General features: G+C 50.7%; 9 protein-coding genes across 16 annotated transcripts; 5 read left to right on the top strand and 4 right to left on the bottom strand.

Moving 5' to 3' along the window:
* Window positions 1-5,008: 5,008 nt before the first annotated feature.
* LOC110473088 (interleukin-20) lies at window positions 5,009-12,845 on the top strand. The gene is given in 6 exon segments (XM_085561375.1): window positions 5,009-10,826; window positions 10,917-10,982; window positions 11,389-11,541; window positions 11,924-11,998; window positions 12,108-12,180; window positions 12,183-12,845. Coding segments are annotated over 6 exon segments (912 nt in total). The 5' UTR covers window positions 5,009-10,577; the 3' UTR covers window positions 12,479-12,845.
* Window positions 12,846-15,719: 2,874 nt separating this feature from the next.
* Window positions 15,720-29,699, bottom strand: LOC110473056 (polymeric immunoglobulin receptor). Its single transcript, XM_021535307.4, has 11 exons — window positions 29,542-29,699; window positions 25,914-26,009; window positions 24,241-24,570; window positions 22,536-22,850; window positions 21,619-21,939; window positions 20,970-21,281; window positions 18,703-18,823; window positions 18,089-18,207; window positions 17,302-17,421; window positions 17,113-17,171; window positions 15,720-16,295 (listed from the first exon to the last, which is right to left on the bottom strand). The coding sequence occupies exons 2-11, from the start codon at window positions 25,993-25,995 to the stop codon at window positions 16,170-16,172; spliced, it is 1,905 nt and encodes a 634-aa protein (XP_021390982.2). The 5' UTR covers window positions 25,996-26,009; window positions 29,542-29,699; the 3' UTR covers window positions 15,720-16,169.
* A 3,038-nt stretch (window positions 29,700-32,737) lies between these two features.
* LOC146765287 (uncharacterized) lies at window positions 32,738-49,091 on the bottom strand. Its single transcript, XM_085561374.1, has 8 exons — window positions 45,545-49,091; window positions 42,504-42,621; window positions 39,898-40,236; window positions 38,155-38,484; window positions 37,727-38,056; window positions 35,587-36,187; window positions 34,275-34,387; window positions 32,738-33,624 (listed from the first exon to the last, which is right to left on the bottom strand). The coding sequence occupies exons 2-8, from the start codon at window positions 42,553-42,555 to the stop codon at window positions 33,428-33,430; spliced, it is 1,962 nt and encodes a 653-aa protein (XP_085417500.1). The 5' UTR covers window positions 42,556-42,621; window positions 45,545-49,091; the 3' UTR covers window positions 32,738-33,427.
* Window positions 49,092-54,103: 5,012 nt separating this feature from the next.
* Window positions 54,104-63,767, bottom strand: C26H1orf116 (chromosome 26 C1orf116 homolog). 2 transcript variants are annotated; one of them, XM_085561388.1, is made up of 4 exons: window positions 63,591-63,767; window positions 59,954-60,083; window positions 56,883-57,045; window positions 54,104-55,992 (listed from the first exon to the last, which is right to left on the bottom strand). In XM_085561388.1, the coding sequence occupies exons 1-4, from the start codon at window positions 63,614-63,616 to the stop codon at window positions 54,857-54,859; spliced, it is 1,455 nt and encodes a 484-aa protein (XP_085417514.1). In that variant the 5' UTR covers window positions 63,617-63,767; the 3' UTR covers window positions 54,104-54,856. The 2 variants fall into 2 exon arrangements, with proteins under 2 accessions (XP_085417514.1, XP_021391006.2); XM_021535331.3 differs by lacking the exon at window positions 63,591-63,767 and adding an exon at window positions 63,412-63,551.
* Window positions 63,768-67,341: 3,574 nt separating this feature from the next.
* On the bottom strand, window positions 67,342-71,231 carry YOD1 (YOD1 deubiquitinase). The gene is made up of 2 exons (XM_021535306.4): window positions 70,984-71,231; window positions 67,342-70,436 (listed from the first exon to the last, which is right to left on the bottom strand). Exons 1-2 carry the CDS (start codon window positions 71,189-71,191, stop codon window positions 69,730-69,732), a joined length of 915 nt encoding a protein of 304 aa, XP_021390981.1. The 5' UTR covers window positions 71,192-71,231; the 3' UTR covers window positions 67,342-69,729.
* On the top strand, window positions 70,962-88,774 carry PFKFB2 (6-phosphofructo-2-kinase/fructose-2,6-biphosphatase 2). Of its 5 annotated transcripts, none has more exons than XM_085561387.1 (16): window positions 70,962-71,087; window positions 72,498-72,623; window positions 72,710-72,806; window positions 73,154-73,220; window positions 73,360-73,434; window positions 73,568-73,624; window positions 74,059-74,183; window positions 74,640-74,847; window positions 78,923-79,069; window positions 79,664-79,768; window positions 80,419-80,548; window positions 81,828-81,890; window positions 82,410-82,483; window positions 83,731-83,949; window positions 84,497-84,560; window positions 85,635-88,774. In XM_085561387.1, exons 2-15 carry the CDS (start codon window positions 72,512-72,514, stop codon window positions 84,521-84,523), a joined length of 1,506 nt encoding a protein of 501 aa, XP_085417513.1. In that variant the 5' UTR covers window positions 70,962-71,087; window positions 72,498-72,511; the 3' UTR covers window positions 84,524-84,560; window positions 85,635-88,774. The 5 variants fall into 5 exon arrangements, with proteins under 5 accessions (XP_085417513.1, XP_021390980.1, XP_085417512.1 ...); XM_021535304.4 differs by lacking the exon at window positions 70,962-71,087 and adding an exon at window positions 71,745-71,913; XM_085561386.1 differs by lacking the exons at window positions 70,962-71,087; window positions 79,664-79,768 and adding an exon at window positions 71,744-71,913.
* A 657-nt stretch (window positions 88,775-89,431) lies between these two features.
* Window positions 89,432-102,207, top strand: LOC110473053 (complement component receptor 1-like protein). Of its 3 annotated transcripts, none has more exons than XM_021535302.3 (14): window positions 89,432-89,664; window positions 90,379-90,524; window positions 92,436-92,627; window positions 93,287-93,386; window positions 93,898-93,983; window positions 94,364-94,576; window positions 95,031-95,213; window positions 96,365-96,553; window positions 97,633-97,833; window positions 98,922-99,104; window positions 99,530-99,718; window positions 100,771-100,950; window positions 101,076-101,245; window positions 101,385-102,207. In XM_021535302.3, the coding sequence occupies exons 2-14, from the start codon at window positions 90,437-90,439 to the stop codon at window positions 101,538-101,540; spliced, it is 2,130 nt and encodes a 709-aa protein (XP_021390977.2). In that variant the 5' UTR covers window positions 89,432-89,664; window positions 90,379-90,436; the 3' UTR covers window positions 101,541-102,207. The 3 variants fall into 3 exon arrangements, with proteins under 3 accessions (XP_021390977.2, XP_085417508.1, XP_085417509.1); XM_085561382.1 differs by lacking the exon at window positions 89,432-89,664 and adding an exon at window positions 89,841-89,980; XM_085561383.1 differs by lacking the exon at window positions 89,432-89,664 and having other exon boundaries at window positions 90,389-90,524; window positions 92,521-92,627.
* A 1,104-nt stretch (window positions 102,208-103,311) lies between these two features.
* Window positions 103,312-110,100, top strand: LOC116184502 (membrane cofactor protein-like). Its single transcript, XM_085561389.1, has 8 exons — window positions 103,312-103,482; window positions 105,614-105,787; window positions 106,426-106,605; window positions 107,015-107,197; window positions 107,711-107,899; window positions 108,344-108,523; window positions 109,137-109,336; window positions 109,654-110,100. Exons 1-8 carry the CDS (start codon window positions 103,410-103,412, stop codon window positions 109,804-109,806), a joined length of 1,332 nt encoding a protein of 443 aa, XP_085417515.1. The 5' UTR covers window positions 103,312-103,409; the 3' UTR covers window positions 109,807-110,100.
* A 1,927-nt stretch (window positions 110,101-112,027) lies between these two features.
* On the top strand, window positions 112,028-115,299 carry OLFML3 (olfactomedin like 3). The gene is made up of 3 exons (XM_021535330.3): window positions 112,028-112,169; window positions 113,597-113,882; window positions 114,311-115,299. The coding sequence occupies exons 1-3, from the start codon at window positions 112,062-112,064 to the stop codon at window positions 115,096-115,098; spliced, it is 1,182 nt and encodes a 393-aa protein (XP_021391005.2). The 5' UTR covers window positions 112,028-112,061; the 3' UTR covers window positions 115,099-115,299.
* Window positions 115,300-125,760: the final 10,461 nt, after the last annotated feature.

Genomic DNA, 125,760 nt, shown 5'->3' on the forward strand with positions numbered 1-125,760 from the left:
TCCACCACTGGAGCAGGGTGGCTCCTCCTCACTCTGATAATTGAAAGGCCTTTTCTTATCTTGGCAAGGTTTGATGAGAAAAAGTTTTACCTTTTTTTGCCCTCTTGGTCTCTGCATTGCTTTTAGAGAGAGGGACATTGTGTGGCACCATCCCTGCAGGGCTTTCACTGTCCCTGGAGGGGCTTCACCATCCCTGGAGGGGTTTCACCATCCCTGGAAGGGTTTCACCATCCCTGGAAGGGTTTCACCATCCCTAGAGGCATCCAAGGAATGCCTGGACGTGGCATTCACTGCTCTGGTCTGGTGACAAGGCAGGGGTCAGTCACAGGTTGGACTCAACGATCTCAGAGCCTCAGTGATGTGTGATTCTGTGATTTTCTGCACTATCTATTCTAGACATAACTTGGAGTATCCCCTCCATTTCAAGGCGGTCACAGTGGTGTTGTTCTTTCTTTCCTTTGCAGAAATTCCTCATTTCTCATCCCTGCAGCTCTGGAAGATCTGCTGCTGGTGACGCTGGTGGGGGAAGCAGGGACAGGGTGGCCTTTCCTTCACCCCATGCTCGAAGCGATGGCACTGCTCTCTCAGCAGCCCAGTGCTGATGACTAACAGTTCCTGGTGAAGCACCAAGTGCTCTGCTTTGTGTTTTTTTCAATATTTTTTTTCCTGCCGGCAAGGCGTGACGTTGGATATGTCAAATGTGGAAACCTGGTCAGAACTCGTGACTCACGTCGACATCAAAAGGTAAATCCCAAATTGCTCTTTGGAAATTTAACCAATGTCACTGGTTTATCTTGTCCAGAAATGGGTTATTAATCATGAATTGGTGTCACTGGACTTTGACGTGACTTCTAAAGTGACACAGAGCGACCGTTACATAAGAAGTTCTTAGAAGGTCCAGAACATCCATGTGATTTCAATTAAGCTGGAACTCTCTGGAATTGCCACATGAAGGAGTCAAGGGATGGAGACTTTCTCCCCTCTGCAGATGCAGTTTTGGTGATAAACTTAACTGAGAAATATTTGCACTTTTTAATCGCACACATAAACCTCCCAATATTTGCAATTCTGTTGCAGCCTAAGGCAGAGATTGAATAATATCCAAATTTAATATCCCCCCTGGAACTCCAGGGTGCCCTCTGCCAACCTGGAAGAGCGAGTTGTGCTTTATTCCCTCTTTTCCATGGGTTTTGCCACTTTGAGCCCTTCTCTGAGGTGTGTGAGGAGTCGTGGGCGAGGTCAGCGATGCTGCCATCATCCTCCTGGGGCTTTTCCCACTCCATAAAGAAAACAGAGGTGTTGTTCTGGTTTTTTATCTTTTATTTCTCCTGAAATCAGCTGCTGACAGGAATTTCATGATGCTCACAGCACTTAGAGAAACCAACAGGATCTTGGCACTGAGTCTGAGTGGGGACTGTGTGCTCCAAGTGAGTTTCTTTGCAGATAACTAAAAAGTGTAAAAGTATGCAAAAAAACCCCAAACCTTGAATATATAATCCATTGGCCCAAATATCCCTTGCACTGCCTTTTTTTGGTTTTTTTGATCCTTCCACAGAAGCAATTTTGAGCAACTCCTGCCCTGAGCAGCTCATTGCACAAGTGCTGCTTTGAGGAGTTTCTTTTTTCTAGTTCTGGTATTACTTGGGTGGGGGCGAGGAGAGGAACGTGTGGATCTTCTGGAGAATATTGACTTTGTCATGATTTAGCACCAAAACTCTGACCAATAACACGAGCCCAGCCTATTTATAGTGCTTAGGGGTCATAAGACAGAAACTCCTTATCACGGTTTGAGAAATCAGATCAGCCCAAGCCGCTGCTCGGAAGCTCCAGGGTGAATTTCAGAGCCAGCTTCACTCCCTTTCCACAGCAGCACCAGGCCCTGTGCCAACACTGCCCTGGCAACCCCCACCGTGGGGTTTTGGGGTGGTTTTTGTGTGGTGAACACGGAGAGGGTTTGGAAATCCTGGGGTTTCTCTGTCACCCCACGAAGTGCAGATCAGCTCCGGCCGGGGTCGGATGGTGGCTCATCCTCGGAGCTCGAGGGATGCTGCAGCATCCCCAGAGCTGCCAGGGGATTTTCCGCGTGCTCCCACAGTGTCTTTCTGCTCCAAAAGCGTTGCTGTGGTTTTTTGATTAAAGAATGATCCACCAGATGAGCTTTTCGGGGGTTTCAGAGACTTTTAAAAGTGTTCAAATTCCCCTTCTGCTTTCTCTTTTTTTTTTTTTATACAGAGGGAACAGGTGATCCAATCTCCTTCTCTTGACAGACATCTTAATATGGAGACCCAAAGAAAATCATGGAATCCTTGAGTGCTGCGAGTTGGAAAGGGCTGTGAAGATCATTTATTTCATGGGGGCAGAAGCTGAGTTATAAAAGAAGTAGAGTTCAATTGAAATCCTGCTGCTCCCCATGGGAGCTCTGGTGTCAGCTCCACTCCTCAGAGCTTCTCTCCTCGAGCTCCTTGAATTTCCCTGGGATTTATCTTTCTGGGGAAGCCTGAGGAAGATTTACTTCATGAACAGCATCAGGGATTTATGCCTCTGTTTGGTTACTGCTCTCCCTGTGGCTTTTGAGGACTGTAACTAGGAAGTGGAAGATGAAGTTGAATGGTGGAAAATCCCCCACACTGTTTAAAAATAAGAAGACCAAAAAAAAAAAAAAAAGAGAAAGAACAAGATCTAAAGCAAAGTTCCTCTGCTGTCGGGAAAGGAGGGAACTTCATCCCCACTGCTGTGTCCAGCAGTGTCTGCTGAAAATACAAAGTCAAATGAAGAGCCAAAATCCCTGCAGTGCCCCTGATTTATATTGATGGCTAAAAGGGGTTTTGCAGGGAGGAAATGCTCTGGATTTTCCAGAGCTTTCAGTGTTCTCCAAGGTCAGGGGACAGAAGGCCAAGCTGGTCTCCCCATGTGTGCCAGGATCAGGCAGAGCTACCCAGCGGAATTGCAGAAGCTTCTGGAAAAATCAACCTTGCACCAGAACATGATTTTCCAGGAATTTACACCTAGAGTCAAACAAACAGCGCCAAATGTTTCTGTTTTTTGGGTTTTTTTTATCAAATTGGGCAGGAATTGGTGGAGCCCAGTGGCTGTGACGTGCCAGCCTTCCCTGCTTGTCCAGTGACTGTGCCCTGGGGCCAGAGCTGGAGCAGAACTCCCCAGGCTCACGTGCATCCATCCCGAAACCAGCCTTGTCTCCTCGGGGTTGTGAAATGGAGAGGAGCAATATTAACACAAAACCGAAACCCGGCGCCGCGACCGGTTGCGTACAGAGCCAACAGCGAATTTACTGAAACACAGCTTTCAGTTTTGGTGAAAGCTGAACCTGGCTGGCTATTGGACTGATTCATTTGCTCCCTGGATTGTTCAAAAACGGAGCTGATAGCAGCCAGCTCTCAGTTTCTCCTTTATTAGGTGTCATTTATTGCCTGCACTGTCAGCACATTTCGCCCGCGGGGCAAACCCAGGGGCTGTGTGGGACTGTCCGATCCATTGGCTGCTCCACGCTGCCAAACCTGGTTTTCCATCAAAATTCATTTTTGGGAATATGCTTTAGGGGTGGTTATGGGGGTGCTGATTGTTGGACTAGGTGATCTGGAAAGCCTCCTCCAGCCTGGGTGATTCCACATTTCTGTGAAGTGACCTGTGTGATTTCTGTCACAGCAGCTTTTCATTCTCCAGGAATAAGGATGGGAGGAATAGGAGAGCTGGGTTGGGGCAATAGGAGAGCTGGTGATGGGTTTGGGGAACAGGAGAGCTGGTGGTGGCTTTGGGAATCCCAGCAGACCCTGGCCCAGAGCCCAGTGCTGGTCCCAGTGGTGTTGGTGCTGCTGGTGGCACCGCTCTTGGAATGTGATGGATGATTCCCTCCCCATTTTTGGGCAACTCCTGAGCTGTTGCAGTTTTGGGATGAGAATTTCCCAAGGGTAATTCGATTCTCCAGTTGGTCCATGAACTGGGCAGGGGTGAGCTGGGCTCCCATGGGCTGGTCCTTGGCAGCACAGGGAGAATGAACAGCCTGGCTTTGGGCACAGGGGCCCTTTGGGTCCACTGACATCGACACAGAGGTGGCAGCTGAAACCCAAAAAAAGCTTTTTGAGCTGAATTATTTTACCCTAAAAGCCTGAATTATGCATTTCCCTGTGGGGAAGATGCCATTTATGATAACCAAAATATGAGCTCACGTTTTGCCAGAGCAGGGGAAACAATTATCTAACCTTCCACACCCCGCACCCTGGTGACTAAATCAGTTTTCTGCAGAACAGCTGTTGATGCTCGAGATCCTCCACCACGCTTTTCCTCTTCCTCAAAGGTGAATCTTAGAAGAGGAGGGGAAAAATAAAAGAACATTTCCTTTGATTTTTAATTTTTTTTTTCAATTTCTTTCCACTTTCAGGGTGAAATCCTCCCTCAGCAGCAGCAGTGCCCTTGGTGAGTCACTGGGTGAGTGTCACATCTGTGCTGGGCAGGAGGTGGCACAGGTGGTGGCATTGCTGGGACGTGTCCCTGACCTGGCCAAGGATGACAGGGGGAGCCCAGGGTCACCCCCAGCACTGGGGTGATGTGGGGGACGTGGCACTGTCCCCTTCCTGCTGCACCTGGGGACACCCTGGGCTGGGCTGTTGGTGTCTGATGATGGCAGGAAGAGCCCCAGAGGGACAACCATGGGTGATGCCCTCAATCAGGAGGAATCAGACATTGTCTTGGGGTGAGGGGAATTATCCTGGATGAGGGACATTGTCCTGGGATGAGGGACATTGTTTTGGGATGAGGGACATTGTCCTGGGTGAGGGATATTGTTTTGGGATGAGGGACATTGTTTTGGGGTGAGGGACATTGTCCCAGATGAGGGATATTGTCCTGGATGAGGGATATTGTCCTGGATGAGGGACATTGTTTTTGGGTGAGGGACTTTGTTTTGGGCTGAGGGACATTGTCCTGGGTGAGGGATTTTTTTTGGGGTGAGGGACATTGTCTTGGGATGAGGGACATTGTTTTGGGGTGAGGGACATTGTTTTGGGGTGAGGGACATTGTTTTGGGGTGAGGGACACTGTCCTGGATGAGGGACATTGTTTTTGGGTGAGGGACATTGTTTTGGGGTGGGGCACACTGTCCCAGGCTCTCCAAAGGTCCCCGAGCCCCCAGAGCTGGGACAGGAGCTGCTCTGCCCACCCTAGAGCTGCTGAGAGCCCTGGGCAGTGAGAAGCTCTCGGGAAGAGCCCTGGAAAGCAGCTGAGCCTTGGCTCTGGATGTCTCCCGGAGCTCGGCTGAATAAATCCGCATTTCCCTCGGCCACGCTCCGCCTGTTGCTCCCTACGGGCAGCACCAGCGTTTGATTTTCAGAATTATTCAAGGGGCTGAGGCTCAAAACGTGACTGAGGAGAGGGAACACGATGTACCTCTCCGGCAGAACCTCCTCACTGAGTGTTTTCTGACTCATTTGTCGAGTTTATCGAGAAAAACAATTTTTTTTGGTACTCCTGTCAGCAGCACTGCAGAGCTGGGGCTGGGCGAGGGCAGGGCTGGAGCTGGCCCTGGCCAAGCTTTCTGCCCATAACGAGCTGCACTAATTAAGAGAGAGAAGAGCAGTCTGATGGTCAGGGCTGGCAGAGGGTGTTTCTATGACAGAGAGTGCCAAGCTCATGGAAAAGGTGACATCAGGGGTGGCACCTGTAGGTGCTGCTGTCCGTGCCTGGTTCAGGAGGACAGTGCCAGATTAGCACCCCTTCAAACCAGGGTTTGGCTTTGGACTGGAGGGATTTCTTGGCAATTAAATATTGATTTTTAAGGAGCTGAGAATTGTGTTTCACCTTTTCATTGACACCCAGCTATGCAGAGGGCAGGGCTGGCTCACAAATTGCATCACTTCAGGTGTCAATGAAATCACTCCAGTGCAGAAAAACCGTTGGACAAACAGCTCGACAAAAAAAACCCAAAAACATGTAGAAACATTTTCTTCAGCTGCTGAAAACAGAATTTGACAGGGGTTTTTGTGAGCTACAGCATTATCAGGGCACGTGTAACACCCTACAGTAATTTTTATTTCATGTGGCTGAGTGGGTTTTTGCAGCTCTTTTCCTGAAGGAGACCGGGTATTCCTGAGCCCAGATGTTGTTGCTGGATGCTGTTATTAAGGCTTAATTCTTCCTGATGAAAACTTCTAGGAGCATTTCTCTCACTCACGGTCTCTGGCTCTGGGGACCTGAGAAAAACCATTATCAGGCTCATATCTGAAATGATGGTTTACCTAAAGCTGCTGTGAAATAGGGGCGATGACAAAGAATGTCAAACCAAAGCTGGGCTGTTGAGTATTATCAGAACTTCTTAGAGCACAAGAAGTGCCTTGAAAGGCGCTATTGAAACTGCCTTATCACCCCCAGACACTTTACTGGAAACCTGATGTGAAACGTGAGCTGGGACCAGCCCTTGAGAGCGGATCAGAGCAGCTGGATGACAACTTCTTGAAGGTTTCTTTTTTTAGGATTAAATGAATGATTTGAAATGAATTCTCGGGGTTAATTAAGCTGAGGGCAGGCTCAGCAGCGCAGTAACTCCAGGCAGCACCACAGGGGATGGAGCAGGGCTGAGTTTCCCAACGCAGCCAGCCGGGGCTGAGTCAGTGCCCTGTCCCCTCCGAGTGTCTGGTCCCTGTCACGCTCCAGGGCTCTCCCGAACCGTGTCCCGTGTTAGTCACAGCCCCAGGCCCCGAGTCTGCCGCAGCCCGGTGCTTTCTGTCGCCCTGGAGATGTTTTGTCACCGCAGCAGTGACGGTGACAGCGGGGCCGGGCGGGGCTGAGCATCTTCCCCGCGGCGCTGCGGGGACACAGCGAGCTCCAAAGGCTCCTTCCTCCCAGGGCTATTCTCCATTTAAACTGGGGATATCCCCAGCTCCAAAGGCTCCTTCCTCCCAGGGTTATTCTCCATTTAAACTGGGGATATCCCCAGCTCCAAAGGCTCCTTCCTCCCAGGGTTATTCTCCATTTAAACTGGGGATATCCCGAGCTCCAAAGGCTCCTTCCTCCCAGGGTTATTCTCCATTTAAACTGGGGATATCCCCAGCTCCAAAGGCTCCTTCCTCCCAGGGTTATTCTCCATTTAAACTGGGGATATCCCCAGCTCCAAAGGCTCCTTCCTCCCAGAGTTATTCTCCATTTAAACTGGGGATATCCCCAGCTCCAAAGGCTCCTTCCTCCCAGGGTTATTCTCCAATTTCTCTGGGGATATTCTGTCCCTGGTCCTGGCTCAGCCCCTTCTGTGCCCGTGCGATGCGGGATGTGCCGCTTGCCACTTTGCATAGATGATTTCTCAGCCGAGTTAATGACACCCAGGGCTGAGTTTTAATTCCTGAATACCAGGGCAGCTGGCTCCCAACCCTCTCTGCTGCCTTTGCTTGTTAGTTGGGCCATCACTAGCCTTGGAGTGCCCTGTCACAACGTGCCTGCCATAAAACCCGAGGCAGGAGCCGTCCCAGTTAGCTGGAAGAGTTCCTGGGGAGAGGAGCAACTTCCCTGCCCCATTCCCAGCGTTGCAGTGCCCCAAAGGTTTAACTGTGCCCCGAGTGCCTGCGGGAATCACTTCCCATTTTACTGAGCTCATCTGCAGCGTCACAGGGCTGAGTTTCAGAAATCCCTGTTCCTTCTTTCCCTCTTCCTTCCCAGAGCAAAAGAGGGATGATTTGCTGTTTTATTGAGGGTGTTCTCATGCTGCTGGAGCTGGCAGGTTGATGAAAGCCTGGGGAGAGCCACGCTGGGAGAATTTGCTTCCATCTGGGCTTGGTCCAATGTGTGCTGATGGCTTCAAACTGCCAGAGGGCAGGGATGGATGGGATTTTGGGAAGGAATTCTTCCCTGTGAGAGTGGGCAGGCCCTGGCACAGGGTGCCCAGAGCAGCTGTGGCTGCCCCTGGATCCCCTGGAAGTGTCCAAGGCCAGGTTGGACAGGGCTTGGAGCAGCCTGGGACAGTGGGAGGTGTCCCTGCCATGGGACATGAGATGGTCTGTGAGGTCCCTCCCAACCTAAAACATTCTGGGAACCCTGCTGGTTCCACCCCCTCTACCCTGAAATGAGAAGCCCTTGGACAACCCCCACGTCCAGCACTTGGGGTGCTCCATCACCACCATTTCACACCCAGTAAAACCCCAAAACGAAAATCTCTCCGGGTTGTTCCCCACCCCGATGGGGTTTTCCTCCTCCTTGCCCTTGTGCTGAGGGTCCTGCTGTTTCTTTTGCTTTGCAGAAGGTCAGTGACAGAATAGACAGGCTGAGGGACACATCCAGAGACCTGCAGAAGGCCCTGGACCCCGGTAATCCAACATTTCCCTCCTGCTCCTGTATCATCCCAGCATCTCTCCTCCACCTCCCCCACAGCCACGTCTCCTCCTTGCCTTCTGGCACTTGGCTGACCCATCCTGGGCGTCAGTTCAGTTACCAAAAGGAAAAAAAAAAAACGAAAGAAATCCTTTCAAGTCATCTGCCATTTACATAATGAAGTAAGAGCTCACTGTCTCTTCCTCTGTTTCCTCACCCTGCTGGGTGTGCACCGGGCTCCCGGGAATTCTGCCGCTTCCTCTGCTTCCAGCAAAACTTTTGCTGTAATTCCAGGCAGCAGCTGCAGGGATCTGGGGGAGGATTCACAGCCCAGACCCCTCCAACACCTCAGCCAGGGCAAATCCAACCTGCTGCAGCCTGGGTCCTGCCCTCTGGCTGATTCCAGCAGGGTGAGGGAGGCACGCTGGGCTCAGCTGGGGCACTTCCAGCAACCCTGTGTGCAAGAGCCTGACTAGCCTGGGCAGAAAATCCATTTGCCTAGTGACAGATCTCCGCTCAAGACCGAGCTTGGTTATCAATAAATTAATTAGTCACCCAGCAGATACGTGCAGGACAGCCCTGGCCCACAGGCACGAGGTACACCTGCATTGCAACAGGGACACGCTGGGGCTGCTGCTCCAGAGCATCCACCCCTCCTCTGGCATTAGAGGGGTGACTTTGTCCTCCAAGTCCAGCTGGCCATTCCCCCTGGTCCCACAAACTCCAGGGAGTTTATTTAGCTGCACATTTTTGTTTGCAGGCTGAATGAAGCTGTCTCCAAAGGGGCTGCAGGAACATCCAAACCAACCTCGGAGCCAACAGCACAGGGGTTTGCACCAGCACTGCCACATCCGTGTGACAGCGTGCCCCAGCTGACAATCCCTGCTGCCCTGGGGACAGCCTGGCCTGCAGTGCTGGGAGGAGAACATCTCTGCTCCTTGGCTGCAGCAGCTTTGCTCAGCAGGGAAAGCTCGTGGTGTGGTGAGGAGGTCACGGACGTCACCGAGCCACTGGGCTGGGGGCGTGGGAAGGAGTCAGTGGAATTTCTGTCCTTCTGCAGGGTGACAGGTTTGGGCTGATCACCTGAATCCCCTCTGACCCTGGAAATCACTTCTTCTGCCAGCAGGATGGGACCTGTGTCCTCCAAAACCCCGACCTCGTGTTTCTGTGCGTCTCCAACACCACAGACACAGGATGGAGAAGAGTCCAGGAACTGAGGAGATTTGGAACAGCATTCCCTGAACCTGGTAGGAGGATTCCTTGAATTTGGGACCAGAATTCCCTGAAAGTGGCAGAGGAAGGCCACTTTTGCCAGAACAATGATGGAGAAAACCCTGGACTTGAGTTTCACCACTTCCAGCAGGTCCATTGCCAGAAGTCCTGGAGTTCTGGGACCACCGGGGTGATGCCACTGAGCTTCCCACATCCCAACACCTCTGCGAGGAGCTGGGAATGGCCCCTCTCCAGCAGGGGATTGCCAGCATTGCTCCATGTTGGGGCATTTTGGGGATGTGACCGCAAGGACGGTCCCTAATTTTGGGAGTTCACATCCCTCTTCCCAAAAGAAAACCCACGCCCTGATGCCAGAGTTCCCGCCTCCGTAGGTGAGGGAAACACCTGTGGGAGAGAGAGCTGGTCCCTTGCATGAACTCATTAATTCAGCAAATTACAGAGGGAAATATGTGCTGGGAAAAGCAAGAAAAATCCCAAAAGTTAATCCAAGAGGTATTTCCTCCTGGTACCGGGATAAAAACGCCTCCTTCGGTGCTCTCCAGGCCAGATGTTGGTGAGAGAGGTGAACCCACACCAAAGAGCAAGGTAAGATACTGAATTTATCCCTTTGCTCTGTGTCCTTTTGGGTTTTCCCTTCTATTCCTATATCTGAAATATTTTCTTTCATTAGTAACCTTAATTTTCAGTGCTTACAAAACTTGTGTTTGGCTTATGCTATTCCAGAAGGAAGCTGGTTTCTTTTGGGATAAGGCTTTGGGATCTGTTACTTTCAGTCAGTTACCTCCTGTTGCTTCTGTGTCATTAGACTTAAAAAATTAATTTCACTGTATTTATTTTCTTGATAACATATTTTCAGAAGAACTCTGTTTATTTAGATGCTTTTTTAACTGATTTTTTTTATTTTTCCATTTCTTTTTGATCTCTTCAGTTAAATATTTGATTTTTTTTCTCTTGCTCATGGGGAGCAAAAAGAAGTGGGTAATAGATAGTAATGAGTATGGAGTTTTTAATACAGGTGTACAAGTTTTAAATAAAATATGTGTATTTTAATATGGATCACAGTTGTGTTAATTAGGAAAATAAGGAGGAATATTCTCTTGCTTGGGCAGCTCTCCCAGGCAGCTGACATGAGAGGATCCCCCCTGTTCCTCTGCCTCTTCTGTGTGTCCTGCTGGATGAATTTGATGCCCACAGCTGGGGACAAAATCTTCCACTTTGGAGCCTGCAGGGTTTCCATCAGCATGACAGAGATCAGGGCTGGCTTCACAGCAATTAAAGCCAACATTGTGAGTATTTGCCAGGCTCTGGGGGGCTGGGGAGCCCCTGGAGCCCCTCGGGAGCCTGCAGCTCCATGCCCATCTCCGTCCTCTCCGCAGCAATCCAGAGACCCCATCCGGACCCTGAGCATCCTGTCCCACCCTCACTCCCTCCACAAGGTCAAGGTAGGTGGCCCTGGCTGGGGAGCCCTCCTTGGATCCAAAAGCAGGTGAATGTGACCTTTAGAAGTGCAAATCTATCATAAATCAGTAATTTTCAGCTCTCTCACACCCCAAAGCCCTGGGCAGGAGCCACTGTCTGGCTCTCAGCCTCTGATACCCAGCTGCAAAATCAGCTGGTTTTATTTTGTGAGACTTGCTGAGGATGGATCTCCTGGAAAACCAGCCTAAAATGATTTCCCATCTATTTTATCAGCTTCAATCAAGCACCACTGAAGAAGCTTTCTCTGAGTCAAACTGTCCTGCTGTGCTCAGCTACCACCAGTTTCCTGTCAGAGATGCTTTATCCCAGAGAGTAACTGCAGGTTGCACACTTTGGAAGAACTTGTAGTCATTAAATTAATTTTCTAAGTCTTCAGACAGATGCTGCATCACTTATCAGCTCTTCACCTTCTACGTGGACAAGGTTTTCAAGCACTGCAGGACCGAGGACTCGTTTGTGAACAGGAAAATCAGCAGCATTGCCAACTCCTTCCTCAGCACGAGGAGGAAGCTCGGGCAGTGTGTAAGTGCTGGCTTCTGCTCCACTGTGCATCTCTTAATATTTCATCTATAAACCAACCTGGGAGGTTTATAAAGCTGCAAAGTCTCTATTTCCATAAGTGGTTTTTAATGAGAATACGAAGCAGAGTGGTGTGAAGAGTGTTCTGTCCACTGAGAGATTTTTATAATTGCCCACTCACCAGCAAACTCTCCTGTTGGTCCTAAGGCCCAAAATTTATCCTGTCCTTGTGTCTGTCAAGGGAGCTAAAGCCTGATTTAGGGACCTGCAGCCTTTCCCACAGTTCCATGGTGTCTCAGTCTATGATACCCAGCAAAATCAGAAATTGAAATCTTATTTTTAAAAATGAACTACCCAGACTAATGAATTAATCTTGTTTTTCCAGCGTGAGCAGAATAATTGCCTGTGTGGGGAGGAATCCACGGAGAAATTCAAGCAAATACTTGCAAACTACGAAGGGGTGAGTTGGTGACTGAGCCTGCTAATTAGCACAGATATTTAAATTCTCTTTATGTTGCCTTGTACTGATGGTGTCTGCTTACAGCTCATTCCTTTCTATATCATTTCAGCTGAATGTCACATCTGCAGCCATGAAATCCCTGGGGGAGCTGGACATCCTCCTGGACTGGATGGAGAAATCTCGTTAGCGGGCGGCGTTAATTACCCACGGGCCGGTGCTGAGGAGCTGCAGGGGCTTTGCAGGGATGAGAGGGACAAAAAATCACTGTATCAGTGCAGCTCCCCAGCAGTTCCAGCTGCATTCAGGCAAGCATGGAGAGCTTTGCCAGCCAGGGACATCAGCAGAGTCTTCATTAAGACAGAAATAACGAGTTTGATGAAATCAGCATCACCCTCGCTGCTACCAAAGGATGCTCCCAGGGAAAGCCCACAAGGGTTTCTCCTGCTGGCACACATAAGCTGTGATCATGGCATAAAATGATTGTCTAAATTACAGATATTTTGTTTAGGGAATGTGGGGAATGAGCTGAGAGCTGGCTGGGAGGACTCTGGTGCATAAACCTGGGCTCGGTCTCAGGGCTGTGCCACTGATGGATCTGGCTGAAATGAGAAGTACAGTGTGGGAAATGCTTCCAAGAACAGGTCCTAGCAGGTATGACAGGCCTCAGAAATCTGTGTTTCCTTTTGAGATGATATTTTCTGCCTTATCAGTAAAAATGTTTCTGTGCAAGATATGTGGTTGCTGAATAGAAAAAGGTTCTTGAGTGTATTGAGCAATTTACTGACACTCAGTAGTGAGTTTTGTGGAAATTGGTTGTGATGACCATAAATAAACCCAACTTGAAACTGTGCTGAGTCTGTTTGTCAAAATTCTGAGGAATTATATGATTCTTGCTGGTGAAACTTTCTGAATTCTCTGTGGTGTCCTCTTACAGCAGATGCTGTCACTCCAGCATGCCAGGGCTGATGCATCCTCCTGGGCACGCCAGAACCACCAAACTCAGACCTCAGTGCTGCTAAATCCCCTCAGTTTGTCCCCCAAACTGTGCATTATTTATAGCTCTGGTCTGTTCTCTCCCATTTTGGGTGTTGCTGGTACCCACTGAGTGCCCTAAATCCCAGCTGGGAGACAGCACCAGCATTTCCCTGTGGCACAGGTGTCAGCCTGAGGTGACATTTGGTGACTCACTTTCAAAGGAAAGGTCTATGACTGCTCACTGTCCTCCCTCAGATATTTGCTGATGCCAAAGGAAAGCTTCTCAGGACTTTGATTCTGTTAATTCACTTTCCCACAGGTTTCATTTGTCCCGGTGTCAGGGCACGGACAGGTGAGCACATCTCACCATGCTCTGGCAGTGCTCAGGAGAGCTGACGGGTCAGCTCCTTCACTCTTTCAGGAATGACAGGTCTGGGCCATTCCACGATTCTCTGTTGAAGAACAACCCCTGAGAATGATGCTGGGATGCAGTGAGGTGCCACAGCTCGTCCCTGGCCACAGAAAATCAGCTGGCACCTGCTGAAGGAGCAGGAGCTGCTTGGTGAGTTCCTCATGGATCTGGATGACAGCTCGAGGGTTTTGTCCCACACCTTCAGCTCACGTCACAATTATCACAGCTCATCCCATGCATCGAGCTCACCCTGTGTGCTGCACCCCTCAGCCCATGCCTGCCTCAGTGCTTTCACCTAAACCAGGCACTTTACACTTCTGTCCCACTGCAGGGCACGGCAGCAGCCCAGGGCCACCACCCACCTAGGATGGATAAATATCAGATACACAGGGCTCTACTCTTTGCTTCTAACAATTTTCCTCCCCACAAAACCATTTCAATTCCAAAATACTCCACCAAAGCTGAGACTAAATCCCTTGCTGTTGGTGTCAGCCTCTCCTGCTCCTTACTGGCTTCATGTTTATTAAGGTAAGTTCCCTCAGGATCAAGATCTCTGAACTTGATCAGCTTTTCACCTGAAAGGTGCCAGATGTTGCCTAAACTAAATGATGCTACACATTGCAATAGGAACAATTAATTAAGTGGCAGCAGTGGGAATGAGAGGGGGCACAGCAGGCAGCTGAGGGCTGCAGGATGCTCAGCCCACCCCGTCTCCAGCCCCTGCTCCTCTGCCCTGCCGCAGTCCAGCTCATCCCGGCTGCTCCCTGGAGCTGGGGAAAGGACGCCGTGGGGCAGGCTGAGGAGGAAGAGCATTGACAAAGGGAGAGCGAAAGGGGTTTTCTTCTCTCAGAAATTTCCAAACCCAAGCGTTCTCCTCCTGCTGCTGCCCGCCGGGGATGCTTCCCGGGCTCAGCCTTTCCTGCTGCACCTGAGTCAGGCATTGCCTCCCTTCCAGCGGCTCCGGGCGGGCGCGGACCTGTCCCGGGCCCAGCACGGACCTGTCCCGGGCCCAGCACGGACCTGTCCCGGGCCCAGCATGGACACATCCTGGTCCCAGCACGGACCTGTCCCTGGCCCAGCATGGACACATCCTGGTCCCAGCACGGACCTGTCCCGGTCCCAGCATGGACACATCCTGGTCCCAGCACAGACCTGTCCCGGGCCCAGCACGGACCTGTCCCGGGCCCAGCACGGACCTGTCCCGGTCCCAGCATGGACACATCCCGGTCCCAGCACGGACCTGTCCCGGGCCCAGCACGGACCTGTCCCGGTCCCAGCATGGACACATCCCGGTCCCAGCACGGACCTGTCCTGGTCCCAGCACGGACCTGTCCCGGGCCCAGCACAGACCTGTCCCGGTCCCAGCACGGACACATCCCGGTCCCAGTACGGACATATCCCGGTCCCAGCATGGACACATCCCGGTCCCAGCACGGACCTGTCCTGGGCCCAGCACGGACCTGTCCTGGTCCCAGCACGGACCTGTCCCGGGCCCAGCACGGACCTGTCCCGGTCCCAGCACGGACCTGTCCCAGTCCCAGCACGGACCTGTCCCGGTCCCAGCATGGACCTGTCCCAGTCCCAGCATGGACACATCCCGGTCCCAGAATGGATCTGTCCCGGTCCCAGCATGGACACATCCCGGTCCCAGCACGGACACATCCCGATCCCAGCACGGACACATCCCTATCCCCTCTGGACCTGCTTCTGCCTCCTCCACACACCTGTCCCAGCACCTTCCACGAACCTGTCCTGTCCCCTCACAGACCTGTCCTGGCCTCTCATGGACCTGTCCCAGCCACTTTCACAGACTTGTCCTGAACCCTTCATTTCTGTCCCAACCCCTTCATTCCTGTCCCAGCCCCTCACAGACCTGTCCCAATCCCATAACGGACGTGTCCCGACCCCTCTGGACCTGTTCCAGCCCCTCCGGACCTGACCCGAGACCCAAACCCCTTCCCACGGCGCAGCTGAGGGGATGCAGCCCCGGGGATGTGGCAGGTGAGCCCTCCCTCCCTTTGAGCACTGGCAGGAAGGTGCAAGGTGGATGTGAGAGCTGGTGAGCAGCAGGGAGATGCTGCCCTGCTCATCCCAGCACTGAAAGTCCGCAAGTTAGGAACAATTTGTGTTTCATCCTCAGGGAAATTCTGGAATGCACAATTCAGGAATAATTTGTGTTCATCCTCAGTGAAATTCAGTCAGCCAGATAACCCAGCCTGCCATTGTCAGCTCTTCCTGCACGCTTTATCTGTAGCATATTCAACTTTTCCCACCCTTCCTGCACCTCTCTGGGTGGGCTCTCCTGTGATAACCCACAAATCCTGAGTTCTCCAGTCTGCTGAAAGCCACTGGATTCTTTATTGCTTGTGCACACAAACACTCCAGACATGTCTGGCCTGCAGGTGTTTCCCTCAGGTCGGGGAAGCTTAGAGGAAACAAAAGCATCAGACGCTGTTCTAAAGAGTTTTCCAGCTGCCTTTAAAAGAAAATGGGATTTTTTTTCTCCACAATGCTCTTTCTGGCCTCTGAGAGCCCAGCGTAGGAACTAGGGCTGCTGATCAGGTGAGCCACGTGAGTTCCTGCTGTTTCCCAGCACAACCTCCTCACTCAGACCTGCACCTCCAACCCCCTTTGGCATGGAACCACTCCTCCTAAATCACCACTCGAAGCTGAATTTAAGCAAAAAAACAGGTGAAGCTATAGCAAATTGTGGGAGCAATGAGCAGTGTGTGCTGACACTGTGATCCTCAAGGTAGGGCCAGTCCCAGGCGCTGCCACCTCCCCTCAGTCCCGGTGCTGGGGTGGGGACAGGTCCAGGACAGTGCCGTCCCCTCTGGAGATGCCCTGGGCGATGCTGCTGGAGGTGACCAGGAAGGAGGAGTAGGCGAGGTCAGCGTCCTCCTTGGAGCTCTGGGAGGGACAGGAGGACACAGTCAGGGGATGGGCAGCAGGGGAAAGGCAGCACTTTGTGCATATCCCAGGATAAAACAGGGACACTGCAGGGGTGGGACAATCCAGCGGCTCACACTGGTGCTGATGTGAGCATCAGCCTGGGGAGACCCCAAAAGCTTTTAGGTTTGGGATTCCTTGGCAAGCCTGTCCCTGGGTGCTGGCATCCAGCTCCCCTGTCCTAAAGCTGCTGGGCTTTACTGGTGTCCTGACAGTTTCCTTGATTGCTCCAGTTCAGCTCCTGGCACTTACAGCACCCACGCCTCTCCTGTTGGTAGGGACTTAGAAAAGCACAGGCTCGAATCTGGCACTGCAGCTACTGCCAAATGGACCTCTGCACCATGATCTTACCCAAGGGCAGGGGAGGGGAGGCAGAAAAAATTAAGGAAAGGCAGAGGTTGCAGCAAATCTCAGCCCTTGCAATGACAGAGCCCTCTGTGCCCCCTGAAATACTGAGAAGTGGGATATGGTGGTTTCCAGCCATCTGCTTATCCCAATGATTCATATTTCTGGTAACAAACCCAATCTTCCTGATGCTGCCTGGGGCTGCCTTGGTTTATTTCTTGAAGCAAAGTGGCTGCTGTTAATGTCTCTGCTAGAACAGGGAGTGAGGACAGTGGTGAGACCCCCCTACTCACGGGGGCTGGTCTGCAGCGGGGGCTGGATCTGGTAAAATGTTATAAATAAAGCCCCTGGGAGGAGAGAGCCCCTTCGGGGCAGAGTGCAGGGCTGTGGCCACATCTCCCAGCTCAGTGGCCTCTCTCCTGCCTCCTCTTACCCTTTTTGCCTTCATCGTGTCGGCAGCACTTTCCGGAGTGTCCGTGGTGGTGATGAACTCTGAAAGCAGAGAAAGGAAGGTGCTGGGGAGGGGGCAGTGGCTGGCAGGTGTTTCTGTGGCTTTTGTGGGGTATTTCAGCAAAGAAGGGCTGCCCCCGAGCCTGGGGCTGGGCTGGGGTCAGCCACTCACCGTCCCCTCCCATGGGGGTCTCCTGGCTCTCCTTCACACAGTTGCTGGCACTGAAGTCCCTCACGCTCTCGAAGTCTGACATGCTGATGTTCGTCCTGTAGCTCCCCACGGACACCAGGTCTGGTGAGAGGGAGAAGGAAAATCCCTCAGGCCTCGCTCAGAGTGGGTGAGAGCACATTACAACCCAAACCCTCTGTGCCAGCTGATGCTGTGGCACAATGGGCAAAGCCCACGGAGGGCTGGGCTCTGTCCCAGCCTGGATACCCTGGGAGATGGAACTCTCTGGGTGGGTCAGTGTGAGGAGCAGGGGGTTGGAGCTCTGTGGATGGATCACAGGAGGAGCAGGGGGTTGGAGCTCTCTGGATGGGTCAGTGTGAGGAGCAGGGGGTTGGAACTCTCTGGGTGGATCACAGGAGGAGCAGGGGGTTGGAGCTCTGTGGATGGATCACAGGAGGAGCAGGAGGTTGGAGATCTCTGGGTGGGTCAGTGTGAGGAGCAGGGGGTTGGAGCTCTGTGGATGGATCACAGGAGGAGCAGGGGGTTGGAGATCTCTGGGTGGATCACAGGAGGAGCAGGGGGTTGGAGCTCTGTGTGTGGGTCAGTGTGAGGAGCAGAGGGTTAGAGCTCTATGGGTCACAGGAGGAGCAGGGGATTGGAGGTCTCTGGGTGGGTCACAGGAGGAACAAAGACCTTCCTGCCCATCCTGGTGTGGTACCAGGAGAGCAGCTCAGCCCAGCACCTTTAACTCAATGCTGTTCCTTGAGAGCCCAGAGAGGCAGGGACTCACCAGATCTCTTCATCTGTCTGTACTTGACAATGGCAAAAGCTGTCACAACAATCAGGATCAGGCCAGCAAGAGGGCCCAGCACTAAGGCCAGAGTGTTGGAGCCATGGCTTTCATCAGAGCTGGAACAGAGGCAGAAAGATCTCACTGAGAATGATGCACATGAAAATCCAGCAGGCTAAATTTGGGTAGGATGGTAATTCTGAGTGAGCACGATGCAATTCAATCAATTAACTGGATTCCAACACACAGAATAGAACAAAACCCAAATAAAACTATAGGCTTGAGGTTGGACTGAAACAGCTACATCAGCAGCTGGGTTATAAATATGTGAAGGAAAATTTTCTGATATTAACAAAAGTGCTTTCAAACAGTTATTTTGTACCTGGAATTTCTAATAATTTCCTTCTGATACTATTTTATTGAATTGGAGATTGGCTGTGACTCATCTTGCCCTTTGCTGTCACTTTTTATCTTCTCTGACATTTAGAGCAAAGTTCTTTGGGGACAAGACTTTTTTTGTGTGTTGCTAAACAACACACACACGGTGTACAAACACAACGAGCTCATATAAACCCCACAAAAATGGGAAAAGGCAGGGGATGGAGAGAACCAACCTTTCTGGGGCAGCTCCTTTTCGCACCTCAGTGTCGCTGCGGGCTCCTCCTGGAGGAGCAGCTCCGGGGTCACGGCTGGAATCAACATCCAGGAACTCTGGGCTGAGCTTGGCATCTTCCCCTGTGGGAAGTGGACACAAAAACTGCTGGGATGTGTGTGCTGGACATGGAGCTGCTGTGGGTTTTGGTTTTCCACGAGAGGCTCTTCCAAAGGGGGGGTTGGAGGCCTGAAATGCTCTCACACCAGATAATTCACTGCGAAAATCTCAAGTAGGATCTCTCTGCCTGTGAACTTCTGAAAAAGTCTTGCATTTCTAAGGTCTGTCTCTAATATTTCCAGATCAAATCTTGCCTCTTTGCTTTGCTTTTTTATTCCTGGCTCTTTGCCCGCCAGAAGCAATGAAATGTTTGACCCTGTTTTCACTTTGGCCATCACCTACACTAAGCCCCGTGCTGTTGGTGTCAGCCTCTCCTGTTCCTTACTGGCTTCATTTTATTAAGATAAGAAGTTCCCTCAGGATCAAGATCTCTGAACTTGATTAGTTCTTCACCTGAAAGGTGCCAGATGTTGCCTAAACTAAAGAAATGTATTCTGAAATTAATAAAATATAAAAAATTATTATAATAGTATAGATTATATTATTATAAAATAATAATAACTATTATTAGTGAATGATAATATAATAATGCTTATGCATAATTAATTACATAATTATAATTATAGATTATTTTATTAAAATTATATAATAATTATACATTAAATATTATGTGTTATATATTATGTGTTATATATTATGTATTATGTATATTATATATTATATTATATTATATTATATATTATATATTATATATTATATAGTATATAGTATATAGTATATAGTATATAGTATATAGTATATAGTATATAGTATATAGTATATGGTATATAGTATAGATTATAGATTATAGATTATATAGTATATATTAGTTATAGATTCTAGAGTATAAATTATATATTAATTATATATTTTATATTCTATTATATATAATTTATATTATATTATATTATATTATATTATATTATATTATATTATATTATATTATATTATATTATATATATAATATATATAATATTATATAATATATAATAATATTCCAAGCATTATATTATATAATGTATAATAATATTCTAAGCATTATTAATTATTAAAAATAAAAATAAAATACTATAAAATAAAATATTACATTGTAACAGGAAAAATTCATCAGCACAGGGTTAGAGGCAAAACTGCCGTGGAAAGCAGTGAGTTTAGACTGAAAGGGGTTTTTTATGGCTGGGAAGTCCAAAGGGAGTGAAGGAGAACGCTGCAGGCAAAGCGCAAGCCAGGGCGGCGCGGCAGCCCGCGGCGGTGGGAGCCCTGCAGCGGGGCGAGCCGCCGCCGTGGAGCCCGCCCGGCCTCACCTGCGCCCACCCGCAGCTCCCTGGCCTCACCTGCGCCCACCCGCAGCTCCACGGCCTCACCTGCGCCCACCCGCAGCTCCCCGGCCTCACCTGAGCCCACCCGCAGCTCCTCAGCCTCACCTGAGCCCACCCGCAGCTCTACGGCCTCACCTGAGCCCACCCGCAGCTCCACCCGGCCTCACCTGCGCCCACCCGCAGCTCCGCCCGGCCTCACCTGCGCCCACCCGCAGCTCCAGGGCTTCACCTGCGCCCACCCACAGCTCCAGGGCTTCACCTGCGCCCACCCACAGCTCCTCAGCCTCACCTGCGCCCACCCGCAGCTCCACGGCCTCACCTGAGCCCACCCGCAGCTCCACCTGGCCTCACCTGAGCCCACCCGCAGCTCCACCCGGCCTCACCTGAGCCCACCCGCAGCTCCGCCCGGCCTCACCTGAGCCCACCCGCAGCTCTACGGCCTCACCTGAGCCCACCCGCAGCTCCGCCCGGCCTCACCTGCGCCCACCCGCAGCTCCTCAGCCTCACCTGCGCCCACCCGCAGCTCCTCAGCCTCACCTGAGCCCACCCGCAGCTCCACAGCCTCACCTGAGCCCACCCGCAGCTCCACGGCCTCACCTGCGCCCACCCGCAGCTCCTCAGCCTCACCTGCGCCCACCCGCAGCTCCACAGCCTCACCTGCACCCACCCGCAGCTCCACGGCCTCACCTGAGCCCACCCGCAGCTCCTCAGCCTCACCTGCGCCCACCCGCAGCTCCACCCGGCCTCACCTGTGCCCACCCGCAGCTCCCTGGCCTCACCTGCACCCACCCGCAGCTCCACCCGGCCTCACCTGAGCCCACCCGCAGCTCCACGGCCATGGTTTCCCCGAAGACCCCGCTGCGCTTCAGCCCGCACCAGTACCAGCCTCCGTCCTGCTCCGCCAGCGGGCCCAGGCTCAGCACCAGCGTCCTGCCGGACGGGTTGCATCCGTCCCCCGGCTCCGGCAGCCCCTGCTGCGCCGGCAGCGTGGCACAGCCGCTGTCCTTCCACCTGCACCAGTACTTCTCGTAGGACGAGTACGTGCAGGGGTAGCAGCAGGTTAAATTCACCCACGAGCCCACTCGTGCCTCCACTTGCTTCTTTCCCGTCAGCGCAGGTTGTCCTGCAAGGGCAAACGGGGCGTCAGGGCTGCTGGGAGAGGTGGCAGGGGTGGCAGTCAGCACCTCACACGGAGCTTGGAGGGAAAGTGCTCCTTGAGTTGCTAAATTAAAACTAAAGGTGCTGTTTATGGTTCTTTTCTTGCAAGGCTTAAGAAATACTTCATGAGAATTTTTTGTGAGCGCATTCCCACAAAAGAGAAACTTTCTGGCTCAGTTTTAAAGCTGCTGGGGTGAGTTCAGGCTCGGAGCTCACATCTCTTCCCCAAAAGCCAGATCGCTCACTTGGGCTGGTTCTGTGCCTCCTGAGCAGTCAGAGAACTGCCAGTGCACGGCTCTTACCTGCTACAACCCTCAGTTCTGCTGATGATTGCTGCTCGCTCAGCTCATTTGACATGCACCAGTAAAAGCCCTCGTCCTTGTACTGCAGCTGGTTCAGGATGACAGTGACAGTTTTGTTTTCGGGGTTCTCGAACGCGGCCACTCTTCCTTTATACTTTTGTGCCACAAAGCCAGTGTTGTCTATGATCCTGTCACATATCCTGCCGTGCCGCTTGCACCAGAACCTTGTGGAATTAATTAGAGGCTCATAGGGACACTCGAAGGTTGCTGAACTTCCATTTTTTGCAGTTATGTTGGTCTTCAAGTGAGGGAAGGTTTTGTCTGTTGGTAAGAATGAAATGAGCAGTTATAAGAATCTCACTTGTGTTCATGAGGCTGCCTCCCAAGAAAATCAACGTTATCAGATCAAACAAAGCTGCTACGCCTAAAGGAAGGCCAGGCAAAACTCAGGGTTGCAAACATCAGGAGATTGTCCTGGCACTGGTGGGAATTCATCCTAAAGGGTCAGTCAGGCCTTGCTTTTTTCCCAAATTTGCTGAGTGCTGTTGGCTTTTTGCACAGATATTCCAAAGCTTTTTTCCCTTTGCTAGAGGGACCATCTACGTCTGTCAGTCTGAGATTTAAGGAGCTGGGGGCTTGAAGAGACAGATTGATTCTCTCAGACTGGGGGAGTGGAATTTGTCTCTGTGATTTCTGGGCTGGGGAACAGAGCTATCCACTTCTGGGAAGGTGAAGTCTGGATACAAGCTTTATAAGGTGATGGTTTAGTACATTACAGGTGGTTAAATGAATAAAAAGAAGTCTGTAGATGAGAAAATAGGATAATAGCAAAGAGAAATTCAAATCCTTGCTAAATGAAGTGACAGTGCTGGTGATGCTTCTGAAAAGCAGGAGAGAGGAAGGGGAAAACAGCTCACCTTCATAGATGAACACCTCCAGTTCCTTGCTTGTTTTGTCCTTCCCGTATTCACCGGCCCCGCAGTAGTACACGCCTGCATCTTCCCAGTCCATCTGAGTCATGGTGACACGGAACGAGCCTGGAGGCTCCTCAAAAGTCAGCTGAATGCTGCCCAACTCCTGATAGCTGTTAATAATGTTCCGACAGCCTTCCTTCTCCTTCTTGCACAGGTATTTCTTCATCTCGACAGTGTCCTCCCCAAAGGAGCAGGTCACGGTCCAGGTGCTGCGGAGCTTCACGTAGAAGAGCTCAGGTGTCTCAGGGACAGGTGGGGCTGTGCACAGAGACAGTCAGGGGCTGAAATGAGCCCTCCCTGAAAGCACCTGCAGCTCTCTCTCTTCATAAATAATATATCCACTAGTGCATACAGCTAAAATTTTTGTGTGTGCATGGGTTTAAAGCAAATACGGCAACATATAAAATACAAATTAAATTGATGCCCACTGTACTTGTAACACAGCCAAATTCTTAATATTTTATAGTGCATATTCCATTAAATAAATAACAACTAAATTTATCTATGCTACAACATGTGTATACACACACATTTTATGATGCCTGTTAATAACATTTTAAAGCCTCTTCACACATCAAAAGACAGGTTGTTTATTTCTCTGTTAGAACAATCCATGGATTTAACTCTTCCTATCTGTCTGGGGTGACAGACGCTTTCAAGGAAGCTTAACTTCAATAAAAATAATAGTTTCCCATTTTAAAATCAATACTAATATACCATAAATCTCCCGATGAACTCTGGCTTCCTTACATGCTCTCACATTTTGTGAGAGGGGCACAGCACTACTCTAGATATCAGAATATAATAATATGGCAATATATATGGATATATATTTAAATGGTAAAACACACCAGACAGGCCAGCGGTGTGTCGGAACTCAAAATGTCTCTCAGACATTTTTAGAGGTTCCAGGCCTTGGTCAGAAGCATTTTAGACCCTGACAGGCAGCTGCAAACAGCTGTGATTTTGAGTTTGAGCCATGGAATGAGTTACCAACTTTGGAGGTGGAACAAGCAGTCACAAAAGGTTAGATAGTATAGTAAAAGTAGTTACAAAACAGAGGGGAAAATTTTTTTAATATTGTACAGGGGAGTTTTAACACCTGTACAGGGCGGTTTTTACTTTGTACATGGGGGTCAGAAGTTCTAAGATGGAGGAAAGTGGGCTGATCCTGTCCTTCCTCTTTCTTCTTCCTTGCCTCCATGTTCTTGGTGATGTTGGCACTCACAGATTGGTTTAGAGTAGAAAAGCACCTTGTAATATGGGTAGTAGGTATTGGGGGAAAACTATAAACATGTTATACATAATATATCATATAAAAGATAGCAGCAGCCCTGGGTGGGGGAGAGAAGAAGAAGACACCAGAGAGGATGTCAGGGTGTGTGTGTGCCTCTGCCCAGGCCGCTGACCAAGCAGCCACAGCCTGAGAAGAAAATCTTTTAGATAACTCACAATAAACTGCCTTGAGACAGAACAGCAAGAGCCTGTGCAGTTTTTCTTTGGAATCACGGGTTGGAGGAGAAATTTCACCACCACATGGGACCCCAGAGCAAGGCTGGGGTTCTCACAGTGGTGGAGCTTTGTTTAAGAGGGAGGGGGGGAAACGCGAAGAAAATGATAATTTAGGGAGTCCCAAGGCTGTAATTACCTTCAACAACACTGAGGGTGACCCCGTAGGAGAGCCCTCTGCCATTGACCCCCACGCCACACTGGTAGGCGCCGGCATCCCCCAGCTCCAGCGCCGAGATGTTGATCTGGAAGTGCTCTGCCTGCGGGTGGTCGGTGAGGGAGACCCTGCCCTGGTAGCCAGGAGCCACGTACTGGGTGGACACCACGGTGGGGCAGCCGGAGCCCGCCTGCCTGCACCAGTACTTCCTGTCGTGTCTGTTCACCGGCGTGGGCGGGTAGAAGCATTTCACGGTCACCGAGCCGCCCAGCACGCCGTAGACCTGCCGGGGGCCGAACACGGGGCTGGAGACTGCGGGGAGAACAGGCTGGGCTCAGTGCCCACATGAAAGCACGACGCGAGCCACTGCTACTTGCAAGGTAAAGAAGAAGAAGGTTTATTCTCTGACTCCAACTTTTATACTTTTCCAAAGGTGACAGTGGACTGGAGAGTGAATGGGCCACCTCTCCAAAGACACTGGACGAACTACTAGTACATCAAGTTTCTCCACCTCTATGAAGGAATGCAAAACAATATGTTGTTTATAGAAAATTGTGTGAGTGTGGGACTCAGATTCGGTCAAAGAAAGAAACTGAGAGTTTCTAGCCAGGCAGAAGCCTGGGAAAGAGCTGTAGAAGAATGTCAATAATTCTTTCTCTCTCTTGTTTTTCACATTGTTTATAGTTAAATTCTATCACCGTGCATCAAGCACTCTGCACCAATGCTGTGGGTTGTTTTCACTTCAGAATCAATGAATTTGGTCCTCACAAAGCTCTGTATAAAAGAGCAGTGTATTTTGAATAAATCTGAGTTTCACTCTCAGCAACCTTCTGATCTGGGTCTCTTCATTCCTGTCCTGCCTCGACAGCGACATCTGAGAAAGTTTTCTAACAGAATGTAAACTCAGAAGGCTTTAGAAAAATCTTAAGAATCAGGACGACAGTGCCCTGTGTGCCCCTCAGCTGCCCATGAGGTCCTGTGGCAGCGAGGGGCACCTGTGAGATAAAGGTGCTCCCCGTGATGCCTTCAGAGTTTAGCTTTTCTATTTTTCAGATCCTGTACGGCCCTCCTGTAGAACTCTGAGCTCCGCATGGAGTGTTAGAAGCTCTCTTCACATTGTGGTCAGATAAAACAATCCCTCTGGGCCTGCAGCTCAAGGACACCCTCTGCCTCAGGCCCCAAAATATCAACAAAAGTGAATTTTGGGGGAGCAAACTGGGGGTATCTGCCTTCATTACCTGAAGCTGGAATTGCAGAATTAACCCCTGATGTGCAAATGGACCAAACTTATTTCAGTCTGAGAAACTCCTGACCATTGTCCATTTTGGGTGTAGCCTCATGGGAGGCTTTGTCTGCCCTCAATGTACCTGAAGGCTCTTCATTAAATACATCCACTTTTATATTTTTAACTTTTTTGTCTGGCCTCTATTGCGAGAAACTCGTGGCCATTGTCCATTTTGGGTGTAGCCTCGTGGGAGGCTTCATCCGCCCTTAATGTACCTGAAGGCCCTTCATTAAATACATCCACTTTTATCTTTTTAACTTTATCTTTTTATCTTTTTAAACCTGTTGCAGACCAGACCCAGACCCTCCTCCTCCCTCCCCTCTGGTCCTTGGCCACCCCAAAACCTGTGCCCCAGGAATTTGACACTCACTGGCCGCCTTGGGGGGGTGTCTGCCTCTTGCAGATTCAGCTGGGACCAAGGCGAGCAGGAGAACAAACGCCAGCAAAGTCATTTTTCTTGCATTCCCTGGAAAAGACGTGGGAGACCTTGAATAATCACATTTGCAAAATGTTAATCACCTAATAATCTTAGTGCTTGGAGGATATGAGGGCTGTGGCTATGTGAAGTTTAGAAAAATATGGTTTTTAATTTCTCCTGTCGAGGAATTGAATGGGAAAGAGGGAGTTGGTGTCTCTGTTCTTGCCTGTGCTGCTGCCCAGGAACAGGAAGGACTGCCCGTGGATCCCAGCACCCCAATATTCCCTGTGTCACAGAATTCCTGACTGGAGCCTGTATTTACTGACTCTCTTTGTTTCCCTGGTACACACAAAAGAGAAAAAGGATGCTATTTTCCCTTCTACTTTCTAGTTCTTTCCTCAGCTGCCAAGGAATTGAGTGAGCTGTAGGGATTTACCTCAGCTCTGCTCCTCCAAAAATCAGATTTTATATGCATTTCCTGAACACACCTCTTGATCCACTTGCCTGTTCCAAGCTCATAGAAGACACTCACAGGAGCTGATGAGGGGTGCCAAGGAAAACCCTTATAAACAATCAAGGAATTTGATTTCAGGGCATCAAGTGACAAAGTTTTATTAAGGGTAATTCCCGGCAGAAGAAAAAACTTTTATTTCCCTGTTAAGATGAAAGGTGCTCTGTTGTGCCTCTTCCTTGTGTTGTGATTTCTCCATGCTCAATGGCCACTTGTCCATGGCTAATAATTAACTCACTGAGCATGAAAAATTCCCTTTCAAACACATCCCAGAAGTAGCCAGCAAGGCAAACATAACAAATTCTGCAGAAAGCAAACAACGTGGCACAAAGAGGGCCTTGATGTTTGCCCCTGGCTGACAGCAGCTCCTCTGCCTGATGGTCACCTCACTGCCCTCCAGCCTGTGGTGCAAGCAGGACCCAGCTCAGCCTTGCCCATTTTGGCAAAGCTGAAATAATCTTTTATTCTGATTTCTTAAAAAAGTTCAGCTGGTTTTGGGGTACAGCCCACGTTGTTCTGTCAGGTCTGGAAGGGTTACCAAGATCTCTGCCCACCCAAACCAGCAGCTCCTGTGCTCTTGCATCACCAACACCGACAGCTCTGAGTTATCTCCAGCCCTGTTTTCTCAGATGCTGTTAAAATGTAAATGGAAAAATTACAACATAATGACCTTTCCTCTTGCTTTCCAACTCAGGACAGATAATTTTGTTGTTGTTGTTGTTGTTGTTGTTGTCTTTACGTGGTTCTGAGAATCAATAACACTTTCTCTTTTGATTTGGTGCTGGGCTCTAAACCTCACTGCAGCTCCACCCGGTGACAAGGACATTGTGGTGCTGTGTGTAAAGCCCTGGGGAGGGCAGACCCCCCCTTCAGCCAGTCCCTCTTTAGAGATGTGTTTTTAGTGGTTTTACCCTTAAAACTTGCTGATGGTCATTTCCAGGACGCTTCTGTGGACCTGGGCTGGGACCATCACCTTCCTCTCCGGCACGATTTTATGCCTACATTTTAGCATTTTCCAGGTTTCCAGCAGCAGTGCTCTCTGGCCAGGCTGGCTCTCCCAAATCTCATCCACTACAAGACTTTCCCCATGTTTCTGTTGTGCTTTTGGGATCCTGTCACTCCTAAGGAGAATTATCTTCAGATCTATGATAATTTGGAAGAGTCCAGGGCCTGACCCCCAGGCTGTGCAAACCTGAGCCTGCAGCTGCTTTGTCTGGCTATGGAACACCAGCGTTCAATTCCCAAATTCTGCTGAATTCCTGCTGCAGGGATTGCCAGGGATCAGCCCAGTCCAGCCCATTAGATATTAACTACTGCTCCTGACAGTGACCAGTGTCAAGGCCATGCCATGGGATGGGCAAAACACGAAGGTTTAATTGTGACATTTGTCACTCCAGCCTGGGATCCCTTCTGGCTTTTTGTGCAATATTTGCTGCTATTCTTGAGAGATAATAACATAGATGTAATATATTGCATATATTCTATATATATTTTTATATATTGGTAATATTTTCCCCCTTAAATCCTTTTGACCCATTGGGAAACTGTGGAGATGCAAATTGTTGTAGAGAGAGTTGTGCTGTGAGGAGGTGCTGGAGGCTTCTGTGCCCAGAAAAAGGGCACAGCAACAAATTTCATCCTGGGTTATTCACATCTTCAGCTACCCATCAATGTCACTGCTGATCTTGCCTTGCCATGGGTTTTATTTGCTGCAGTGGGATGGGGAAAAGCCACCAATCCACCCCATTTCCATGGGGTTAAGAATGAGTAATCAACTTCCAGATATAAGATCGAGCTGACCCAAACACGTGCAGAAAACAAACTTTTCCAGTTCCAAGCAGATGTCTCCTTCACAATATTGAGAGAATAAATAAGAGGAGCTCGTTTGGTGATCCAGTGAGCAGAAACACTTAGGTAGAACTTGCTGAAGATTATCAGGATTTACCAAGAAATCAGCAGCTTTTAGGAATGCTTGGGACTCTCTGGACTAAGAATGTTTGTGTCAGTTAAACATATGAGCAAGATATTTCAGAAAAGAAATAAGATAGAATCAGCAGGCAGCTCTCTTGGCAGTGACTGAAATCCCAACTGAGGTTGTGCTGCTCCATTTTATGTTCATTTCAGATGTTGGATCCATTCTACACTAACCTGAGACCTGATTTTATGTTCCTTTCAGATCCTCCATGCACCCACCTGCTGCTTTTCAGATCAGACCTTCATGGTTCATTTGTTTCTTGGGCTGGAAAGTGAAACCAACTTCAGAACTAGTACATTATTTTAGTTTCATTCTCCTCTGCCTGCAAGGGGCAGGAACTTGCCATGGCCCAGGAGCACATGTTCACCTCAGTCTGGAGGGATGGATGGTGCCACTGAGGATTCATTAATAATTGCAATTAGGTGATGTTTATTTGTACTTCAGAAATGTATTAAATCTATAGGAATTTCCCTCTGCGGAGTAGGAATTCAGGTGTGTAGGACCCACACCTTCACAGGTCTGAGTGGGACAGGGCTCTGCCAGGTTCCTCTAATTGCACTTTTAGGACACCACATTCATTGAAGCTTCAGGTTCTATTTATCCTCCTGCAACTGTACAAACTTCTCAGGGAGCTTCTAAAGCAGCTCCTTTAGGACACAACTGCAGTAATTCTCTTCTAAAATTTCAAAATCTGCCTGTTGAGGTTCAAAAGCCAGTAACAACCTCAGGCTGAGTGCAAAATTTAGATTGCTACAGTAATAATTGCTAACTTTTATTTCGTATGTTAAAACTTAATGTAAATATTGTAACAATAATTAATGTTGGGTATTTTTTTTTCAGAAATTAAATATTAAAAATCTGCTGCAGAGAAGAAACCATAACTGCCTCAAGCCTGTTCTCATGGTTCTTTCAGAAGAAATCAGCCTCCCACCAGTAAGCTCTGAACATGAAATGGCTCCAAATCGCTGCTTCCCTCCCATGTGAAGAAGGCTCCTCAAAAGTGGCTCAAGACTCATGTTCTTCTCCTTCCCCATCCCAGCACGGCCCTACAAAAGGTTGTGCATTCCCAAAGATGCCAGAGCAGCTTTACTTACACTCCAGGCTCCTCCTGGCACTTCTCTCTTTCCCTCTCAGGTCAGCCCAGGAGGTGCTGTGAGTGTCCTGTGTCCCCGTGGGGCTGTGGCAGTGCCAGCCTGCTTTAAATACTCCCTGCACCTTCAGCCCTGCGTGTCCACCTGTTGTGCCTTAAAGGAACAACATCCAGCAGCGCTGCCAGGCGAGCTCTGCCCACTCGGGGCTGGGAGCCAAAGCCCGGCCAAAGCCCAGCCCAAGCCCAGCCACTGTCCAGCCAAAGCCCAGCAAATGCCTGGCCAATGCCCAGCCCAAGCCCAGCCAAAGATCAGCCACTGTCCAGCCACTGACCAACTATTGCCCGGCCAATGCCCAACCCATGCCCAGCCCAAGCCCAGCCACTGCCCAGCCCAAGCCTAGTCACTGCCCAGCCCAACCCCAGCCAAAGCCCAGCCCAAGATCAGCCACTGTCCAGCCACTGACCAACCATTGCCCGGCCAATGCCCAACCCATGCCCAGCCCAAGCCCAGCCACTGCCCAGCCCAAGCCCAGCCCAAGCCCAGCCAAAGATCAGCCACTGTCCAGCCACTGACCAACCATTGCCCATCCAATGCCCAGCCCAAGTCCAGCCAAAGCCCAGCCCAACCCATCCACTGCCCAGCCCAAGCCCAGCCAAAGCCCAGCCCAAGTCCAGCCAAAGCCCAGTCCAGCCCAGCCCATGCCCAGCCCAAGTCCAGCCCAAGCCCAGCCACTACCCAGCCAAAGCCCAGCCCAAGTCCAGCCAAAGCCCAGTCCAGCCCAGCCCATGCCCAGCCCAAGTCCAGCCAAAGCCCAGCCCAAGTCAAACCAAAGCCCAGCCACTGCCCGGCCAAAGCCCAGCCCAAGTCCAGCCAAAGCCCAGTCCAGTCCAGCCCATGCCCAGCCCAAGCCCAGCCAAAGCCCAGCCCAAGTCCAGCCCATGCCCAGCCACTGACCAATTACTGCCCAGCCAATGCCTGACCACTGCCCAGTCCAGCTCTGCTGGCCCTCCAGGGTGTCCCCTCCTGATCACAGCCACCCCAGGGCTGGGAGACTCCCAGGAAAGGTCCAGGGCTCCTCCTCCTCCTCTGGGAAGGAGCTTGGTGGCTCCATGGGGTCAAGTCCATGGAGAGTCTTTTGGGTACCTCTGTGCCAGCTTTTGCCTGGACAGGACCCGAGCAGCCAGGGCAGCTGTGATTCCTTGCTTTGCCTCATTTTAATGATGCAAAAGCAGGAATTCCTTCTGACTGGGAGCTTTTCTCATCCACTCAGTGAAAACTGATGTGTTTGAACAGTATGGCAGCTCCTGCAGAGCCTGGGAGCAGCAAGAGCCTGACCCAGAATTGGGATCTTCAACAGATTTGTCAGATCCTAAAGCCAGCTTTGGAAGTACCTTTCGTTTAGGTGAGGGTGTTGAGCTCCATTTTTAATATGAATGAGCAGCTTTTGGGGTGAGAAAGGAGTTCTTGGGGTGATGAAGGAGCTCTTGTAGAGAGGAAGGAGCTCTTGAGGTGATGAAGGAGCTCTTGGGGTGAGGAAGGAGCTTTTGAGGAGATGAAGGAGCTCTTGGGGTGAGAAAGGATCTCTTGGAGTAAGGAATGAGCTTTTAGGGTGATGAAGAAGCTTTTGGGGTGAGGAAGGAGCTTTTGGGGTGAGAAAGGAGCTCTTGGGGTGATGAAGGAGACTTTGGGGTGATGAAGGAGCAAGATCTTGGCTGTTGCTGTGCTTGGTGGGGATCTTGGCCACCTCTCCTCGACGGAAACAAACCCTGATCCCCTCCAAGCTTCCTGCCAGTGCTGCTGCTTCCCTGGGCATCCCAAACATTCCCCAGGTAGTGCTGGCAGGACTTTCTTTGCCTGGTGGCCACCAGCTGTGCTGGCTGGGCCACGGTGGACACAGCTGTGTTTGCTCTCCTGGAGCTCCCACTCTCCCAGGCCCGGATTCCTCGGGATCAGCTGCCCTGCTGGATCCTGCAGAGGCACGGAAATGTGTTTTTAGGACCTTGCAGAGGAAGGTGGGATGGCCATGGGCAGAGGAAAACCTGGCAGAAATCTGGGAACCTTTACGTGCTGGAGGATCTCAAGGAGAAAAAATTAATCCAAGGTGAATGAAGAGGTTTTTTTTAACCAAACCTCTCTTTTCACCCTCAAGGTTTCCAGTAAAACCAACCCCTTGCCTCATGCAAATATATTTGAGATGCATTTCCTTGCTTTAGCACACGAGGAAGCGTTTCCCTGCCAAGTCACAGGTTCCAAAGCATTTTGGCATCTCCAGAAAACAAACAACCTTCGGATTGCTTTTATTTGGGGAGTGCAGATTGCAGCATGAGCCCCGATCTGAGTGTGAGACCAACGCTGCTGCTCGGGGCTGGGCTGTGCTTGGGCTCGATTTCAGCTGGTTCTGAAGCTGTGGACATCCCTGCAGGAGAGGTGAAGGAAAAATAGCACTTTGGGAATGTGGTGTCTGAGAAACTGAAACGAGATGTGCTTTATGTGTTGGGAAATGACTCCATGTATCAGGATTTAAAAAAAAAAAACACAGAAAATCCTTATTTTTTGAGCAGCCTGATCCTTTTCAATTCTGTGATTCTCTGATATGAGCAACCCTGAAGACACAAAGGCCCTTCCTTCCCCAGCTTTACCTTTCCCTCAGAGAAACAACCCACAAATAGCTGCTTTCAGGGGTGTTATTTTATTCTCTCTTCTGCAAAACACGGAGCAATTTGGGCAGTGTGGGGGTTCAGCTCTCAGTAAAGGGGATTTGGGTTCTGTGGAGTGCAATGGGAGGTGGTGGGGACTTGGCTTTCCACACAGAAAATTCCCATCTCAGGTACCCAGAGGCTTTCACAGAAGGTTCGGGCTCAACTCTGCAACTTAGGCAACTTAAAAAGTAATTTTTCCCCATAGGCTATCTGTAAAATAATGAAACAGAAGAGAAGCTGTGATCTGGCATTGCCTCTCTATGGTATTTGTAGAAGTAATTTCATAAGTATTTCTGGATTTATTCCAAACTTGGTTTTTAAAGGGATATTTTAAGGAGTTTTGAGAACAGAAAGGTGGAAAAACCCAGGTCAGAGGGGACTTCTGGAGTCAACCTCCTGCTCGGTTTAGAGCCTTTACCCCAGCCCAGACATCTGAGAAGAAAAGGCACAAATAATTTCAGGGTTTCATTCTCTCTTTTAAGAGTTTTTCCCAGAATGTTGATAGTTTAGTTGATTTTCAAGGTTTTAGGGGAGGTGTAATTTTTCTTTCTATTTTTTATATTTAGGACCAGAAGACCCGCGTTGGCTTGGAGTGCACTGGAGTGAGAACATGAAATTACCAAATTTCTGAGCCACTATTCCACTAATTTTTTTTCAGTGGAGTCCTTCTCACTGGTACAAATTCCTACATATTAGATAGCCTTTAAAATACTTGCTCAGATGATTTTTACAGGAGCTTTTCTCTAAAAAGCATAATCAATCTGAGTCTTACATAGAAGCTGGTCATCCTGATATTTCCAAGGATAGCAGAGATTGTCCTGCACAACTGAACAAAAGAGAATGACATGGTTTCAACACAGTGAACAATAATTACTTTTGTGTAATGCTGAGAAAGGCGATAAGAAATCAGAATTTACTGAAAGAGGCAGGAAGTGAGATAACAGCTTTACTGCTTGCAATCAAACATTATGATAGACCCTATAATAAATATATAAACTTGATGTAGGATTTAATCCAAGTCTTATGAAATCCATGGCTTAAGGTTTCTTGGTAAGGAGTAAAGGCAGGAGTTTGGCAGCAGAATGTGATTTTTGGGCTGTGGGCTGTAATTCCTGGACTGCAAACCTGGTGCCTCTCCTGTGGAGGTGTTTTCCTCTCTAAGCCACAAATTCCCTGCTTAAAATGGGAGTTTATTCTCTTTTATCAAGGGAAATAACACTTGCAGTGCCAGTTTCAGCAAGCACACACCTACATTTGCCAGAGCCCATCCTGAATTCCTCCTCCTCTCCTGGGCTCAGGTTCTCCTCCATCCTCTCCTCCTTTCCAGGGCTCAGCCCAACACGGATCAAAGTTGGCTCCAGGCTCCCCGTGGTGCTTCTTTCTCCTCCTTGAAAACAAAACACACGGATGCACTGCAGGGAACACCCCCACTAGCACCTCTTGAAGTATTCCAGCGTGTCAGACACCAAATTAGGCCATTATTTCACAGTTTCCTTCCCTCACCGCTGTCATCACTGAAGGTTTTCTGTCCCTAAATTTATTTCTATGGATATAACATGGTCTGGATTAAGGTAGATGCACGTATCTTTGCAAATCAGGTCTTAGACGGGATTTTTTTGGGCCTCTCCTTGTCAGCTTTGCACGGAATGAGCTGGATTTGGCCCCAGAAGCTGCCCAGAGTGAAGCCATTCACACCACGCAGGTCCCTCCCTCCAGGATTTTCTATCACCCACGGAGCCAACAAATCCTCTATACACAAAAAACCCAGCCTTGCTTTCAGCAAGGATTTGCTTTCAGCAGGGCTCCAGGATTTCCATTTCCTTCATCTGCTTTGCGCTTGAGCACGTTTAGAAAAAAACCAAACAAGTTCTCAAGGACTTTGCTTGCAGGTCCAGCCACGTTCTGGGGCTGCAGAACGGACACGTGTCTGGGAGATGGAAATATTCCACGGGTCAGACTCCAGCCCTTGGAAATCACAAGCAAAGCCCTTGCAAAACAACCACTGCAGCCCCAAAAGGCGTTGCCTGGCCAATTTACCTGTCTGCTTTTGAAGCTTGATTTTGGCCAGGGTGAGGATGGTGATGGTGATGCAGATCAGTAAAAGCAGAGCTGGTAACACAACTGGGAGCAGCTGTGGTTCACCTGAGGAGCTGGGAAGATGAAGCACCAGGATTAAATGAGGTTTGGAGTCACCTTTGTGGTTCATGTGGTGGTTGTTTTCACACTGAGGAGTACCAAGGAGCTGTAAACTCTGACTGAATCAAAGCAAAGTCAACAGAGTCAAGGAGAGTTGCAATCATTTGATCTGGAGTTTGGCTTATGAGGAAGTGATTTCTACAGCTGCTGTGTGGGGTTTGTGGGGCCAGCTGAATTAGCCCCTCCAAAGGGAAAATGAGCTGTTTACACAACACAAATCCACAAGCACAATGCCAATTCACAAGCAATACATCCTTTTGGTGAGTTGCTACAACCCTCACATTTTTGGAAGGTGTCTTCCCTCTTTCTGCTGGGATGCTTGGGGGAAGCTTGGGGAGGATGAGGGGGATGAGAATCCAAGGTGCCTAGCTCGGTACTGAACTGGATTTGTGGACTTTGTGCCCAGCTGGGTTCTGGCTGACCCTGCAATTCCTAGTGCACCTGATCCCTCCCAGGGATCTCTGCAATTCCTGGTGCACCTCATCCCCCCAGAGATCCCTGCAATTCCTGGTGCACCTGATCCCTCTCAGGGATCCCTGCAATTCCTGGTGCACCTGATCCCTCCCAGAGATCCCTGCAATTCCTGGTGCACCTCATCCCTCTAGCAGGGCTGGCTGGTGGCCACACCTGGGAGAGAAGTTGGAGCTGCTCACAGGAGGGAAACCCACTGGGAAGCTGCTTGCACTGGGGTGAGACACAGGAACTGGGGTGGAGAGTGACCAGGGAATAATTCCTGGCCAAAACCCTCCCAGCCTTTGGATGAGCTGTGCCCAGAGCTCACTCCTGGTTGAACAGCGAGCTCCCAGCAGTGTCCATGAGCTTGGGAGGGCTGCCCTGGGCTGTGCAGCAGCCACACGTTCACCAGGGCTGTTGCTCAAACCTCAGCAACGTTCCCCAAGGTCCTGGCAGTGTCCTGAGCACAGGGAATCGGGCAGGAGCACGGCTGTTGACTCTGGCAGCTGCTCCACAGGAGCAGCCAGCAGCAGGAGGGTCAGAGCCAAGCTCCAAGAGCGCACAGACATGAGGTGATCTCACCACCTTCTCTGCCTCCTCGTGTCTCCTGGAGGTGTTTGCAGCTCTGCACAACTTCCATCGGGCCCTGGGAATGGGGCAGACAGGCTGTGAAACAGCAGGGACGTGGCTGTGGACTCACCTCTCCTGAAAAGTGTCACCTGGGGAGGCCACAGAGGTGCCAGGGGTGGCAGTGAGCAGCAGGGAGCTGGTGCCCTTGGGAGCAGTGCCCATCTTGGTGTCCTTGGGGACAGTGCCCATGGTGGTGCCATGGGTGACAGTGTCCATGGTGGTGTCCTTGGTGACAGTGCCTGTTGTGCTGTCCTTGGTGACAGTGCCCATCCTGCTGTCCTTGGGGACAGTGCCCATGGTGGTGCCATAGGTGACAGTGCCCATGGTGGCATCCTTGGGGACAGTGCCCATCTTGGTGTCCTTGGGGACAGTGCGCATGGTGGCATCCTTGGGGACAGTCCCCATCTTGGTGTCCCTGGGGACAGTGCCCATGGTGGTGCCATAGGTGACAGCGCCCATGGTGGCATCCTTGGGGACAGTGCCCATCTTGGTGTCCTTGGGGACAGTGCCCATGGTGGTGTCATAGGTGACAGTGCCCATGGTGGCATCCTTGGGGACAGTGCCCATCACGTGTGCCATGCTGCTGTGCCTGGCTGTGCTGTGGGCAGCAGGACGTGGCGCCGTGGCTCTCCCAGGAGTGGGTGCTCCTGGGTCCCGTGAGGAGCAGGTTTCTGCAGAGAACATTAACTTGAGGCTTCAGTATCCAGCCTTTGGCAAGGGCAAGGTGTTTGTTAGATTTACCACAGATTTACACATTTCACCTGGCATCTCGTGTGAAAAAACACCAGTCAGGCATTCCTGCTCTCCCTGGAGAGCTGTAAAAGCACTAATGAAAACCTGGATACCTGGCAGACATTCCTGTTTTAACCCCACTTGCTCTGCCTTTGCCAGAGGAGCAGTTCCATGGATCTGTCTATTTACACTCTGCAATTTTTCAAACTGCAAGATAACCTTCAGCTTCTCTTCAGAGCCAAATGCCTCCCTGTGCTGCACTTGGCAGGACCAGGATGTCACATCCTGGGGGGTTGCATCATAATTAATCAATAATATCACCTAAACCTATCACATTTCTTTGGAAAGCTCAGCTCTCTCACCCCTGAAAGCCTTCACCATCACCCCAGCTGCTTGCTAATAATGAAAGGAAAATGCAGAACAGTTTGGGCAAGATGAATTCCATTTCCCATCTGCATGGCAGTTGTCTTCTGTTAATTGGGCAGTTTTCCTTATCTCTTCTACAGCCAATCCCCTCTCGGAGGAGACATCTGCTGATAAGGGCTATTGAATATAAGAGCTGGAACATCCCACTGGGAGATGCTCTGCCCAGGGGGAGGAGCCAAGCATTCCTACCTGGATATAATCTGGGCTTTGGGACACCACACAGCTTTTCCTGCACTGCATTTCCCAGAGGAACAGCTGCCCCTTCCACTGCAGGGCACCCTTTTCTACAGGAACTGCACCCTGTTCTCCAGGAACTGCACCTTTTGTACAAGAACTACACCCTGTTCTCCAGGAACTGCACCTTTTGTACAAGAACTACACCCTTCTACAGGAACTACACCCTTTTGTACAGGAACTACAACCTTCTACAGGAACTACACCCTATCCTACAGGAATTACACCTTTTGTACAGGAACAACTACACCCTTTTGTACAGGAATATACCCTTTTCTCCAGGAATTACACTCTTTCCTACAGGAACTACACTTTTTTTTCCACAGGAACTACACCCTTTTGTACAGGAACGACACAATTTTCAACAGGAACCACACTCTTTTCAACAGGAACTACACCCTTTCTACAGGATCTACACCCTTTTCTGCAGGATCTACACCCTTTTTTACAGGAACTAGACCCTTTCCTACAGGATCACTGCTCCAACAGAACCACACCTGCTGCTCCATGAGGACTGCAGCCATAATTCCCAATGGGACTGCAGCCCAACAGGGTGTCAGGTTGTGTTCTGACTCTGCCAGGGTTGTTTTGGTTCACTGCATTGTTTATTTTATCTCTTTATTTCCTTCCCTAATAAAGAACTGTTATTCCTGCTCCCATATTTTTGCTGGAGAGCCCCCCTTAATTTCAAATTTATAACAATTCAGAGGGAGGGGGTCTAATTTTTTGGTTTGTTTTTTTTTTTTTTCCATTTCAGGGGAGGCTCCCGCCTTCCTTAGCAGACACCTGTCGGTTCAAACCAAGACCCCACCACCTACCCTTGTGGATGAGCAGCTTCAGGGAGGCCGTGAGCTCCGTGTGCCCGCTGCTGGCCCCACACCAGTACCAGCCTGCATCCTCCTCCCTCAGCTGCCCCAGCACCACCGTGGAGCTGCCGAGCCCGGGCTGGCTGCTGGACATCCGTGCCCGCCCTCGGTGAGACTCCAGCACGAAGCCCTCGTCGTCCAGCAGCACCAGGCAGCTCCCGCTCCTCCACCTGCACAGGTATTTCCTCTCGTAGGTCCCCTTGGGGTCGTGGTGGCACTGGAAGGACAGCGAGCCCCCGACTGTGCCACTGAGGAGTTTGGGTCTCCTGGGAATTGCGGAGGCTGTGGGAGAGAGCACAGAGTAATTTTTATATATTTATATATATATTTATATTTCATGCCCTTCACCGAGCACTGAGCCCCCCCATGCCCTGTCCTACCTGTGGCCACGTGCAGAACCACCTCCTGTGAGTTCTCCTGACCCCTCAATCCTTGTGTCCCACACAGATACAGCCCCGAATCTTCCTCCTTTAAGTCATTTATCAGGACTTTGAAAGCTCCGGAGCTCTCCGGAGGGGTGATCACGATCCGTCCTTGGTACCTCCTGCCCACAAAGCCATCAGAGCTGGCGATGAGAGCGCAGCTGCTTCTGCCCACTTTGCACCAGAACCTCTTCTGGTCGCTCTGGGTGTTCCCAGAGGGGCACAGGACTGTGACAGAGCCGTGGAGATCCCCTCGGATGAGCTGGGCTGGCCTCGGCACTGTGGCATCTGTAGGGAGAGAGCAGGACAGGGACTGTCAGCACACAGAGCCCCCCAAAACCTGCCCCATTCTTTTGGCTCTACAAGTTATCGCAGGCCGTGCTCCTCAGCTCTGCTCTAGGGTAAGAAATATTAATGTTTTTAGCTTAAAATATCTCAAAAATATCCACACATATAGTTCACACTCTGCAACTCCATCAGTTATTTCCTTTACTTCACTCACTCATTTCCCCTGTGCCCTTCCCCAGAACCTCCAAAACCTGTGTTTCCAACAGGCAGGAGAAGGAGAATCCTTTCTGTGAAAAATGCCAATCACTTGGTTTTTAAAATTTTAAAAAGTTTAATAGTAATAAAATGGTTATAAAAATAGTAATACAATTAGAGTAATAAAAAATTTAGAGTTAGGACAATTACAAGACAATAAAAAGTAAAGAATTATGGACGTCTGGATGCTCTTGGGCACTTAAGCCATGACCAGCATGCCTTGTGAACAAAAGAATCACCCTTAAAACAATACACTGTTGAATATTCATATATCCTTCATGGTTATGCATACATTCTATTCTAAACAAGAAACTCTGTTGTATGTCAACTGTTTCCTTTAATCCCCACGGCGTCTTTGAGTCTGAGCAAGGCCTGAAGAAATTAACTTCTTCTGATAAGAAAACCATAAATTCCTCTTATCTGGAAGATTTAGGTGTTCTGTGAGGTTACCTCAAAAGGAGTATCTCATTCCTTAAAAAAAAAACAAAAAACCACATGCATAGTTTCTATTTTAACTACTAAAGCTTCATTCTAACTACATGAATGTAGTAAAATATACTACATTCATGTAGTACATTTTAATAGTTGTGCTGTATTAACATTTTAATATATTTACCATATTATTAAAATGTTACATTTACCACACTATTAAAATGTTAATACAGCACTAGTAATCAATAAAACATAATACATATAGTAACTATCTGCATAGAGCCATATAATATGCATTTTTCACACTTTCACATTTCTGAACAGCTGATTTGGCCAAACCTGCGTGCTTTTACACCCCAAAATTATAAATATCTGGCTAACAGGAAAAAAAGCTGAGGCACCTGATCCCAAAACCTCTCCCAGGAGCCAAGACAAAATCCTGTCACTACAGGGCACGTGAAAACATGACACAAAGGTGAAAAAAAGAGAGTTTATTGTCTGGCTCCAGCATTTATACTTTTCCAAAGGTGACAGCGGATTGGAGGGTGAACGTGCCACCTCTCCAGTGACACTGGACAACCTACCAGTACATCAAATTTCTCCGCCTCTATGGAGGAATGCAAAACAATAGATTGCTTACAGAAAGTTGTGTGAGAAAGTTCTCCACAAGGATGTCAACTCAGAAGGCTTCAGAAAATCTTCACAATTGGGACAACAAAACCCTACCTGCCAGAACAGTCAGGTTGAGGCTGGCGTAGGGCCCTTTGTTGGTGCTGCCGATGCCGCACCTGTAGGCGCCCGCGTCGCTGCTCCTCAGCGCTGTCATTGTCACCGTGAAGGTGCCGTTCTTGGGGACATCCCCCAGGGCCACCCTGCCCCGGTACTCGCTGGCGGTGAAGCTGCTGGAGATGATGGTGTAGCAGAGCCCGTCCGCTGCGAGTTTGCACCAATATTTCCTCCCGTGGCTGTTGGCCGGCGTGGTGGGGTAGAAGCACTGGTGGGTGATGGAGCCTCCGAGGTTTCCTGCCACGAAGCTGGAGCTGTGCAGGTGGCTGGCAACGGGCGCTGAGGGATGGGCACAGAAGGGTTTGGTCAGTGCCAGCCTGCCAGCAGAACCCAGCAGGGCTCCTGAGGGGCACCAGGGCACCCAGGGCTCAGAAATCTGCTTTGGGTGGGGTGTTTCCTCTCCCTCAGTGCCCCTGGTGCCACAGAAAATCTACCTGGGATGTGGTGTTTCCAACACCCTTAAACATCTACTACCACCCCCTGTCATCTCCATTTAAAAAAAAAAAAAAATTAAAATTTTTATTCCCTGCACAGATTATTGCTGCCCTTTTCCATATCTGACCTGAGGGCCCCTGGTGTCACAGAAAATCTGTTTTGGATGTGGTTTTTCCAATACCCTTAAACATCTACCACTCCAAATAATCTCCATTTTAATTTTTTTTTTTAAATTTTTAAAAAAATTTATTCCCTGCCATTCATCTTTGCGCTGATTGTTGCTGCCCTTTTCCAGATCTGACCTGAGGGCCCCTGGTGCCACAGAAAATCTACTTTGGATGTGGTGTTTCCAACACCCTTAAACATCTCCTACCACCCCCAATCACCTCCATTTTTAAATTTTTGTTTAATTTTTTTAAATTTTTATTCCCTGCCATTCATCTTTGCGCTGATCGTTGCTGGCCTTTTCCAGATCTGACCTGAGGGCCCCTGGTGCCACAGAAAATCTACTTTGGATGTGGTGTTTCCAACACGCTTAAACATCTCCTACCACCCCCAATCATCTCCTTTTTTTTTTTTTTTTTTTTTAATTTTTAAACATTTTTATTCCTTGCCATTTGCACAGATTGTTGCTGCCCTTTTCCAGATCTGACCTGAGGGCCCTTGGTGCCACAGAAAATCTGCTGTGGGTGTGGTGTTTCCCTCAGTGCCCCTGGTGCCACAGAAAATCTACGTTGGATGTGATCATCTCTATTTTTAAAGGTTTTATTTTTTAAAAAAAATTTTATTCCTTGCCATGCACCTTTGCACAGATTGTTGCTGCCCCTTTCCAGATCTGACCTGAGTGCCCCTGATGCCACAAAAAATCGATTTTGGATGCAGTGTTTTCCCCACTTGAGTGCCCCTGGTGCCACAGAGCCACTGGCACAGATTGGGGGGACCCCTGAATGCCCCTTACAGAACCCCCCAGCCTGGAGTTCAAGGTCAAGGGCAGAAATCAATGGAAAATCCCTTTGGCATTTGCAAATTCTGCCTGACCTGGCAGCATCCTTCTCCCTGGGGATGCTGCTGGGGCTCTGCTCCCAGATCCCCCAGACCGTGCTGGAGCTGTTGGGGTCCCACTCTGCAGGAGGAGATGTTGGGGTCCCACACTGCAGCTGGAAATGTTGGGGTCCCACACTGAAGGTGGAAACGTTGGGGTCCCACACTGCAGATGGAGTTGTTGGGGTCCCACACTGAAGGTGGAAATGTTGGGGTCCCACACTGCACTTGGAGGTGTTGGGGGGTCCCACACTGCAGGAGGAGATGTTGGGGTCCCACACTGCAGCTGGAGGTTTTGGGGGTCCCACACTAAACCTGGAGCTGTTGGGGTGGTCCCACACTGGAGGTGGAAATGTTGGGGGTCCCACACTGCAGCTGGAGGTTTTTGGGGTCCCACACTGGAGGTGGAAATGTTGGAGTCCCACACTGCAGCTGGAGGTTTTGGGGGTCCCACACTGCAGGTGGAAATGCTGGGGTCCCACACTGCAGCTGGAGGTTTTGGGGTCCCACACTGCAGGTGGAAATGTTGGGGTCCCACACTGCAGCTGGAGCTGTTGGGGGGGTCCCACACTGCAGCTGAAGGTGTTGGGGTCCCACACTGCAGGTGGAAATGTTGGGGTCCCATACTGCAGCTGGAGCTGTTGGGGGAGTCCCACACTGCAGCTGGAGGTTTTGGGGTCCCACACTGCAGCTGGAGCTGTTGGGGGAGTCCCACACTGCAGCTGGAGGTTTTGGGGTCCCACACTGGAGCTGGAGGTGTTGAGGTCCCACACTGCAGCTGGAGATGTTGGGGTCCCACACTGCAGCTGGAGATGTTGGGGTCCCACACTGCAGCTGGAGGTTTTGGGGTCCCACACTGCAGCTGGAGGTGTTGGGGGGGGGGGTCCCACACTGCAGCTGGAGGTTTTGGGGTCCCACACTGCAGCTGGAGGTGTTGGGGGGGGGGGTCCCACACTGCAGCTGGAGGTTTTGGGGTCCCACACTGCAGCTGGAGGTGTTGGGGGTCCAGGGGAGGGTTCCGCCGTGTCCCCAGTTCCAGCTCTCTGCTCCTCGCAGGGGCCGGGGCTCACCTGGCAGCAGAGCTGCTGAAGGGAGCAGCGGGAGCAGCAGCAGCAGCAGCATGTCCGGCCCTCCCTTCTCTCGGCGATCCTCGCAATTCCCACGCCGGGGAGCGGATTTTGCTGATTTCTGTGTTACGAAGCAAAAGAGAGAACTTGTGGCAGCCGCTGGAACGCTCCGCTGGCCGCTCGGGGCAGGGCGATCCTCCCTGCCGGCCCCAGGTTCTGACCTGTCCTGGGCCCAGAAAAGGGAATTTTAAAAGGATAAAAAGGTGCTGCTGGTGCTCTGCAGATCCCACTCCTGCCCCGGAGCCGGTGCTGTGGGGTCGGGGCTGCTGAAGGCAGCGCTGGCAATGAGGGGTCAGCGACAGCCGAAAGGTGTGAGGGACCTGCTGTGGCATCAGACATCCCCTTCTCTTCTCCTTCTCCTTCTCCTTCTCCTTCTCCTTCTCCTTCTCCTTCTCCTTCTCCTTCTCCTTCTCCTTCTCCTTCTCCTTCTCCTTCTCCTTCTCCTTCTCCTTCTCCTTCTCCTTCTCCTTCTCCTTCTCCTTCTCCTTCTCCTTCTCCTTCTCCTTCTCCTTCTCCTCCTTCTTTCTTTTCCCCTTTCCCTTCTCTCTCGCCCTTCTCCCTTTTTCCTTCCCCTTCTGCCTTTTCCCCTTTCCCTTCTCCCTTTCCCCTTCTCTTTTCTTCCTTCTCCCATTCCCTTCTCTTCTCTTTTTTTCATCTCAATAAACTAAAGGAGAAGCTGCAGATCTCAGGGGTGCCAACACCCTTAAACATCTGCCACCCTCCAATCATCTTTATTTTTATTTTATTTTTATTTTTAGTTTTAGTTTTAATTTATTTTTTTTTTAGTTTATTTTGTTATTATTTTTATTTCCCGGGAGTCTATAGTGCAAGGGAGACTTCTCTCTCCCCCAATAAACTCAATATTAATTATAAATTATATAATATATAATTATATAATATAATATTATATATATATAATAATAATATATATATAATATATAATTATATAATATAAATTATATAAATTTAATATTATAAATATTAAAGGATAAATACTTAATTAAGTGTCCAAATGGGTCTCACTGTAGTTTGTTAGAGTTAGAGGGTGAGAGGAGGGATGTTTTGAAAGGTTTTAATTTTAAATTTTGTCTATATTTTTTCTTTATTCTTTTATAATACTATAGTAGTAATAATATAATAACATTTTTCCCGTGTTATTAAGCTTAGCCTGCTTTGCTCTATTCTTAATCACATTTCACAACATTCAATTAACAGATTACATTTTCATAAAGGCTCTGTCATTGTGCCAGTGTCAAACCATAACACTCTGTGACCAATTATTTGAAGTCCACATTGTGGGCTTTTCTGTCTAATTATAAAATATTATTCAAACTTACAAAGAAGGAGGAAGAAGGTGAAGAAGAAGGTAAAGAAGAATAACTTGCTTCTGCCTTAAAATTTTTATCTTGTAATATTTTAAAACTCTAAATTTGACGTTTTCTACTTTGTGATATTACACACTTCTAATTAACTGCACACTTATCATCTCAGTGCTGTTAATCAATTTTGGAAGTTTGTTCTGTGGTCTCAGGTCTATGCAATGTTCTCTTGGGAGTTAGAGTGTGTTAGTACAGAAAGTTTAAAATTCGTAGGGGCTGCAGCTGGCCCAGGACCCCTCTGGGCACTTCCCCCAGTTTGGGCTGGTTAGGGGCACTGGGCAGAACTCCAGTGTCCCAAATTTTTACTGGTTTTGGGGAAGATCGTGTCCCCAGTTTGGGCTGATTTTGGGACAGTGGGCACAGCTCCAGTGTCCCAAATTTTTACTGGTTTTGGGGCAGATCGTGTCCCCAGTTTGGGCTGGTTTGGGGTAGAGGGCACAGCTCCAGTATCCCAAATTTTTACTGGGTTTGGGCAGTGGGCACAGCTCGAGTCTTCCCAGTTTGGGCCTGTTAGGGGCACTGGGCAGAACTCCAGTGTCCCAAATTTTTACTGGTTTTGGGCTGTGGGCACAGCTCCAGTATCCCAAATTTTTACTGGTTTTGGGCAGAGGGCACAACTCCAGTGTCCCAAATTTTTACTGGTTTTGGGCTGTGGGCACAGCTCCAGTTCCCCCAGTTTGGGCTGGTTTTGGGGAAGATCCAGTGTCCCCAGTTTGGGCTGGTTTGGGGCAGTGGGCACAGCTCCAATGTCCCAAATTTTTACTGGTTTTGGGCAGTGGGCACAGCTCCAGTCCCCCCAGCTCTGTTCACTCAGGGCAGAACCTCAGCAGTTCCCTCACTGCAGCCAACAGAGACAGAATGGTTAAAAATGAGGATTTTCACTCAAAGTCACAATTCCCACCTGACTGGAGGACTTGGAGCAATGAGCAGCCAACAAAAATGCCCTGTAAAGAGCTGAATAGTTGGTTTTGGTTTTTTTTTCATCAAAAAAATTGGTAATAATATGATTTCTATGCTTATTTAATCTTTCCTGATGTCCAGCAGTGCAAGCCCTCTTTTCCTTATTTCTGCTCTGCAGGACAGAACTCTCAGCTCCATTTTAATCTCATTTAATCTTGGTTTTTAGGCAAGGAGTTGTTTTTTAATGCTGACCCACAAATAGGCATTCAATAAAAAACAGAAAGAGACAGAAAGGGACAGAGAAATCCCAGGATTAAACCCTGTATGTTTGGGCTTTTTTCTGTCTTTATTTCAGTCTTATTTTGTGAAAATGTTTTAGGATCCCTTTTTGGCACCTGATTAAACCATTATCCTGCCACCATCCAGAACTGGGGTAAATTTTACCTCATCCATATCATTTTTTTTCGTTGTTCTTGGCCAAAAAGGGCAGTAATTCAATTTATATCTTTAAAAGGAAAAATAAAAAATAAGGGCACAGGAGGGAGAAAAATCATCATAAGTCACTACCTTTATTTTTATAGAAATAATTATGTGGAATTTCAGAACTGTTCCATCCTGTAGGTGAAATCTCACTCCTATAATCACTCTAACAACAGCACTGTTCTCAAAAAGCAGCATTTTAAAGGCAAATTGAGACTCACCTACCTTCGATTGTGATGCTTCTGCTGCTGGAAATTTGCTCTTCCTCCACCTCCAGCTCGGATTTTGTTTAATAAAGTTGTTTTTGCAGCCTGCAGCTCAGTTAATCTTTGCTTTTCTCTCGATGTCTAATTCTTTTTTTCATGTATTGATGTGTAGAACTTAAAATGGGTGCACTAAAAATCTTCTGAGGTCTTGATGTGCATTGCTGAGCAAAGTGGAGATGGTCAAAATGCTCAGAGGTGTAGCAGAGATGTCATCAAAAAGACCCCAAAATGGTATTTTTTAGCTATCTAGGGATGTGATGACCTCATGGAAGGGGGAAAAAAAGGGGTGAAGAGACCAAGAGCAGAAATTGCAGAGTTTGAGAGGAATTCCCCTGCTCTACAGACAAAATGTTTTAATATAAAACACGTAGCGTGCCATGAGGTGGTGTTTGCTGTGAGCCACTTCCAGGCAGAACTTCACATCAAGAACTTTGTGAAAGGTTCCTCAGACACCTGTGCTTTGCCTGGCCCTTCGCTGAGCTCATGTCTGCGTTTTGATCCTCTTTTGGGGTCAAAAAGATGATTTCTGCTTCCATTCTGGCCCTGAAATGTGAACATGGTGGGTTCAGACCACGGGGTGTGAAGGCCCGAAGAACAAACAGGGTCTGAAGAGCAGACTCAGGGCAGTTTGTTCCACAAAACCAATTCCTCTTTTGCATGAACCAGAGAATTTAGAGGATTTTGGAAGTGCTGATAGCTCCAAAGCTATCAGAAATTTCAGCTGCTGCCGGGGACTTGGGGCTGCTTTGCCTTTCCATAAAAATGATGGATGAAAATCCCACCTGTGGCACCTCGGAGAGGCCCTGGGCTGGCTCCAGCCCCCTGAGTGTCCCCAGGATCTGCAGGACAACATTCCCTGGGTGAGCAGTGCCAAGGCTTCAGAGGGAAATTTAGGGAATTCTTTCCTTCTCACTCCTGTGGGGTCCAGGGCCTCGATCTCCCGCTCTGGGGTCAGCCAGGGTGTGAGCAGCAGATTGATTTGGGTGTAAAACAATCCCTGAGGCACTTTGGAATTTCCCTGGCTGGGGATAAATCTCCTGGGAGCAGATTTGTGCCGTTCATGGTGAGATGATTCATCCTGGATTGCAGTAATTGTTGTGTTTTGTACCAAACCCGTGCCATAAATCCCCCAGTGTTGGCTGGGCTCCAGCACAACTGAGGGCATTTGTTGCCCTGAGAGCAGCAAAGTACCAGGATTGGTTTGGTGTGAGCAATAAAATGGGATACAAGTGCTGGTGGGAACCCCCTGGGAATACTCAGGGTTATTTCAGAGAATCATTAAAAAATGAATTACAGGAGCTCCTCCTGGGCAGTACCACTGCCTTGCACCTTCCACTGCGAGAGTTACATTTAATTAAAGTTTCAAATGTTTAAAAGTTATATTTAATTTTAAACTTAATTTTAAGTTTAGAGTTAAATGTAATGCACTTAATTAAAGGAGAGTTAAATTCTCCTGGGCTGTGCTTGTAAAGGAAATTCCTGTTCCTTCCTCAAAGGTGCTGGAGGGGGAATCTCCTCCCTGGGAGCAGCACCAGGACAGGCAGAGGCTCCATCCCTGTGCAGATGTGCAGTTTGCTGCCAGCACCTCAGCCCAGCCTGGCTGTGCTCAGAGCTGTAATTAATTAATGAGAACAGCCCCCGGCTGCCCCTCAGTGCCCGGTGAATGATTGAACTCCTGCTCGGAGCCAGCCACGGATGGTTCTGCTGCACACAAAGCCTCTGCAAGGAGCAACACTGCCCCGGTGTGGGAACGCAGAGCATCCCCCGGCTGCCCTGGGACCCTGGAGGGGTCAGAACCCCCTGGACAGAGCCCCCAGAGACACTGGCTGTCATCTCTGGCCATGGAAAAGAGTTTTCAATCTTACAGGATCAATTACCAGCTCTGAGTGTTTGATATAAGTCATAATTAAGTGTGGCACGGGTGCAAAAGTAAAATTTTAGGATTCTAGATGAGGGGTCCAAAGGGGACAAGCTGGAGGAAATTGGGTGTGCCTTGTCCTTTTTCTCCTTCTTCATGCCCTCCATGTCTCACTGTGGTGTTGGCATTTTTCTGTTGGTTCAGGCTGGGGACACACTGTCCAACGTAGGTGACAGATATTGGCACGTTCTTGTAAATGCAGCCCAGGGAGTTTCTGGTATTGAATGTTTGTCACATCCCACTGAGGGCAGAGCCCCACACGCTGCCCTGCAGGACAGAGCTGGGCAGGGCAGCAGAACATGTGAGAGATCAACAGAATAAACAACCTGGAAACCAGCACAGACCAATTATGGCTTCTGCTTTGGCAGCGGGGCTGACAGACAGAGACTTTTTGCAATTTTGGAATCATCAATACCTCAGATTCTGACACCCCTGTCTGTCTCTTCCTGGACTTCCAAATCCAAGGGTGTTTGGAAGAAAGGAGCTGAGATCTCAGGGAGGTGGAGACCCTCACCCTGCCCTGCAGGGGGATCCCAAACCCACTGGGATTTAAGAGCAGGAGCACCAGGTCTAGCTCTGGTTTAAGATATTATCAGGTAAATTGGCATCATTGGCTGTAACAAATGAAAAAGGTCTTTTTTCATCAAAATGAGCATTGAAGGAGATAAGAATTTGAACTGAGTAGAGAATTTCAAGATGTGGGAAAAGAAGGAGGGGAGGGGGAGGGGGCCTGGGTAAACAGCATGGATTCTGTTTAAGAATTGTGCGGGTGCAACTAACATAGAAAACTGTGTAACTAACTATATGCAAGTTAACTTTTAGGCCAAGGAGAATCTGCAAAGAAGATAAAAAGCCTTCATTCCTATAACCACCAAGGGCAGAGAGAAAAAAAAAAAAGAAGATCCCATAACAACCAATTTTACCGGCGCAGAGTGCATCGAGAGAAAATACGTCAACTGGAAAAGAAAAGGGACTATAAAAACAAAAATGTCAAAGGGGAAGGTGCCCCGTGGCAGAGCAGAGGCTCCCCGGCCACCCAGCGCTGTTCTTTTGCTTAATACCGCTTGCTTAATAAATTCTTGTTAATTGATTTATCTATATTTAGCCTCCCCAGCTGAATTTGTCCATAACCCTGGCAAATGGAGGAAAGCAAAACCCAAAGCGATGAAGCCTGGTGGCTTTAACTCAGCAGCAAAAGGCTGCAAGGCCCCTGCTGGGGCTCCTCTTTTTGCAGCTTGTTGGTTCTTGGGGCCAAGCACAGCACGGGTGGGAGCTGCAGTGATGAGCTTCGGCCTTTTTTCATTTGCAGTCCCATTAGAAACAAAGAACAGGGGCAAAAAAAGGAAAAAAATATAATGGAGAGAAGCATGGTGGGCTTGGAGAGGGTCCTTGTCTCCTTGTGAGCAGGGAAAGGGCAGAGCCTCAGCTCCAAGCCCTGCTGGAATGGGGTTAAAAAGCCTCAGGCATCTCCAGCATCTCCCACAGAGCTGCAGAGAGCCCAGCTCCATCCTGGAGTGACCTGGAGTGAGCCCAGCTCCATCCTGCACTGAGCCCAGCTCCATCCTGCACTGAGCCCAGCTCCATCCTGGAGTGACCTGGAGTGAGTCCAGCTCCATCCTGCACTGAGCCCAGCTCCATCCTGGAATGACCTGGAATGAGCCCAGCTCCATCCTGGAGTGACCTGGAGTGAGTTCAGCTCCATCCTGGAATGAGCCCAGCTCCATCCTGGAGTGACCTGGAGTGAGCCCAGCTCCATCCTGCACTGAGCCCAGCTCCATCCTGGAATGACCTGGAATGAGCCCAGCTCCATCCTGGAGTGACCTGGAATGAGCCCAGCTCCATCCCAGAGTGAGCCCAGCTCCATCCTGCACTGAGCCCAGCTCCATCCTGGAATGAGCCCAGCTCCATCCTGGAGCCCAGGTTTGAGGTTTCCCAGCTGGGTTCAGCAGCATCCAATCCTCCTTCCCCACTCTCAGCCCCAAGGCTCCCCTGACACCACCCCAGAGGCACAGGAGGTGTTATTAACACAAATTATTTCTCTTTTCTGCTGTGGCCTGGTGCAGCTGCAGCTCCCTGACACTGCCAGAATGCCAGCAGCCACTGCTCCTGAATTTGATGTTTGTAATGAAAGATGTGCACAGGGATGTTTTTAATTGAGACAGGAGGTCTTGACGGGCTCATGTAGACATGGAAATGACAGGTCTGAGCCAGGGTGGGACTGATGGTTAGGAATTAGATGAATATTCTGTGCAAAATGCAAAGCTGGGGGTTTTCTTTGTTGTTTTTAACATTGTTAGAACACAAACTCAGTCTGGATAATCTGCATGAAGACACTGAGGGTACATTTACCAACCCTTCTGAGACTTGTTGCTTCTGCAAGGCTGTGATCTCTCTTCGTGGCTGTTCTGTGTCTGGGCTCTGCTGGGTTTTTGCCTTCCAGGCACAAATCAAGTTAAATATGCCCAGAATTAGATTCACAGCATCACAGAATGGTTTGGGTTGGAAGGGACATTAAAGCTCCTCTCATTCCAGCCCCTGCCAGGGTATCAAGCCTGATTTTGATTTCAGGGGTGCCCAGACAAGAACCCAAGAACTCTGCTGGGCTCGGCCTGAACCTGGGGGTGGATTTTGTTTGTCTTGCTCCCACCCAGCCTTGGAGCAAGCTGGGATAGTGAAAGGGGGATGAAACTGGAGGAGCTTTAAGGTCCCTTCCAACCCAAACCATTCCCATGATGAGGACAAAGCAAGATTCTTTGTTCCTTACAGGCAATTTAATTTCCAAACGAATGCAGCCTTTCTTTAGAGAGAGGGGCTGACCCGTGGAGGCAACTGCACGGAACAATTTACTGATGTTAATTAACTGCTTGCAGCACTAAGCTGCATCAATCCTTCCCATCCCTGACCTTGCAGCAGCAGCACCTTTCCAGGACAGTCTGTGAATACCAAGCAGGCATGGAGAGAAGGGCAGGGCATCCTCCCCAAGAGCTGCAGCACAGGAAAGGTGTGCACAGGGTGCTGACCCTCAGGAGGAATCCAAGGAATGCAACAGGGAAAGAAGCTTTTTGAGCAATTCCTCAAATGGTCCCGGGGCTGGGCAGCAAAGCTGAGCAGCAGGAGCAGAGAACTCTGCAGCAGCAGGAGCAGAGGGGCAGCAGGAGCAGAGGGGCAGCAGGAGCAGAGGGGCAGCAGGAGCAGAGGGGCAGCAGGAGGCACCTGCAGGTGCTCCGGCTGGGGCTGAGGTGGCCTCGCTCCCTGCAGGAGCAGGGATATGTATGAGTAGGGCAGGAGTAGGAGCAGGGCAGGAGCAGGACTAAGAGTAGGAGTAGGAGCAGGACAGGAGTAGGGCAGGAGCAGGAATAGGAGCAGGGACGGGAGCAGGAGTAGGAGTAGGGCAGGAGCAGGGCAGGAGCAGGGCAGGAGTAGGGCAGGAGTAGGAGTAGGAGCAGCAGCAGGAGCAGGAGTAGGAGTAGGAGTGGGAGTAGGAGCAGGGCAGGAGTAGGAGCAGGAGTAGGAGCAAAAGTAGGAGCAGGAGCAGGGCAGGAGCAGGAGTAGGAGCAGGAGCAGGAGCAGGAGCAGGGCAGGAGTAGGAGCAGGAGTAAAATCCCTCTGCCAGGAGCAGGAGCCGGAGCAAGAGAAGGAGCAGGAGCAGGATCTCTCTCCCAGGAGCAGGATCAGGAGCAGGATCAGGATCTCTCTCAGGAGCAGATCCCTCTCTCAGGAGCAGATCCCGCTCTCAAGAGCAGGAACAGGAGCAGATCCCTCTCTCAGGAGCAGGAACAGGAGCAGGATCAGGATCTCTCTCAGGAGCAGATCTCTCTGCCAGCAGCAGGGCTCAGCTCTGGGTGGCACCAGGGCCTGCTCTTGCATAAGGCCCCAGCCCTGGGGCATAAACAGCTCCGTTTCTAAGGGCTACAAACAGATCCAGCAGGTAAAATTCCATATTCCCCTGGCAGGATGAAACAGCAATGCCTGCCCGTGGTGAGTGATGCTCTGGGCTGGCAGATGCTTTCCTGGCAGCTCCAGGAAAGGCACAGAAATGTGGGTTTCATTCCCAGAGGAATGACCCTGCTGCTCTCTGGCTGTTGTTTTAATTTGTTCTCTTTTGTACCCATTTCATACCAGCTCCTGTTTGTGAGCATCACCACGTCACAGATTGATAAGGATCTTTGGGAGTGAGATTTCTCCTTGGAAATCTGAACAAAACTCAGCTTTCATGACACCAGCACACAATGGTTCTGACTAAAGCCAAGGATTGGAAGAGAAGCCTTTTGTTTCCAAAACAATCTGGTTTTAAGAAATGTCTAGGTTCTGTTTCAGGGCAGAAATGCTTTGAGAGAGTCCTTAATGCTCTCCTCCTTTCTCATGAGATGAACAAGGTGAGATTTCCCTTGGCACTTGCACCATGCAGGTGCTGAGCAGTCAGAGCAGTGAAGAGCTGGGATCAGCCCTGGCTGGGACAGAGCAGCCAGAGGAGAGGAGCACAGGGATGAACACGCAGCTTTAACCCAGGCAGGAGCTTGGCTGACCCTTTTATCTCCCCTGTTGGAACTCAAAATGTCCCTCAGACATTTTTGGATGTTCCAGGCCCAGGTCAGAAGCATTTGAGACCCTGGCACAGCTGGAAACAGCTGTGATTTTGGGTTTGAGCCATGGAATCATTTACCAACCTTGCAGGAAGAACAAGGAGTCACAAAAGTTTAGATATTAGAGTAGAAGTAGTCACAAAGTAGAGGGAAGAATTTTTGAGTGCTGTACAGGGGGGATTTGGTTTTGTACATGGGGGTCAGAAGTTTAAGATTGAGGGATCTGGGCCTGCCCTGTCCTCCCTCTTTCTTTTTCCTTACTGTGAGAGCCCTGGGCTTGGTCTGGGGTCTTGTGTGCTGGAAAAGTCTCTCCTCCAGCCCGAGCTTCCCAAGAAAGGCTCAGCAGTCTCTGTTGTTAAGTCTCAAGGCAGTTTATTGCAAGTTATCTAAAAGATTTTCTCCTTGGGCTGCTGTGGTTTGCTCACAGCTCAGGCAGAGGCACACACACACCCTGACATCCTCTCTGACCCCGACTGCTTCTTCTCTCCCACCCAGGGCTGCTGCTGTCTTTTATATGGTACATTACGAGTTACATGGTTACAGTTTTTCCCAATGACTATTACCTATATTAAATGGTGCTTTTCTACTCTAAACCAATCTGTGAGTGCCAACATCACCAAGAACATGGAGGCAAGGAAGAAGAAGGAGGAAGAACAGGATCAGCCCACTTTCCTCCATCTTAGAACTTCTGACCCCCATGTACAAAGTAAAAACTCCCCTGGACAGGTGCTAAAACCCCCCTGTACATTACTAAAAAAATTTTCCCCTCTGTTTTGTAACTACTTTTACTATACTATCTAACCCTTTGTGACTGCTTGTTCCACCTCCAAAGTTGGTAACTCATTCCATGGCTCAAACCCAAAATCACAGCTGTTTGCAGCTGCCTGCCAGGGTCTAAAATGCTTCTGACCTGGGCCTGGAACCTCTAAAAATGTCTGAGAGACATTTTCCGTTCCAACACTTTACCTCCATGTTCTTGGTGATGTTGGCACTCACAGATTGGTTTAGAGTAGAAAAGCACCATTTAATATAGGTAATAGGCATTGGGAAAAACTGTAACCATGTAACACGTAATGTACCATATAAAAGATAGAAAATCACCATTTAATATAGGTAATAGGCATTGGGGAAAACTGTAACCATGTAACACGTAATGTACCATATAAAAGATAGAAAATCACCATTTAATACAGGTAATAGGCATTGGGGTAAAACTGTAACCATGTAACACGTAATGTACCATATAAAAGATAGAAAATCACCATTTAATATAGGTAATAGGCATTGGGGAAAACTGTAACCATGTCACACGTAATGTACCATATAAAAGACAGCAGCAGCCCTGGGTGGGAGAGAAGAAGCAGTCGGGGTCAGAGAGGATGTCAGGGTGTGTGTGTGCCTCTGCCTGAGCTGTGAGCAAACCACAGCAGCCCAAGGAGAAAATCTTTTAGAAAACTTGCAATAAACTGCCTTGAGAGCCAACAACAGAGACTGCTGAGCCTTTCTTGGGAAGCTCGGGTTGGATGAGAAATTTTTCCACCACATGAAACCACCCCTGACCTAGGCTGGTCTGGCACTCCCCCTCCTCTCCTCATGGTGCTCTTGCTGCCTTTAAAGTCAAACATTTGCAGGTGGAAGTCCCCAGGCTGAGCAGTGGGGCTGGGTGGAACCTCTGCTGCTGCCTGGCTGCCCAGCAAACACGGGCGCACCAGGAATTCCATATTCCCTCTTTGTGCCTGCAGGGAGAACCAGGAATTACAGAACCACGGAACACTTTGAGTTGGAAGTGACCTTAAAGCTCTCCTTGTTCCTCCCCTTGTCACAGGCAGGGCCACCTTCCACCATCCCAGGTTACTTCATGGGAGACTTTGCCTGTGCTGATCAAATATTCCATTTTCTAGGTGGGACAGACCTGGCCTAGCTCATCCTTTCTCTCAGAACTCTTTGTTTTAAACCCCCCTATTTAGGGGTATTTATTATTTACCCGTCTGCCACGTAAATCTGTACCACACGGCACTTTCTGATCACACACAGGTTTATTAGGGACACCAACCACCTCTGTTCCCCAAGGTGAGCAGCAAGGTGTTGGCATCATCAGCTGGGCCTGAGAGGTGCCAGGATGAGCTGGAGCTGTCCCAGCCTTGCATCTGCCCCATTTTTGGGCAGCACTGACACCAGCACAGCTTCTGGCCTCCTCAGCTGTCAGTTCCTGCAGTTCAAGCCTCTCCCAGGTGCTCTTCCAGGTCAGGGCTGGGTGGGGAGCAGAATGTGGCAGGGGAGGCACTGGGATGTCTGTGCAGCCCTCCAGCCCACCCAGCAGGCAGTGGTGGCTTTGTTGAGGCACTTCCACGTGGCAGATGAGTGCTCAGGCCTCAGAGACTGTGATAAAGTTAACAACAAAAAAAAAAAAAAAAAAAAAAAGTCCTAAAGGAGCAGCAAAGTCCAGCAGTTCTTCCCAGAGACACTTTATCCACAGGCAACCCCTTTGAAAACAAGCCAAACCCCTAATTCCATGGCTTCCCTGTTTTGATGAATCCCCAGATGCATGAAAGCCCTTGCAGGAGAGCACACCCCGTCCGTGCTGAGAGATGCTTTGTATAAATAGCTCATGTACATCTGCTACACAAAATATTCTGTCCACGCGGCGTTCCTCCGTTTGCTGAGGAGCTCCCAGGGCAGGAGCTGGCAGCAGCTGCTCGTGCCCAAGGCCCCAGGCAGTGCTGGCCGCTGGGTTTGGGGTGAAAACCCCCTTTTCCAGCAGCCCCAGGAGCTATTCCTTCAGCAGCCCCAACTTCTTGAGCGCCTCGCGCCGGTTCTCATCGGCCGCGCCCTTCGGGGAGATCTTCACGCTCACGGCGGAGCGCGGCGGCCTGGGGAAGCTGGGCAGAGGGTGGGACCTCCTCTTGCTGCTCTTGTCCTTCTCCTCCTGCTCCTTCAGGCCACCAAAGTCCTTCCCTGCCCCGAGGGAGGCGGGCCGGGGGCGGCTGCGGAGGAAGCTGGGGGCCAGGCGCTCGATGAAGGACATCTTGCCCAGGGAGCTGCTGCTGCTCCGGGCGTTCTGCTCCTTGGCACTGCCCATGGAGCTGCCCAGCCCCACCCCGGAGCGCTCCAGGGTGTTGGATTTGAAGGTGATCTGCCGGATCCCCGGCACGGAGCCCTCCCCGGGCTGCCCAGCGCTGGGGAGCGGCGGCTCCCTGGCGTGGGGATGGAGGTGGGCGCTGGGCTCCCTCCTGTCCTGGGGCAGTCCCAGCTTCTCCAGGGCTTCCCGCCGGGCTTTCTCCTTCTCCTTGGGGTCGAGGTGGCCTGAATTCCCCTTTTCAGCAGTGCTGTCGCTGGCAGGGCTGGGGTGGGAGGTGGCTGAGGCTGGAGGTGCTGCTTTTGCCTTCTGGTTGTGCTCCGGCATGGGGCTGTTCCTGCTGGTCTTCAGGATGATGTTTGGGGGCAATTTCCGCGGTTTGGGGGCAGTTGGAGGCCCACGCCTGGCATCGGGCTCCTGAGGGGCCTCTTCCAGTGTGGATTTCTCCAGGTGGCCCCACGCAGTCCGAATCTTGGTCTCTTTGGCCTCCTCCCCCTTGGCATCTGAGCTGCGCGACCACTCCAGGTCATCCTGGAAGGGGTCTGGAGGTTGGATAATCACGGATTTGGTGTGGCTTCCTGCGCTGGCTTGGTCCAGCCGTCCCTCCTTGGGCACCTCCTGGGCAGGTTGTCCTGCTGGCATGGTGTGGACACCTCCTTGGCTGCCAGAAGCTCCGTTTGCTGCAGGGATGTTCCTCGGAAGGCTGGAACAACCTGGGCCTGGAGCAGCCGCTGGGGCCGAGCTGGACAGGGCAGAGATGCTTCCACCACTCCTCTGTTCAGCCCCACGCTGCTGATCTCTGCTTGGAGGGGGAGTCCCGTTCCCCAAAGCTGGGAAGAGAGGGGTTAAAGTCATGCTCTGGCCATAGAACACTGCTCAGAATCCCAGAATCCCAGAATAATGAGGTTAGAAGAGACCTCTAAGATCATCAAATCCAACCTATGCCCTGACACCTCAACTAGACTACAGCACCAAGTGCCACGTCTATTTTCTTTTAAACACATCCAGAGATGGTGATTCCACCACCTCCCTGGGAAGACAATTCCAGTACTTTATTATTCTTTTGGTGAATTTTTTTTTCCTAATATCCAACCTAAACCTTCCCTGATGTAGCTGAGGCTGTGTCCTCCTGTTCTGTCAGTGCTGCCTGGTGGGAGAGACCGACCCCACCTGTCTGCAGCCTCCCTTCAGGAGCTGTGGAGAGCAATGAGGTCACCTCTGAGCCTCCTCTTCTCCAGGCTAAACAACCCCAGATCCTCCAAACGTTCCTCACAGGGTTTGTGTGCCCCTCTCCAGCCTCGCTGCCTCCTCTGGACGTGCTCAAGCATCTCAATGTCCTTCCCAAACTGAGGAGCCAGAGCTGGACACAGCACTGAGGTGCTCCCCCCTTCTGGGCCAGCACAGAACTCCCCCAGCCCCTCTGATCCATCCCTGCTGGGAAATGGGATCCTTTGGGCCTGGAAAAACCTCATTAATCCCCATTAATCCTCATTACTGACACTAAGCACGAGCCATGCAAGGTATTCAGATATTGTGGAATTTTGAGGCCATTGAGTTGTGGTATCAGAAAATTCTGTAAAATATTCATGCCAAGATAGGATGTGGATTGTGCATATCTGTACTCGAGAACATGGCCTGTATGGAACTATTTTGGGAAAGAAATCAATAGATTTTTATATTTGATGTTAAAATCTTCTCTGCAGAAGGGTTTCCAGCTCACCCCGGGGCACAGGGCCTTTCCTGGCCTTGGAGGGCTCCCCGTAGTCGGTGTCATCCGTGGACACCCCACTGTCCCCCTCTGCATCCAGGGAGCCAATGGTCTCCTCTAGGAACATCAAACACTCTTTCTCTTCCACAGATAAATAGTCATAGCTGTTGTCACTCTGGAAAAGAGAAGATAAAGATAAAAGAAGTTACATACTACATATATATTTTTATATGTAAATATATTTTATATATATATAAAAATCTAATATATATATATAAATATATATGTTGTATATATAAATATATATGTAATATATATAATAAATATATATGTAATATATATAATATATAAATACGCACATATATGTATATATATTAGATATGTATATATTAGATATGTATATATAGATAAATATATGCATATATTTTAATATAAAATATATCTTTAAAATACATGAAAAAATATGTCGTATATATAAAAATATAGATGTAGTATATCTTATATAAAAATTATAAATATATCTATTTACTAATTATATAAAAATATATTTATATATAAATATATAAACATATACATATATACATATATACATATATACATATATACATATATGAATAATATAAAAATATATATGAGAGGTTTACCTTATACTGCATATATATAATATATACATCGATAAATATATACGTAGTATATATACAGCATATATAAATATGTATAAATATATATGTATATATTTATAATAAATATATATATAAATATATAAGAAAGAGAGGTTTACTTTATACTATATATATGAGAGGTTTACATTATACTACACATATCTATAACTTTATATATATTTTAATGCATATTATTGTAATATTTTATATATTTATATTTAATGTCCAGGTAGTTTAGAGAGCCTGTGACGGCTGCTTGGCCAATGGCTGTTCAATAATGAGCATTTACAGCTCCAGAAAACTAGACCATCTCCTCTAAAAATAAGAAAAATATATATACTTAGAGCCTTTTCTCTATTACCCTGCTCTGTGGGTCAGCAGGTGGATTATTCTGAACTTGGGACCTTGGCCTCTAACTTTCAGTTCTTTAAACTGAAATGTGAGAGCTGGGTAACAAATCTGCAGGTACAGACACCTGCACTGCTCAGCAATGCTGAATCTTAGAAAACTCCACAAACACTGAGGTTCCTGTGCAGGTGATGAACTCTCCTTGTTCTCCATTCCTGAGCCAGAGTTGTTTAATTTTTGTTGTATTTTGAGCAGCAGGAGGTGTGTTATTGCAATATCAGATATCAAGGTGATTCCTGCAATCTGTCATGAACAAAATGAAGCTCAGGACAGGATGGAATGTGCATCAGATCAACAAGCACGGGGCAGGAATTATCCCAGGTGGAGTTGTTTTGCAGAGACACCTTATCCAAATCTTTTACTGTGCAGTATCACAACCTGTTCTTCCATCCCCATTAAACTCCGAGGGTTTGGTTCTGGTTTGCAAGACATTAACTGGAAAAGCTGCCAGGACTGAGCTGCTCTCACACATATCAATTATGCTCCGAGTCAGGCAGGATGTAATTAGCCCATCAATCTTGGGATCGGTGTCGGGAGACAAACAACTTTAATGGACAGATAGTGAAAAATTACATATCTACACCCATGGTCCAAACTCATCCCTGCCTTAACTGGGGAGTTCATCTGGTGCCGGGCAGGAGGAGCTCAGCTCGCTGTCTCCTCCAGGTGTTGTCACCCTGCTTGGAGCCAGTGGGACCCAGTCACCCAACTGGTCTGACCCCTGCAGCCCTGGGAGCACAGGAGCCTCTGCGGGGGGAGGGTCCTCTCTCCAGGGATCCCCTCTCCAAGGACAGCATCCCCTCTCCAGGGATTTCGTCTCCAGGGAGAAGATCCCCTCTCCAGGGATCCCCTCTCCATGGTTCTCCTCTCCAGGGAGATCTCTCCAGGGAGAGAATCCCCTCTCCAGGGATCCCCTCTCCAGGGTTCTCCTCTCCAGGGAGATCTCTCCAGGGACAGAATCCCCTCTCCAGGGATCCCCTCTCCAGGGAGATGATCCCATTTCCACGGATCCCCTCTCTAAGGACAGCATCCCCTCTCCAGGGATTTCATCTCCAGGGAGAAGATCCCCTCTCCACAGATCCCCTCTCCAGGGATCCCCTCTCCAGGGACAGGATCCCTGAGGCTGTTGAGCCAGAGACAGGCATTTCAGAAGGCAAATGAATGTTTATTCAAAAGTACCTCTCTCTTTTATAGGGACCATCATGAACATTAATTCCATTGGTCTTATAATAAAAACATTTCACCTGATTGGTACACTGCACTTAGGTCAGTGTGGTAGAACATGTCTATAAACAATATGAACGGAAAGCAAGATAATAAATTAGTGTTTACACTCCTCTCCAACTTTTTCCCAGGCTTAGCCTGGCAGAAACCTTTCTCTTATTCTCTCTGACTGAACTGGGAATATCCACAGATCCCCTCTCCTTGGATCCCCTCTCCAGGGATCCCCTTTCCAGGGACAGGACCCCCTCTCCATGGATCCCCTCTCCTTGGATCCCCTCTGCAGGAACAGGATCCCCTCTCCATGATCCCCTCTCCAGGGACAGGATCCCCTCTCCAGGGATCCCCTTTCCAGGGACAGGATCCTCTTTCCTTGGATCCCCTCTCCATGATCCCTTCTCCAGGGACAGGATCCCCTCTCCATGATCCCTTCTCCAGGGACAGGATCCTCTCTCCTTGGATCCCCTCTCCATGATCCTCTCTCCTTGGATCCCCTCTCCATGATCCCTTCTCCAAGGACAGGATCTGCTCTCCATGGATCTCCTCTCCAGGGATCTGTCCTGGCCTAGAGCAGCCCCTGCAGCCCCAAGGGCTCCCCACACACGTGGCAGGACGGGAAGGCTGGGAGTACTCTGGGGCAGGAATTCAGGAATTCACCTGCTCCTGCTGCTGTCTCAGGGCCTCCAGCTGCCTCCAAAGCAGGGCCAGAGAGCAGATTTGGGCTGACACCTGCCCAAAATCCTTCTCCAGCTCAGAGGGGTGAGCTGGGCTGGGCACCCCGGGGTTACTCACCCGCTGCGAGTGGTTGGAGGCCGTGCTGACCATGCTGTCACAGCTGCCAGAGTTGCAGCCAGCCATCCCCAGCTCCTTCCTAGGCATAGCACGGGCTGCCCTGGAGGTGGGCACAGCAGGAATATCCTGGCTGGAGCAGGAGAGAGGAGAAGCATTAAGCTGTGAGGATCCCACTGGGGTGACTCAAGCACGCTGGGAGGGAGGACAGGCAGGCTCTGAAGCTGCTGGATGAAGGAGCTGTGCTCTGTATTCAGCTGCTGTCTCCAGGAGAAGGCATAGCTGGGCTTTTAGAAATAATTCTTGAAGTTTTCCTCAAAATAATTGGGAATGGGGTGTGGCAAGGACATTTCTCTCCTTCTCAGGATTTTTTATAGAGGTACACAGAGAGAAATGAAAGAGAAAACAATTTCTATTTCTGCTCCTTGTTTTTCCTATGTGGAATGTGTTTGGAGAATTGTTTCCCTGGGGAGATTGCTGGGTTGGATTCTGGTAAGGATTGTTTGAGCCTGGTGGCCAATCCAATCCAATCCAATCCAATCCAATCCAATCCAATCCAATCCAACCCAATCCACCTGGGGCTGGGCTCTCAGAGAAGGTCACGAGTTGTGTTAGAGATAGGGTCAGAGAAAGTAGTATGTAGTTTTAATATCCTCCTTTTGTACAGCATATTGATGTATTTTAGCATAGTTATAATAAAGAAATCATTCAGCCTTCTGAATTGAGTCAGACATCAGCATTTCTGCCCATTGGCTTCGCCTGCATTTCCAATAATGGGGTAATCTCTGCACAGCCAGCTCGTGCTGGTGGCTCCCTGCTCACCTCAGAGGGGTGGATGAGCACAAGGAAAGCTGCAAGCCCGGCTCAGAAACCCCAGCCCCGACTCATGGCACCTCTTTCCTCTGCCACACCCCGTGCCAGCCCTGCAGCTTGAACTTGTGAACGTGCTGGCCCAAAGTGCTGCTGGTTACTCACATCCTTGCTCTGTCAGGAGCTTCCTCCTGGCAAGGAGCTGCCTGTGCCACCCTTCCCAGGGAGGTGTCCCCAAGGAGGTGCCCCCAGGGAGGTGCCCCCAGGCCTTTGGGGCACGCCTGGGTGTGTTTGGGCACAGCCTGTGGGGAGCAGGGCAGGCTGGGGCTGTGCCCAGGGGGGTTCAAGCAGCACCCCAATGTCCCCTCTGCTCACAGCAGTGATGCAGCCCAGATCTCCCATCGCCAGTGGGACCCCAGTGTGGCGGCAGCTGCCCAACAAGCAGCCTGGATTTGGGTTTCCCCCACTGCCAGGTGGCAGAGGGGACAGTTATCCCTGCCCAGAGCTCTGCTGAGCACCCACAGAAGGTGGCATTACTGATGGATGCAAAGCAGCAAGCTTCCAAAATTCCTGGCACCACCAACTAAGTCTCCTCCACGTGCACCACCCTGTTCTTGGGAAGGGAACTGGGCTGTGGGGGCGAGAGGGAGCAGCACAACAAACACCAACAGCCCCTGCAAGACACACGCGAGAGGATTTGCTCCTCGGGAGACAGAGGAGCCCTTTGTGCTGTAACCTGCAGGCAGGAACACACTGCTGCTTTTTTTTTTTTTTTTTCCTTGTAGCAGGATCAGGGAATTAGATCCAGCGATAAGTGAGCAGAACTGGCTGCTTGTTCAGAGCGTTAGACCCTGAAAGAATTCCTTTGTAATTGGAATACGCCGCAAAAATCAGATTGCAACACCCACGCCCTGACAGGTCTAATCCCTCCACGCAGGAGGAGTTTAATACTTCAGTTTCAGCTTTGCATTATTTACTACTTAAGTGACGTTGAAGTAAATGGTGGCTTTGGAACAGCAGTTCCCTGGATTCTTTGAATTCAGATCTCTCCACAGACAGGGATTTGAGCTGTCAGAGCAGAGCTGAGCTTGGGGGACTTCAGGCCTCTGCAGGGTTTTGCTGTGCACTGGAGCATCCACAGTGTGAAATTTAGATTTCTATCAAAATTCGGATATAGATTTCTAGATTTACACCGACTCCTCAGTAACAGGAGGCTTGGCCATGGTTGTTGTGCTGCTCCTGGCTGCCTCCCTCCCAAATTTCAGACAGCAGAACCCTCCTGGGGAAGTGAAAGCCTTGCTGGAACTTGAGTGTGCGGCTGGTTGGGGCCAGCAGGGAAGCATTTTCTCCATGAGGATCCCCCCCACCACCAGTCCACTAAAGAAATCACTTTCTATCATTGAAACAGCATTTGCAGGGACCTCAAGCAGCTGCCAAAGTTTTGGCACCCACTGAGCCCCAGCTCATGGGAGGCAAAGTCCAGCCCGAGCCCGCGGGCTGCAGAGGATCTGCACCGAAACAAGAAGTTCCTTTTCCTGCCCATTAGTTCTCCGATGTGATACAGCTCCAGCACACTCATCCAGCTCGGAAAAGGGGAAAAATCAGTGTTGAAACCCCCAGTTTTAATGACTCAGAAGGATTTTAGTTCCTTCTTTGAGGTGAGTAACAGCCACAAACTAAAAACGCAACTGAGCATTTGGTTTAAAAGACACGGTACTCCAAAAGCTGTTTTATAGCTGGGATTCAGTGGTGCAGCTCTCTTCCCCAACTAAAAACATATCTGGAAGAAGGTCTTTTTTACCCAAATCCAAAGGCCAGGTCCCTCAGCTCTTGTGGCCGTTGCCATAACTGTCCTTTAAAAACCATCAAAGAGGTGCCGGGTAGCAATTAATGCTAATTGCTTTAGAGAAGAGGCTACTTTCTTTCAGCCAGCAGCACTCTAAGCTCTTCATCCCCGGTTGGAACACCTCGGTTTTGCTGTCTGGGGGGCAGAGCAGCCAGACCCCTTCAGCCTGAGAAAGGCTCTGTCCTGGCCAGCCCCAAACACAACCCAAAGCAAACCCCCCTCTGCAGGCACCGTCCCAGCTCTGAGCAGCCCAGGGAGATGGATCCCAGCTCAGGGGCAAATCTGAATTTCCTAAGCAAACCCCCCTCTGCAGGCACCGTCCCAGCTCTGAGCAGCCCTTGGGGGATGGATCCCAGCTCAGGGGCAAATCTGAATTTCCTAAGCAAACCCCCCTCTGCAGGCACCGTCCCAGCTCTGAGCAGCCCTTGGGGGATGGATCCCAGCTCAGGGGCAAATCTGAATTTCCTAAGCAAACCCCCCTCTGCAGGCACCGTCCCAGCTCTGAGCAGCCCAGGGAGATGGATCCCAGCTCAGGGGCAAATCTGAATTTCCTCCTATCTCAACACGTAAACGAAGCACCCCAGCAGCTGCCTGAGCAGTTTGCTGTCCCGAGCACAGGTTTCCCCAACTTTCCCCCCAGCACCACATTTTGAATCCCCCACCACGTTTCACCCTTACAAAGCAGAGCCCCGCAGGTACCCAGAGCCCCCACCCCTCACCCGCAGCCCATCCAGCAGGAAAAGCACAGCGAGCAAAGGACAAGCAGGACCAGAAATGATTATTAATCCGTTTTTTGTAGTTTTACCAGGCTGTCTGTCGTTCCGTGCTGCCTTGTCCCGGCCGTGCCTATCCCAGGACTTCTTTGCTTTTCTGGGCTAACCAAACACAGCCGGGTTACACATTAACTCCGCTCCCGCTGCAGATAAGGCTGCGCTGGCCCGGCGGCTGCTCGCAGTTCGTCCTGCAGCGGATCCGGCCCCTCACCTGCAGCCAGGCCGAGTGGAATCCATCCTGCAGCCTGCCGGCCGCCTTCCCTGCTGCTTCAGCCCGGACCTGAGCCGCCAGAGCCCGTCCGTGCCGTGCCGCGGAGCGCTGGCTGTGAGCTGGCAGTGCCCGGGAGCTGCGGGCAGCTCCGCTCGCTGCCACCCGGCTCGCTCACTTCCCTGCTGTCCCCTGCTGTCCTGGGCACGGCTTTGGCCGGAGACTCCTTAATCCGGCAGCCTGTTCTGCCGCATAGCTGCTCGCTGACAGCCCCGAGCCCAGCCTTGCACGCAATAATTATTATTCCGTCCCGGGCTGGGCGTTCGCAGCCTCGCCCGCTGCGGGTTCCTTCCCTCGGCTGCTTTTAGCGGGGATGCCGCAGCTGGGCTCGGAAAACAGCCCGGGCTGGGACAGGCTGCTGCTCGCGTTTCACCACAGCTTCCCAGAGGCCAAAAGTTTGCTGCCGTGCAAAGGAAGGTGGTTGTAAGGACAGGCAGAAAGTGTTTAGGGAGGGAAGCTTCGGCACTGATTTATTTAGGTGGTGCAGGAAGGGGTGCCCAGGTCTGCGCAGCTCCGAGGCTCCTTCTGCCTGTCCCGACCTGCAGCTGCTTTTGCCCCAGTTGGCACCGTTCCCTGTGGGCACCAAAACCCTCTGCGAGTTCCTTCCCCGTGCTGGGGACTCCTTCCCCAGGCAGCCTGAGGTCAGTGCCTGGAGCTCTGGTGAAAGCTAAAGCCCCTCAAGATGCCCACCAGGCTCATCCTCATGCCCACACCTTCTCAGAGCCTCTGCTGGGGCATTGCTCCAGCAGCATCTCCTGCTCTGCCCCTGGTACCCTCTGCTGCCTCCTCCAGAGGGGCCCAGATGTCCCCACCCTGTGGAGGGTGACACCGACCCCCGGTCCGGGTAGAGCTGCAGGGGCAGGCAGAGAACAGCAGAGCCTCCTTCTTACCCAGACTTTGGGCTCTGTTATAAAAATTGGAGCTTTTCCTGCTGATGAACAATGTTTTGGCCATTCCCCACATGCAGCATGGACTTGTACCTGCTTGACAAGGTGCTGCTCACTGCAAATTTACAAACACCCTGCAGGTAATTTCCAGGGCTGACACAGCTGCCGGATTCATTCACATTTCCACGCTCCAATGATTTTTTTTTTTCTTTAATTTGTATTTTTAGCAAAAGGCTGTGTTGCCACACATGTTCCCTGCTCCACAGAACGGGGAAGTGGAAACATCAGCTAATTAAAGCCAGGGGAAGATGAAGGGAGAGGAGATGAGCCAGAGGCTCCCACTGGCAGTGCTGAGCCCAGCCAGGTGCTGTTCCAGAAGGGAACGTGCTGGAGAGCAAATCCACAAAGCAGAGGCTGCTGAGAGCCCCAGCCAGCCCCAGCCCCTCCTGCTGCCCCACGCTGGCCTGCAGCAGGTGAGGGATGGGGATGCAGCCAGAGCTGCTGGAGCGTTGTTACAGCCAGGGATTGAGGGCAGGATTGGTGCCAGTGCTTCAGGAGCTGTGCTGGGTGGCACGGCATCGACAGAGTTTAAACGTGGCATTCATTAATGAAATGGGTTTGATTGTAAATGAATGCATTCATTTTAATTTGAAGTGGAAGCTTTCGAGCTGAGTGGGTTTTGTCGAGTTGTGCTGGGTGCTGAGGCTGCTCTGAGAGAGGGAGGAAAGCAAAGCTGGGGTAATTTTGTTATTGCCCTGCCAGCAGGGTGTGAGTGAGCAGCAGCACGGGGCAGGGGTGTCCTGACAGCAGCAGGACTCCAGCCTGGGCAGTCCAACAGGCAGAGCTGGCTGCCAGCAGCCCTGTGTGGTCAGGAAAGTGTCAGGATCCATCAGGAGAAATCTCGAGCTCCTCTGAATCAGGAACCCAGAAAGAACTTGTTCTTTTTCCACATTCCTCTTCCTCCAACAAATATAAATAGCTCCAACCCAAAACAAAGTGTGATTTCACATAGATGGCATGAAGGATATGCGAGGAGTCAAACGATGCAGAGACGACTTCCCTGTGCCCTGGAAGGACTTTGGCAGCTTCACAGCCCTGCTGAGCCTCACCCTGTTCCTAAACACGAGGGCACAAGTGACTCAGGCCTGGCCCTAGAGGAAAAGCACCCACACGGCGTCACTGATAAGATTCCTGTCGAGGTAAGGAGGTTTATTTGACTCTGTGGGACTCTTGGGCACTTTCCTTCACCCAAATTGCAGGCACAGCCTGTGTGCTGACAGCTCAGTTATGGAAAATAGCACGTAGTTAATGCCTCCTGTTGCACAGCACTCATTAAACCTTCCCATGGCCAAGGAGCTCTATTTATTATCTCTGTTTCACAGAAAGGAGCTAGAGGAGGGAGCTGAGGTGTTCCCATAGCTTACCATTACCACCAGAAGTGAGAAAGCAGCTCTCAAACTTTAACAGTTCCCCAACATTTTCCTCAAGAGTTTAATTAAAAATAATAGACAAGGGCTCTGTGATCTTGGACAAGCTGACTTTGTTAACTCCTCTGTTGCATCCCTGTTTCAGGGGGGAGTTGGTGCTCAGACAGCCAAAACAGAAGGAGTGATTTCACCCAAATTGAGGGAATTTTATTTGGAGCAAACCTGACAGCAGCTTTAGAGATGGATGTAAAGGTTGTAGATGTAAAGGTTGATTTAAAATGCAGGCAGACATTTAATTGCATGGCAGCTGCAATTTTCCAAACAGCAAGCTGACAACTTTTAGTTCCTCTTCTGGAGAGTTTCCTTGGCAGGGAGAGGTTCCCAGGGCTGGCCCATGGGTGGGTTCTGCAGTGAAATCAGCCACACACAGATGATTCAGCACCCGTGTGTCAGTCTGATTTCTCAGAACCTCCCCCAGCTCGAGGCTCTCTGTGCTCCAGGCAGCAGCAGAGAATTTCTGCTCTCTCCTCACTCAGCCCCAGAGGAGAAGGGCAAACCCAACGCTGCAGGGTCACAGAGGTTTCACCTCACTGCGTGGCTGCCCCAGAACAATCCCAGTTCCAGAGCTGGGATATTCTCCAGCAGAGCAGGATGGGTACAGGACACTGTCCCCAAACTGCCACCACGGCACCCTGTGACTGTGCTCAGGGAAAGGTGCTGATCTGAGCTGTGCCAGGGAACAGGATGTTCCTTTTCTCAGTGCTCTCCCCAGAAACTGCTCTTGGGATAGGAGTTTGCTCAGAACTTCGGAATTAGGTTTGTCCTTCCGAAATTCCAGTTATTACTGATTTTCTCCCCAGACTGCTCTTTCAGTCTACTGCATCCATGGAGTAGAGCTGTGTAATGCTGGACACAAATATTTTTAAGTCAGCTTCATCATTTGTGCATTTCAATGCATAAAAGATTCTGGAGGGATGCAGAACTCTCTTTACAGCTGAGTCCTGAGATCTCAGGTACCATGTTTCATAGAATCCCAGAGCGGTTTGGCTTGGAAAAGATCTTGAAGCTCATCTCAGCCCATTCGGGTATTCAGAGCTCATCCTACCACTAGAAGGATGCAATTCTTGGGATAATTCCCTAACTGTGTCATTAAGGGCAGGAAAATCCTAGTTTAAAAGTACTAAAAAACACTCCAATAAGAATTTTTAAAAAGAAAAAGAGTTGTACTTTAAAACTATCCAGACTTTACCTTTTAAATAATTGAGATACTTTTTGTTTGGGAAAGTTTAGAAGTAAGGAGAAATTTTTCTTGCAGTCAAGGACTTGTTCTTTGTCAGCCTGTCACAATACCAACTTTTACAACCAAGAATTACAGGTATATCTTTTTTATCCAAAGAGATTTTATTTTCTAGGCAACAAAAGAGAACATCCAAGCTGTGATAGTGACACATCTCCCTCCAAGGGAACTGATTCTCTGTTAGCAGATTCCCAATGCAAACATGATCTAGCAAAGCTCAACACTCTGGATTAAATAAAGGTCATTTTTCAAATACTGCAACTGAGAAATAGCAGGGAAAAAAAAAAAAAAAAAAGGTATTACACACTTTGAGAAATCCATCCAGGACACAAAGCTAAAATCTAAGGGTTGCTCCCCAAAGTCAAGGCAGACAATAAATATGGATCTTCCACTTGTGTTTCCAAGACACCTCGTGCACCTCTCTGAGGTAGGTATTGTGTCCATGTGGCAGATGGCAAAGGGGAGGATCAGCTCCTTGTCCCAGGCACGTCCCTGCTTCCCTGGGACAGCTGAGAGCACACCTGGGGCTTGCCAGTCTCTTGGTCTCCTTCCTAGCCAGTATTTCAGCTCAAGTAGTTATAACACAGTGTAATCTTCAAGTTCCTTTGAACTGTCAGGTATTTCTGGAGGTTTTTAAGCATCAGCTTCTACAGGGTTGGGTTTAATGTTGGGTTTTGGGGGGTTTTTATCTTCTTTTCCTAATGACAGGCTAAAAGCAGAGTGGGGTTTAACACTGGAAGCTAAGTGGCTTTCTGTAGGGAACTCCCAACAGTGCTAATGTGTTTTTTAATACTGAATTAAAAACAAACCCAGTCCATAGTGCTCTGGGTGATCCTAGGCTGTTTAATTATTCATGCCTTAATTCAGCAAAGCACTTAAGTAATTACCTTCTTTCTTCAATAAAACCCTCCTGTATTTCAAGATCCAACTGGAGCCTCTGCTGAGAACTAGAAATATGATTTCTGCAGAAAAGGTGGTGTTGCTGCACCAGTTTGGTCAGTGCCCGAGGGAACAGAGCCCTTTCAAACTGGGTTTTAGGTTCCACGTGGAAAGTGGATTTATATTTCTGCCTCAGTCCAAGGACACCCCTTCTTGTTCCCCAGTCTAAAAGTGCAAAGAAGGTCACTCAAAACAGTAAAAGAAGAATGGCAGGCAAAGGATATTTTAAAATTTAAGAAATAAGGACGTGTTGCAGGCATTTCAAAGAAAAAAAAACCAACATAAATCCCCTTCAGTAATATGCACCTTTACAGCACCTTTTGAAAGCCCTCGCTGTTCAGCTTCACGACCCCACCGTGAGGTAAGATATTCCAATTAAACCAATTTCACCTTCCCTGATTCTGAACAGTCCAAGGAGTGGGGCACTTTTCCCAGCTTATTTTCATCTGAATATTCAGCTGCACCTTTCATTATCACAATGAAAGTCTTGCTACTCCGCAGTCAGCGGTGGCAAATCAAACACATTAAGGCAGAAAGCAGATGGAATTTCAAGCCTCCCTTCTGGCTCTGGCCTCCAGAGGGCAAAACTTTTTACCAGCAAAGAGTGAGAACTCAACCTTAAAGTGCTCATTCACAGTATTTGGAAACTGGAACAGCTTAGTAACACCATGGCCGTGATTGGCTCTGCTCAAGTAAAATACTCAATGTATTTAACAGATGCAAATTAAGTCACTTCCCTAACTACTCACTTCCCTCTTGCAGGAATTTCCAATGCAATTATGAAGAATCCCAAGTATTCCAGGAAACATGCTTATGCTCTGATGCAGTGTAAACACCGGGGGATTAAGAGTTATTTTTCAAGCAACTAAAAACTACCTACGGAGGATTAGTAAGTTTTATTCAACACTTATTCATCTACTCATTAATTTAAAGGCTACCTTAAAGCTTAGAGGCCATTGCTTTCCCTAAAGTTCTCTGCACACAAACTACACAGTCTATTCCTGACGGTACAGGGCAGCTCAGAGATCCTCTTTCCACTACAACTTATATTTTGTTATTGTACTTGATATTTCCATTACAAATCACGCACCACATGAGCATTCTCCCCTCTGAGAGCTGCTCAGCCTAATTCTCAGCGTGAGTGCAAAGCCTAATTCTCAGTGTAAGTGATGCTGACATGAGTGTTTCCCAAAGCCTCAGATTAATTGAATTACCCTGAAAATGTACATTCAGCACCTCAGAGGTGGATTTTACACCAGTGTTGGACAAGCCTGCGTCTGTGTGCTCAGATCACACACACACACAGAGAAGGTGATGAAATCAAGGTGTGGCTGCCACTGTCCACCACCTGCCCAAGTGCCATCCCTATTCCCAATCCCCTATTCCCAAACCTGCGCCTCGGCCACCGTGAAGTTAATTCGCTTTTCAAGCTCTGTGAACGGAATTTTATGATTACAAACAGCTTATCTGGGGACTCCAGAATTGGATTCCGGAGCGCTGAGGTAGTCGATGGCACCCTCCTCCCGCCGAGCTCACACCTCCCCGAAGTTGGTGTGTCCAGTCTCCCTGGCGTGCTCCCTGGCCTCCAGCTGCCCCGTCAGTCCCTTCTGGCACACCATGCAGCGCAGGGCGAAGCGATTCACGTCCGTGAACTGCCTCTTCCTGCGCGCCTCATCCGCCAGCTCCAGCGCCTGCGCCAGCACCACGTCGTCGCTGCTGGGGAAGATGGTCTGGGGAGGAAGGTCCGAGCCGGGCAGGCGCCGCTCCAGCGGGTCGTAGTGGATGCCGTCGTAGATCAGCAGCACGCGCTTGCTGTAGCCGGCGTCCTCGCCGAAGCGGTCGATGCGCACGGTCTGCGTGTCCACCACGCAGATCTCGCACTGGTAGAACTTGGAGAGGATGGACACCTCGATGGCTCCTCCCCAGGTCTCCTCCCTGCGGATCCAGTCACAGTATTCCCTGTTGGTTTTACCCAGCACGGCCTCGCTGTAGGACTCGGGGTCGCTGGCCACGATCTGGGCGATGAGGTTGCGCATCTCCGGGGCGCAGCCGGGGTCGTACACGCCGCCCTCCACCACGTAGGACACGCTGGTGAACAGGCAGGAATTGTCTGCTGGCACCACCCTCCTGGCCAGCACAGGCACGGCTTCCCTGACAGGCTGGGACATTGCTTTTTTGGCCACCACCGGCGAGTCAGGCTCGGGTTTGGATGTGTCCTCTTCCACTATGAGAGTGTCACCTGCCAGAAAGAAGCGGGGATGGGTGAGAGAGGCGCAAAGGGGAGACTTAAAGCGGCTGCTGCTCCTCAAACACAACAACACGGCCGTACTGTCCCTGCTGAGGATCCCGGAGGAGAACCATGGACTGGTCTGGGGTCCCAAACACCACCCATCCCCACCCCTGCCATGGCAGGGACACCTTCCACCAGCCCGGGCTGCTCCGAGCCCCGTCCGACCTGGCCTCGCACACCTGGGCCCGTTTCCCCCGGCTCGGCGTCCCGCCGGGAACAGCCTCGGCCAACAGCCGGTGGCAGCACAACGGTCCCCGCGGGACTCACCTGGCGCGGCCGGGCCCCGTCCCCTCCAGCCCCGCGCTGCTCCCCGCGGAGCCCCGGCAGCGGCCAAAGCACCGGCGGCGAGCAGGAAGCGCCGCCACCTCCCCCGGCAGCAGGAACCGGCCCGACCGCCGGCTGACGCGGGGCGTGCGTGCCACGGCCTCTTTAATTAACGCAATTACAGCCGGCGGGGCGGCAGAGCCCGCAAAGCGCCGCCCCCCGCGGCCCTCACCCGAGTGGATGCCGAGCTCGCCCAGCCGCCGCTCGCCGTCGCTGAGGTCGAGGCTGCGCGGCGGGAAGCCGTGCAGGAGGCGCTGCGCGGGCGCGGGCACCCCGGTGAGCGCGGCCAGCGCGGCCTGCATGTCGCGGAGGCGGGAGTGCGGCCACAGCCCCGGCAGCGCGTGCGAGCCGCTCCGGGCCTTGCAGCGCAGCCGCAGCATCCTTGGGGCCGCCGCCGCCGGCCCGGCCCGCCCCGCTCTCGCGAGAGCACGCCGCGCCCCGCCCCCGGCGCGCGTTTGCATAGAGCCGGGCCGCGCGCCCGCCCTCCGATTTGCATAGAGGAGGTGGCACCGCCCACTCAGTCCGCATGCAGCCGGACGCCGCCTGCCAGCTCATTTGCATAACGCCAGGCGTTGCCGTGAGTCGCGGTCCCCCGCCCTTCCCCGATGATTACCGCCCATGTGATTTGCATAGCCCGCCTAAATTTGCATAGAGGCGCGAGCTCCGCTCCCCTTTCATCGCCGCCCATCTCATTTGCGTGGCGCGCGCGCTCCCGTTCCCCTCTCGCCCCGCCCACCGAAATTTCGGTCTCATTTACATACAGCGCGCGGCTCTCCCTCCAGGCCTCATTTGCATGCAGCAGCGGCTGCCCCGCCCTCCAGGCCTAATTTGCATACAGCAAGCAGCTGCCCCGCCCACACGATCTCATTTGCGTACAGCGCGCGCCCCCGCGCGCGTGACGCGGGCCCGTTTTCCCGCCCCGCCGCGCCCCTTTTCCCGCGTGTGCGGTCCCCGGGACCCGGTTTCCGTCGCCGCTCCGCCGTGTGCGAGCTCCGCCGCTGATTTGCATGCGATTTGCATACGGCGGGGCGCGGAGCCATGTCGGCGGCGCCGCGGGGCTGCGCCGGGGCCCCGCGGGGCCGGGCCGGCGAGAAGCAGTGCTGTGAGTAGCCCCGGCCCGGCGGTGCGGGGCAGGGTGCGCGCTCCGAGCCCTACGGAACCGCGATCCGCGGCGGGAGGGGGGAAGGCTGCGCGCGTCTGCCCCGAGCCTCGCGTCCCTCCCGCGGGTCCCCGTCCTGCCCCTGCCCCGCTCTCCCCTCCCGCCGGTCCCCCGCGCCCATCCCCATCCCGTGCTTTTCGCCCCAAATCCGCCTCTCCGCGGGCCTTTTCGGAGCTTGCTCGGGCTGCTTTGCTGAGAGAACGTGACCGTTTTGTTAAAAACATCTTTCGTTCGCCCTTGACGGCGCCTGCCCGGGCGGCAAATGCTTTTAACACTAAAAGCCCCATTAGGCAGCGGTGCTGCCGGTGCGCCTCATTAGCAAACACCTTGGAGACCCAGAGTGATCACAGCAGCTCATTAACGACAAGGACACACCGCGAGCCCGTCCTGGGATGCGCGGAGGTGCTTTATCCACCGGGACACGGGGTGACGCTGCGCTGGGTCTCACTTTATGCTCTGCAGCGCCCCTGATGCTGTTTTGGGGTGGTTTGGGGGCTTTTTTTATTTTCTTTTTTTTTTTTTTGCAGCATGGGCTTCCTACATGACCAACTCCCCTACGCTGATCGTGATGATCGGGCTGCCCGCGAGGGGCAAGACCTACATGTCCAAAAAGCTCACCCGCTACCTCAACTGGATCGGGGTGCCCACCAAAGGTGGGTGTGCGTGTTTGGGGACATCCCTGCCCGGGCTGTGACGCCTGCCAGCGGAATGCCCTCACCCTCTCCTCTCCTGTGTGAAGTGTTTAATTTAGGGGTGTATCGGCGCGAGGCGGTGAAGTCCTACAAGTCCTACGACTTCTTCAGGCACGACAACAAAGAGGCCATGGAAATCCGCAAGTGAGTCCCTGTCAGGGGCTGGGTGGCTCCGGGGAGGGCTGGGGATGCTGGAGTCTTGGCAGGCTGTGTGCACGAGGAGCAGAAAATAACCACGAGCGCCTGGGGAAGGAAGAAGGAACAGCACAGCCTGTGCAGGGATCCTGCCAAGGATGGGATGGGTGTGGGAGTTTGGGGCTGCCACAAAGCTCAGGGTCAGGCCACACAGTGGAGGTGCCCCAAGATCTCTGGGGCTCTTAGAACGGTGCAGGGGTGCGAGGGAGGTGTTTGAATCCCTCCCTGCTGGCTCAGAAGCTTTGCTGTGGGAATGCTTTCCATCAGCTGTGACCATCCCTATTTCTGTCCTGCAGACGCTGTGCCCTGGTGGCTCTGGAAGATGTGAAGTCTTATCTCTTGGAGGAGTGTGGGCAAATAGCTGTAAGATCCTCTGCACTAAAAATAATTTTACACCAGGGCAGTTCAAAGCTGCCTGGAGTGTTTGGGGACCTGATTTGGAGCTGGAGTTTAAAAGTCTTAAGATGAACTTGCTCAGTACTCCTTCCTCATTTTTTGCCAGGTGTTTGATGCAACCAACACGACTCGGGAGCGCCGAGACCTGATCTTAAATTTTGCTAAGGAAAATGCTTTCAAGGTAATGCTTTAATTGTGTGTGTGATTAATTGTGCGTGTGATTTGCAGTTGCTGTGCTGAGGGATGCTGTGGCTCCCTGGCACAGCAGCTCTGCAGTTTTGACTCTGAAATGTGCTTCCTTGCCTCCTGCCCAGGTGTTTTTTGTGGAGTCTGTCTGTGATGATCCGGAGGTCATCGCTGCCAATATCCTGGTGCGTGCTGCCCTTCCCAGGCTCGGCTGCTGTTCAGGCTCCCAGTGCAAGGTCACGGGCTCGGGGAGCTCGTGGGGATCTCTGTGAAATCCTCCCTCTCTCCTTTCACCTGCGGGACAGGAGCTGGGATTTGCAGGTTTATTAAAAGCCAGAGATGCCGTTATGTGAGAATGTGGAAATCCAGAGGAGCCGGGAATGGGTGACCTTGGAGCGCTGTCCTGGCGAGGGAGGGAGGGCAGAGCTCTGAGCCAGCGGTGTCTGTCAGGGCCAACCCCTTCAGTGCCTTAAGAGTCGCCCTTTGTTTTCTCTCCAGGAGCAGGTTTTTCCTCAGGGCAGCGTCAAACAATGTGGATTTGTTTCAAAAGAGGGGAATTTTATTCATCGTGGCTTTTCTTCCCTCTTGAGTTTGCTTAACTCGGCTGTCTGTTGGGCAGGAGGTGAAAGTTTCCAGCCCTGACTACCCAGAGAGGCACCGGGAGAATGTGATGGACGATTTCCTGAAGAGGATCGAGTGCTACAAGGTCACTTACCAGCCTCTGGACCCGGATGCTAATGACAAGTGAGCAAATCCCTTGGCACATCCCTCTGTCCTTGGGCACAGGAGCTGCTTTGCTGTCAGGATGCTCCAACACCTCTGCTCTCCCCAGGTGTGACTGTGTGCAGGTGAATCACACGTCCCAAGTGAGATCTGAAGGGATTTTTCTGTGTGTGCTGCAGAACCACAGGATGGTTTAGGTTGGAAGGGATCTCAAAGAGCCATGGGCAGGGACACCTTCCACTATCCCAGGCTTCTCCAAACCCTGTCCAGCCTGGCTTTGGTCACTTCCAGGGATGCAGGAGCAGCCACTCTGTGCCAGGGCCTCCCCACCCTCCCAGGGAAGGATTTTTAAGGCCAGCAGTTCCGAGCCTGTCCTGCCTTTCCTAGAGGAGCAGTAGCTGGGTGACCCTTGCAGGTGCTTGTGCCTGGTTTTTCAAACCACCCATGTGGGTTGTTCTTCCTTTATGTCCACTCCAGAGATCTTTCCTTCATTAAAGTGATCAACGTGGGCCAGCGGTTCCTGGTTAACCGAGTGCAGGACTACATCCAGAGTAAAATTGTCTATTACCTGATGAACATCCACGTCCAGCCACGCACCATCTACCTCTGCCGGCACGGCGAGAGCGAGTACAACCTCCTGGGCAGGATTGGAGGGGACTCGGGGCTGTCGGCCCGGGGCAAGCAGGTAGGTGCCCAGCTGTGCTCTGGTGATTTATTAAAAAAATATGGATATTTGCTGGAACCCCCGGCCTGGTTCAGGGGCTCCGTGTGGTGGAAAAGTCTCTCCTCCAGCCCGTGCTTCCCAAGAAAGGCTCAGCAGTCTCTGTTGTTGGGTCTCAAGGCAGTTTATTGCAAGTTATCTAAAAGATTTTCTTCTGGAGCTGCTGTGGTTTGCTCACAGCTCAGGCAGAGGCACACACACACCCTGACATCCTCTCTGACCCCGACTGCTTCTTCTCTCCCCACCCAGGGCTGCTGCTGTCTTTTATATGTACATTACGTGTGACATGGTTACAGTTTTTCCCAATGCCTATTACCTATATTAAATGGTGATTTTCTATCTTTTATATGGTACATTACATGTTACATGTTTACAGTTTTTCCCCAATGCCTATTACCTATATTAAATGGTGCTTTTCTACTCTAAACCAATCTGTGAGTGCCAACATCACCAAGAACATGGAGGTAAGGAAGGAGAAAGAGGAGGAACAGGATCAGCCCAGATCCCAAATCCATCTTAAAACTTCTGACCCCCATGTACAAAACCAAAACCCCCCTGTACAGGTGTTAAAACCCCCTTGTACAATACTAAAAAATTTTCCCCTCTACTTTGTGACTACTGCTACTATAATATCTAAACTTTTGTGACTCCTTGTTCCACCTTCAAGGTTGGTAACTCATTCCATGGCTCAAACCCAAAATCACAGCTGTTTCCAGCTGTGCCAGGGTCTCAAATGCTTCTGACCTGGGCCCGGAACCTCCAAAAATGTCTGAGGGACATTTTGAGTTCCAACAGATATTGATCTAGTACCAATATCCAGATGTGAGGGACAAAAACTCTCTAACAGTTTAAAGTTAGAAAGTGTGTGTTTATTGTGTGTGGGATCGCTCCTAAATCCACACTGCAGCTTCCAGGTCATTACAGAGCCCTTTTATCCATACAAGTATTGAATACCCAAAATAAAAATGCATATTCATGATTTTGGTACGTCCCATTCCTCATTTCAAAAGCATGCGTGGTTTGTCCCTTGATATGGGTCGGTGTCCCTTTCATGGGGAGGGGTCCCAAAATGAGGAAGTCAATGAAGTCTTCCTCATTCTGACCTTTCTACCTTTTCAATGCAAATATGACAAATGAACTCTTGGTAGAACTCCCATTCCTTGTCTTCAATTGGTTTCAGAACAGAGCAGGCCCACAATTGTCTTATGTTCCTAAAAGCAATTTGTCAGTTTGTGTATTTTTCATTATAAACCCAGCTAACTCAACATTGTGCTGACAAGCAATCAATTATCAGTTAACTACTAACTCTTAACTTCATCTAAGCCTACTCATTTATTTTAATTAACTCTAGTAATGCTTATTTCTAACTAAAATCTTAGCTCCTCTAAAATCTCTAAATTCCTTAAAATTTACATTTCATTTTGCTGGTGCCTTGCAGTGGCTGCCTAGTGCAGATGTGCCTTAAGTTTTAGCTTTCGTGTTTCTCAGGTTCTGTGCTGACTTGGTGTGGGACTCTGAACTTTGCACTAAGTGTTGTAAATTCTCATCACAGAATCACCAGGTTGGAAGAAATCTTTAAGATCATTGAGTCTAACCCAGTCCCTATACCTCAACTCCACCCTGGCACCCAGAGCCACATCCAGGCTTTGTTAAACACACCCAGGGATGGTGACTGCACCACCTCCCCGGGCAGAACATTCCAGAACTTTATCACCTTTCTGTGAAAAACTGTTCCCTAATATCCAACCTAAATTTCCCTTGGTGCAGTTTAAGACTGTCCTCTGGTTCTGTCAGTTGCTGCCTGGCACATTCAATTCTGACCTTTTCTCAACACTTTTGTCAGCTATCCTTTTGTCTCTAAACCAGCATCTCCTTCATATTCTGTCCTAATCACTGCAGAATTGGCTGCATTGGCTTTCATTACATGTGCATCACCTTTTCAGTCTGTACAAATTATTGCAGCAAATTCCTCTTCCTTGGCCAGGCTGATCCCCCAGTGTTCCTTTCTGAAGCCTCACATAGTTTCACAATAAGACTCAACTGAAAAATACAGTCCAATAGAATCAGAAAATGCTCCAAAGTACAGCTGAAAAAGCAAAATAGAAATACTGGAAATAATAACACTAGAACATAACTATTACCTTATTGAAAATATATTTTGATATAAACTGTATCTAGTTTTCAAACAGACAAAAGAGTCCTTTTGCAGCTTGAGAATCAAGCACAACTGTTCCCCAAAAAGCATAAACAACAGTGAATTGAGGGGAGCAGACCAGGAGCATGGAACTTCATCACCTGAAGCTTTAATTGGACAATTAACCCCAATATGGAAATGGACCAAATCTTACAGAAGTGTAAAAACTCCAGAATCTATCTTGGATCCATCCTGGGTGTAGCCCTGGTGCTGCCCAAGGTGTATCCTTTAAAGGCCTCTCAATAAATACCTGCTTTATTCTTTTCGCTCTCTCTAATCTCTGTTCCAGATCAGCCTCTTGAAGCATCACAGAGGCTGGACAGGACTAAGAGAATAAGACAGGTATTTATTAAAGGCCTTCAAAGCTCCCAGAAGCTGCACCCAAGATGAATGATGGTCACGAGTTTCTCAGACTGAAATAAGTTTGGTCCATTTGCACATCAGGGGTTAATTCTCCAGTTCCAACTTCAGGTCATGAAGGTACCCCCAGTTCACTTTTGTTTACACTTTTCTCCTTGAGTTCCAAGCCCAGAGGATTGTTTTGCCTGACCAAAATGTGAGGACAGTAGTTAACACTTTATATGGACTTCAGAGTTAGGCACTAATGCAGGACAGGATTTAGAAATTATAAAGGTTGAAATCTGAAGGCATCAGGGCCCCACATCCCCCAGGGATGCTCTGAGCAGCTGCAGCTCCCCCTGCTCCCTCCATGCCTTAGGATTTTAGCTGTTCTATTTTTCATGTATTTATGAAATACATATCATGTATGTAATTCTGCAGTTCTTTAGTGTGTAACTCTAAACTCCACACCCAGTGTCAGCTGCTGCTTTCCCATTTTGACAAAATTCCTCTCCAGGCCTGGCAATCAAGGACACCTCACTGCCTCAGGCCCTGAGAGATGGAAACAAAAGTGAGTTGGGGGCAGCAAACTTCATTACCTGAAGCTGTAATTAGAACATTAACCCCCAAAATGCAAATGGCCCAAACTTATAAAAGTATGAAAGCTGTGGTCTGTCAGAATCTGAGGTATTGATGATTCTGAGATTGTAAAAGTCTCTGTCTCTCAGCCCCCTGCCAAAGCAGAAGCCAGAATTGGTCTGTGCTGGTTTCCAGGTTGTTTATTCTGTTTATCTCTCACATGTTCTGCTGCCCTGCCCAGCTCTGTCCTGCAGGGCAGCGTGTGGGGCTCTGCCCTCAGTGGGATGTGACAAACATTAAATACCAGAAACTCCCTGGGCTGCATTTACAAGAACGTGCCAATATCTGTCACCTACGTTGGACAGTGTGTCCCCAGCCTGAACCAACAGAAAAATGCCAACAGCACAGTGAGACATGGAGGGCATGAAGAAGGAGAAAAAGGACAAGGCATTCCCAATTTCCTCCAGCTTGTCCCCTTTGGACCCCTCATCTAGAATCCTAAAATTTTACTTTTGCACCTGTGCCACACTTAATTATTACTGATATCAAACACTCAGAGCTGGTAATTCATGCTGTAAGATTGAAAACTCTTTTCCATGGGCAGAGATCACAGCCAGTGTCTCTGGGGGCTCTGTCCAGGGGGTTCTGACCCCTGCCAAGGTCCCAGAAGCTCTGGATTCTGACAGTGGTCTATTTTTGGGTGTAGCCCATGGGGAACTTTGTCTGCCCTAAATGTACCTGAATATTTATATTCAATAAATATACCTGCTTTTTATTCCTTTAGTTCTGTCCTGAATTAATTATTAAAATTTTAATTATTTATAATTAAAATTATATATTTATAATTAAAATTTTTACAGTCTGTGTTTTTAGGGATCCCAAAAAGGCATTACCCTGCTCCTGACCTCCTGGAACTTTTCTCCCCAGTTTTCCCAGGCTCTGAAGAAGTTCATTGAGGAGCAGGAGATCGTGGACCTGAAGGTGTGGACGAGCCAGCTGAAGAGGACAATCCAGACAGCCGAGTCCCTGGGGGTGCTCTACGAGCAGTGGAAAATCCTCAATGAGATCGATGCTGTGAGTGAGAGGCTGCCTAAAAACCTCAGCTTTTCTAGGTGGGAAATAATCCTTAAAGCCAAATTCATCACCACGAACCCGGCCGTTTTCTCTTGGTGTATAGCTGTGTTTTTGTATCACGGACCTCAGCCTTCCAGGAGGAGGTTTGGGGTGCCTGGGGACAGGGCTGAGAGTGTTCAGAGCTGCCAGGTCTTGCTGGGGACGTTCCAGGTGGTGTGGAGGTGGAAAAGAACACTGAGCATCCCAGACATCTGTCACACCCTCCTGGCTGGGCAAAGGTTGCTGCTCCCACTCTGATTCTCTCAGGAAATTGCAGGGTGGTTGCTGGGGAAGTTGCTGAGGGCTCATTTTGCATCCCTGGCCAACACCAGGGATGTCATCCTTTCTAGTTTTGAGATAAAACCAAAGCCCAGCCTCTTCAAACCACCCTGGAACCCGCACTGAGGGCAGGGCTGGGTCAGATGCAACACCTAAAATTTCCATGCCATAAAAGGAGCCCTGATCTCAGCCTCTGCTTTTCCTTCCCTCCCTGCTGCGTCCCTCTTGGCCCTCTGATGAAATGAGGTTTGTGGTTTGAGTTTTTCCTTCCCTCAGGGGGTCTGTGAAGAAATGACCTATGCAGAAATTGAAGCCAAGTATCCAGATGAGTTTGCCATGAGGGATCAGGAGAAATATCTTTATCGTTACCCTGGAGGGGAGGTGAGGACCTAAAGAAACAACAACTATACACAGTGCAGTGAAACAAACATTTCTGTGTGGGGTTGGGGTTAAAACTGACTCTGTTTGAAGTTATTCTGCCGATATTTGTATGCAAAATTGCAGATTTGCATCCTAATGAAAACATCAGGATCTCCAGTTCTCTTCTGGGGGAAATATTTCTTGATTTCCCTCATGGGGTGTGCAGATGATGATTTTCAATCCATTAATTTGGCCACGTGCTGGATGCTGCCCTCAGACACTGAGGGGGCTATGCATCGCAGGCCTGAATTGTCCCTGAGAACCATCTGGGAAACAAAATTATCGTGGGTGTGGCCTGGAGTCATTTCTGACTTAACTTCACAAACTGTTCAAATGAATCATTTACTATTTTATTGGGTTTTTTTCCTGCACTCACTGAGTTACCAGTAATCTGAGCCCTCCCACGGTCTGAGGGTTCTGACACTGAAATTCACTTTCTGCTGTTGCCTTTTTTGGGTCTTTTTTTACTATTTTTACCACCTCACCCATACCCTCCTTTAACTTTATGCTGCTTTAACTGATACTTCCCTGAATGTGACGCTGTTAATTGCCACCTGTGTTTAACCCTGTGTTTACACAACCCCTTGACCAATTCCTGTTTGGTTTTCCAGTCCTACCAGGACTTGGTGCAGCGCCTGGAGCCAGTAATTATGGAGCTGGAAAGGCAAGGCAATGTCCTGGTAATCTCCCACCAGGCAGTTATGAGGTGCCTCCTGGCTTATTTTCTTGACAAGAGTGCAGGTACAAAAATAAAGGGATGATGCTCCTCTCCCTGCTTCCCCTCATGGGGTTTTTGGGAGGGTGCTTTGGAATGACTGGGTGGATTTTTATTTTTTTTTTTTTTAACAAGGTGAGGTTTTTTAACAAGATGTTTAAAAAAGGAGGAAAGGAAATGTTTCAGCAGTGCTTTAACCCTTGCACTGCAGCAGTGCAAGGATCTCCCTGGGGATGTGCTGCTCTTTTGCTGCCCCATGTTGTTTCTGGAGCTGTTTTCAGCAGCAGAATGTGTAGGGGACTGGTTTTTAATGTACAGGAAAAAAAAAATTCATCATTTTCTGATGCATTAAAGAGCCTCAGTGGCCTGGAAGGGTTGGCAGAAGTGCTCCATCCCAGGGAAATGCTGATTTCTTGCACAGCACACATACCTGGAAGGCTCCAGTCTGCTGCAAGCTCCAGGGAGTGGCACTAGAGCTTCATAAAACTTTTAATGATGTTTTATAAACTTCTAACCGACTTGATAAACTTTTAAACACAGCTCTGAATGAATCTCCTGTGGGCCCATGGCAGCTGTTGCTTGTTGTTACAGGATATGTGAAAGCACAACCTGAGCTGTTGCCATTGTAAGGTGAAAAAGAGGAAGTTTCTTTTTTGATTTTAGCATTTATATTTTTCTAAAGGTGACATGGATTGGAGAGTGAATGTGCCACCTCTCCAGTGACATTGGACAAATTATTAGTATAATAAGCTTTTTTGCTTCTATGGAGGAATGCAAAACAATAGATTGTTTATAGGAAGTTGTGTGAGAAAGTTCTCTACAAGAATGTAAACTCAGAAGGCTTTAGAAAATTTTAAGAATCAGGGCAACAGTTGCTGAGGTGCTTTCCCAGCCCTGTGCCCCTGGAGAGGTTTCCTCTGGCTGGCCCTGTGCACTGGACATGGAATGATGGAATTTTTTGGACAGGAAAAGCCCTTTTAGAGGGTGGAGTCCAACCCCTCACCCAGCACTGCCCGTGCTGGGAGCCCTGGGCCAGCCTGGGCCCCACTCTCATTCCCAGCTGCTGTATTTTGATTTTCTGTGTCTCACTGCTGTCATCACTGAATACCTGGGTGCCATCCACGGGCTCTGATTCCCAGGGGAATTTCCATTCAACCCTAGAGTGGTTTGAGTTGAAAGGACCCTTAAAAGGGTTTAGTCCAAGCCCTCTGGGATGGGCAGGGACATCCCTGCTGCTGTGGGGCTGGGGGGGACAGGGGGGCTGTGGCATGCCAGGTGACCCCATAACCCCTTCCTCTGCCCTAGATGAGCTGCCCTACCTGCGCTGCCCCCTCCACACCATTCTCAAGCTCACACCTGTTGCCTATGGTAAATAACTGCTTTGTTTTCATTTGTAATTTTAATTCCTGCCCTGGGTTGTGTGTGGGGATGCTATGGGCAGGTTTGTGTCCGTGTGTGGCAGCACTTGGCCATGCTCTAGAAGCTTCTGGTAATACATAAAGAGGTTATTTCCTGGTTAACATGCAAAAAGTTAACATGGAAAAGGCTTTGGAGGGGTGGGGGTGTTGGGGGAGCAGATGTGGAGGTGCAGGGTCTTCTCCCCTGGCCTCTCTTTTAAACAACTGGATTTTCCCTGTGGATTTTCCCTTCCCTGAGGAAGGCTGTGCCTCCAAACTTGGGGTGCAGTCAGTTAAAATTGGCTTTTCTCTGCAGCCCAAATAACTCAGGGCTGTGCTCTCACACTTAAAAAACCACCAAGTGTAAAGTTCTGTTTGTGGGGTGATTTAGGAGCTCTGTTATTTTTATAAATAAGAGATTTATTCCTGTTCATTTTCCCTGCTGTTTTTTGAATAAATTACTCATATAAACTCTCTCTCGTGGGTGAAGGCTGCAAGGTGGAGACAATTACCCTGGATGTGGAAGCAGTGAACACTCACCGGGACAAGCCCTCCCTGAACTCAGTAAGTTTTGCTGCACCCCTCTTCTCCACCTTTTCCAAAATAAGTCACAAACCCTCTTAAACACTTGCCAGAACAGCCTGATGGCTTTTAGTGAGCAGAAGGATTCTCTTCAGAAATAACCTCCAAAAGCAGAATTAATTTTAAGGTGCATTAGTTCTTCCCAGGCCAGGGGGGATGTTTTTCAGAGCTGTTGCAGGGAGCCGAATGAGCAAATTTAGGGCATAGATTTTAAACTCCAGGTCTTGTTCTCAGCTTTCAGTGCAGTGTTTGTTGCTGATGCTTATTGGTGATTTCAGAAACACTTGGCAAAAGGGTTAAAGTGGGTTTTTCTTCTTGTCTTGATGAGTTTTCTCTTTCTGAAATCCTCTCTCTGCCATTGTTTAATTACTGTTGACCATCCTCCTTGCAAGCACCTCCTAAATCTGGGGGAGCTGCTGATCTCTGAGGGCCTTGATTTTACAAACCCTGTTTTCCTGTCAGGGAAAGCCTCAGTGATTGCCTCTAATTAATTACCCCATTAGAGAGCACAAACCAGCTCTAGTCTGAATGCATCTGATTTTAGGTTTTGTACATTGAGGCTTTTTGTTGTATTTCATGAAGATCCCTTGGGCTGGGATCTGATGATTCTTTTGTGTCGAGGGACTGGGGGAACTGGGAGCCTGCAGCAGTGGCTGGAGGCTTTGTGGAGCTGTCAAATGCCAAACTGAGGATATTGGGCACGTTCTGTGTGGATCCTCGTGGTTTCCAGCTTGTCCCTGCTCATGGCAGGGGGTTGCATTAGGTGATGTTTAAAGGTTCTTCCAACCCAAACCACTCTGGGATTTCTCACTTCTCCAACTTCTCAGTGATCCCTGCATGGAAATCATTGCTGCCCACTTGGAGGCTGCCTCTGTTCTTTGCTTTGCTTGGGTAACACAGCTGCTGTGGGGCAGAAGAAAGCAAGAAGGGAGAGTTTTCTATTTGCTTATTTCTTTTTCCCCCCAAATTGATCGTCCAGAGAGGAAAAAAAACATTAAAAAACCCAAACAGAGCCATCTAAGCAAAACAAAAGACCCAAAGGGAAGTAAAACTGCTGAAAAATCCACTTGTCTCCAAGATGGATTAAGTTGTTTCCCAAGCTGGCGCAGAGCTGGGGAAGGCACAGCCCAACGTGGGGTCGCTGGGACGCTCAGGGTGGGGTTGCTGGAGGTGTGTGACGTGCCTTTAAACTGCTTTCATTCCTGATAATTCCCTCTGTGTGGGATCAGCACGAGCTGCCCAGCAGGCAGAGCCCTGTGAGGATGAGGAGGAACAGCTTTACCCCGCGGGCCAGCGCCGACACCGTAAAGCGCCCGCGGCACCACAGCCTGGGCAGCAAACCCCTCCATCTGCTGGGGCCTCTCCCATCCCTGGAAGCTCGAGGGCCTTTCCCATCCCTGGAAGCTCGAGAAGGGGCTGAGCAGCCACAGCTGGAAGTCACTGCCCAGGTGGTACCTTCCCTCTGCTCCCCCTCCCCAGCATCGCCCGTGGTCCTCTCCGAAATCCAGACCCTGCCCAGCATCCTGAGCAGGGTCTCTGTTTCTGCGTGGAAATCATCCAGCCTGGATGGGATTAAGGAAAAAAACAAAACAAAAAACAGTTGGAAAACCCCCTCAAAACCAACCCCAAAACGTAAAAATCCTCCCCATCCAACTGGAATTGTGGTGCCAGTGTTTCGGAGTCAGGCTCCACACGGGCAGGTTTCCATCAGAGCCATGGGGTTTTGGCAGAGGGATTAATTCTGGGTAGGATTTTGCTTCTGGGCTAAAATCAGATTGGAAAAGTTACAAATACCCTCTTTGTCCCAGTTTTTTAATGCAGCCAAATGCTGTCCCTGCCTTCTACCACCTCCTGCTGCAACACAAACCTGCCCTGGGCTAACAGGGAATTTTGGGGCTGCTTCACTCCTCCCTCATTTGCTTTGCTGCTTTTCCTATTTCAGTCTCCTTTAAGATGCACTATGAGCCCTGCTGTGCTTCTCTGTTTCCTTTGCAGCCTCCAGAGGGAAATGCTTGCCTCTGAGCACCACTGCAAGCAGCTTGGGTGTGCTCTCTTTGGGGTTAGTAAGTCAGATTTCTCTTGATTCGTGTTGCATGGAAACCACTCTGGGCAAAGACAAACCCACAGAGCAGAAGGAATCTTGTGCTGGATAAAACCTGAGATTCTGGGGGACCTCAGTGGGGCTGAGCCTGCTGATCCAGGGGCTCCAGCTGGGCTTGTGCTTGTGCTGGCTGCTGCAAATGGTGGTTTTAGCCCAGCTTGCTCCATCCCTGGATCATGGGATGGCTCATGGTGCTGAGCAGGGCAGAGTCCCAGGTTTCCCAGGACGTGTGGTGACGTTGCTGCTCTCAGAGATTTTGCAGGAGTCACTGGATCGTGGATTTATCTTCGATTTTCACTGTCTGTGTGTGTTCCTGGTGTCTGTTGGGCCCTGAGTGAGGCAGAGGAAGGAGTTTTATCAAAGCTCTAAGTATTCATTGTGGTCAGTTTGCAACATGTGATGCTTCTTGGGTGGTTCTGGCAGTGTGATTCCCCATGGAGAAGGGAAATAAAAGTGAGCAACCCTGAGTAACCAACCTGCCTCCTTACTCCTGAGCTTTTCCACCTCTCTGAACTTGTGTGGGCTCAGGCTGAGATGGGAAAACCCTTCAGGGGGGCTTGGCAGGAGGCTGCAGGGTGATGTAAGGAGTAAAACAGATCTTTGTGTGTCGGACAACAATACCCTTTTCTGACCCAGAGATGGGGCAGCTGAGAGGTGTTCTAAAAACTTTTATTCCACTTTCAGTCTCATGTGAAGGGTGAGACAATACAGATGTTATAATTCATGCCATCACATCACAAAATCCTAATTACAATACATTGTAAGTGCTTCTTGGCCTATCAGCTTTTTGCCACACTGTGCTGTAAATGCCTTAAAGCCAACCATCTAAAATTACCCCTCATGGGTCCACTACACACATTTCCCACATTTGTGTGCTGGGATGGAGGGGATGAAGCAAATCCTCAGGTGGTTCCTGCCGTGGGCAGCAGTTCCATGGAGCTGGATTCACCTCTCCATGAGCTGGGCTGCCTCCAGCTTTGCCCTCTGCTGCCTTCCTTGCTGTGACCTCTCCTGTTTCTCTTTTCCCTGCAGAGAATGGCCACTTTAGCAGTGTAGGGGCTCCTGCTTTCACCCTGCATCCAGCTGGGAATTCCAGGGCCAGGAGGAGCCGGGACTGGAGCATCCCTGGGGCACCGTGTGCCACCCTGGCCAGTACTCGCCTTGAACTGGATTTTAGAGCCTGTCTGTGTCTTTTCTTTCCAAATGCTGCAGCATTTGTCCACGGAGCTGGAGAAGATTTCTTCTGGAGATTTTTCCAAGCTGCTTTTAACGCTCGTAAGCCAGCGCATCCCCGGGTGTTGAAAGTGTTCCACGTCTTTCCTTCTGGCCAGGTGCCAAAATTAACCACAGTGGGAGGACAAAATAATCATGTTTCTACTCGCTGAGGAAGCTTTTCTCTTGAAGAGGCACTTCCAGGCCAAATCCCCACGGTTTTATTTCTCCATTTCCAAGTTGTTCCCAAGTTCAAACTCAGTTTTTTCTGCTGTTCAGCCATTCAGGGAGCTCCAGGCAGGGTTTGATTTTCCCTCCTTGAGTGCTGGTGGGAATCCCCCAGTCTGAGCCAGTTCCTTTGCCCTGGGAAGGCTTTGCTTGGATGTGACACTCAGGTCAGCACATCCATCCCACGGGCTGCCTCCTGTGAGGGACAGATGGGAACAAACCCTCCTGCCCCTCTCTGGAAGCAGCACAGCTCCCAGTGCTTTAAATCCCACCTCAAGCCCTATTTTAGCTTCTCCTCCCTACCTAAACTCCATCCTTTCACTCATTTTTCCTGCATTTTGGGGGTGTTTTATCCATTTACCCCAGGAAATGGGAACATGGCTGGGTCCAGCAGAGCTCCTGGGCAGGGTTTGCAGGAAGCACAAAGTTTTTACTAGTTTTCTTTATTTTACACCAAATTTTAGACCCACAACAAGCTTTTAACTTGCCTATGAATAAGCTGTGAATGTTCCCAATGCTGCCTTTCATAGTTTTAAGCTGTTGTAGAGTTTGGAGCACAGGTGGTGCAGCTCTGTGTGGCCGTGTTTTAACTTAAATCCTTTCCTTAAATCCCCACCAAACCCCAAATTTTCAGTTCTCTCCCACCAGTCTTGAATTGCATTTTGCCAAACTCCATTTTACCCCACTCCAGCTGTTCTTGCAATAAGGGCAGGACCCTCAGGTTGGGTGAAAAAAGGAACATTTGGGTACAGGGCAGGAGGCTGTTCTGGACCTGCCGTTCCTGGGTGACTCCAGGATTTATCTGAGCATTTCTGGCCCCAGAAGTTGCTTATTTTAAATGTATAAATAAATGTTGTATATACCCACAGCAGGGAAAATGTGCCCTGGCTGTGCAGGAGCTCAGCAACCCCAGAGCCTGAGGCTTAACCTGGGCATTTTGAGCTCAAACTTGGTTATTTTAAACACTCCCAGAGCTGTAATTTGATAAAACTGGGATAGAGAGGACCAAGGCACCAATCTGGACCCCTCAGGATTTCTGAGGAGCAGAAAAATGTGTTGATCTAAAGAGATTTTGCCACAGAGGGGTGAAGTTTGGTGGTGAGAAATTGAGTTTTTATTAGTTTTTCTCCTCAGGGTTCCCCCCCCAGCCATGTCTGGTTTTGGGTTTTAAGTGTTGTGCTTAGAAATAAACCAGAAAAAAATAAAAAAAAAGATGAAATATTGAAGGAAGAGATTTAGAGGCTGTCCATGGCAGTGCTTACTGTCACACTCCAAATGCTCTGAACGCACAAACCCGTCCTTGTCAGGCCAGCTCTGACCAAACCCCTCCTGCTCTGTGGAACAAGGAGTGGAAAATGTACTGTAGGATGTTTACGCACAAAAATGCTGGGAAAACTTGCTGAAGAGTTCATTATGTTCATGTCACTGAGCAGTAAATGATTGTAAGGAGACAGAAATCTATATTTTTACCTGCTGGGATTTGTGAATGGCGCTGTTGACGTGTTGGTGGTCGTGACTTTTTTTTTTAATCCCTGCTGAAAATCAGGTGTTTTGCAGTTTGGGTCAGTGGCTGGGAGTCCCTTTTTGGGGCTGTGGGATGGAATTTCATCCTTCTCTGCAGCGTTTGTGCCTCAGTGCTTTAATTCAAGCTTTTTCCTCCTGCATTTTAGCCTTGAAAAGGTTGAAAGCAAACACGTCTGGAGCAGAGCAGCAGCAGATTTGGGAGCAGATCGTTGCCCCCGAGGGTCCTGCTGAGCCCTCGGGGCTGCAGGGCTGGGGTGATGCCAGTGGGCATCTCCTGGCATCTCCCTGTGCCAGGGATTTCCTTGAAACCACCTGATTTCCTTGGCACTGGGCGTGCAAACACCCCAGAACAAACAAAGGTTGCACAACGGGGTTTTGAGATGTTTCTGGTGGAGCAGCTCAGCAGCAGCTCGTGCTGGCAGTGGGATCAGTGCCGTGGGCTGGGCAGGTGGAGGTGGGTTTGGAGGTGGGTTTGGAGGTGGGTTTGGAGGTGTGGATGTGAGCCTGGCACCTTCCTGAGCATTTCCTCAGGACTGGGGGGTTCTGTGACCCCCTGACTTTCTGTGCCTCTGTTTCAAGCAGCACGGGTGGTGCTGGCTGCTGTCACCTTCAGTGGCACCTGCCTGCCCCTCTGCCTGCCCCTGCCCAGTTTTTGGGCTAAAAGCTGCTTCATCTCTGGAAAAAACTGAAAAAATGGGGGGAAAAGAGTTAAACCCAGCCTGGCTGGCTGCTCTGTGTACACTGGCTGTGACTCAGAGCTGTCACCTCTGCTAGGTGTCCCCTTCCTGGCAGCTGGGCTGGGTGCCAGTTAAACCCAACCCAGCCTGGCCTGGCTGCCAAGGGGCCAAGGAGCAGCTGAGCAGGGAGAGGCACCAGCACCAGCCTGGCCAGAGCCACCAGCCCTGGGGTGTCCCCAGCCTCACCTCGTGCCCCTCTGAGGGGCTCTGGGTGAGCAGTGCCAGTGCCACCCCTGCTGTCCCCACACTGTCCCCCTGCTCTGTTGGCACTGCAGCTCTGTCCGGAGTGTTTGCTGAGAGGGATCTTGCCCAGCTGCTTGTAAACTTTCCTGCTCTGCTGCCTTCTAAGTGTTTTTTTTTTTTAGGTTTATAATGCTGCAGTGTCAGCTCGTGCTGTGTGTTGTGTGCTCTGTGCGCTTGGGCATAAATATCTGTCAGTGTTTATTTACAATAAAGAGACTTTAAAAACCACAGATGATTCCCTCTGTTCTTTTCCATTGTTTGCTCTGACTCTCCCCTGTGTGCTGTTTTTCTGAGGAGCTCAGGGAGTCTCTGGGATGTGTTTAGAGGAATAGGGGCTGCAGGGGTGGGCATGTGTCCTGTGGTTTGGGAATCTGAGTTGAAAATGGGGGCTCTTAAACCCTACTGTTCCTCTTCTCAGTTTTAAGGGTGTTTTTACTGGAGGTCAGAATCTCAGGGTTTCTGTGGAATTGACCTTTAAGGTCCTTTCCAACCAAACCATTCTGGAATTCTCTGTGTGTGCAGCTCCGAGCGATGCTCCTGTGCTGCTCCCATGGAACTGGGTGGGGCTGGCTTGGAATAAACCCTTTTGGGAATGCTGGCCATGGCTTTCTGAGGTCAGAGGGGATGAACTCAGGGTGGCCTTGCCCTGGGGTGAAGCAGCTCTCCTGAGGACACCCCTCAGTGTGCCCGAGCTCCCAATGGAGCAGCTCAGCAAGGATTATTTCAAAGACTTGGCACCTCCACACATAAAAACCAAACAAATTTCAACATCTGCTTGGGTTGCATTCAGCTTTGTAGTGTTTTGCTCAGGGGGTGGAATAAACTTCCTCCTTGCTCGGGAGGAGTTAATGATTTATGGGTCAACGGGCCAGCTCTGGTTTCTGCAGAATTGAATTTTCTCTTCTTGGGGCCAGATCTGACCATGTGGGTGCTATAAAACTCCTCCTTTGCCAGCTCTGGTTTCTGCAGAATTGAAGCTTCTCTTGTTGGGGCCAGACCTGAGCATGTGGGTGCTATAAAACTCCTCCTTTGCCTGGACTGCAGGAGAGCAGTCCCTGCTCCATCCTGCAAGTGCTGAACACGCCAGGACTCTCCATCTGCCACCTCCACAGCTCCAGGTAGGACAATTCCCAGCCTGGCAGCTGCAGGTGCTGCTCCTGGGAGCTGGGCTGGAGCTCCTGTGCAGCTCCAGCAGGCGCCCAGGTCAGGAAATTAAATCAGAGGAATCCAGGATGTGTGACAAGGGTGGAAAGAAAGGCAGAGGAGTGGCACAGGCGTGGGAGGTGTTGGGTTCAGGGCAGTGGGCAGGGAGGGGACCCTCATTTCCAGGAGGCGAGCAGGCACTGGGAGATTCTGGAGCTTTGGGAGGGTTCAGGCTCCTGAATGACCCTGGGTAGCACAGGGAGGGCTCTTCCAGCTCCCTAGGGGTGCCAGGTGAGTGCAAATTGCATTTAAATTCCATTTTGTAAAGCAGTTTGGTTTGATTGACCTGTGAGCTGTACAGCTTGAAATATTCCCTTTACTCAGGGAGTATTTGCACAGACTGATGGAACTTTTTGCTTAGATACTTCTCTCTCTGCCTGAGGGTGATTAATTGTTGGTGAGCTCTTCTGGTGACCCCAGCAGGATTTCTTCTGACTAGGAATTTGCTTCCAAGAGATTTATTTCTACAAATAAAGTGGTTTAATTGTAAATTTCCAGAACAGAAATTCAGCTCCTGCTCCTTCTGGTCCTCTCCTATGACTGTAGGAACTGCTCAGGGGTGGAGAAATCAGACCTGTGAATATAGCTGAGTATAAATACCCCCAAATACCCCTTTGCTGTCATCACAGGTACTGGCCCAGGAAGGGAATGTGGTGACATCTGTGGGACCTCCAGGCAGGAATAAACATGTCAGCTTTGGAGCTGGGGAGGCCGAGGAGTTGTGCAGCTGTCCTTGGGTCACTCCTCACTGCTGCTCTCGTTGTGGCTGTCCACAGTAAGTGAACGAGTCCACCAGGATGAACTAAGAGCCCCTGGAGGAAAACCTTCTCCTGAGCTTTACAAGACTTGGATTCCTTCTGTTTTCCTCACTGCCTGTGCATTTCAAGGGCTCTGTAAATCTTTGTGATCAGAATCTGTCTTACTTTACCCTTTTTTTTTTTTTCCTGTCTGTAGGAAGCAGGTACAAAAGTATTTTAGCTGGAAAAGTGCAATAATTTATACTAAGTGGGGAGAAGAAATGCTTCATCTGGACTTTGTGTCCAGCCTTTGAATCTGCTGGGTGAGGGGTGAGGAGTGGGACTGGAGGGGCCAGAGCCCTGCCAGCCACGGGCTGCTGCTTTGAGGGGTCTTTGGGGCACTGAGGGGTCCTCCCCTGGAGCTCTGGGGTGAATCAGGCCTGAACCCCCCTGCCTTTGCTGGCAGCTTGTTTCTGATGGGCTGTGAAAAACACGTTCACTCTGCTGTGAAAATATCAAAAGTTTAATAAAAGACAATGGGAGACGAGGACCACAGAGCAAAGGTTGTTAGGGTTGGCACTCAGCCAAGAGCACCCTGTTATCTTCGGGGACACCCCTTAAATACCTTTTAATTACATCAGCCTGCTGCATATTCATAGACCCTCATGCATAGTAAACTTTTCCCCAAACTACTTCACATGTCCCAAGGATTGTTTAGCCTGGCTCCTCCTTGGATCCACCTTTTCAGAGCGTGTGTATTTTTTGGTTGTGATTTTAGTCCATTCTTATCCCCACCAGTTTTTGGGCTTTGGTCCACTCTGCCTTCAGACAGCGAGTGCTGATGGTCGGCAGATCTGTGCAGGTGTCCTCATCCTGTGTTCAGTGGATGTTATCCCATCCCAGCAGGCATTTTAACACAAACATACTGATACCAGCTACTTGTAGTGAATTATACCGTAGTATATCTGCTGCTATGCAGTGAAGTGTAAGAACTAAGCTTATACCTGAGACAGAGAAAAAATTTAACAGGGTAGAAATCTATTTGGATTTAGGTGAAACGTGCAGCTTTGAACTTGCTAACATAAGTAAAATATCCTGTTTAGTCTGGTAACTGCAGCACTGTAAAACTGCCCCAGCTGAGGAGAAAGAATGCAAATTTCCAAGCTAAAGAGATAAGAGATAAGAAAGACTCCTGGACCTTAAAACAGCGCAGAGTGACTCAGGAGTTCTTTCTGTGCTTTCTGACAAAAACTGAGTACAAGTGTAACTTGCTGTAAGTGTAATGTGAAATCAGCAGAATGAATATACATGAACCTATTGTGAAATGCCATAAATATGTAAATTAGTAAGAATAATAAAAAAGGATCTGGAGTTCTCAGGGGCATACATGTCTCTTGAAGGGAAAGACCCCTCACATGCGTCCAGCACTACAATAAACATACCAGCCCTACAAATCTTCATAGGAATTGTGGGGTTTTGATTTTTTCCTCTACGTTTCATGCCTCAGCTTAATTAACAACTGTCGCTGTCGAGGCAGGACAGGAATGAAGAGACTCTGATCAGAAGGCACCTGGGAGTAAAACTCTGGTTTATTCAAAATACACCACTCTTTTATACAGAGCTTTGTGAGGACTAAATCTATTGGTTCTGAAAACAATTTACGGCATTGGTGTACAGTGCTTGATGCACAGTGATAGAACTTAACTATAAACAATGTGAACAACAAGAGAGATAAAGAATTATTTACATTCGCCTCCAACTCTTTCCCAGGCTTCTGCCTGGCTAGAAACTCTCAGTTTCTTTCTTTGACTGAATCTGAGACCCACAAACAGCAGAAACAAAAACTCTATGACAGAGTTACTCTGCCATCACACATATAAAACCCATTTTGGCGTTGTGAGGAGCCAGTGCCAGGCTGTGTGGCTGTGACACGGGCTCGGTGTCCCCAGGTCAGTGCGCGGCTCCGCCGCGGTCGCCGTCGGCTGAGCCCAAGGAGCGGCTGGAGGGCCACCAGCTCTTCCCCTCTGGCTACAGGATGGCGTTCGTGTGCCGGCCGGGCTTTGGGAGAAACCCTCGCACCTCCAATGTCCTCGTCTGTGGAGTGAACGGGGTGTGGCATGGATCCAGTGAAATCTGCATACGTGAGTGTGTTTTGGGTGTCCCTGCCCTTGGTCTCTAGGGTTCCTCCCAACCCAAGGCGTTCTGTGGCTTTTTGGTTTTGGTTGCTGGTGCAGTCAGCTCTTTCTGGTGGAGCAGAGTCCAAAGTGAGGCCTGGGGATGGTTGTTATATTGTGCTCATGGGCACTCTGTTCCCCCTTCCCCGGGACCCCGTGACTCTGATCAGAGAACCCTGGACCCTCCTTCCTGCCCCAACGGAGTTGGTGGAGAGCCAAGGAGCCCTCCCTGCCCAAAGTCTGTACAGACCCCTGACATTTCCTGTTCGTCCTCTTTTGCCCCGTTCTCCCCATGGACATCACAGAATAAAGAGAACTGAACCAACATATCTGGGGTAAGAGCCTCTTTTGGAAATCTTTGCCATCTCCTGATATTCCTTCCCTCACAGCCTAGGACCTTTGAGCTAGCCTAGGATATTCAGGGGGCTGTGTGAGGGGGGGACATCAACTGCAGACCCCAGAGGCAGCAGCTCACTGGGCAGGTCTGGCCAGCACCGTGAATCACCTTGGGTTGGAGGGGACATCTGGAGGTCTCTGCTCCATCCCCTGGCTCAGAGCTGGGGGACTCTTTGGCTCTCGTGCCAAGAAGCTGAGCTGGGAGCTGACTGGAGCCCTGTTGTCCCCAGCCAAGGCGTGCAGCTACCCCGGGGAGCCGGCCAATGGCAGACTGCTCTTGCCTGGAGCGTTCACTTTTGGTTCCAAAGTGAACTTCACCTGCAACACCGGGTAAGCCAGCAGCACCTGGGCCACAGGGCTTCTTCCTCTCCAGCCACTTTTCCAAAGTTTTTTTCCCCCTTTGCTGCCAGAGCCTCCTCCATGTAGGTAATTGCAGACCCTGACTGAAATACCTTCTAAGCTTTCCTTTGGGAGCTTTAAGACTGACTGTGAGTGTCTTAATCTGCTTTGAGGCAGTTCTTCCCAAGCTCAGGTTCACCCTCCTGGCTCTTTTCAAGCCATTCCCAATGTTTCAGCACCCTTTTGAAGGAAAGATGTGAATACTGAGCTCAGAGCTGTAACTAGTTGATAAAGTATATGCATTTCATGAGAAACATCTCATTTTTTAAATTAAAAAGATGTTTTTATCAAAAGTCAGCATGTCCTTGAGAAAGTGACACTGATGACCAATTTCTGGTCTGCTGGAATTCTGATAAAGGAGCCCAAACCTTGCTGGTGGTGGTGTGGGTAACACATCAGGACTGAGTCTGTGGAGCAATTCCCTCTCCCCTGTCTCACACAGGTACAGACTGATTGGACGCTCTGAGATTGAATGTGTGCTCAGAAATGAGGTTCTTACATGGAGCAGTGATGTTCCCATCTGTCAGGGTAAGCAGAGTTCCTTAATTATCTATTTAATTATCTGGGATGTGGCTGGGGCTGGATAAAGAGCCTGTTGTGTTGCTCTGCTGAGGATTTTGGCATCTCAGTGCATGGTGGAGCCTAGAAAGACATTTTTAATCTGTGTTTCTCTTCTGCAGAAATATTCATTCACTCTCTGGGAGTGATGCAGCTGCATTTGAGCCTGGGATATTCTAAACCCTCTCAGTGCCAACCAGAACTCGGGGCTGGTGCAGCTCCTCAAGAGCTGCCTTTGATTTCTGACCCTTCTGCTACCTCCTGTTTCCACCTTTTTCTGGCCATATCTTTGCTTTAAAATGAATTAATTTTTTTTCTCTTCTCCTCATTCCCATGATGATCTTCCACAGCAATTCCCTGTGCACCCCCTCCAGAAATAGCAAATGGGCAGCACAGTGGGATGGACAAGGAGCATTTTGAGTATGGAGACTCTGTCACCTATCAGTGCCACAGGTCCAGGAGAGGAGAGAGACCTTTCTCCCTGGTGGGAGAGGCTTCCATTTTCTGCACAAGCTTGGACAACTTGAATGGTGTGTGGAGCAGCCCAGCTCCAGAATGCAAAGGTGAGCTTCTCCCACATCCCAGCAGCAGCCCCTGCAGCTGCCTGCTCCTGCTCTGCTGTTTCCTCCCTTGGAACCCCCTCTCCTCTTCATCCTGCTGGAATGGAATCACCTCTTGCAGATGGCACCCGCTGAGTGTGGCAGCTGTGACAGGAATTGGGGTATCCCCTCACGGTCACGGTGTCAGCAGGGACGTGGGAGTGGGATTTTCCTGTGCTCACAGGGCAGGTGATCCCTCTCCCTTGCTGTGAAATCGAGCACCTGCAAAGAATTCCCAAACCTGCTCCCCTGGCTTCTCTTTATGCTTTGCCTTAAAACCCCTGCTGCAAGAGCTACAAAACCACCACGTCACCCTGCTGCTGTTCCAGGAGGCAAAAGGCGAGGGGGGCTTTTCCAAAACCCTCCCCTCCCCTCTGGAGCCTAACTGCTGCTCCCCTGTGTGCTTCCCCTGGCACAGTGGTGACCTGCAAGCAGCCAAGAGTGGAGAATGGGAATCTGCTGAGCGGGTACCGGCCCGAGTACAGCTTTGGGGACACGGTGGTGTTCGACTGTGACTTCCGCCACAGCCTCAGCGGCAGCAGCGCCTCCAGCTGCAGGGACAGCGGCCACTGGGAGCCCCCCCTGCCCCTCTGCCAGCGCAGTGAGTGTGCAGGACAGCAGCCCCGGGACCCCCCATAGGGATCGTGTCTGCTCCTGGATGGTGTTGATGAATGGAGATGAGATCTCTGCAGGCTGCTCTTGGGGTACAAGGTTTATTGGGGATGGAGGAAGGTCCCCTGTGGGGATCGCTGTCTGCTCCAGGATGGTGTTGATGAATGGAGATGAGATCTCTGCAGGCTGCTCTTGGGGTACAAGGTTTATTGGGGATGGAGGAAGGTCCTGCCTCGAGCTGCCAGATGCAGCACATGGTGAGGCTTGAGAGGGTGGGGAAGGGGAGAGACAAGAGGATGCTCCAGGAGAGGGGGAGTTCCAAGGGGAGGGGAAGTTCCAAGAGTGTGGCCCCTCGGAGACCCCTTTGCAGGGGGCTTCAAGGTGGGCTGGAACAAGGCTCAGGCCAATGGGGTTACAGGCACTTGATGTTTTAGGGGAGGGATACAGGTGTGGGGTGAGCCGTACATTTTGGGGGGTGGGATGGAACAGTCCACTTGACCCCTGGACCCGTCCGTAGGCATGGGCATTGTCCGGCTAGCAGAGAGGACTGTTCTCATCCTGGCTGTATTATTTATGAATAATTATATTTATCTATCCTCTCCAACACCCCCCATGCTCAGGGAGTATCAGCTTGGTTGGAAATGACAGCTTGTTGTAACGGTGAAAGTCACCGTGCAGTCCAAAATCATAGTCCTGGCATGGTTTGGGGTAGGAGAGACCTTAAAGCCCATCCCACCCACCTCCTGCCATGGCCAGGGACACCTTTCACTGGCCCAGGTTGCTCCAAGAGCTGTTCAGCTTCTTCTTGGACACTTCTAGGCTTGGGGCAGCTTCTCTGGGCATCACCCTCATAAGGAAGAATTTCTTCCCAATATGTGACCTAAACTCAATCTCTTTCACCTTAAAATCCTTCCCCCTTGTCCTGTCACCCCAGGCCCTTGTGAAAGTCTCTCTCCAGGGGAAAAAAAAATATTTGTATACCTTCATTTGTCTCTTGTGTGTTCCCTCTTTACCCTTCCGAACCTGGATGATTCAACGCATCTCAGAATGAACACTGTGAGCCCGTGGTTTTAACCCAAATTCCCTCCATGCCAGTCCCTGTGATGCAGCACTGTCCCTAAAGTGCTGTCTCACCCCCAGGCAGCTGCGATGACCCCCCAGATGTGAGGAATGCCATGAAAACCAGGCTGGCTGGCAATCTGTTCCCTGTGGACACCGTGGTCACCTACGAGTGCCAGCAGGGCCACCAGTTCAGAGCGGGGGAAACCACCTGGAACATCAGCTGCCTGCAGGATTTTGTGTGGAGTGAAACCCCAACTCCGTGTGAAAGTGAGTGCCTGGGGCTCGCTTGTGACTGCCAGAGTGGGCTGGGGACAGCCTGGGGGACAGGGGTGTGAGAACCCCGGGCTTGCTCTGGGGTCCCATATGGTGGTGAAATTTCTCCTCCAACCCGTGATTCCAAAGAAAAACTGTGCAGGCTCTTGCTGTTCTGTCTCAAGGCAGTTTATTCCAAGTTATCTAAAAGATTTTCTTCACTGGCTGTGGCTGCTTGGTCAGTGGCCCGGGCAGAGGCACACACACACCCTGACATCCTCTCTGTCTGCTGTCTTCTTCTCTCTCCCCCACCCAGGTCTGCTGCTATCTTTTATATGATATATTACATGTTACGTGTTTATAGTTTTCCCCCAATACCTACTATCTATATTACAAAGTGCTTTTCTACTCTAAACCAATCTGTGAGTGCCAGCATCACCAAGAACATGGAGGCAAGGAAGAAGAAGGAGGAAGAACAGGATCAGCCCACTTTCCTCCATCTTAGAACTTCTGACCCCCATGTACAAAGTAAAAAACCCCCTGTACAAGTGTTAAAACCCCCCTGTACAATACTAAAAAAATTTCCCCTCTGTTTTGTAACTACTTTTCCTATACTATTTACCCTTTGTGACTGCTTGTTCCACCTCCAAAGTTGGTAACTCATTCCATGCCTCAAACCCAAAATCACAGCTGTTTCCAGCTGTCTGCAGGGTCTAAAATGCTTCTGACCAAGGCCTGGAACCTCCAAAAATGTCTGAGAGACATTTTGAGTTCCGACACAGGGGGATGCTCCACGGCCCAGCTTGGTCTTTGCTGACCCTGGAATTCCTTTGATTTATTCCCCAGCTGCAGAGTTTGCTTTGCTTTCTTTGCCAGCTCTGCTTTCCAACCCCTTGAACCTCTGGGAAACATCCATTGTGGTCTTGAGGGTGCACCACAAACATTCCACCCCCCAGGAAAGCTTCTGGGGCAGATTCCATGTCACGACGTGTCTGTGTCCTACAAAACATCCATCCTTGTCTTCACAACAAATTTCCTGTCACCCGCTTGGCTTTGCTGTGGTTTCACCCTCGCTGATGTTTGGCATTTTCCAGGAATTCCTTGCCCAGATCCAGACTTCCCAAATGGGAAGCCCTTGCACCCATGGCAAGTGAAGGAGGTTTATGAGAGTGGGGACAGGCTGGAGGTGGAGTGCAGTGAAGGATTTGCTTTCAAAGGCCACGGCAGCAGCAGCATCACCCTCCGCTGTGGCAACGATGGTGGATGGGATCCAGCAGTGCCAGAGTGCATCCCAGGTGGGACAGAGTGGAGGCATGATCATGGCTTGGTGTTCTGATTTTTAAAAGTGTTGTTTTCTTTTATAGTTTTTTGGGTTTTGTTTGGGGGTTTTTGGGCTTTTTGGTTTTTTTGGTTGTTTTTGTTTTGTTTTGCTTTGGGTTTTGTGTTTGTTTGTTTGTTTTTGTTTTGTTTTTTGTTTTTTGTTTTTTGTGTGTTTCTAAAGTTCAAAATAGAAAAAAAAAGAGAGTTTTATTCAAACATCTAGTATATAAAATTGCAAAAGTGACTGTGGATTGGAGGATGGAATTACCACTTCTCCAACCACACTGGTTCAAGGATCAATCAATCATTTCTCTCCACCCACAGAGAAATAGGTAAACTATTCTATTTATACATGAAATTGTGTAAGAACTCTTAACTCTCAAATATGTAAGCATTATTAGAAAGCTAAAGAAGTTTTATGACAACTTTAACACTTTCAAAAAAACTATAAAACACTTCTAAAAATCAAGGCAACAGTGGCAGAAGCCATGGAGAACTTTCCCCCACTCCAGGTGGCCCCAGATCTACTTCTCCTGGGTTAATGTGGCAGCAAAAGGTCCAGATGTTTTGGCAGGGCTGAGCTGGTGTCTGGAGGGGTGCAAGGGGGTGTTGGAAGCTTCTGGAGGCTGAGAGGTTCCTGAGGAACCCTGGGAGACATTTACCCAGCTGGAAGGGGATGTGGTTTGTGTTTGGGGCTGCTTTGCTGACATGAGGCAGGGGAGCAGAGGATGTTCCCAAGGCATTTCCCCTGTCAGGAGAAAACGAGTAAATAACTGACACTGCTCCAACTCCTGACCCACCACCACAGCAATATCCACAAAAACTCAGGAAAACCTTGCCAGGAGGGACAAAGCTGCTGCACCTCCCAGGGCAGGCAGCATTAGAGCATGGACAGTTCCCTGTGCTGACCCCTCAGGGTTACAGAGGCAGCCTGAGACCTGCACCTGGGGCATGGTCACTTTTCTGCCACGGTGCAGATTTGTTGGTAGCTCTTCTCCATGGAAAACATGACTGGAGTTCTTTTTGGAAACACACAACGTCCTTTATTTCCCATTATTTCTAGAACCACATTGCCCAAAGCCAAGCATCCTTCATGGAAAAGAGGTTTATAAAAGCAGGAGTGACTACACAGTGGGGACCCGGGTGAGGCTGGCCTGTGAGGAAGGCTTTGCCCTCAGGGGCTTAGAGACCATCACCTGTGGGGCTGATCTGAGCTGGGAGCCCGTGATGCCCTTCTGTGACAAAGGTACGTGTGACACACAGGGGACAAGACATCTCCTGCCACCACTGGGTGATCTGCCTGCAGCATCTGCTCCTGAGCTGAGCCAGGTGTCCCCTCCCCAGAGCTGGAACTAGAATCATAAAGGTTGGGAAATACCTCCAGCATCACCAGGTCCAGGCTTTGACTGAATCCCACCGTGTTCCCCAGTGCCACATCCAGTGTCTCTTGGACACTTTCAGGAGTGGGGAGGCCACCACTGGAAATATCCTGGTATTTCTGGAGGCCTGAGCTGCTGTGAGAGGCCAGAATCCAGGCAGCAGCTTCTTGTGAATTTGCCTCACACCAGCCATGAAATGAGCTTTGTTCTGATTTCACAGAAGTGCTTTTGATTCTCACCTGAAGATGCTAACTGCACGTGTCTTTCTTTCTCAATTCCCTTTATTCCACAGTCTGTGGGCCCCCTCCCCAGATCCCCTTTGGGCAGCACTCTGGCAGAGGTGCCACAGGGTTCCCTTATGGCACCAAGGTGACCTACAGCTGTGCAGAGGGGCTGTCCCTCATCGGGGACGAGTCCCTGCACTGCACCTCCGAGGATGGGGAGAACATGACCTGGAGCGGGCCTGCCCCGGAGTGCAGGGGTGAGTGTTTGGGGTCAGACATGGGGTCAGACAATGGGGTCAGACATGGGGTCAGACAATGGGGTCAGGCTGAGCCGGCCCTGGGGGCAGTGCCAGCACTCAGAACAGAGGGGTTAAAGCCAGCAGAGCTGCCTGCAGATGCTGCTTCCTCCACACAAGGGGGGATTTTGGGAACCCAGGGTTTTCCTCTGGTTGCCCTGGCAGGTCTGGGACCCTGGCAGGGGTCAGGAAGCCCCTGGACAGAGCCCCCAGAGACACTGGCTGTGATCTCTGGCCATGGAAAAGAGTTTTCAATCTTACAGCATGAATTACCAGCTCTGAGTGTTTGATATCAGTAATAATTAAGCATGGCACGGGTGCAAAAGTAAAATTTTAGGATTCTAGATGAGGGGTCCAAAGGGCACAAGATGGAGGAAATTGGGTGTGCCTTGTCCTTTTTCTCCTTCTTCATGCCCTTCATGTTTCACTGTGGTGTTGGCATTTTTCTGTTGGTTCAGGCTGGGGACACACTGTCCAACATAGGTGACAGATATTGGCACGTTCTTGTAAATCCAGCCCAGGGAGTTTCTGGTATTTAATGTTTGTAACATCCCACTGAGGGCAGAGCCCCACACGCTGCCCTGCAGGACAGAGCTGGGCAGGGCAGCAGAACATGTGAGAGATCAACAGAATAAACAACCTGGAAACCAGCACAGACTAATGATGGCTTCTGCTTTGGCAGCGGGGCTGACAGACAGAGACTTTTACAATCTCAGAATCATCAACACCTCAGATTCTGACAGGGGATGATCCATCTGGGAGTGACAGAATCCCAGAATAATGAGGTTGAAGAGACCTCTAAGATCATCAAGTCCAACCTATGCCCTAACACCTCAACTAGACTACAGCACCAAGTGCCATGTCCAGTCTTTTTTTAAACACATCCAGAGATGGTGATTCCACCATGGGAGGACCCTGGTTCTCCTGGCTGGGGTTGTCAGGGGTGGGGAGGAGCAGCCCTGCCCGGGTTCTGCTGCCCCCAGACCCAGTGCCAGCTCTGCTCTGTCCCGCAGTGGTTCGGTGCCCCAGGCCCGTGGTGGAGAGGGGAAGGATGACCCCACAGACCTTCACCTTTCCCTACGGGCTGCTCCTGCACTTCTCCTGTGACCAAGGCTTCAGGCTGCATGGCGCTGCCCAGAGCCAGTGCCTGGCTGATGGCACCTGGCACCCACCCCTGCCCACCTGCCAGCCAGGTGAGTGCCAGCCCTGCCCCGCACGGCCCAGGGGCTGCTCTGCTGAGCCCCAGGGGGAGTTTGCAGGGTGTTTTCTCCTGCATCTCCTTCCATTATGGGATGTTTTGTGTGTGTTTTCCCCTCAGTTCAGTGCCCCAGGCTCCCGAGGCAGGATGATGTTCTGGTTCACTTCAACCAGATGTGGTACGAGGTGAATGCCACGGTGCCTTTCTACTGCAAACGTGATGGGCGCTTTGGGGCACCTTCCAAAACCACCTGCTCAGCTGATGGCACCTGGTCACCACCCCCCACGTGTGTAAGTACCACCAGCTGCCCCGTTTTTTCTCTTTCTTTCCCCATTTATAGCCTGGAATAAAGGTCCAGCTTCACAAGGGTGGTGGCTTTGTCTCCCTACACTGAAGTCTCACTCTGCCTTTGTTTTGGTTCTTTTAAAGAGGAAGAGTGATGTGTGTGAGAGGGTTCTTCGAAACAAAGCAGCTTTCCAGTGCGGAATTCCTCTGTCAGATCTGAAAACCCACCTGGAAGTCCAGAAGCTCTTCCTGGAGATCCAGAAACTTGAAAAGGAGCTAAAAATCACCACCTACAGCTGACTGGTGACACTGGGATTGCAGGAACCATCCTCTGTGTGTTGGATCATGACAGTGACTGAGGATTTTTATGACTCTGTAGTTTGTGCTAATGCTGAGGTAGCCAGGACAAAATTTAACCATCGACCACAGATTTGGTCGTGTGAGGAGTCAGTGACTTGTGAGCCAATGACTCGTGGGTCAGGTTTTAGAGCTCACCAGGTTCAGTTTGTACATCACTTTACACCTTTTAAAGCTTCACATTTAGATCTGTTTGCTACACTGGCAGTGCACAGTTAGGAAGGAAATGAGTGGAAAGTGAATTTTGGTGGTAGAAACAGGCATGAACTTGGTGACAGCTGCTGCACCTCTCCAGTCCATCCCAGTGCTGCCCAGTTCACCCACGCTGCACTCATTAGTGGGAACAACCTCTTCACTGCCTAATTACTTTTCTCATGACCAAGAAAACCTCCAAGCCTCTTTCCTAGCAAAGCAAAAATGCCAGGTATTCTTCCCAAGCAGGATGGAAGTGCCACACTCTGTGTGTGCCCCAAGGACAAATAATAGTGTACAGAAACAAATGAATGGTTTGGAAACTTTTTTTCTGCAACATCCAGTGAAGGGGAAGCACTGTGAGGGCCACTTGTCTTGTGGTGGGACCAGAAATTAAAATAAACCTGAAATACTGACAGCTCTGTCTGGGTTTTAATAATTTGTCCTATCTCTGGTAAAGAGAAGTATTTTTGTAATACAAATGGTGTACAGATAATATAAAAGTGTATATAATAAATAGGTTTATTTATAGTGTATGTAAACAAACAGCTCAGTTAGGTGCTGTTCCATGAGTGCAGGGATGTGGGGGGTGTTTTCCCCACCCCACCTGCCCTGGGTGTAAACCTGCTTCAGACACGAGGCCAGGCTGCTGCAGAGAAGTTTCAGCTGTAAAACACCTTCATTCCCTGTCGGAACTCAAAATGTCCCTCAGACATTTTTGGATGTTCCAGGCCCAGGTCAGAAGCATTTGAGACCCTGGCACAGCTGGAAACAGCTGTGATTTTGGGTTTGAGCCATGGAATGATTTACCAACCTTGCAGGAAGAACAAGGAGGCACAAAAGTTTAGATATTAGAGTAGAAGTAGTCACAAAGTAAAGGGAAGAATTTTTGAGTGCTGTACAGGGGGTTTTGGTTTTGTACAGGGGGGTCAGAGGGTTTAAGATGGATTTGGGATCTGGGCCTGCCCTGTCCTCCCTCTTTCTCCTTCCTCACCTCCATGTTCTTGGTGATGTTGGCACTCACAGGTTGGTTTAGAGTAGAAAAGCACCATTTAATATAGGTAATAGGCATTGGGGAAAACTGTAAACATGTAACATGTAGTGTACCATATAAAAGATAGAAAATCACCATTTAATATAGGTAATAGGCATTGGGGAAAACTGTAACCATGTCACACGTAATGTCCCATATCAAAGACAGCAGCAGCCCTGGGTGGGGAGAAGAAGCAGTTGGGGTCAGAGAGGATGTCAGGGTGTGTGTGTGCCTCTGCCTGAGCTGTGAGCAAACCACAGCAGCTAAAGAAGAAAATCTTTTAGATAACTTGCAATAAACTGCCTTGAGACCAGACAACAGAGGCTGCTGAGCCTTTCTTTGGGAGCTCGGGTTGGAGGAGAAGATTTTCCACCACACAGAGCCACCCCTGACCTAGGGTGGGCTTTGGCAATTCCCTCTGTGCCCAGAGCAGCCTCCCCTGCCTTGCACATCCCAGGGCTGGGGGTGGTGTCAGTGGCGTGTTTGGCCTGTCCCCAACTTCCCACTGCTGCTTCCCCTTCCCTGCTGGGCTCTCGGGGCAGAGGATCTCGGATCTCTCCTTCCCAGGGCAGCTCCCATCCCACACCATGCCCGGGCTCCTCGGGCCAGGCCAGCTCCTGGCACTGATGGTTCTGGTCCTGCAGCCCACGGGGACTCAGGGTGAGTGTCCTCCCCTCCCTGCTCGGGCTCTTGGCTTCTGGGGCTCTGCTTTCCTCTCACAGGGGCTTGGGGAAGAGCTGATAGAGCCTTGCAGTGCCTGAAGGGGCTCCAGGAAGGCTGGAGAGGGGCTTTTCACCAGGAATGGCCTGACAGGGAAAGGGGAATGGGTTTAGGGTGAATAAAGGCAGGGTAAGATTGTGTGTGAGGAAGGAATTGTTCCCTGGGAGGGTGGGGAGGTGCTGGCACAGGGTGCCCAGAGCAGCTGTGGCTGCCCCTGGATCCCTGGAAGTGTCCAAAGCCAGGCTGGATTGGGTTTGGAGCAACCTAGGATCATGGAAGGTGTCCCAGCCCAGGATGGGGTTTAATGACCTTTCCATTCCAGCTTTTATGTCCCTTCCATTCCAGCTTTTATGTCCCTTCCATAATGTCCCTTCCCTGATTCTCTGGCTGATCCTGCAATGTCTCAGCCCTGGGCAGCCTCCAGAGCTGCCCAAGGCAGCTGGGACATGGCCAGGCATCCCCCAGGCTGACCTCAGAACTGGAGAAGTGCAAATCTGCTGAGCTCTGAATGTCTCTGGGAAGGAGAATAAGCAGCAGTTTCTGTCTGGAAGTTGGGGGTTCGGTTAAACCCAAACCTTTCCAGAAAACTTCTCCAGGGTGCACAGCCCTGCACCAGCACTGCCTGTGCACACTGCTTTTACTCTTAATATTTATTGCTTTTACTTCCTGATGCTTCTCAGCCCATTTCCCAAAGCCAAATATTGCTAATGAGGTGCCAATAATTAATGTGGAGGAGGCACAAACAAGATATTTTCCGTGGGAATGGCACCAAAGGCAGCATGGGTGGCACTGCCCTGGCACGGTGCAGGTGTGGGATGCTGCAACACCTGGAAGTGGATCAGGATATTCTGACATGTTTTTAATTCTGTCTTGGTGACCTGGCAGCACTGCCAGGCATGAAGAAACCACAGTTAGAGCTGCTGGAGTTTTGTTTTCTCTGTTATTTGTGATAAGCCCCCAGATACTTCCCATGGGAGACACAGAAAGAGCCGTTTTTGTTGGGACATCAGTGATGTGACAGAGGTCATGCAGTTGTTGTAGAGGCTCCTTTTTTTGTCAGGCTGGAGGGGGCTGCTGCACCTGGAGTCACCCACCTGAGCTGAGTCACCTGTGCCCTGCAAGAGCTCCAAGGGAAGGTGTTTGACTGTGCAGGAAGGGAATCCTACACGTTTGGGGTCCTACTGATGGCTGCTCAGGATGTTTATCAACCCCCAAACCTCTGCCTCAGTCGCTGCAGCCATTACACAGCTTTGTCTCTGACAAACTTTCCCAGGAGTTGTTCTGGGGAACTTTGAGAAGGCTGAGAGGAAGAATTAAAACAATCTTGCAGCTGGAGTTTTGAACAGTTTTCTCAGAAGATGTTTACCAGAGAGTGTCTTGTTCCAGAATTTCTGAGAGAGAGGGGGCATGATTTATGTCTGGAGAATTGAGCTGCCCCTCAGACTAGGCCTGATGAGCGGCCTTGGTGGGGCCTAGGAGCCTTTGGTGCAGTGAGAATTCAGTTGTGGCGCAGTTAGAAATTATGTTAAGGTAATTACAAAGTAATGAGCTATACGAGTGTAAATTAGAGTAGAGCTGCAGTGTGAAAGGCCTGACCCCTTAAGGCAAAGGTAAATGATGTTGGCTTGCCAATCAGAGTGCCTTTGTAAACTGTAAACTATATAGAAGTGTATAAAAACTGCCATTCTCACTAATAAATGGGAAAATGTTGCATTACTCATATTGGTTGGATGTGCGTTCTGTCCTGTCCAGCTTTCCCGATTTATGAGGTCCCTGGCTTTAGTGACTTCTTAATTATCCATTGGTGATGGTGCGTTGATTAAATGACCAATCAGGTCCACCTTTATCAGAGCAGTGTATAAAAAGGAATGTGTTTCTAATAAACTTGTTATTAGGCTGCTGAAGAGAGTTTTGGAGTTTGTGTCGCCTTCACTTCTGCTCCTGCCTCAGCGGTGACGTCTCCTCTCACCCCCAGACAGAGCTGCCGTGCCCCTTGGTTACAGCGGTGGCATTGTGCAAGAACACCCCTGAAAATCCCCTTTTTTTATTGTTGTTTTTTGGTGATCCACAGAGGCTCAGTGTCCCATCCCTTCCATTGCAAACGGGCAGCTGAGCTCTGCAGAGAACTTCACCCACGGCAGCACCGCCACGCTGCAGTGCGACCCCGGCTTCGTGCCCACCGCCAGCACGGCGCGCTGCACGCCCAGCGGCCGGTGGTACCCACGGGTGCCCTCCTGCGTCCCAGGTGAGCCCACACCCCCTCCGGGCCTCTGCCAGCTGAAATTGTCTGCTCCCTTTTCCCCAAAAGCACTTGGAGGGCGGTTGGAGGGCGGGCATCACCAGGAGCGTTGCTGCATTCCCTCTGGGATCACCAGGGGAGGGTGGCAGGGCTGTCCCTTCCCGCAGGGGACACCCACGAGGTACCAAAGCGCACAAGAATGAAGATTCTCACTCAGCTCACATTCTCTGGTGAATTTTCCCCACTGTTTTCCCCTTTCTCTTCATCCCACAGCCAAGCTCAGGGGTGCTGAGGGGTGCTGCTGTCCTTTGCTTATTTTTGGGGGCTTTCCACCAAGGCAAAGCTCCCAGTGCTGAGGCTCTGTGCTGTCCCTGATCTGTGTCCCCTGCTGTCCCCAGGGCAGTGCTGAGGCTCTGTGCTTTCCCTGCTCTGTGCTGTCCCTGGTCTGTCCCCAGGGAAGTGCTGAGGCTCTGTGCTGTCCCTGATCTGTGTCCCTGCTGTCCCCAGGGCAGTGCTGAGGTTGTCCCCTGCTCTGTGCTGTCTCTGCTGTCCCCAGGGCAGTGCTGAGGTTGTCCCCTGGTCTGTGCTGTCTCTGCTGTCCCCAGGGCAGTCCTGAGGCTCTGTCCTGTCCCTGCTGTCCCCAGGGCAGTGTCGCCACCCTCCCTCTGTGGAGTTCGCCGACTTCCAGCACCGGCGCGAGTTCCTGGTTGGGAGCACGCTGTCCTACTCCTGCAGAGCCGGCTTCTCCCTGATCCCCGGAGTGTCCCCAACCACCACCTGCCTCCAGAACTTCACGTGGTCCCCGGTGCCGAGGCTGTGCCAGAGTGAGTGCATCCCTGCAGGGCAGCGATGGAGCGGCGCCGCTCCGCAGCCCGTCCCCGGCGGGGCTCCCTGCACCAGCTCCGGCTCTCCCGGCAATAATTCCGCCGCTCAGAAGGCGGCGTGCCTGGATAGGAAAAGCTGCAGCTCCCCCTGGTTATTCCAGCAAGGATTAGGGATGCAGCCGGTGACGAGCCATCCCCCCAGCGCGATTTCCAGCTGGGCACAGGGCTCTCGCATCCTTCTGCCTTCCAAAAGGAGCGGTTGTTATGCTGTAATTGGCATCCCTGAGCCTGCCAGCTCTGCTTGGAGGTGTCTGGCAGCGCTGCCTGGCAGCTGGGCTGGGTCAGGACAGCAGCGCTGCTGGGAATCCCCCCGTGCAAACCTCTCCTCTCTGCTGCTGCTGTCCCGCAGAGGTGCAGTGCTCCAGCCCGGTCATCCTCCACGGGACAGAGGCCAGCCCCAGGAGAGCCGAGTACACCTTTGGGCAGCAGGTGGAGTTCCAGTGTGAGCACGGCTACATGCTCCGGGGCAGCGACAGGGTCCAGTGCTCCTCTGATGGGATGTGGAGACCCCCCGTGCCCTACTGTGACAGGGGTGAGTGGGGACAGCAGCAGCAGGGCTGGGAATTCCATCCGTGGGGAGACAGCAGGGAAAAACCGTGTGAGGTGTGAGGAGAAAGTGCTCAAGCCACAGCAGTGAAGGGATTTCCATCTTCTGCCAAAACTGAGACTGGTGGAATGTGTTGGTTACTGGGACATGCAGCCACTTCTGCAAGGATTCTTCAAGGGGTTTATGATATTCACCATTCCCTGGCCTTGCTTAGGAGCAGGATCATTCCTCGTGGAAAAGAGGAGGGGGTAAGGAAGGGGAAGGGGCTGAAGGGGAGGGGGCAGGCGCTGCAGTGCTGGGGCTGTGCTGAGAGTGGGTTCATCAGCTGGGTCAGTCTGGGAGCACTGGTACAGCCACGGCCAAAGCTGGCCAGAGGCAGAGGAGTGTGAGGAGAGCAACACTTGGCATGAACAGGGAGAACCTCTCCTGTTACCTCCCTGCCTGCTGCCTCCCTAATGGAATTAGGAAAACCTGACTTTTCCCTTTACTCTCACACAGTCTGTGGCCCCCCTCCCAAAATCACCAACGGGCAGCACTCTGGCATGGGGCTTACAAAGTTCCCTTACGGCTCTGAAGTGAAGTACAGCTGTGCAGAGGGGCTGTCCCTCATCGGGGACGAGTCCCTGCACTGCACCTCCGAGGATGGGGAGAACATGACCTGGAGCGGGCCTGCCCCGGAGTGCAGGGGTGAGTGTTTGGGGTCAGACATGGGGTCAGACATGGGGTCAGACAATGGGGTCAGACATGGGGTCAGACAATGGGGTCAGGCTGAGCCGGCCCTGGGGGCAGTGCCAGCACTCAGAACAGAGGGGTTAAAGCCAGCAGAGCTGCCTGCAGATGCTGCTTCCTCCACACGAGGGGGGATGATCCATCTGGGAGTGACAGAATCCCAGAATAATGAGGTTGGAAGAGACCTCTAAGATCATCAAGTCCAACCTATGCCCTAACACCTCAACTAGACTACAGCACCAAGTGCCACGTCCAGTCTTTTTTTAAACACATCCAGAGATGGTGATTCCACCATGGGAGGACCCTGGTTCTCCTGGCTGAGGTTGTCAGGGGTGGGGAGGAGCAGCCCTGCCCGGGTTCTGCTGCCCCCAGACCCAGTGCCAGCTCTGCTCTGTCCTGCAGTGGTTCGGTGCCCCAGGCCCGTGGTGGAGAGGGGAAGGATGACCCCACAGACCTTCACCTTTCCCTACGGGCTGCTCCTGCACTTCTCCTGTGACCAAGGCTTCAGGCTGCATGGCGCTGCCCAGAGCCAGTGCCTGGCTGATGGCACCTGGCACCCACCCCTGCCCACCTGCCAGCCAGGTGAGTGAGCATTTTCTCCTCCACCTCCCATTCCTTGATTTTTAATGTGCATTTTCCTTTCAGTTCATTGTCCCAAACCCCTGTAGCAGGAGGATGTAGGGATTCACTAACAAGCTGTGGTATGAGGTGAATAAACTTTGCCCTTCTACTGCAAATGGATGAGGGGTGGTTCCAAAATCTCCCTGCTCAGCTCATGGCCCCCGGGGCAGAGCAGAGGGCTTGGGGTGCAGCATTGCCTGGCTCTATCTGTCCCTGGGGTTCCTGAGTCCTTCCCCTCTTTGCAGAAGAAACAACCTTCCCAAAGCTGGTGTTTTTCAGGTAATAGTTTTTATTGATAGCTGTGTGTAAAGGAGGTCTAAGAGAGGTCAGGAGTTCACTGACTTTTCCTCCCCTCATTGCCAAATGTCCACCCCCACTGTGGGCAGACACTGCCAGAAACAGCAAATCCATAAGGAACTCACAGCACCTCGCAGGGGCTGCTCTGACCCTCACCCTCTTCTTGAAGAGAAGTATTTTTGATTTCACAGCTCCACAATTTTAAGCTCCTCTGCACTGGCTCAGCCATCCCAAACTCCTTTCTGACCTCTGGCTGAGCCCTGGGCTTTCCTTTCAGTCCTGTGTCCACAGCCACGAGTGCCCTTTGGGAGGCTGAAAAGCCCTTTGGGTGGCAGAGGGTGGTACCAGGCCAACGAGACTGTCACCCTGGAGTGCCTTCCTGGCTACCAGCTTCCAGACAATGAAGCGATGGAAATGGAAAATTCTTGGACAGCCACGTGCTTGCCTGATGGCAGCTGGACACCACTGCCCAAGTGTGTGAGTACCACAAAAATTCAGAATGGTTTGGGCTGTGGGGAGCCCTAAAAACCATCCAGTTCCACCCTGCCATGGTTCAACCTTCCCAGGTGCTCAGTGCCTCAGGTTGCTGAGCCTGGCTGAGTCCCTGGGTGGGTGCTGCCTGATTTCTAACATGAAAACTGCTTAAACTTCTCAAAAGCTTTTCATTTCTGGTTCTGAGGAGGATGCTGCCCCTGCTGGGACAGGGCCCCCTCGCAGCTGAGCAGTGGGTGGCTCTGCCTGTGCTGCAGTCCATCCTTACAGGCTTTTCTGGGTTTTGTTTTCCTGTTTAACAGATGAAAGAAGGTGATGCTGATGTGTGTCAAGAGGTTCATTACATTAAATCGACCTTTGAATGTGGTGTGCCTATAGAAGAAGTGAAAAGTCTCCTGGAAATACAGAAATTGCTCCTGGAGATTAACAAACTAGAGATGGAGCTAGAAAACTAAAACAGAACTGGGTCCCTGTAATAGCTCAACTTTCCTTTGGTGAACTCACAGTTTGTGCAGTCACAGCATCTCTGAGAAGGTTCTGTGTGATTTTATGAGGGTTTTTTTTTGCATGCCTATAGCCAGAAAAATAATCACCAGTGCATGGGAGGCTGCTTTTGCTGTGCTGGATGCCAGAGCAGGGAGCGGGTTTTGCTCTAACCTACAAGCTTGATTTGCTCTTTTACTAATAAGTTGTTTCATGTTTCATATTAGTAAGAATAAAAATAGATTAAATTTAGCTTTTTAAAATCACTGGCTTAACTGTGGTAAGTTGAGGAAAAAGGGAGTGAAGTCCAGAAAAGCTGAGATGAGTCCAGAGTTGGCTCTGAAGTTGATTCTACTGCCAGTCCAGCTGAGGCCTGGGTACATTTGCACCCTGCTGCAAACAGTGGTGGCAAAAAGTGTTAAACCGGATTTCTGTTCATCCAGCTCCTGATTTCTGTTTGTCTGGGTAAGGGCAGCTCACATTAAGTGTCTTGTAAAGGCTGCCTCACCTCACCCTGGGTTCAAACAGGTTCCTGGCCATGCCATATATCTGAACTGATGTCATTTCCACACCCCAATTTTTGGTGGGCAAATGCTAAGAATAATCGTTGATCGGTCCTCACTGCCAGCCTCAGCACAAAATAAGAACAAAGCAACACAAATAAGGAGCTTGGGGCAGGAAGACCAGGAGGCTCTCCCCAAGCCTGTGAGTGACAGTTGTCCCTACCCTGGCTGCTCCCCATGTTCCTGACGGAGATCTCAGCTCCGTGGGTGTCCCGGGACGGTTTCCACAGCTCCAGAGGCTTGGAGGAGCCTGCAGTGCATCCCCTCCCAGCCCTGGAGGGGCACAGCACCGCTGCAATGAAGTTGGAGCACCAGGATGGGGGGGAACGTTGGCCCCCCGTGCTGCTCCTGGCCGTGCTGGGGCTCCTCAGCATTCCTGAGGCTCGCGGTGAGGACGGGGTGTGGGAAGGACCAGGGACACCTGGGGATGCCACCCCCGAGCCTGGGGTCAGTGCTGTCACAGATCCAGCCCTGGCTGGTGCCTTTCCTGGCTGGGCCATCCCAGCCACGCTCCTGGGGCAGGGAAGGGGCTGGAGAAGAGGTTCCTCACCTGAGGAGATGTTTTCCTGCCGCAGGTGACTGTGGGCCCCCTCCTGCCATGACCCACTCCAGGCCCTGCAGCAGCTCCAGCAGCTTCCCGGTGGGATCCAGGGTGGTGTTCACCTGTGCCGAGGGTGCCCGCAGGATCCCGGGGCTGCCGGGCACCGTGGAGTGCCTGCCTGGCGACATCTGGTCCTGGCTGCCCGATCCCTGCGGCCGTAAATACCCTCCTTTGTACCCGAAACACGGCCCGGGGTGGCATCCCTGTCCCTCCTGCTGGCTGCCCTGCGCTGGCACTGTCCCTGTCCTTGCCCAGGGGACAAACTTGCTGGGGTGGAACTGTCCCTGTCCAGGGGATGAACCCGCTGTGCTGGAACTGTCCCTGTCCCTGTCCCAGGGGACAAACCCACTGGGCTGTCCCTGTCCCTGCCCAGGGGATAAACCTGCTGTGCTGGCACTGTCCCTGTCTCTGCCCAGGGGACAAACCCACTGTGTTGGCACTGTCCTTGTCCCTGTCCAGGGGATGAACCCGCTGTGCTGGAACTGTCCCTGTCCAGGGGACAAACCCACTGTGTTGGCACTGTCCCTGTCCCTGCCCAGGGGACAAACCCGCTGGGCTGTCCCTGTCCCTGTCCAGGACACAAACCCGCTGTGCTGGCACTGTCCCTGTCCAGGGGATGAACCCGCTCTGCTGGCACTGTCCCTGTCCAGGGGACAAACCCGCTCTGTTGGCACTGTCCCTGTCCCAGGGACATCCCTGTCCGCAGACCTGCACATGGCCGAGGCTCAGGTTGGCCGCTGGCTTTGGCCACCTCTACGGACATAAGCCAGGGCTGTCCCCCCACTGTCCCCACACTACGTCTCATGAGGATGGGTCCTCTCGCTCGGGGCTCCTGCGGCGCTCCCTGCACCCCAAACTCCTGCCAGCAGCCCGTCCCCATCTCCCTCCCCATCCCCGCGGCTCGGGGGCAGCGCGCTGGGTGGGGCACGAAGGGGTTAAAGCGCCCGGGGCTGGTCTGCGGGGAAGGAGCAGCCTCCCCTCGCCGTGCACATCTGGATGCAATAAGGCTGGGGAGGCCGGAGCATTCCTGAGCACTGAGCTGGAGGCTGCTCTGCTGCCGGCCATGGGGCCCTGGTGCTGCCTGCTGCTGCTGCCGCTGCTCGCCCCGGCCCTGCGCGCCCAGCAGCAGCAGTTCATGGAGTACGTGGAGCGCCGCATCACCCTCCTGGAGGTACAGCCCCGAGCGGGGCCCCACAGCCGCCCCGCACCCCGAATCGCCCCGTCACGGGGCTCCCAAACCTTCCCCATGGGGCCGGGAGTGGGGCTGGGTGAGGAGGAGCTGGGATGGGGATGGAGGAACGGAGCAGGGTGTGGGGTGTCCCATAAGGAGGAACCGGGATGGGGATTGAGCAGGGTGTGGGGTGTCCCGTAAGGAGGAACTGGGATGGGGATGGAGCAGGGTGTGGGGTGCTCTGTGAAAAGGAGCTGGGATGGGGACGGAGCAGGGTGTGGGGTGTCCCGTAAAGAGGAACTGGGATGGGGATGGAGCAGGGTGTGGGGTGCTCTGTGAGGAGGAGCTGGGATGGGGATGGAGGAACGGAGCAGGATGTGGGGTGTCCCATAAGGAGGAGCTGGGATGGGGACGGAGCAGGGTGTGGGGTGTGCTGTGAGGAGGAGCTGGGATGGGGATTGAGCAGGGTGTGGGGTGTCCTGTGAGGAGATGGGATGGGTACAGAGCAGGGTGTGAGGTGCTCTGTGAGGAGGAGCTGGGATGGGGACGGAGCAGGATATGGGGTGTCCCATAAGGAGGAACTGGGATGGGGATGGAGCAGGGTGTGGGGTGTCCTGTGAGGAGGAGCTGGGATGGGGATGGAGGAACGGAGCAGGGTGTGGGGTGCTCTGGCAGCCCCTGCCAGGGTCCTGCACAGCCCAGCAGGAGGATACACCGGAGCAAGATGTGTGTGGGAGCACCGGGGGACAGGAGCAGGGGCACTGTCGGTCTGGGAGAACCATGGGAGCATCACAGGAATGGCAACATCACAGGAATGGGAACGTCAGAACCACAGGGACATCACAGGAATGGGAACATCACAGGAATGGGAACGTCAGAACCACAGGGACATCACAGGAATGGGAACATCACGGGTCTGGGAACATCATGGGAAAGCAGGGGCATTGCAGGTCTGGGAGAAGCATGGGGACATCACAGGAATGAGAACATCATGGGAAAGCAGGGGCATTGTGGGTTTGGGAACTTCACAGGGTCATCACAGCAATGAGGACATCAAGGATCTAGGAGCAGTGTGGGAGACTGGGGTACACTGTGAGTTCAGGAAGATCATGGGGGTATCCTGGGAGTGTCACAGGAGAGCAGGGCCTTGCGGGTCTGGGGACAGCACGGGAATGGGGGCATTGTGGGTCTGGGAACATCATGGGAGCATTGCAGGAATGGGCATCACAGGTCTGGGAACATTGTGGAAGCAGCACGGGAGCATCGTGAGTTTGGGAGCACCACAGGAATGGGAACAGGGTGGGATGGGACCCAGAGCCACGAGCCACGTGTGGCTCTGGGGTCTCCCCCAGCCTGGGCAGGCTGGGACAGCTGCCAGTGGTGGGCTGTGAGGTTTGGAGACCTCAGTGTCCCCTTGGCCACCCCAGGAGAGGATCTCACAGTGGCATGACCAGAGCAGCCGCTACTCCACGGAGCTGCGGGACTTCAAGAACCAGGTGCTGGGGATGCTGGAGGCGGCCGAGAAGGAGCGGGAGGCGATGCGGGCGGAGGCCGAGAGCGCGGCCGTGCGCGTGGAGCGGCTGGAGCGGGAGGTGGACTACCTGGAGACACAGAACCCCGCCCCACCCTGCGTGGAGGTGGATGAGACGCTGATGGACAAGCAGGTGGCCACAGCCAAGCAGAGGAAGAACGAGAAGTACACCAAGCTCACAGGCGAGGCACTGCCGTGGCTCCCTGGGGGGATGGTCCTGTCTGAGGGTTACTCCAACCCTTCCTAGCCCATCTCAGTCCAGGTGTCCCCCAGCCATGAGCTGGGGCGTTGTGTCCCATCTCAGATGTCTCTGGCACAAGCTCCTGCATCCCCCTGGTTTGGGAGCTGCAGCCAAGCCCCAGGCTGGAGCCCTGTGCGTCCCCAAAGCCTCTGGGGCAGGGCTGGGGTGAGGGTGGCTCCCCTGCCCGTGGCATGGGTGCGCTAGGGGACTTCTCAATGCCACCAGGGATGCAATTAAACCCCTTCAGTGAATTTCCAAGGCAGTTGCCTGATGACCAGGGTGGGACAGGATGAGAACCCAGCACGGGGCAGTGCAGCCCCGCTGCAGGGCCGGGCTGTTGCCAGGCTCACAGCCGCCCCTCTCTCACAGATTGCAGTGACACCATCGCCAGTGTCAGGGCCATGAAGATCCTGAAGCGTTTCGGCAGCGCCTCGGGGCTCTGGACCAAGGACGCCGCGGGGAGCTCGGAGAAGATCTACGTGTTCGACGGCACCGCCAACGACACGGTTTACGTCTTCCCCCGCATGCGGGAGTTCACGCTCTTCTCTGCCACCCGCAAGGCCGCCCGCATCAAGCTGCCCTACCCCTGGGTGGGCACCGGGCACCTCGTCTATGATGGGCACCTCTACTACATCCGCCAGCAGGGCCTGTCCTTCCAGGTGATCAAGTTCAACCTGGCCAACAAGACAGTGGTGGACAGCTCGGTGTTCCCGGCCGAGGAGCAGATCCCTGTCTTCGGCCTCTCCCCCTCCACCTACATCGAGGTGTCGGCGGACGAGGAGGGGCTCTGGGCCATCTACGCCACCAAGGAGGACGAGAAGAACATGTGCCTGGCCAAGCTGGACCCCGCCTCGCTGGACATCGAGCAGATGTGGGACACGCCGTGCCCGCGGGAGAACGCCGAGGGCGCCTTCGTGGTGTGCGGGGCGCTGCACGTGGTGTACAACACGCGCCTGCCCAGCCGCGCCCGCGTCCAGTGCGTCTTCGACGTCAGCGGCACCCTGGCCCCCGAGGACGCCTCCCTGGTCTACTTCCCCAAGCGCTACGGCTCCCACGCCAGCCTCAAGTACAGCCCCCGCGAGAGGCAGATCTACGCCTGGGATGATGGCTACCAGATCATTTACCGCATGGAGATGAAGAAGAAGCTGGAGGTCTGAGGGGCGCTGCCCGGCCCGGCCCGGCCCGCAGGACGGCGTCGCTGCCCCTTCTCCCATCACTGTGAAATGAGGAAATGCTGGATCCCCACCCCAGCCACCCCCCAGCACCGGGTGTCCCCGCCTGGGAGCACCCAGCAGAGTCCTGGACTAATTTAATGAGGTTTTCATTTCTGATTTAATGAATAAATACTACGCAGCCAAGTGCAGCCGCCTGCCTGGGGGAGCGTGGGGTGCTGGGCAGGGTTGTCAGAGCCCTGAGCTCCACCTTGCCCCTGAGACACCCCAAAAAACACTTCCCAAGGGTGGGGTATCCCTGCAGGCTCAGAGCAGCGAGCACAGACCTTGGGTGGGTGCCTGGGCAGGGGGGCTGGGGCTTCGGGCAGGGGTTTGTGTTGGGGGCTTTGGGTGAGGGTTTTGGAAGGGCTCAGGGCAGAGATGGAACACGAGGCTTTGGGCAGGCTGCTGGTCAGGGCCAGCTCATTTTACATGTACAAAACTGTGAGCAAACAGCAAAATCCTTTAATCTGGGAGGACAGCAGGAGATTTCCCTCCCCTGCCGGGGCGGTGCTCCAGCCAGCAGGCCCCAGATGTTGCTGATTTTCTGAATTTGTTCCTAATGAAGCACAGACCACTTCCCCTGCAGCCACAGAATCTCCAGCTTATGTAAGGCCCCAGGTTGCCCCAGCCCCTTCCCTCTTCCTCTGGCACGGAGTTCCTGCACAGAGCAGCCCCAGAGGGGATGGGGCAGGACAGGGCAGGTGCTGGGAGCCCCTCAGGGGTTGGGGACAGCCCCAGTTGTCCCCTGCTGTGTCCTTCCTGCCCCAGCAGAGTCTGTCCCTCGTATTCTCCCTCACCCCACAACCTGCAGGGTGCAGGATTTGCCCCATTTCTGTCCCTGGGTTTGTTCCCATCACAGCATGCTGAGAGCACAGAGGATGGATTAGGAGGTGTTTCGGTGCCATGAACATCCCTTTTTCCCATCAGAGGTCAGTTCTGGGGACAAGCAGTGAATCCATGGGCCAGGCTGGCTGGGTGAGGGTTGCACCCTGCTGGTGCCAGTGCCAGGCTGCCTTTGGGATGAGAGACCAGGAGCTCCCCAAACACCCCAGGGAGGTGCCAGCCCCGTGGGGAGCACCATTGACAAGCACCTGAAGGGGCCACCTGCTCTCCCAGGGCTGTGGAGTGGCCCTGCCACCCCCCTGCCACCCAAAAACTTGTCCAGCATCCCCCTGTGCCCAGCTCAACCAAACTGTTCTGTGTCACGGAGGGCACTTGGTATTTGCCTCAAGTTCTTTGGCATTATAATCAAATTTGTTGCGTAAGAAAAATCTTCAAATACACACTTTGAATGACTGTAATTGGCTGGTGCTGAAAGTTCAACACACAGTGCAAGTCAAGCAGAGAAATTATCCAAGTGTGAAGGACTCTGTGAACTGTCAAGTTAATTTATGGCCATTTTTAAGATCAATAACGGCAGTAAGAGAAATATAATTTTCAGAAATCTCACAGTAGTAAATAATTACACCGTTGATTTCTCCTCCTTGAATTAAAATTGATGGGGCAGTAATGATTGTGCAGCAGAAACCATCTCGTAGCCTGGAACACGTCCTGCACAATCAGACCTGCACTTCCCTGTGACACCTGGAGCCCTCTCTGCTCCTGGTGAGCACCCCCAGCTCCCCCAGCCTGGCTCCAGCCCTGGAGCAGCTCCTCTGGGGTCTCTCCAGCCTCCTCCCCGTGCTGAGCACATGGGCAGAGGTGCCACTCACTAAACCAGGTCAGCCAGAGCCCCACGAGCTCCTGGGGGGTTTGTTCTGTACAAACACTTTGGGGATGAGGAGGAAAATGAACGAAAGGACTGCAGCACCCCATAGGCTCCTAGAGCACAGCACTTATCTCACACTCCACATCTTCAAAGTACTTCAGGAAACATCAACTAATTAATCCTTGGAATAACTCCCATCGAGCAGAACAGCCTGATTTCCATCTGCTGACAAACAAGAGACAAACCCCACGTGTTTGATCAGCAGGGGTGGCTCAGCTCCGAGATGGAGGCACATTGTGGGGATCAGGACCCTCCAAGCTCTGAGTGCTCCCAGCTCATGGAATCAGGGGTATCCTGAGTTGGAAGGGAACCACAGGGATGAAGTCCAACCCCTGCCCCGCACAGAGACCCCAGATCCCACCCTGGGCATCCCTGGAGCATTGTCCAAACTCTCCTGGAGCTCTGGCAGCCTCGGGCTGTGCCTATTCCCTAGGCAGTGCCCAGAACCCTCTGGGGGAAGAACCTTTCCCTGATACCCAAGCTAAACTCCCCTGGCACAACTCCAGCCCTTCCCTGGGTCCTGTCCCTGCTCAGAGAGAGCAGAGATTGTCCCCAGGATGGGGTCACCCTTGTCATCCTGCCAGAGCTGAGTCCCTGCCATCCTCCAGTGCCACGGAGGAGTGTGAGGGACCTCGGAGAGACCTGTGTGTGCCTCTGCTGGGGTGACTGGTGGAAGAGAGAGGCAGCAGGGCTGCAGGTTCCTCCCTGCCATGGGATGGACACCCCCAGCCCCACGGTGCCAGAACTCCTCATCTCCTGCCGGGGTCACCGATTCCTTTTTTTACTTGTTTAAGTATTTCTTGTCCCCATTAGGAGAAAGCAAAAGTTGTGCCACAGCTGGGGGAGTTGTTGTCAGAGCCCTTGGTGCCCTCAGAGGTGTTGTCCCCAGCAGCCACCCTGGCACTGCCCAGACCCACCCGGGAGCCCCAGTGGGAGCAGCAGCACCTCCACGGGACCCAGGGACCCCAGAAGGATGCAGGGACTTCCAGCAGGTTCCAGGGACCCTGGCAGGGCTGTCTCAGCTCCCTCTGTCCTGTGTGGAAGTGGATTTTTGTGGCTGCTCCAGCTGCCCTGCCCTGCCTCTGCCCTCCCAACCCTTCCTGCTGCGCTGACAGAATTTCAGGCAAACTCAGCCTTGCCTCAGGGTCACCAGCGGCAGAGACTGCCTGGTCCTGTGCAGGTTACCTGGGGCTGGCATGGGCAGCCTGTTCCCCACAGAAGGCTATGGAAAACCTTCATTCATTCCTTCCTTCCCCTGCCCCTGGTCCTGCTCAGCCCCCAGTGGGGGCAGCTCTGGGGCCAGGATTGCTCCTGTGCCCCTCCTGGGCTGCAGCAGGGGCTGGCCCACACCCAGCCCGGGCAGGGGCACCGGGATCACCCTTTCCAAAAGGAGGGAAAGGATGGAAAATATGCTAATGGAGCTGCTCCAGCCTTCCCCGGAGTCTGCAGCTCCCTGCGCTTTAATTGCCAAATACTTTATCTCTTTAGAGAAGAGCCTCTATAAGTAATAATCCCTTTCATCTCTGCTCCTCTTGAAAAATACTCCTCTTTGCAAAGCAATCTGGTCAAGTAAATTGAGAAGTTGTGTTATCAGTGGGAAAGAGAAACTGAGATCTTGGGCTAATTTTTTCTCCTTTGTCTCATTCTCAAGGATATTGACTTTATTCCCCTCCCTGACTCTTTTCCAGCTCACAGGAGCTATTGATAAAGTGAAATGACTCTGCGAGTCCTGTTGGAAACGGGGGGAACTAAAATTAAAACCAGGCAACTTAAACAAGTGCATTATGAAGCTCCCATTGTATTGAAACAGGAAGAGGGGGATAATTCTCCATTTAATACTTTCCTAATGGCTGGTTGGCAACTCTAATCACCGGCTTTTAACTCCGAATAGATTCTCCTGCCCACGGAACATCTGGCTGAGGTGTAACTCATCACACACGAGCTGGGAGGCAGCAAAGGGAGGCAGCAAATTCCCCCCAGGGGTTCCAGACAGGGCTGGGAGGTCTCCAGGGCTTGGGGTGAGCCTGGACACACCCGGAGGGACAGGGAGAGGCAGCAGCTCCTAAAGGCAGCGCAGAGCAAGCAAAATCAGATTCACCCGAAACTCTTCCTGCCATGGGCATCACCCCTCTGGCAGTGGGGTCTGTGGTGGGTCACAGGGGTTTGGGCTGTGTGCTCCAGCCCAGCTCTGCTCTTGCTCATTTTGGCACCGTCACCGAGCCCAGGCACTTTGTGGCTTTGGGGACAGAAGGGCCCCGGGGCTGGGGGTGCAGGGACAGCACTGTGGGGTGCCAGGGTGTCGGAGTTCAGGAATCCCTCTGGCTGCCCTGGCTGTCCCGAGACCCTGGCAGGGGTCTCAGAGACCTCGGCAAGAAGTCAAAAACAGCCCGTGGAAAAAGCTGCCAACTCTGTATGAGGAATTACAAGTCACAAGGGTTTGAGTGGTGTGAAATTTGAACCAGCACAGGGAGGAAAAGCAGAATTTTGGGATTTTTAGAATGGGGTTCAAGGGAGTACAAGTGGAGGGATTTGGGTGTGTCTTCTTTCCCTTCTTCCTGCCCTCCATGTCTTGCTGTGTTGGTGACACTTTTCTGTTGGTTTGGGATGGGGACACCCTGTCCAACATAGATTGCGGGGACGCTGGACTCCAGGATGGTTTTGGTGGATGGAGACCAGAGATCTCTGAAGGCTGCTCTTAGAATATCTGGTTTATTAGAGAGGGTGGAAGGCTCTGCTTGGGGTCACCAGATGAGACCCGTGGCAGACCCTAGGGCGTGGGGGAAGGGAGAGGCAAGGGGTAGAGGGAGATAAGAGAGGATGCCAAGAGGGAGAGGATGCTCCAGGAGAGGGGGGAAGTTCCAAGAGAACAGAAATTCCAGGAGAGCATCTGGCTCCTCAGGGACCCCTTATCAGGGGGTTCAAGGTGGGCTGGAACAAGACTTGGGCCAGTGGGGTCAGAGACTCCTGATGCTTCAGGGGAGGTTACAAATGTGGGATGAACCGTACATTTTGGGGGTGAGATTGAACATTCCATTTAACCTTTGGGCATATCTGTAGGTAAGGGCATTGTCCAACCAGAAGGGGGGATTGTCTTCATCCTGGCTGTACTATTGTTTTCTACTTGTTCAGTAACTAAGGTTTGGTATCTCAAAACTTGTTACCATCTCAATCTCTGTATTTTCTAAGTCTTTTGCCAGGCAATCATATTTACAAGGCTTTCCTATTTCATCTTCCCCACCAACAGATGTTAGATATTGGTGCATTGTTATAAACAGACTATAGGTAACTTTTGATATAAAAGATAAACACCACCCTGAGGGCAGGACAAATGCCATGGCCTCCTTGCTAGGCAGAGCTCGGCAGGTCAGAGAAAGAATGTTTAGATAAGAAGAAATAACCTTGAAAATTTGACTTTACGCATTCCAGACCTCTTCTTCAGTGTTTGGGCGAGGGGAACGAGGACTTTCACACTGTTGGGGTCTCGCCAGCCGGCCCTGACACCAGGGGAGGTTTCCTGCCACGTTTGCTCCTCACCTGGAGCTGGCCTGGCTGGGGGCACAGCCCTGGGGACCCTCACCCCCACCCTGGTGGAGATCCTGGCGCTCTTGTGAAAAATGCAGATTTTATGATTGGCTTTTCGCAAATGTTACAATGAATATTATATGTGTGATGTTAGCAAGTTATGCTATATTAATTCTCTTAAGTAGTGTGTTAAATATTGTTTTATGTGAATTTGTGGACCCCAAGTTGGGCGACTCCCTGGGGGCAAAAGGAGATGCACAGGACTTTTTCGGTCTTCAGCTTCTGTTTATTGTTATCCTATCAAAACTTCAGCACACAGACCCTGCATGCATGAAAACAGCACAGAAATGCCCAACAACCGCGTGCTGCAAGGTCTTTTTAAGTCTAATCAAAAACTAAATTACCCAATTAAGAAGTGACACCTAAATTATTTCCCTTTCTAATGCAATAACTGACCCCTAAAGACCCGCAATGCAGGTTTTTCTACCCAATTACAAGATACCACCCAAACCCAAGAAGAAAGAGGAAGAGAGAAGAGAGAAGAGAGAAGAGAGAAGAGAGAAGAGAGAAGAGAGAAGAGAGAAGAGAGAAGAAAGGAACTCGAGATAACATTTTATATCCTCCACCTTGAACCCATCTATAACATCCTAAAAGTCCTAAAACCTCAATTTCTCACCCATGTGACATACTACACTACTATCTACAATCTATTCCACACTTTTGTGGTTTCTAGTTTACTTTGAGGCTTTGGAAGTTTTCTCCATTAATGAGGGTCAAAGTCAGTGTTTTCCTGGGAGTCAGAGCACCCCAGGGCAGACAGGGGGATATTCCTCTTGCCCTGGGTTCCCACAGTTTTAGGTTACAACATAATGTTAAAATAGAAATTCTGCGATATAGGATTTGTTACAAGCTCAAGCAGGAAGATGAGATAATCAAGAAACTCTTCACACAGAGATGTCAGCAAAAGGGACCCATAAAAACTCACAGCCTCCTTATCAGAAAGACAAACATTTTTCCACCTTCTCTCCATCTTTTTGGGACCACCAGGATTAAGGAGAAGTTGACAAAAACCAGCAAAGCTCTTAATTTGCAAGGAATTTATGCATCATGTATGAGATATATGAACAGGCTGTTGCTTTTAAGGTGATTCCTTTTTCCACAAGGGATGCTTTTCGTGACTTAGTGTCCGAGAGCATCCAAACATCCGTAATTCTTTGCTTTTTATTGTCTTGTAATTGTCCTAACTCTAAATTTTATTACTCTAATTGTATTACTATTTTTATAACCATTTTATTATTATTAAACTTTTAAAATTTTTAAAAACCAAGTGACGGGCGTTTTTCACACTCTGTTGAGAGCTGAGGACGGGCACATTTTGCCCCAGCTGGGTCCAGCCCTTCCCCACCTCCCCCTGCCCCAATTCTCCTCCTCAGACACCAAACCCAGCTCCTGCCAAATCCTCCGTGGCAGGATTGACCCCTTCAAATATCCACGTCAGTGTCAGCTGCCACCTCCTCCCATTCCTGACCTGGGCTTGCCTGGGACGTTGAAATGTTCAGCTTGTTAGAGAATAAATGAAGAAAGAAATATCATTGAACCAACAGACAACAGTCCCAATAAATGCCATGAAATTTTGCACAGCTGGGGTGTAGTGTCACCATCAGCTGCCCTGCTCCCTCCCCAGCCCCCCAAAACCCTCCCGAGCACTCACACCCCTGCACTCCCCTCTTCCCAAAGGGAGGGACACAAACTGAAATTTCTTTTTAAAAGATGAACTTTGCAGAATGACAGGGGCCCTGCAGATCTGGATCTGTCCCACACAGCCTGGGGATGCCCAGGCTCCTCTCACCCTTCCCACTGTTGTCTATTCCTTCCTTCCATCTGAAAAGGAGGAATAAAAATAAAACCTTCAAGCTGGGAGCTCACAGCCCTGTCAGAGGAGCGCTGGCTTGTGACTCACTAAATTTCAACATTTTCTGGACAGTTTCATTTACGAACAGATTTTTTTCTGCTCTTTTGGTTCTTTGATCAAGATGGATTATTTTCCCTGAGCTGCTCCCATTGGTGGTAATGTGTCTCCATCCCCTCCAGGAAGGATTTTGCTGACACGAGGAAGGCCCACGCCGTGCTCGCCCCATCCCAGGGATTTCACACACTCTGCAGTCTACATGATTTCACCAGGATTTTCTTTGGGGTGTTATTATTACTAATGCTGTTATATCAAAGTTGTTTCCTGAGGACAGAAAAATACCAGCTCAGCTATTCAGCTAAGCAGTTCTTTAATTTCTTGCCTCTTAAAATTGGCTCCCCAGTGCCTTTTTGGAATAGATCTGAATTTTCTGCTTTAATCCCTCTTCCTGAGGCAAAAGTGCTGAGGGGTGAAGTGACTCTCCCTGAGAAAGGAGAACTGGGGTCTCTTTCCCAGTGCTACAGCTCAGGGAAAGTCAGTCAGCTCCAAGAAATACCAGGTAGAGATTTTTTGTCTCTTTGCCCCTGAATCTCTCATCCCCAGCTGGCAGGCAGCAGCAAATTTGGGTTTCCCAGCCCTCCTGATTTTCCATCTGCTGGCTGGGGAGGGGTGAGTGTTGCAGGCAGGCCAGGAGATGCTGGAGTGGCACAGGGATGCAGAATTTGGGGGGGCTGGAGCAGTTTCCCCCCAGCACAGCAGCCTTGGCTCTGCCCATGCTCCTGTGTCCTCCTGCTGCGGGTGGCCAAGGTCCTGGAGGGAGATATAACCATGGTAACTGGGATTATCTGGGAAAATTGCTGCTATTGCTGCAGAGGTAGGGTCAAAACAAACAGAAATTATCAATTTTTCTCTTTCTAATAAAATGCAGAAGTGTGTTATTGACTCGCTAATTGCTCAGCTAAACGGATTTCTCCTAAATTACCTCCTAACCATTGTAAATGAAAATGGTGCAAAGATTAGCACTTCCATGGATTTGCTCAGGGGAGGAAAAATGAAAGGTCTGATTCCCTGCCTATGGCAGGGGGGCTGGAGCTGGATAATCTTCACAGTCCCTTCCAACCCAAACCATTCCATGATTCTATGATTCCCTTTTAACCTAAAATTGCTCCAGGCTTTGCAACCTGGGGGATTCTTGGCAGCACACAGGCCACGGAGCCACACTCGGCTTTGAGAGCAGCTCCTGCAGGAGATTGCAGCTCTCAGCTCGGCTCTGAATTGTCAATTCTCCCCTGAGTGCAGGTTTTCAGGAAATCAGAGCTTTAAATGAGAAGTATTCCTCTCCAACTGAGCCCCCGTCAAGTCTCAGTATCAGCTGCCACCTCCTCCCATTCCTGACCTGGGCTTGCCTGGGAAATTGAAATGTTCAGCTTGTTAGAGAATAAATGAAGAAAGAAGCATAATTTAATCAAGAGACATCAGTCCCAATAAATGCCATGAAATTTTGCACAGCTGGGGTGTAGTGTCACCATCCCCTGGGATGCTCAGCTGCCTGCTGGCAAACCAGGCAGCTCTGAGCCTGCTCCTCCTTTCCCTCTTCACTGCAAGAGCCACTTCCAGAGGCTTGCAGGGACATGCAGGTTTAGAAAATAATTATTTTAATTGCATCATCAGCTCCATTCCTGCTGCCAGGAACTTTTGTTTGCATCCAAGAGAACCCCAGGGCAGCAGAGCCCTCAGGAGTGGCATTCTCCTGGAGGGATTAGCTTGGAAAGGTCCTGATCACAGCAGCACCACCCCTTTAGTCTGGAGAACCCCACACAGCTGGGTCTGCACTCCCGGGTGGCACCTGAGCAGTCCAAGGCACCACGGGTGATCCCAATGAGCATCCCGAGGAGGAGAATCCCCCACATCCGTGCAGGATCCTGGGGAAGGAGGGGAGGATTCCCTCAGCACTCCTGGAGCAGGTGGAGCATCCCTGCGGAGGCAGCAGCTCCCGAGGACCAGAATTAGGGCAGAATTGGAGGTCAAGAGGCAAAGCTGAGGTCAGACAATTTGGGAACTCAAAATGTCCCTCAGACATTTTTGGATGTTCCGTGCCCAGGTCAGAAGCATTTGAGACCCTGGCACAGCTGGAAACAGCTGTGATTTTGGATTTGAGCCATGGAATGATTTACCAGCCTTGCAGGAAGAACAAGAAGTGACAAAAGTTTAGAGTAGAAGTAGTCACAAAGTAGAGGGAAGAATTTTTGAGTGCTGTACAGGGGGGTTTTGGTTTTGTACATGGGGGTCAGAGGGTTTAAGATGGATTTGGGATCTGGGCCTGCCCTGTCCTCCCTCTTTCTCCTTCCTCACCTCCATGTTCTTGGTGATGTTGTCACTCACAGATTGGTTTAGAGTAGAAAAGCACCATTTAATATAGGTAATAGGCATTGGGGAAAACTGTAACCATGTAACACGTAATGTACCATATAAAAGATAGAAAATCACCATTTAATATAGGAAATAGGCATTGGGAAAACTGTAACCATGTAACACGTAATGTACCATATAAAAGATAGAAAATCACCATTTAATATAGGAAATAGGCATTAGGATAAACTGTAACCATGTCACACGTAATGTACCATATAAAAGATAGAAAATCACCATTTAATATAGGTAATAGGCATTGGGGAAACTGTAACCATGTAACACGTAATGTACCATATAAAAGATAGAAAATCACCATTTAATATAGGTAATAGGCATTGGGGAAAACTGTAACCATGTCATACGTAATGTCCCATATAAAAGACAGCAGCAGCCCTGGGTGGGAGAGAAGAAGCAGTCGGGGTCAGAGAGGATGTCAGGGTGTGTGTGTGCCTCTGCCTGAGCTGTGAGCAAACCACAGCAGCCCCAGAAGAAAATCTTTTAGATAACTTGCAATAAACTGCCCTGAGACCCAACAACAGAGACTGCTGAGCCTTTCTTGGGAAGCACGGCTTGGAGGAGAGATTTTTCACCACACAGAGCCACCCCAGACCTAGGGTGGTCTTCAACAAGACAACAGGCAGGAAGGTGCTCCTGCTTCGCAGCCCAGAAAAAGCCCATTACATCATCTCTGCATCTCCTGGTGCAGCTGCCTTTGGAGCAGAGGAGCTCAGGGGGCTCCACCCTGCCCAGGACCGGTCCTGTGGCACCAGGGTCCCCTTGGGCTGGTGGAGAGCAGAACAGGGACAGGGACACTTGGTGGGGCATCCCCGGAGGGATGGGCAGGGGGGAGCTCCAGGAAATCAGCAGCAAAATCCTCCCTCGTTTCTCTCAGACATCGAGAGGAGCGCCGGCAAAGCGACTTAATTAAAAAATTACCGCTCCTCCACTCGGTCCCTGCCGACAGCCACAAATCCTCAAGCACGGAAATCTGAAA

The sequence above is a fragment of the Lonchura striata genome, chromosome 26, assembly GCF_050655825.1.
Source record: "Lonchura striata isolate lonStrDom1 chromosome 26, ASM5065582v1, whole genome shotgun sequence".
NCBI lineage: Eukaryota > Metazoa > Chordata > Aves > Passeriformes > Estrildidae > Lonchura > Lonchura striata.

Bases quoted from the DNA above. Each gene is read 5' to 3' on its own strand.
- LOC110473056 (XM_021535307.4), bottom strand. From the start codon at position 25,995: ATGACTTTGCTGGCGTTTGTTCTCCTGCTCGCCTTGGTCCCAGCTGAA. The intron at 21,282-21,618 runs GTAAGAGCCGTG...TTGCCCTTGCAG, and splicing joins AGAACTGAGGGTTGTAGCAG to GACAACCTGCGCTGACGGGA. The intron at 17,422-18,088 runs GTGAGTCCCTGC...CCCTCTCACCAG, and splicing joins CAGACAGATGAAGAGATCTG to ACCTGGTGTCCGTGGGGAGC.
- LOC146765287 (XM_085561374.1), bottom strand. From the start codon at position 42,555: ATGCTGCTGCTGCTGCTGCTCCCGCTGCTCCCTTCAGCAGCTCTGCTG. The intron at 38,057-38,154 runs GTAGGACAGGGC...TCTCTCCCACAG, and splicing joins GGTTCTGCACGTGGCCACAG to CCTCCGCAATTCCCAGGAGA. The intron at 33,625-34,274 runs GTAAATTGGCCA...TTTGTTTTCAAG, and splicing joins CAAGCTTCAAAAGCAGACAG to GAGGAGAAAGAAGCACCACG.
- C26H1orf116 (XM_085561388.1), bottom strand. From the start codon at position 63,616: ATGGATTCCACTCGGCCTGGCTGCAG. The intron at 60,084-63,590 runs GTGAGGGGCCGG...CTCCTGCTCCAG, and splicing joins TCCACTCGGCCTGGCTGCAG to CCAGGATATTCCTGCTGTGC. The intron at 57,046-59,953 runs GTGAGTAACCCC...TCTCTTTTCCAG, and splicing joins CCTCCAACCACTCGCAGCGG to AGTGACAACAGCTATGACTA.
- YOD1 (XM_021535306.4), bottom strand. From the start codon at position 71,191: ATGCTGCGGCTGCGCTGCAAGGCCCGGAGCGGCTCGCACGCGCTGCCG. The intron at 70,437-70,983 runs GTGAGGGCCGCG...TCTTTCTGGCAG, and splicing joins CGAGCTCGGCATCCACTCGG to GTGACACTCTCATAGTGGAA.
- PFKFB2 (XM_021535304.4), top strand. From the start codon at position 71,850: ATGTCGGCGGCGCCGCGGGGCTGCGCCGGGGCCCCGCGGGGCCGGGCC. The intron at 72,624-72,709 runs GTGGGTGTGCGT...TCCTGTGTGAAG, and splicing joins GATCGGGGTGCCCACCAAAG to TGTTTAATTTAGGGGTGTAT. The intron at 73,625-74,058 runs GTGCGTGCTGCC...TCTGTTGGGCAG, and splicing joins TCATCGCTGCCAATATCCTG to GAGGTGAAAGTTTCCAGCCC.
- LOC110473053 (XM_021535302.3), top strand. From the start codon at position 90,437: ATGTCAGCTTTGGAGCTGGGGAGGCCGAGGAGTTGTGCAGCTGTCCTT. The intron at 94,577-95,030 runs GTGAGCTTCTCC...CCCCTGGCACAG, and splicing joins CCCAGCTCCAGAATGCAAAG to TGGTGACCTGCAAGCAGCCA. The intron at 99,105-99,529 runs GTACGTGTGACA...TTTATTCCACAG, and splicing joins GATGCCCTTCTGTGACAAAG to TCTGTGGGCCCCCTCCCCAG.
- LOC116184502 (XM_085561389.1), top strand. From the start codon at position 103,410: ATGCCCGGGCTCCTCGGGCCAGGCCAGCTCCTGGCACTGATGGTTCTG. The intron at 105,788-106,425 runs GTGAGCCCACAC...TGCTGTCCCCAG, and splicing joins GGTGCCCTCCTGCGTCCCAG to GGCAGTGTCGCCACCCTCCC. The intron at 108,524-109,136 runs GTGAGTGAGCAT...CTTTCCTTTCAG, and splicing joins CCTGCCCACCTGCCAGCCAG to TCCTGTGTCCACAGCCACGA.
- OLFML3 (XM_021535330.3), top strand. From the start codon at position 112,062: ATGGGGCCCTGGTGCTGCCTGCTGCTGCTGCCGCTGCTCGCCCCGGCC. The intron at 112,170-113,596 runs GTACAGCCCCGA...TGGCCACCCCAG, and splicing joins GCCGCATCACCCTCCTGGAG to GAGAGGATCTCACAGTGGCA. The intron at 113,883-114,310 runs GCGAGGCACTGC...CCTCTCTCACAG, and splicing joins GAAGTACACCAAGCTCACAG to ATTGCAGTGACACCATCGCC.